This window comes from Pan troglodytes, chromosome 14 (genome assembly GCF_028858775.2).
Source record: "Pan troglodytes isolate AG18354 chromosome 14, NHGRI_mPanTro3-v2.0_pri, whole genome shotgun sequence".
NCBI lineage: Eukaryota > Metazoa > Chordata > Mammalia > Primates > Hominidae > Pan > Pan troglodytes.
Genome location: NC_072412.2, coordinates 110,755,173 through 110,899,351, shown reverse-complemented (window position 1 = coordinate 110,899,351; position 144,179 = coordinate 110,755,173).

Sequence of the window (144,179 nt, the reverse complement as noted above, 5' to 3'; positions counted from 1 at the left end):
GACCAGCCTGGTCAATATGGTGAAACCCTGCCTCTACTAAAAACACAAAAATTAGCTGGGTGTGGTGGCACATGACTGTAGTCCCAGCTACTCAGGAGGCTGAGGCAGAAGAATCGCTTGAACCCGGGAGGTGGAGCTTTCAGTGAGCTGAGATTGTCCCACTGCACTCCAACCTGGGTGACAGAGTAAGACTCCATCTCAAAAAAAATTAAAAATAAAAATAAAATTATATATATATATGTATGTGTGTGTGTGTATATATATATATATATATATATATATATTTCTCTACCTCATGTTTACTCCTCTGCAAACTCATATTAGTGGTACCACCTTGAATAAGCCTTTAAATACTATATTTGAAACACTATATATTAAAAGCCTGCAGCAAAACCTCTGTCCCTGTCTCACTCCCCTTCAGTTAGAGAAAGAACTGCATTTGAACATCTGATGTGATAGAATAGAATTCCATCTAATTCTATTCTATCTAAATAGAATAGAATTCTATTTAGAATTCTAATATTAGCCCAGTAATTGAGTTGTTAAGATTGGTTTCTAGAAGTACTGCTAATTGCTAGACTGAGGCAAGTTATTCTACTTTATGCTGGGACCAATTTGTCCTGTTTTTAAGATTGGGATATTAGTATCAAATTTAAACATTATATCTCTCCTACCTAATACTGATCTTATGAAAATAGAGAATGCAAAGCTAAATTTAAGGGTCTTAGAAAACAAAGTTGTTGATGATAAAATAACATATTTAATATGGTTTGGCTGTGTCCCCACCCAAATCTCAACTTGAATTGTATCTCCCAGAATTCCCACGTGTTATGGGAGGGACCCAGGGGGAGGTAATTAAATCATGGGGGCCGGTCTTTTCCATGCTATTCTTGAGATAGTGGATAAGTCTCATGAGATCTGCTGGGTTTATCAGGGGTTCCAGGTTTTGCTTCCTCCTCATTTTCTTTTGACACTGCCATGTAAGAAGTGCCTTTTGCCTCCCACCATGACTCTGAGGCCTCCCAACCATGTGGAACTGTAAGTCCAATTAAACCTCTTTTTCATCCCAGTCTCAGGTATGTCTTTATCAGCAGCATGAAAACAGACTAATACAATATTTTGTATTAATATCTTGGTTAACTTAATAGAAAAGTCTATGCTTAATACAATGCTTTGAGCTTGAAGGATTTCAAGAGGGATGCATGACTATTGACCTAAAATGAAGTTATAGGAGTTCTTGGAATTGTCTAAATTTTTTTTCTTGATCTAGTAAACACTTCACTTTTATGAAGAAGATGTTTTAAAAAAGAAAGCAAACTTAAAGGCTAACCAAAAACACACTAGTCCTTCAAGGACAGACCAAGGAGCTTAGAATTATTTTATGACTGATGCTAACTCTGTTATTATTTAACAACAAAATCCTGCTTAAAATTGCAAAACCAGAGTTGTTGCATTCATGAAATGACAACATTAATGCTTTCTAGATATAGCATATGGTGATTCTTTATTTTACCCAACTAAAAATTTGAAGCCAATAAAATGTTTCTCTCAGACTAGTTGCTTAACTAAATTACTCAACTTTGGGTCAATCTAAATTTCAAAGATACGTTAAAGTTCGGAGAATGCTACTATTGCTACTAATAAAATTAGTTATTTCAATTTTTGTTTTAAAAATTATATCTGCAACAATCAATTTGGAGGTCTTGGGAAATTCAAAAAAAGAATGAACTCCTTGATTTATTGGTTGATTTCTCAATCACATGTTATAATGCCTACTCTGAGAACAGTATTGCTCTAGGCATTGTGGGAAATTTTGAGATTACTATACAATAAGTAATAATAAATACATGGAAGATAGAGAGATATAGAGACATGTAGTAAATAGGCAACTTTATATCCAATGTAAATAAAATATATAAAAAATTAAACACATTAGTTTTTGTTTACCTGTACTCAAGGTAGCTCCAAATATCCAATGACCTTCATCTTGCAATTGAAGGTAAAATCCAGACTTAGATGCTTTGTTAGATTTGATCCTATTCCCTCATATTTTCTTCTCCAGGGTAGATGTTAGGGGTAGTTTGCCTCACGCCAGGTCTTCCTCCCATCTGGACCTCCTTGGACAAGTTACATACCTTTATTATGACTTAATTTCTGTATCTATAAAAGGAATATGGAAATAAACATATTTTTCCCACTATACTGATAATTGAATTAAATATTTTACAATATTTAAGTCCTAAAAACAGTGGTTGGCACTTAGTAAGTACCTTGCAGGGCCTAGGCATGTTCCCGCTGGCTTCCTCTGCAGTGGAGCTCCCCTAAGGTCTTAGCCAGCATTTCTTGCAGACAATGCCTGATGTCTGAGGTCCCCCCTCAATATCCAAACCCTGGGTTTGCACTCTGAGTTTTTCAAACCCTGACTGAGCCAGGTCATGTCGTCCTCTCCCTTGGCTGGTGTGCCTTTGAGGATGCCTTCAGGCCCTTCTCCTGAACAAGGCACTGTGCCATTGCTACTGACGATTCTAGCTCCATGCCCAATCAGGGCATCTCTCTCTGACTGAAATTTCCAGGAAATCAGGGCTCAGGTCCTTTATCTCCTGGGATTTCCCCAAAACAACTGTGAAAATTCCATCTTTTTATTCTATCTCTCCCAAGGTTTTTGATCCTACTAGAGGCCAAGGTACAACTACCTTTGATATGGTTTGGCTGTGTCCCCACCCAAATCTCATCTTGAATTGTAGTTCCCGTAATCCCCAGGTGTAATGGCAGGGCCCCAGTGGGAAGTAATTGAATCATGGGGATGGGGACTATTACCCCCATGCTGTTCTTCTCATGATAGTGAGTTCTCACGAGATCTGATGCTTTTATAAGGGACTTTTCCTTCTTTGCTTGGCAATTCTCCTTGCTGCCACCATGTGAAGAGGGACGTTTTTGCTTTCCCTTCTGCCATGATTGTAAGTTTCCTGAGGCTTCCCCAGCCATGCTGAACTATGAGTCAATTAAACCTCTTACCTTTATAAATTACCCAGTCCCAGGTATGTCTTTATTAGTAGCATGAGAATGGACTAATACACCCTTTTGAAAAAATTTTGCATCAGTCATCAACCTTCTTGGTATTTTCCATAATTCTGGCTCTTTCCCTCATTAAACAATGACTGTATCATTCTTAGTGGGACTGAGATGGGAGGGGTGAGGAGGGAATGCTGGATGGTGGTGAGACAAGAACTAGCTTCTCATATGAAATCTTCCCAGTCTCCTGTTTATGAATAAGTTCTATGCCCTGTTTCATCATGTTTTCATTGTTGATATTTGCTATTTATATCTTCTGAATGTCAAATACTTTTTTTTATCTCCAGTGCCTGTGTCTACCATTTGAAACATTTGGCTTAAATAGAAAAAAAAAAAAAAAGGAACTCAGCTGTCTTCTTTATTCTAGGATATACATATATATATATATATATATATATATATATATATATATATATATATTCCTGAAGTGAAGAATAGACCCATACAATGGGCTATCATTCAGCTACAAAAAGAAATACTGGAAAATAAAAAGAGACAAAAGGCTACATATTGTTTGATTCCATTTATACAAAACATCCACGATAAGTAAACCTATATACACATAAAGCTGATTGGTGTTGTTCAGGAGCTGGGGGGTAGGTGGAATAAGGATTGACTATTTAGTGGGTATGAGATTTCCATTTGGAGTGATGACAAAGTTCTGGAGCTACCAGAGGTGATGGTTGCACGGCACTGTGAAGGTATTTAATGCCAATGAATTAATTGCACACAGCAAAATAGTTAAAATAGAAAACTTCGTGTTATCTCTCTTTTACCACAATAAAAAAAACAAGAATTACAAAAGTAAAATATATTTTTTGAAAACAGTTTTAAGCAATTCTTAAGTAGTTTATATGAAAAGTGAGAATGCTATTTTCTCTTTCATGATTTTTACTTTACAGAGAATGCTGCTATTTGCATTCCCTGTGTGTCCTGCTAGAAATTATTCTATACATGCAACAGGATGAGGCTCTCCAGTACAGTGTCATAACTTAGCAGGGGTTCTGGGACCTTTTTTCCTTCCAGAGTATTATAATTCTCTGAAATCCAAGAAGTACAAACTTTACTTTGAAGACATTGCATGTAGTAGATTGTACTACTTGTTTCCAATTACATCCATCCCCTTTCTACCCCGTCCTGTGAAGGAATATATTCACTTCTCCATAGATTTTGGGGTTAGGCATACTTCTAGCTTCGGCCAGTGGGTTGTGAATAGATAATGTGTTTGCCTTATATTAGCAGAAACCTTTAGAAATATTGCAAGAACCCTCTTTCCCCCTCACTCTGCTACTGGAGCTCCTTCCCTCAACCTGGGAACCATATAAAAAGACACGGAGTGCCACACTGAGCGGGGCTGGGCTGATTCCTGTAGTGCCCGGCAGAACCTGGCAGAACTGCAACTTCCCAGAGACCCCAGGTGACCTTCAGCAAGAACCATGAGTCAGTTGTAAGAACTTAAGATCTGGGGCTTATTTGTTGCCTCAGTAAAAGCTGAAAAATACGTGCGCTCTGGTATGAAGAAATACTGCGATGTGCATGAGATAAAGTTCAGATGGGACCCACAAAACCAAAAATTTTCCAAATCAAAGTGTTAACCAGCTCTTCTGATCTTCCAGGGTCTGGGGAGGCACCAGTGAAGTAAACTGACAATGATACCAGCTGTAGAGAAGCTCCTATTGCAGTGCAAGGAGACAAAAATGGGTAAGTAAAACATTCTGTGTATTATTAAGATACATGTTACAGAGAAAAATATATCAGGAAAGGGAGAAAGGAATATATCTAAATGGAGAAAGGTGAAATTAAACATAGGATGTTTGAGAACATCTTTACTGGGAAAGTCACATTGGAATAAATATATGCAGGAGGCAAGGAGGCCTGAGTTGATGTGGGTGAAGGATGTTTGTAACAGAGGAAACCAAAAGTGCAAATGTCTTGCGTTGAGAGCATGATGGTTTTGATGAAAATATTTAATGGGTGTTTGATGAAAATGAAGGAGAACGATCAGTTTAGAAGAGAATAAAAGGTGAGATACATATCCAATCGCCCAGCGGCTTGCGGAATGCAGATTTCTAAGCTCTCAGAGATTCTGATTCCATAAACCTCAGGTGGGGCCCATGAATTTGCATTTCTAATAAGTTCTCAGGGAAATACTGATGCAGCGCAACACCAGGAGCACCTTGGGAACTACAGCTCCAGGGCTTTGCAGGTTGTGAGGAGGACTTCGGTGTCTCCTCTGAGTGAGATGGAAAATCACAAGGATGTTTTTAGCAGAGGAGAGACATTAGCTGACCACCAGGATGATTGTGACTGTGTTGAGACTAAGCAAGAAAGCGCTAAAAGTGGAAGCAGAGAAGCCAAATATGAACAGTACTGAAACATGGGACAATTATACTGGCCTTATGCAAAAAGAAAAATGATTCCTTTTGTTTAGTAAGAGGTAAGACAGTTCCTGATGCGGGTCGGGACATGTTGAGAGATATTCCAACCAATGCCCTCTGTTTTCTCTGGCAAGGTCATCTAACTTGGTGAGTGGGAAAGTGAGGAGGGGTGTTGGTTACTTTTGCAGGGAGAATAAAATGATCATTGCAGAGCGTGGGAGAGCTAATTGAGTGAAAAAATATTTTATTATTCCAGAACACCCTTCCATAAACAAATGAGGTTATGACTATGGATTTGTAGTTCAGAGATGTTAAAAGCTACATCATTTGTTAAGCTTGTTAAACTAACACTAGGACCACTCTTGGCACTTACATATCCCAAATACAAAACCCAATACATCTTCCTTGTTTCAAAAACGGTCTCTTGGAGGATGATGCCCAAGGGTTCCTTGAGTTTTAATGAATAAGCATTTGCTGAGTGAATGCACCAACACTTTGTGTAATACTACCAGTATCACTTTCCTTCTGCCAAATACTTTAAATAAAAACTCCACCAAAGATGACGTAAAATAGAATCAAAACCTGCTGGTAGGGTGTATAAGCAAGATAGAATCAGAGTTTACTAAAATCAATATTTAATGGAGAAGATGACGGCAGTGATGATATTAGCTAACCGTGCTGAATATTATTATCTGACAGGCACTCTTCTAAGCCTTGTCCTGTTTTAACTCATTTCATCCTTTTCAAAATTGGATGAGATTGGTACTAATATTATTCCCATTTCGCAAAGATGAAAACTGCAGACCAGCAGTATACCCAGTGTTGCACAGACAGCATAAGGAGCAGTGAGGTCTGAACTAAGGCATTCTGCCCAGGGCTCTGTGCTTTTTAACAACTACACCAGAAGCAAGTGAGAATTACAGAATGTTAAATTTGGGCTCTTTTGTTTTTCCTTTTCTAAGGTAGACTGCGAGGAATGACCCTTGTAACTGAATACTGCACAATAATTATAATGGGAAGCTGTTTCTGTCTCAGAATCTGGCCCTGAACAATCCTAGGATATTTAGGCCAAAAATGCAGGGGAGAGAGTCCTGATGGGGGGCGTGGGTGTGAGTGGAGGGGGAAGGAAAGTGAGGCCAACCACACACTTTCTGCTGCAGCTTCTGCACCCTCTTGGAAAGACACTGTGAACCACGTTGAGATAACTCTTGATACATCCGCAAATACCCACACTCACTGTTCTTCCTAAAGACAGGCACTTGGCTCTTTAACCTTGAAATGGGAAATCCAGAAAAAAAAACACAACAGTGAAAGATATTTTATTCGATTAATACCTTGCACCAAGCCATATTAAAATGTTTTCTGCTGTCTCCACTCTTGCCCTCTCAATATCTTTCAATATTTTAGATATATATATATATATCTAAAAATGTTAAATTTAACTTTGGGAGGATTTAAGGATACTTATAAAAATAACCATTCAGTTACTTTCTAATAATCATTTATCCAAGTTTAGGATTCTTGCAAGGAAGAAGACATTAAAATGGCCGCTCTACTACTTTTATCTGCTAGTAAATAAATTCATGATGAACATTTAGAAGGTCGCTGAAGTTAAGAGAGCTAGTATTCCCCACAGGATTTAAGTCATTGAGGCTTTTGGCCGCATTTATCACTTGTGAAAAGAATTTTACTGACCAGGAATAAATACATTTACAATGTGTCTAAGTAACGCCTGTGTGATTTTCATTTACATGACAATGACCCTTTCCACTGTTTTCTTACAACTTTCCCTTCGACTGCCTGATGTTTATTGGTTCATTATTTGTAAAAGAGTAAAACCTCATCTGAAAAAAAAAAAAAAAAAGAAAGTGTGTTGTGTCTTTAATTTTAAAAACCGCCCAAGGGCCCTATGGGGGATATTAAACCTGTCTCTTTGCTGTATATCTTGATGTACATTTTAGTTGAAACCAGGTGTTTTGTATATTGAACTTTTTAACACTGCAGGGAGGTAAGTATTCACAGCTGGAGTTTTATGCTTCACACATTTTCATGTTTGAGAACAAGAAGCAACCCCTAGGAAAACCTCCTCCGGCATGAAGAGAGGCTGAACAATGCGCTTCTGTAGCTAGTGGCAGGCCATGGATATCATGAAGTCACAGATATCGGAACTGAATGCGAGATAGATGCCAGTGAAACCAAGACAAAAACTTTCAAGGAATCCAAGTGCACAGGTTCTCAGATCAATCACAAGCGATGAGGTTGTCACTGCACAGAGGGGCTGAAAAGCAGCATCAAAGCCACTAAAGAGAGGGGAGAAGCTTTTGTTGGGCCGGCTTTTGTCTTCATAACCAGCATTGGAAGCCAGCTCACATCAACTGAAAGGCCGAGTTAATCTATTTCTAGTGAACATTGTTCGACTGTGTGTAGTTAGCCCGTAATCATTAAAGAAAAATAACTAGGTTGGCATGACCAAAAAAGCATTGATTTTCCTGTGGAGCACATTTGTATGAGTTGAATTTTTTGCATATGTTATTGTGCGCATGAGAGAGAAGAGGTGACTGACCTCACAAAACAAATGCACACAGCGGCGCTGCTTCTTAGCCTCCACAATGAACTTGGTGTTTGTAGAGCAAGACGTAAGATGGCTTATTAAAATTAAAAACATAACATTTCTAATTCAGCCTTTTATGGATTCACTTTAACCTTTAAAGACTCCTTAAAAATACAGCAACAAAAAAAGCACTTTCTCACGATTTGGTTAGCCTTCCTGGAGAAATTTGTCACGGCATTGCACTGAGAGTTTTGTTCTTTGTGGCCAGTAAGAAAAGATTCAGAGAGGGGGTACCGCTAGAGAAGGACAGGGTGAGGGAGAGCGAGACACTGCGATGTCTTCATCCCTTCTTAGTATGTGACTTTGATGTCCCACATCTCCAGAAAAGAGCTTCGTGTTAGCTCTGATCGTTCCAGATCAATCCAGCCCCCATGCAAATACAGTGATCAGGCTATATTTAGTAAAATGTTGTTCATTTTAAGTTTTTTTATTATTTGAGAGCAGAGACTTCCAGTAGGCACAGTTTAGACCCTGTTATCTTTGTCTCGCCTCCCTCTGCTCCAAGACCTCAGAGACCCAGACTGTTGTTAGGATGTCAGCGCTTGGAGGCACGCAGTGGCTGAGCACTGGGTTCTGTGCAGCTCTGACAGTAGGCACCATGAGTTTTCAGGCCGAGAAAAATAATTTAAAACCCTAAGAAAATAAACATCCCCAAGGGTACCAAGGAAGGAGAGATTATAGCTGAAAAATGTCAGTACTTGACAGCAACAAAAGAGTTGCCCACATACGACGGGGGAAGGAAAACCTAAAAAACAAAAAGTTGATGGGTGTTTTAACATGTTTTTTGGCAGAATATTTTTGAAGTGGATTGAAATATTTTCCTTCCCGATTAGACCTAGGCTCATGGTGTTTTGCTAATGATTCTCTGAATAAGTGTTTTCTTCAATTGCTTTGAGTGACATAAGTTGTTCAGATGGGTCACACCCTCACATTGGAACACCGAGTATGAAGTTTCATGTGGACACACAGAGCAGAAAATCTGCCTTTTTTGGAATTTGGGGGTGCAGTTTCGCTCTGTGTTTGTGACAGAATGTCATCTTCTGTTTGTGAGGAAGCAGGTTGAGGAGTCAATAACGGATGAAAGTACAGGAGTCAGAGATTGTGGAAGATTCTGAATGAGAATGAGTCCAAGAAGGAGGGCTTGGCTGGCCTGTAAGTATCATGTTCTCTGAGCTGGAGGGTAACAAGACACAGTGATGCAAATCACTGTCTCTCACTACAGGTGGCTTGGGAGTCCTTATCTGATGCACATGTGCTTTTCAGCCTTTGCACAATAACATGTATCTTTTCATTTAAGCTTGTGGCAATTATTTGAGACTGATTCTATTACCATCTGCACAGAGGCCAACTTACTTAAATGAGAAATAAAACCCACTAAGTTTTTCTGGCTAGGGTAGGCTTATCTAGTTTAAAGCCATAACTTCTATTAGTTCTACGTAAACCAAAATTGGTAATTCGGAGATTTACAAGATCTTGGAAAATTCAACTTTCTGTTCCGATTCTTCACCTTATATTCAAGTTAACATACATTAATCTAGACCTGGAAACTGAAATCTGATGTGCGTAGGCCTAAATGAGAGGACAGAATCACTCCTTCAACAATGTATTAATAAATATTTCAACTGTATTAATAAACACAATAAACAAACTGATAAAATGATGACTATGTGATAGGCCCTGGGCTAGGTGTCAAATACACAGTAATAAATAAGATGAGCTCTATATCTTTAAGGACCATGTATTCTAAATTCCATCTGGAGTATAATTTTTATTTCTCAATTCTATTTTGTCTGTCATTTTTCCTTTATTTTTATGGATTTCTGCATTAAATAACTTAAAAATTTTAATTATAGGCCACTGTATATTTTTAGTCCAGTTGAAAAAGCACCTTTTACTAACTACAGACTGTGGACAGTGATTATGTAGGAATTGAAGAAATAAAAATAGATTCTTACAGGGAGGGATCTTCCAGACCAGGGGACAATATTATTAAACCATATCTTTCTCTAGACATGCAAATATCATTGTCATGAAAGAGATCTAGCCAGGTAGCCTGTTATTCGGAGGATTTGTAGAAGGTATTTCTGCAAAACACCATTCTACTCCATTGTATTAAAAGTTTATTAGTATTAATCAGTGTCTGAAGAAAGCAATTTGAAACTAGAATTTTTTTTTATTCTGTGCCCTAGGATGTCAGCCTAGATTATCTGACAGCTGTCACGGTGGCTTCAATTGGATTAGAATTTCTAATGCCACCATCCTTTGATCAATTCATTTATGTAATCATTCATATGTTTCTCAAAACATTTATTAAGCATCTACTATATGCTTTACTTTACCAGGTGTTACATTTTAAGCCAAATTTTAGATTCTTTTCTAAAAGACAGAACTGCTATCTATTTGCCTTTACAGCATGATGCCTCTTTAAGGCAGGAGAGACAGCACAGATAGTTGTTGTCATGGGCAGTTTGGAATAAGTATCTACTTCCAGTGATTTTTTTTTTAGATACATAAATGAGAGTTATAAGAATATTTCATAAAAGTTCTAAGAACTTGTATCCAATTAAGATGACTCTTTAAATGAGAGCTTTTCCTATTCCCTGGTTTTATCTTATTTTATTTATTTATTTATTTATTTATTTATTTATTTATTGTGCTTCCTCCCTGCCCCATAATGTTTTTGTATTTCCAGATAAAATCAAATAAAATTCAGCCTTTATCAGGGACATATTCAAGCCACAATTTTTAGCTGGAGACATTTCAAGGAAATCTTACTTTTTAAGAGATTGTCTGAATGACAGAGAAGGCAAAGAGGCAGCTCAAATTACCTAAGGCCATGAGGCATTCAAATTCTATACTTGGGCAAACATCAGCTCCCTCCCTGATGTGTCTGGGAGCAAGGCACAATAGCAGGATGACGGAGCAGTCCCTTGTCTCCTTCTCTGTGTTCATTAGAGGGGACTCCAGCCCCTCCACTGGCATGATTCAGTACAGGCGTCCATGAATTGTTGCAATTGCACAATGGGACAAGCTACTGGCAGTATTTGCCACATCAGCATTCCTCGTTCAGAAAACACAGGCTCTTCCACAGACTAATGAATTGAGGTGAGACTGGGGTCTAAGTTCTGCAATTGACCAAGATGGATAATTGTCATTAGCACTTGACCAAAGCCAGTTTGCTCAGAGGATTAGAGGAGGCCAATCCCAGGAGGCCAGCCTGTGGGGAATCAGCTTAGGTAGTTAACCTTTACCTCTCATTCTGCAAACTTGGGCTCACATCGTGAGAGATGTATGTATCTCCCATTTCCCTGTGTCCTGCTTTGTTTCTCTCTGCTTCCTCACTTCCTGATCATCAGAAACTACTTAGAACCTCCAAAGTCACCAGGCTGACCACCCAGGCTTCAGAATTGAGGACCCTTATTTGCGCAGTTATTGCAATGGGGTGTTTGGGAGTGAAAGTGGGGATTGTAACTTGCCTCAAAACTGATGTATACATCATGACATCATGGTGGTGATTGGTTATTTCTTTTTTTTTTTTTTTCCTGGAGAAAAGCATAAGTTCCTTTGGTGCCTAAATCTATTATAAAATTTGGCATTTGCAAATATTGGATGAGCTTCCGTAACCAAAGAAAGTTTCACTTATCTCTCTTTTATTGAACATCTGGAGCTCATACTGAGACAGAATTTCAATTAATAGTTTAGTAATTAAAGAATTGTAAATTAACTTTAACTTGATAAAAAATAACTAGGGCACAAGTCAATATAGATTATTAACAATCAACACAATTTTGTTTTGTTCCAAACCTTTAAGTCACAAGACTTGATATTTTTAGAATAATTTATGCAGTTAAATATTCTAATGCAATCAAATTTAAGTATTTCTCTTTCATTCATAGCCCTGCTTTGCTTACAATCAAATGAGATACAAGGTATTTAAACAACTAACTATAATGTTTGGACATCTGTGCTTTTAAAAATAGACTAGTTCAAAAAAACACAAATAACAAAATTCATAATAAGCAAACACTTTGTCACTTTGTTAAGTGTTCAGTATCTATAACCTACTTAGGTATTATTTCAGCATAATATATATTATTACATTAACAACAACAAAAAATACCTTGGATCTGTACAAAAGTATGGACTGAACAAGATAAGACAAGAGAACATTTTTATAGATTTGAACTCAGAGAGCTCTGCACGTGACTTTAAGACATGGCTGAACTGTCCAAGAAGCATCTATGATTATTGGGGTGCCCTCCCTGTGAAAGTTAAAACATATTAATCTCTGACAATCACTTGCAACCAGGTAAGATTTTCGTCCTGAGCTAATGTATGCTGTGCTGAAAACTTTACTCCCCATTTCTCACATACGGAGATGATTCTAATATGTTCCCAAATGCTAAACTTATTAAGATAGTCTGAAAATAAAATTTAGATTTGACATTTTATTTATAGTTATAATATCATGTAACTTCTAGATATATACTCTGTAGTATAATATGTTAGCAATAATATATGCAACATTAGATACATATGTGTATGTGTATACAGACACTTGAGGGCCACATATTGTTAACCACCCTACAATTGGATAATACAGTTCCATAAGCAAGTGAGTTCTACCTACATTTCCAATCTTTTTTTTTTCTTTTTTTTAAGGCAGAGTCTCCCTCTGTCTCCCAGACTGGAGTGCAGCGGCATGATCATAGCTCCCTGTAACCTTGAACTCCAGGGCTCACTGCAATCTAGTAACTAGGACTACAGCACACCCAGGCCACCACATCTGGCTACTTTGGTTTATTTCTTATAGAGACATGGTCTCACTGTGTTGCCCGGCTGGTCTCAAACTTCTGGTCTCAAGCAGTCCTCCTGCCTCAGCCTCCTGAAGCTCTGGGATTACAGACATGAGCCACTGCCCCTAGCCCTCCAATTTTTTTCTTTATTTTCAATCTGTGCCATAACTTCTAAGCATAGGTGAGTTTTCCATACTTACTTAATATCTGAAAACCAAATTTTTGATTCACTGGGAATGCCGGACCCCTTAGTATCATTGAAGTTCTTGGAATTTAAGATTTTTATTTTTGAATAAGGCACATATCACCTCTGGTGAAATCATTATAACTGACTGTCAATAATGTTCAAGAAGACAGAATTTTAATACATACCAAATGGGGAGGGGGTGGGTGTGGAAAAAAAGCTAACCAAGAACTTAGATGTACGTATGTTCACAATGATGATTACCCAGAATGAATATCTTAGAACAAGGCTGCTTGTTTATAGTGAATGTAATGAGCTTTCCGTACTGAGCTCAACTCTTTTTAGAACCACAAACAAAGAAAGTGTGTATTAGAAGAGCTCTTCAACTTACACCATCAATTGGACTCTCTGCCAAACTACAGGAGCAATCTAAGGCCTTGACTAGGGTAAGTGGTTCTTAGCAGAGTTCATGACAAAATAGTGAAAGCCAGGGGTGTTCTACCAACAGCACGTGCTGTATACTGAGTTCCTTTCATACTTGCAAGAGGCCAGCATTTATTTATTTTGCATTGTACGCAAACATCTTCAGTGATAGAAGAAATGAAACATTTTATATATTATTTGATAAAGATATTTGTCTCTTAAAAAGAATAATGTTAGCATCAGATAAATGCACTTAAAGCAGTAAGATGACCAATTTTGCCTGAAATGGTATTTAAGAGTGGGAATTGGTATTTCATTATAGTTTTGATTTGCATTTCCCTAATGACTAGAGATGAACATCCTTTCATGGGCTTATTGGCCATTTGTATATCTTCTTTGGGGAAATCTCTATTTAAGTCTTTTTTTTTTAATTGTGCTGTCTGCCTGTTTTTAAATTGGGTTGCGTGTTTTGTTGTTGTTGCTTTAGGAGTTCTCTTTATATTCTGAATATTAATCCCTCATTAGATATATGATGTGCAAATATTTTCTCCTATTCTGTGAGCTGCATTTTGATTCTGTTGACTGTGTCCTTTGAAGATCTATTTTTATTTTCTTTTACTTTCTATAAAATGCATTTTGCCTATTTTTTACTTTGTTGCCTGTGTCTTTGGTGTCCTAGCCAAGAAATTATTGCTAGCCCAATATTGTGAAGTTTTGTCCTGTGTTTTGTTTAAAGAGTTTTATAATTTCTGGTATCTGTTTAGATACTGAATTCACTTTTATTTAAATACTACATCATGTTTTACATAGTATTAGGTAAGGGTCCAACTTGATTCTTTTGCATGTGGATATTTAGTTTTCCTAGCACCATTTGTTAAAAAAGACTTTTTCCCCCATTGAATAGTTTTAACACCCTTATTAAAAATCACCTGCACATGTTTTTGAGGATTTACTTCTGGACTCTCTATTTCTTTCCACTGGTCTCTGTCTTTAGGTCAGTACCACACTGTTTTGATTGTTGTAAGACTAGTAAATTTTTAAATCAGAAAGTGTGAGTTTTTCAGCTATGTTTTCCTTTTCAGAATTGTTTTTGCTATTTGGGATTTCTTGAGATTCTATACATATTTGGGAATGGGTTTATCTATTTCTGTAAAAAATGCCATTGGAAATTTGAAAGGGATTGGATTAAATCTACAGATACCGTTAGGTAGTATTGACATCTTAACAATGTTAAGTCTTTCAATCCATGAACATAGAATGTCTGGGAGACATTTGTTTTTGAAAAACAATGACAAAGAAATTTTAACAAAATCCATTTAACAATATCCCAAAACTCAGTACAAAATATTAGTTAAAAAGGAACACTTCTGTGTGAAAAAATTATATTTAAAAATTTAACTTGTGCTAACGAACACTTAAACATCTAAAAAGTACGAAGTACTGAGTCATTAATTGGACCAATTTGATTAGATTCCACCAAAGGAGTTATATTTTCGGTCAAAATACTTGATATCTGGACGTAATTATAAGTTCATACCTAAAGAGCTTATAACCATCATTTCATAAAACAGTCTTCTATATATTATGATCCAAATAGATGTGTGATACATAAAATTGTAAGCCAGGCTTTAAATCAGGAAGCAGAGATAATAATGTATGAGTCTGGTTTGAAAAATGCTGCAATATGCTTTAAGATGATTAGCACCTCTTCTTGCAGGCTGTGTGCATGTGTATGTGTGTAAATACTATGAACGGGTATAGTAAGACTCTTGAAAATTTACATACTGATATTTACTATATCATAGATCTTGAACCTGGTAATCCCCGTAACCATTACACACATACACAAACGCATATGCACATATTCAATAAATCTACATATATACTAGATCTATATATTTACATGTACATACATGCAATATACTTATATATAATATGTTTATGTTATTTATATAGTGTATATTCATACAATAATGATATAAAACTTTGTTAGACTTAAATGGTAAAAATTCAAGGACATTATTCCCAATTTGAAAAATTGGAATATAAATTTTGGTAATACATAAAACATTTTATGATTTTATTAATGAAAAATAGCATTTTAAGTACATTTTATATACAAATAAAGTAGAACAAATTAGAAAAAGTATTATGATAAAATTACATTAAAAAATAATTACTGGGATCTGGCAGGGCCTTTGTCTCTTGCTTCAGACAGAGCTCCACATCCTGTCTTCACCGCTCCGTGCCCTCTGCTCCTGGAGACCCTAGGTGACTCTACTGCAGACTCTGTGATTCTGGGACTGGAAGGTATTGGGAGATCCATCCATAACTAAGGCAGCAGGATCCCTGGAAGCCAGGAAATATTTTCTAGTGCCATGATGGCTGACTAGAAGCTGATGTCTGCCATTCTCATGGGGAGGAGAAACAGTGGTGAGTATACATTAGCTCCTGACCTGGATGGTCCAGGAGGACACTTTGGGATGCATCCAGGAAACAATGTGACCCACAGAGAACAAAGAAGAGCAAGACCAGACAGGATTGGGACTAAAGAGGAGGCTCCCCACTGTGTGGAACGGTTAGTGAATGAAAGCCCCCGAGGACCACACTTCTGCCACAGAACTTTGCAACTCTGGGCTCAGGCAATTCCCTGTGATCATCCCTTCCCATCCCCACTGGGGCTTCCAGACTGACACAGAGAGTGACATGGAGTCTGGGCAGAGCTACTGTGCAGGCACATGCCTAGCCTTAGGGAACTTGGACATCTGGACACCCCAGCACCAGTAACTGAAGCGCTGGCAACAGGGGAGGCCAGACTCCCTTACACGCTGTCAGAATAGGGGCTGAATCTATGGAGCTGAGGAGCAGATGGACTGCAGGCTTTGCCTATACTGCACAGTACAGGACAAGGCCAAGTGGCCTGGGACCCTAGCATGGCCAACCCAGCCCTGCCTGAGCTCTTGGGCCAGTAGCAGCCCTGTACTTCCCTGGGATGGAGCTCCCAGCACTTGCACACGGGCCCACCAGTTTTGCTGCTCTACAGCACCCCCCAACTACCCTCCCACCACACCTGCTGCCCTCAGGCTTGGGAGACAGTGAAGTGATTAAGGACTAATTCAGACCCCAGCACAGCACAGCTGTTTTATGCAAAAGCTGCCAGGCTGTTTTCCACATGGGTCCTTTCCCCTGCTACTTCTCACTGGGTAGGGCCTCCCAACCAGGGACCTAAGCCACCCCAGACCCACCCGAGCTCTTGGGCTGTCAGCAGCTCTGCATTTCCCTGAGATGGAGCTCCCAGAGGCGGCAGGGAGGCCCACCATTGTTATTGTTCTGCAGCTCCTGCCTCTGCTGCCCTCAGGCTAAGGAGGGAGGAAGAGCTTAAGGACTAACACAGGCCTCCAGCACTGTGCAGCTGCCTTACACAATAGTGGCCACAGTGTTTTCCACATAGGTCCCTGCCCCTGTTACTCCTCACTAGGCAGGGCCTCTCAACCTGGTCCCCAGCCCAACCATCCTGTCCCTGACTGAACCCTTCAGTTGGTGGTGGCTCCATGTTACTCTGGGGAGGAAATCCCATAGACAACCAACAGCCCTCTCCCATTGCAGCTGCAGTGGTATTACCCTTCCTACCTTCGGGCTGGGGAAAGAACAAAGGGCTTGGTTGCATCGCTGGCACCTCCAGCACTCCACAGCTGCCATGCAGAGCAGGGAATAGTCTTTCTTCCCCCACCCACTACTCTTCACAAGGCTGAGCCCCCGGCTTAAGGCAGCAGAGCAGCTGCCCCAAACCCAACTGAGCACCAAACCCAACTCACATGTTAAGTGAGGAGCCTGGTGGGAGGTGATTGAATCGTGGGAGAAGACTTCCCCTTTGCTATTCTTGTAATAGTGAACGAGTGCTCACAAGATCTGGTTGTTTTAAAGTGTGCAGCACTTCCCCTTTCACTCTCTCTTCTTCCTGCTCGGCCATGGTAAGGCATGTTTGCTTCCCCTTCTCCTTCTGCCATGATAGTAAGTTTCTGAGGCTTCTCAGCCATGCGTCCCGTACAGCCTGCAGAACTGTGAGTCAATTAAACCTCTTTTCTTCATAAATTACCCAGTCTTAGGTAGCAACGTGAGAATGGGCTAATACAATATATATGCAGCCAACAAGCATATTAAAAAATGCTTAATGTCACTAATCATTATAGAAATGCAAATAAAAATCATAGATATGCACACCGGTCACAATGGCTATATCAAAAAGTCAAAAAAAAAAAAAAAAAAAAACAGATACTGGTGAAGCTACAGATTAAAGAAAATGCTTATATACCGCTGGTGGGAATATAAATTAGTTCAGCCACTATGGAAAGCAGTTTGTAGATTTCTCAAAGAACTTAAAAGAGAACTACCACTCAACCCAGCAATCCCATTATTGGGCATATACCCACAGAAATGTAGTATATAACATAAAGGCACATGCATATGTTCTTCACCACACTGTTCATAATAGCAAAGACACGGAATCAACCTAAATGCCCATAAATAGTAGACTGGATAAAGAAAATTTCATACATATACACCATGGGATACTCTGTGGCCATAAAAATTAACGATATTATGTTCTTTGCAGCAACATAGCAAAGATATGGACAACATTATTCTAAGAATACTAATGCAGTAACAGAAAACCGAACACTGCATGTTCTCATTTACAAGTGGGAGCTGAACATTGAGTACACATGTACACAAAGAAGGGACCAATAGACACCATGGCATACTTGAGGGTGGAGGGTGGGAAGAGGGTGAAGACCGAAAAATAACCTATTAGATACTATGCTTATTACCTGGGTGATGAAATAATATGTACGGCAAATCCCCCACAACATGTAATTTTTCTATTAAACAAATCTGCACATGTACCTCTGAAACTAAAAGTTAAAAATGTAATTACTACTATTTTAAAGTATCTAGGTGCTCTGAAATATACAAAACACAGATAGCACCTGCACTTAAGGAAATCATAATTGAATTCACGAGGCAAGGGATACATAAGCCAAATTTAAAGAAAGTAAAGCAAAGAAAATATAGTGAATTAAAAGGCAATTGACTTATTGTGGTGCAATACAATGACAACCACAGAAGCTTATAGTAGGTCATGATGCAGGAACATGACAGAGGAGGGGGCTGTATTGCAGCTATGGCTGTGCATCGTCTTTGGGGTGAGGAACCAACACTTTGGCATGTGAGTCAAGATCTCACCATCTAGTCCTAGTGAATACTCTAATATATTATATATTTCATACATTATGTAGGCTATTTAGTATATAGCATATAACACAACTTTTATGATATATGTTATATAGGCTCTATAGAATACAGCATATAATACAACTTTCATTATATGCAATATATGTGTTATATTACATTTGAACTAGGTGTGTAATACAATATATGATAAATTATATGCTTTTCATGAATCATTATATAATTATGTATTAGCCCGTTTTCACGTAGCTGAAAAATACATACCCCAAACTGGGTAATTTATAAAGAAAGAGAGCTTTAAGGGACTCACAGTTCTACATGGCTGGGGAGGCCTCACAATCATGGTGGAAAGTTAAAGGTACATCTCACATGGCAGCAGGCAAGAGAGAGAATGAGAGCCAAGCAAAAGGGTTTTCCTCTTATAAAACCATCAGATCTCGTGAGATTTATTCACTACCACGAGAAAAGTATGGGAGAAAGCATCCCTATGATTCATTTACCTTCCATCGGGTCCCTCCCACAACATGTGGGGATTATGGAAGCTACAATTCAAGATAAGATTGGGTGGGGAAACAGTTAAACCATATAATTCCACTCCTGCCCCCTCCCAAATCTCAAGTCCTCACATTTCAAACCCAGTCATGCCTTCCCAACAGTACCCTGAAGTCTTAATGCATTTCAGCATTAACTCAAAGTTCAAAGTCTCATCCAAGACAAGGCAAATCCCTTTTATCTTTGAGCCTATAAAATCAAAAGCCACTTAGTTACTTCCTAGATACAATGGGGGTATGGGCATTGGATAAATACAGCCGTTCCAAATGGGAGAAATTGCCCAAAACAAAAGAGCTACAAGGCCCATGCAAGTCTGAACTCCAGCAGGACAGCCAAATCTTAAAGCTCTGAAATGATCTCTTTTGACTCCATGTATCACATCCAGGTCACGCTGTTGTGAGAGGTGGGCTCACATTGTCTTGGGCAGCTCCAACCCTGTGGCTTTACAGGGTATAGCCCCTGTGCCCAGCTGCCTTCATGGGCTAGCTAGCACTGGGTGTCTGTGGCTTTTCCAGGTGCACTGTGCAAGCTGTTGATGGATCTACTATTCTGGGGTCTGGAGTACGGTGACCCTCTTTTCACAGCTCCACTAGGCAATGCCCCAGTGGGGACTCTGTGTGGGGCTCCAACCCCATATTTCCCTTCCACACTGCCCTAGCAAAGGTTTTCCATGAGGGCCCTGTCCCTGCAGGAAACTTCTGACTGGACATCCAGGCATTTTCATACTTTCTCTGTAATCTAGGCAGAGGTTCCCAAACCTTAACTCTTCACTTCTGTGCACTTGCAGGCTCAACACCATGTGGAAGCTGCCAAGGCTTGGGGCTTCCACCCTCTGAAGCCACAACCTGAGCTGTACCTTGGCCCCTTTTAGCCATGGCTAGAGTGGCTGGGATGCAGGGCACCAAGTCCCTAGGCTGCACATAGCAGGGGTCCCTAGGCCCAGCCCATGAGACCATTTCTTCCTCCTAGGCCTCTGGGTCTGTGATGGGAGGCACTGCTGCAAACATCTCTGACATGTCCTGGAGACACTTTTCCCATTGTCTTGGGGATTGACATTCAGCTCCTCATTACTTATGCACATTACTTCAGCGGGCTTGAATTTCTCCTCAGAAAATAGATTTTCCTTTTCTATCACATCATCAGGCTGAAAATTTTCTGAATTTTTATGCTGTTTTCCTTTTAAAACCGAATGCTTTTAGCATCACCTAAATCATATCTTGAATGCTGTGCTGCTTAGAAATTTCTTCCGCCAGATATCCTAAATAATCTCTCTCAAGTTCAAAGTTCCACAAATCCCTAGGGCAGGGGTGAAATGCCGCCAGTTTCTTTGCTAAAACATAGCAAGAGTCACCTTTACTCCAGTTCCCAATAAGTTTCTCATCTCCATCTGAGACCACCTCAGCCTGGATTTCATTGTCCATATCACTATCAGCATTTTGGTCAAAGCCATTCAACAAGTCTCTAGGAAGTTCCAAACTTTCTCACATCTTTCTATCCTCTTCTTAGCTCTCCAAACTGTACCAACCTCTGCCTGTTACCCATTCCAAAGTTACTTCCACATTTTGGGGTATCTTTACAGCAGCACCCAGCTCTCCAGGTACCAATTTACTGTATTAGACCATTTTCACATTGCTGATAAAGACATACCTGAAACTGGGTAATTTATGAAGAAAAAGAAGTTTAATGAACTTACATTTCTATGTGGCTGGGGAGGCCTCACAATCATGGTAGAAGGTGGAAGGCATGTCTTATTTTGGCAGCTGGCAAGAGAGAGAATGAGAGCCAAGAGTGAGGGTTTTCTCCTTATGAAGCCACCCAATCTCTTGAGACTTATTCACTACCATGAGAACAGTATGGGGGAAACCACCCCCATGATTCAATTACCTTCCGCTGGGTCCCTCCCATAACACATGGGAATTATGGAAGCTACAATTCAAGATGAGATTTGGGTGGGGACACAACCAAACCATATCAACATAAAATATAATTATAATACAATGTAGATTATATATAATATAATAGAAATGTATACATAACTATGTATAACATATATCTGATATATACCTAAGTATATGGGTATAACTAATGCTTAATGCACATCTACATAATCTATATAAATCAATCAATCAATCTATGTCTACCTGTTCAGGGTAGAAAATCTTTGCATACTATGTTAACATAGTATGCAAGTTCCTTGTGAAACAGATAGTGTACAGCAATTAACTGCTGTCAAGTTTTATCTTTCCTGTAAAACTCCCAGCACCTGCACTGAACTTCGCTGGTCAATAAGTGCATTATATACACACCCATATGCACATACATATATAATATTTTTATATGTCAATTGCTCCTCTAGATTGAGTCCAATGCTCAGAATTATAACGGTAATTTCTCAAAAACAAAGAAACGGAAGGAAAGAAGGAAGGGGGATGGAGAGAAGTCAGAAACAGAGAATGAGGGAAGAAGAAAGGAAGTGCTGAAAATGTATTTGGGATGAATAAACACATGAGATGGTATAAAGAGGCAGGTAATGTTTCACTTCTTTAATAGAAATGGCAACACCTTTCAGTTGAAATCAACTTAGACTTTACAATCAGTGATTTTGTGTCATCAGGTAAAATTATTTGTTTTCTAAACCTCAGTTTTATATACACACACATACACAAATATATACAATATCTATATTGTATATACAGCATATGTATCTATACATAAATACATCTAAACAATGAACATATTTATTTACCTAAGTGATTGGCACATATAAATGGTCTAATAAGTGATATTAGCAGTTGGTCCATTAGAATTGTTGGCGAAGATTCAAAGGCAGCTAGAGATTGAATTGCAGTGAACCTTGAAAGTTTGATAAGGAATCTGGATGACATTTGGTGGTTAATACTTATTGAAAGTTTTAAAGTCAGGGAACTATCTGATAAAAGCCACAGCTAACATAAAATATGTTTGAGAATGTTCTGACCACAGAATACAAAATGTTGTAAATAGAATAATTTCATTTACACATTAATCACTTAAATTTTGTTAAGCATTGACATTTCCTAATAAAATTAAAATCTAGGAAAAGTCAGTCATGGTACAAATCAAAGGGGTAGGGATTATGAAATACCCAGTAAGAGAGGAAACTGCTATAGCACTGAATCAGTGTATCAGGACTAATTAATTTATTTTTGCTTTATTTTCCCTGATCATAACTTTTGTGTTTGTTTGTTTGCATTGTTTAATTTACTGAATATGTATGTTAGATTATAAAACTAAAGATGTAAGATACTGTGAGGTCCATTCCCTAGGGATAGCTGAGTGAGGATCAATAGAATGAAACAGGAAACCAGGGTAGCTTGCAAACTGGGGAGAAAAGACTGATGGTGATCAAATTATATCAATCTCATTGATTCTTCCAAAAAGCTCTGAGCAGGGATGGAATACAACCGCCCCGTTCAGTCAGAAGGTGTTTTGCAGGGTGTTTTGCCAATGTCCTGGGAGCTGCCACCGAATGATGGAGGTGCCAAGAGGTTGGACATGTGAGTGATATCTTAGGCCTCACTCATGCTTCAAGCAGACATTTTTTTCTATTAGCTGCTTTCTCTATTTAGGCTTATGTAAGATTTTATTTTAAAGCCTCTGCTATTTAAAAAATTAGAAACCCACTGACAGTGAAACTAAATTTGGAGGTAGGCATATATCAATTCTAGTAGCAACTTTAGATCCACTTTAGAATACCCTGTTCAGAAGATTCTAAGTACCCCTTCCAGTGGCTGGGACCATCCAGGGCTAGCAGTGCTGGCAGGAATCTAGCCTGGGTCTGAAAGGGACTCGCGTGGGCACGGGTTCCTGTACTCTTCCCTTTGGGGCATGTGTGGTCCCTCATCTTATGAGTGGGTTCAAATGGGTGCCCAGAGGAGCCCTGGGACTCAGTCTTTGGGTTCCATTCAGACCCGTGGCCTCATCGGTCCAGGATATACCACTGGCAGTCACAGTATTTCTTTCCGAGGATCTGGTCACTGTCACACTTGTTGACACAAGATAAATTTAGAGCATAGGGCTACCTGCAATCCACTGTGACTTTCTGGTGTGGCTGCATGCTGATTCTCACCTCTGGGTTCCAACCATGGAACCATGTCTGGTTTACATCAGTCAAGGCTGGCATGGGTGACAGCAAACTTCCTTACCCTGTGTGTCCTTGCCCCTGGGGTGGTCACCCAGTCTTTCTGCTGGCTCTGTACTCTATGTGAGGCAGATCTGGGTGGCTGCACCTCTCTGTTTCAAGAGCTTTTGAGATGATTAGTCCACAATGCTAATGGGCCTTTCCAATTCTCCTCTCTATCCTCAACCAATGGGGTGATATCATGTTTGCTGAGTGGTCATCTGCCAGGCTCAATGAAGGATTGCCATACTCTGCATAAATGGGATTGTTCCAGCTCCACACGCAAACTCCATGTTTATCCTTCCTGCTGGGGATCAGGTGTGTGGCCAGCAGAGGCATCGTCAACATGGGAAGAGCAACATCCTCTACATACAGCAATTATGGGTTACAGATTTCCACAGAGCACCTGATTGGAAAATTGTTCTGTGTTCACACTCTAAAAGTTGAAAAAGTTAAATGTAAACTTAACATAACCAGACAAAGAATTAGTGTTCACATTTTGCTATATACTTTGGATTGGATTGTGATCATGATCGAAGAGAAGAGTCCTTGAAACTCAGAGGTCACAGGCAGCAGGATGGACAATGCCAAGTGATGACGGATGATATACCCAGCATTGAAACAATGATGTCAAGAAACCGCAGGGAAAAGGCCATCTATATTGTTCAAGTACAAACACAGGCCTAACAAGGAGGGTAATAGGAGGGTTGCTAACTTTTTTTACTGGTAGGAGATACAAAATTAGCCCAGCACTCAATATTTGACAGTTAAGAACACAAAGAGATAGTTCCCGCATCAGACAAGAAAGACAAGGTAGCTGGACAATGGACAGATATGTAATCCACTCTGCTCTACTCATTGATATAAATGTCCAGATTGAATCATTATATTTCACAGGAGCTCCCACATTTTGTATTTTTTATTGCAGTAAATTATACATAACTTAAAATGCACCATCATAACCATTTTTAAATGTACAGTCCGTTGGCACTAGGGCATTCACACTGTTGTGCAGCTTCCACCACCTTCTATCACCAGAAATGTCTTGTCTTCCCAGCCTGAAACTCTGGACCCAGTAAACACTATTTCCTCACTTTCTTCTCCACTGAGCCCATGACCATCTCCCTTCTACTTTCTGTCTCTATGAATTAGCTACTCCAGGAAATTCTTATAAATGGAACCATACAATTTTTGTCTTTTTGTGACTGTATGAGTGTATTATACTAATACTTTCAAGGTTCATCCATGTTGTAGTATGTTAGAATTTCCTTCTTTATAAGGCTGAATAACATTCCATTGTGTGTATATATTACATTTTGTTTATCTATTCATCCCTCAATGGCCACCTGGGTGGTGTCCAAATTTTGGCTATTGTGAATGCTGCTGCTATTAACATAGGTGTTCAAAAACCTATTGTTTTTAGTTCTTTTGGGTATGTGCTCGGAAATGGAATGGCTGATGAATGAAGTATTTTTCTTTTTAATTTCTGAGGAACTACCACACTGTTTCCTATAGCAGCTGCGCTATTTTGCATTCCTTGTAGCAATGTACGAGGGTTCCAATTTCTTCACATTCTTGCCATACATGTTATTTTCTGTTGTATTATTTTTTAATAGCTATCGTGATGAGTGTGAGGTAGTGTCTCATTTTGGTTTTGATTTGAGTTTTCCTAATGATTACTGACATTGAAAATTTTTTTATAATGTCTATATTTATAAAATTATATTTATATAGACAAAGACCCCCAAAAACATATTTGTCTAGGGCCTTGTAGACCCAAGGGGAAGCCCTGATGGATTCGAATCCTAATTCCACCACCTATTAGCTGTCTAGTGTTGAATATATCTCTAAACCTACTTGAGTATCAGAATTTTTATATTGGCTGAATTTTAACTGTAGACAGTTGTTCTGGAGCAACAATACTGTAAAATTATTCTTTTCTTGAAAAACAGGCAGAACCTAGTATTGACAGATATAACTATTTTTTGCACCCCTCTTCTACATCTTATGCTATTGTCCACGAGCTTATTATATTGTAACTTGATATTAATTTTAAGAAAGATTTGAAATTAGCCATATTTTAGTATGCCAGTTTTCCATAACAAGGAAAAAAAAACACAGAATAAAGATTTAAGCCACAGGAAGGGAAGATATTTCTTTTATAAACACGTGATTAAAAGGAAAATCAATTAGAACTTAAAAGGGTTAGCACTGGATTACTATCATTTAGCAAATGTATTACAATTGTTTTCTCCAGTAAAAATAAAGATTAAAAGGAAAGTATAACTATATTAGAGAGTAAAAAATAGTATTTTATTCTTTCAATAAGTGAGATTCTAAGAAATAGAAGATGAGAAGCTAAATGTACTGAATCTGGTGGTTCCCTGCCTCTGTGTTGACCCCTTAATACTTTGTTTAGGTTGTAAAAGGTTGTTGCTTTTATGATATAGATTTTTTTGGCCCATTATGTAAGTAACCTAGGATGAGTAATGAAATACAGAATACAGAGTAATGTTAGAGGAAAAAAATAAAAAAAATTATTTTCAGTATGTTATATATTCTAATCTGTATCTTCTGCTTTTGCTTTTATTTTTAAATGCATAAGGGACATAAGAAAATGCTATGCAGATTAATGGAGATTTTTCTCTGCAAAGCCCCTTCTTTTCAGTACATTATTTGCGAATTTGAAATGCTTTGGCCTCCGTGCACGCCTCTCTGTATCATGAACCCAGACAGCCTGCTTAGCTCAAAGTGGGCTTACCCTCCTTTCAGTGCAGTCTGGATTTTGCCTCCTGGCAAAAAATAGAGACATCCATTCATCCATTTATGTTTTTTCCCTTAAAGTTTACAACCCTGTGCTTCTGTTTGTCTGATATGTAAAAAATGTTGTTTTTTACATGTATCTAGTTTTCTAGATTTCTATCAGTAAGAAAGCCATTCTCATGTAAATTACTGATTTTGGGGCAGAAGTGAACATCCAGGAATTCGTCTTTGATTTAATACTATGTATTTTTGTCTTTTAAATGCAATTTTAAGTTGCTTCCTTAACACATTTTATTTCCTTCGAAAACATCTATAGTTCTTAGTTTCTGGCCCTCCAGATATTTTTTTTTTTGCTGGTGTGTTTCTACTTTGTGCTCTTTAGATGCCTACTTCTTAATAGTTCATAGGGCATGCCAATTTTTAAAACATGTCTTTCAAACCTCTGGATCTTACAATACGTACCTTTTTTTTTAAAAAAAAAAAAAAAGCATCTTTTCTTCCTTGAGTTTTCAGCATTATCTATTGGTCCTCTCATTTTTTTTATTATAGACTATATAAGTTTTCATTGCCACTCTCGAAAATGAATATCTGTTCAGATCTTTTGTTTGCCAACCTAGTATATGGGTTTGCTTACAATTCTGAGCCTTTCTCTCCTTTTGGGGTCTAGAGCTGGACCACAGGGCAATATCAGTATCCCTTCAGTCAATTACCAGTGTTTAGCAAGGCATTTCCCATGGCTGCATGAGATGGAAGCTGCTTCTAATTCCTAAGCAATCATACCAGAAACAAACAAATTAAAGTCCTAATATTTACTATTTCAGGTTTTTTTTTTCTCTATATCTGCTAACAGACTTACTAGAAAACATTTACTTTCCTGGATAAAATATAGCCCCTTAGTTCTCCTTCCTTATTCAATGTTCTGAGAGTTGCAATGTACAGCTAGGAGATACATATGGAAATTGGGGGACTGGTTAATGGCGTGAGATGTAGGAAGGTATCTGTCATCTGTGGGAATGCGTTAGAATACAGCCGCTCCAATTCTAGTTTTACAATGTGTATTTTTGATCCTGGAGAAGGAAATGGAGTTTTGTCAGTGGTAGGCTCACTGGCAATATAATGTTATTGGTGATCCTCAAATTGTGTTTTTCAAATCTCATTCTATCAGCTTTACAGTTGATGAAAAGTTATCGTCAACATATTACACAGAAGCTCTTCTGAACTGGTCAGCATTTTCATCATGATATGGATCAGCTTTGACATATTAATTGCATATTTGAAGAAATTGCCAACTATCGGCAGAATCAGTGTCTGTAATTCAAAGTGCAGAATCTTCATTAGCTGGTTATTTTTATTCTCACTAGCTATCACCACGCAGATCAAAAGTTGAAACTTAGAGTGCTTATTGTAAAAATCCATCCTGCAGTTTCTTGTGAATACCTAGAAATGAATTTCCCCCCTTAGCTGCTGTGGCATTTTTGGCTATTATATAATTTCTTGTTAAATTTCACCTCAAAAACCTTCTGCCACTTTTTAGATAATCATCTTATTATTTAATTTCTGTATTGCACCATCACATTTTCCCCTTGGATGTAGTGAATGCTGTTTTTTTATTTAACTATTTCATGCCCACTTACATGTGAGCTACTTTTCATTAGTAAGAAAGACTAATTTTGAAAATTACTAGTACACAAATGTCAAAGGATCATATTGTTTATGCAGGATAAATAATAATAATAGGGCACTATTTTCAAATCTGAAAACCTCTAAGTTCCAAATTAGATTTGATTCATAAAAAGTAATATTTATGCATATTAAGTATAAAGCAAATAAACATACTTAAACAAATAACCTTCAGTTTTCTACATTAAATTGCATTCTTAGGTATGCCTTTAAGGAATTCAAAGAAATCATTTTTGTATCATTCTGTCTTACATTTGAAAACCAAGCCTAAAACACTAGCTTTCATTAATCTATATTTCCAAAATTAATCTAGGGCTAGATTTTTGGGGGACTCAAATCAAGTAATGCTAGATTAAATCAGACATCACTTCTCTATGATAATAATATCTAGCATTTTGTATGATGACACGTCACACTACCAGGCTATATTTAACTTCTTAAATATTTTACTGTGGAAGTTTTATTTTATTTTTATGTTAAAATCTAAACTAATAAAATGATGTAGCAAAATGTATAAATACTATGTATTCAAATGGCTTATGATGAGCAAGAAACTATAGATGTAGATGCTAATAAAATTCTATAATAAATTTTCTCCATTAACAGGGGGCAGTAAAAGTACTAGAAATGCCAGACTGTATGAAGATGTGGTGAAATGAGATTCTGCAAAGCTTTTGGTATGGTGACAGACCTAACCACCCCATGGGTAAATCCACAGGGCTGAGGAGAAGACTTATTATCCTTGTGGGTTAGCATGATAGATCAAACAACTTGTCAGTGTTGTACTGTAATTTGAGGGGGAAACACTTCAAGAAAAGAAAATCATAATTCCAACTCCCAAGGCCTTTACCCTTTTACTTACCAGTGTCATTGCAACTAGGCGAGTGAATAGCAGTGATTTGATGGCAAGGACATACTTAGGCCAATGGGCTAACAAGGCCAAGATCACAAGTCAACTCCTGCATGGACCGGTTAGCTTTCTGTTGTTTCATGGATTCAGACTGCTCTCTAACGCCAACTAGCTATGACGCCAAATGCCATGGACCATCAAAATGACAGAGTGAGTATGAGGGGAAAACCATTCCCACTCCTGAGAGGATCAAAAAAAGTAAACGTAAGTCTTTCTAATGTAGGCTCAGTAATTTTATCTATACTTTGAGAACATCATTGCATTGAAATCAAACCTAATAAGGCCTATTGTGTTCACGCATAGAATGCTGTGCGGTTAAGTCAGTTAAAACTCACTCCAGCATCGAGCCCTCCCCAGTCACCAGAAGAGCATGTGGCTTTAATTAGGAGCATAAAACCTCCAAATACCAGGTAGCTGAAGTGGCTTCCAGAAGTAACTCTTTATAAATCTTGAATGAGTAATCACTTAACTTTTGTGATCCACTATCATAGTGGCTGCAGTCACCTGACCATAAGCTGTGTTTTCCATCTAAGAGAGCTTCTGGAAATGAAATATAATTATTGAAATAATAAGGTACTACATCTTGTGCTGTTTTGTTCATGATTTCAAAATCATTAAATTATCCCAAGAGAAAATCAATATGATGAGAATGCAAGTATGATATATAGCATTTGAGGTTTTCTTCAGCGAGGCCCCTTTTGTAACTTGTTAATTTTAATTCATTAAAGTTCTATATAATATATATTTTTACTCTTATTCATCAGTATATAATGAGGCTGCACATTGGAAAAAGTAAGTCTTTTAACCTTTGATTAAGATAATTTAGCCTTAGGCCTGGTGTAGTGGCTCACACCTGTAAGCCTAGCACTTTCGGAGGCCAAGGTGGGTGATCACTTGAGGTTAGGAGTTCGAGACCAGCCTGGCCGACATGGTGAAACCTTATCTCTACTAAAAATACAAAACAAAACAACAAAAAAAGAAAAAAATGGAGTTTAGTCTTAAATTTTTTTATGTTAAATATTTTTCAGAAAGACTATTGGAAAGGAGGTTTGATGTCTGCAAAGTTAGTGACAAGTGAAAAGGTGGCAATTAGCAAGGCTGGGAGTAAAAATGGGCAAGACCTAAATGATGTTCAGTGATGCCTCCCTGTCTCGTTTCACCTTGTAGGCTTTGTTCTTATTTGTGGGCTGCTGCTTAAAATGTACCTGGAGAAGGGTGTTAATGCATGGGGAACATTATCCACCCCACCTAGGACACGATTTAATGCAAAGAACACAGAAAGCATTTATTCACACTATGGACCAAAAAGACTCAAGTTGAAAAGTAAACAATGCTAAGGCCTTATGCCAGCTCTGTATGATCATTTCTGATCAATTGCAGTCAAATCCTTGAAATGTTTCTTTAGGTCAATTTAAAAATCAGGCATACCAATCACAAAACATGTTTGAATTGCCTCTGTATATAATATTCAAAACACATTATAATTGGAGAAAATACATTCATCCGACTTGGCTGTCATTCAGTTCAATAGGTATTATCTACTATGTGCTATATGCACTCCGTGCCACCAAAAGTACCATATTTCTTTGCATCTCAGATGCCATGTATCACAGCATATGTTTTTAACAGAGAAGAACAATGTATCAAACTGACATGTCATCAATTGGAAGACGCGTTCAACTTTAGAAACCTCAAAATATGAGAAGTTGGTATGCTGTTAAATAAACTGTCCAAAATATGCTCATTTATCTCCAGCTCCGTGGAAATGACCACAGTACAAAACGCCAGACTGTCACGTGAACCAAATGTCTCAATAGGCCTTCCTCAAACTGAGTCTTATCTCCTCTCTGACTCTCTCCGCTCGCAATTCATTCTCCTCCAACAAGCTGGTGTCTTTTCAAATTGCAAAGTTGATTGTGGTACGAATATTGCAGTAACTGTTCTTGGATCTCTTGATAAAATATTAAAAAGGCAGAATTTTAGAGATCAGATTATCTCATGCAACTAATCTTTCTAGAACTTCTTGAAGTACAAGCTTTTATATCATGAAATAAACTCTGCAAAATATATATTTTTGTCATGTTTAAAAAACATTTAAGCCATGAGTTATTTGGGGGAAAAAAAGGGGGGGCTGGGCGCGGTGGCTCACGCCTGTAATCCCAGCACTTTGGGAGGCCGAGGCGGGCCTATCACGAGGTCAGGAGATCGAGACCATCCTGGCTAACACGGTGAAACCCCGTCTCTACTAAAAATACAAAAAATTAGCCGGGCGCGGTGGCGGGCGCCTGTAGTCCCAGCTACTCAGGAGGCTGAGGCGGGAGAACGGCGTGAACCCTGGAGGCAGAGCTTGCAGTGAGCCACTGCACTCCAACCTGGGCGACAGAGTGAGACTCCGTCTCAAAAAAAAAAAAAAAAAAAAAAAAAGATTTGTTGGCAGATTGTATTTCTAAACATGGCCAGAGCAATATTTTCTATCTTAAAGGCCTTTTTGCTTGGTCATCTTGAAGCTCTCTATCAAGATGTGGAGTCTACAATAATTTGTGACAAAAGAAAAGTTATGTCACTTCTCAGGTTGGCTTTAGGAGACGAGAAGCTTCTGCTTCCCATGTATGTGGGCTGCCATTTCTTTGGAAGGCACTTTCAATGCTGTGAGAAGTCCACACGGCCATGTGGAGTAGAAGCACAGCCACGGTTGAAAGTCCCAGGTGAACTCCCAGCCGGCAGCCAGCAGCCCCTTCCAGACATGGACCCAGATCATTTAAAAAATTTCCCAATCTGACCAACCACCAGCTAAATGTAGCTAAGTAAACGATCCCAGTGAACCCCACTTGGAGAAGCAGAACTGCGCCGCCGAGCCTGAGTTCCTAGTCTCAGAGTCATGAACAAATTGCTTTTATTCAAGCCAGTAAATTTGGGGGTACTTTGTTACGCAGGAACAGATAGTCAAAAACTATTTTCTATTTGGAAATGTTTCATATTTTGTGAAGACAAATTAAAAGAAGAGGTCACATTTATCACCACAAATATCTAGAGAAAGAATCACTTTAAAAATATGATAAAGAGCTGCTAGAGAAAAATGGTACGTTTTTAAAAAGCTAAGCAAGCATTATCCCAGCACATTTTACAATAATCTTTCAAAAAATAATTCTTTGTATATTTGTTTTTATGACTGAAAGTGTATGTTTAAAAAAGATTTTCCCAGTGATTCTTATTAACTATCAATGATTTTTGGTGGTATAATTAATGGATTTTGAGATTTGCCTAAGTTATGATATTTTGGTACAAAGTTGACTGTAGAAAACACGTTATTGAAAACTTTTTCCAAGAATTATAGTTTGCTATCACCAAAAATTTACTATTATTAGTATATGTGCTTCTGAACTATACATTGGGGTTGTGGGAAAAAATAATTTTTGTTTGGCAGTTATTATCTTTTTTATTTAATTTTAAAGCAAGCTGGATTAACAATGAATTAATCATGTTTCTGCTTTTTGTTGCTTAAATAAAAATTATGGAATTTGATTAAAGAAATATTTTCAGAATAAAAAACAAGCAACAAAAAGTGTTCTGATTTTGTCATTAACAATGGAATAAACAGTGTAAATGTCAAGCACAATTTATGAATCAAGAGCCTAAAACAGCTGTACATATCTGCCACGTGTATGTTCACAAAGTAATTATACCAACAATGAGGTGCCAGGCTTTTTCCTTCTACCTCTTAGCCGTGGCTCAATGCATGGATATCAAGTGGATATAAATGAACCCTGTGACTGAGGGGAAGAGAATTGGCTAAAGTGTAGAAGGATAAAAGAGAATGTGCTGGAGAAGAGAAGGCATGAATTTGCCTTTTGTCCTTTTCCAGTTCATCTGTTTTTAGCCCCATAGTCTATGGAAAAGAAAAACTGACAAAAAATAGTTATTCTTGCCAATTTAGGAGTCAAGTTCCCAGGTCCCAAAAATTACAAAATGGTTTGAGGAGCATTCATTGATAATTTTTAGTTCTAGCAATTTTCATTTTAACATTTGACTTCAGTCTAGCCTCAGCATTAAATGCAATGAAAGAAATGTATGCAGGGTATGAGGAGTAGGGAGACATTACGGTCAGATAGTCGGGGATGTGACCCAGAGGTCTTCAAGTGCTGGTCCTGTGCTATTTTACCCTCCTCATTTTATCAACGCAGGTTATGCTATTGTGAAGATTAAATAGATTTTATGTATATGCGTGTGCAACTTCTGACATGTTATCTGATACGCACTAAAATGTAGAACGACAAAACTATGGGTGCATCAGCAAGTCTCCCAAGGTGACTGGGTCAATGCCTGAGCAGAACACTGGGAATCTGTGTCTTCTTGGTGCTGTGTCTCCAAAGCATCTCTAGTCTCTCTTTCCTTACTCACAACTTTTCTTGGTGTGTCCTGTGGTTCTGAGCTCATAAGCTATGATTTAGCAGGAAATTAACATCAAGACAACAATATACACTCTGTCTCATGCAAACCACTTTGAAGGCATTTTCCAACATACTGCAGAGAGACAGAAGAGGAGAATCATGCTGAATATCTTCTAAAGTTGTTTCAATAGTGATCAGGAAATTTGATTTTTCAGGAATTATGAACTAACATAAATCATGAAAAGGATAATTTAAAAGTTAAATTAAACTGTGTTTATTTTTAGAAATTGTACCACCAGGTCTTAATCTTGATAGAAAGAACCAGGTCAGCAATATAATAACACAATTTTTGAAATATTGATGTTAGCTAACATCATTCTAGGTGCTGTTGGGAACATATTAAAGATGGAGTTACACATTATATAACACATCAGTGGCCCTGGAAGGTTAGAATGTCCTTGGCACTTGCTGACATTAATCCTGATTGGTAATTGGAGAGAAATTCCATATAGTCAGATTAATAGTTCACATTACACCTGTCATGAGTATAGCATATGTATTATGGTTCAGAAACTCATCCGATGTGCTTCTAATGCCATTAATCTCAGAAAAAAACACAGTTATGGAGAAAGACAGCTTTCCTTACTTAAGAGTGCTCAAGTTACTATGGCATTTGTTAATGTTTTAGGTTTTTAAGATATTATTAGTGGAAATAAAGAATAAAAATATTGAAAGAACAAAACCTACTTATATTTCATATATTGTGAATTGTTCAATTACTAGCTATAATTATGAAGAAAAATATTGTAACACATACAAACATTGTTAATGATATACATTGTTTTGTATTTATGAATAAAATTTAAGAAATTATAGGATGACAACAAGAATATTATATCACATCTAAAGAAAAGAGAAATAAAACATCTACCAGATAATTTTTGCCACTGCAAAATTTTTTTAAAAAGGCTGTAGTATTCTCATGTATCAACTGAATCACAAATATTACATGTATAGCATAAATATCTATATCATCTTCTCTAGAATTGTTTCAGCTCCCATAGCTATATAAGTTTCTCTGGAGTGTCTACATTTTTGACTCCTATAAATCTTCAGTGTTTCATATGTTTACAACTTTTGTTGTAAAATATACTTTACTTAGATATTGTCAAAAGTAACATGTTTCACATTTTAAACTAACTCCACTCCCTTTGAAATTGGTTAATTTTTACTTTATGAGTTTTTTCACTGATAAATATTTGTAATTGTCAATGTGCTCAGTATATGATCCTCCTAGAAAAGAGGAGCTTGTTTTTCTAGAGGCTGTAGCCCTTGGCATTCTTCTCATAAGGTAAGTAGTTTTTTATCAGGCAGATATGAAAGGCTCTACTCTAAGCAGAAGGTACAATTTGTACAAAGGCCTGTGATGTGAAACATTGTGGCAATTTCACAAGGCAATAAATATTTTCACATGACCAGAATATGGTCCCTTCACTAAAATTACATAGGCCTAGATATTTTTCCCTGTTTTATACTGCTTAGGGAGTTTGATCATAGTTTCCATAATTTTATTTTCACCTTATACTGAATAAGGGGAGGTAGGCTTTCCTATCTATACCACTTCTAAAGCTTTCTGATCTTTTCTGTTGGCTTATCAGTATGAAAAGTTTCCTCATAATTAAAATAATGAGCCCATCTTAGAATGAGAATTCATTTACAATTCATCTTCCACATTTTTTGTCATATATTAGGTTTCTGTGTGGTTGTGTTGTTGTGTTAGTCTGTTCTTGCTGGGGAGACCTCAGCTATGCTTCCTGTACAACATGTGGAACTGTCACGGTGGAAGGGAAAGGGAAGCAGGCACATCTTCACACGTGCAGAGCAAGAGGAAGAGAGAAAGGGGGGAGATACCACACACTTTTAAACAAGCAAATCTCATGAGAACTCTATCAGAGGAATAGCACCAAAGCGGAAAATCTGCTCCCATTATCCAATCATCTCCCACCAGGCCCCACCTCCAACACTGGGAATGATTACAATTCAACATGAGATTTAGGATGGGACGCAGATTCAAACCATATCATTCTGTTCTTGGCCCCTCCTAAATCTCATGTTCTTTTCACATTGCAAAGTACAATCATCCCTTCTCAACAGTCCCTCAAAGTCTTAACTTACTTTAGCATTAACTCAAAAGTCCACAGTCCAAAGTCTTATCTGAGACAAGGCAAATCCCTTGCACCTATGAGCATGTAAAATCAAAAGCAAGTAAGTTACTTCCAAGATACAATAGAGGTACAGGCATTGGGTAAATACTTCCAACACAAAAGAAAGAAATCTGCCAAAGGAAAGGGGCTATAAGCCCCATGAAAGTCCAAAACCCAACAGGGCACTTATTAAATCTTAAAGCTCCAAAATAATCTCTTTTGACTCCATGTCTGACATCCAGGGAACACTGGGGCAAGGGGTTCCTCAGGCCTTGGGCAGCTATGGTGGAATATCATGTCTGAACAGAGTGACTACCATCATCTTCCTAGATGGCTGTATTCTGAATTCCATCTAATTTTTTTATACTCTTGAGGCTTTACAAAAGAGTAACTGCTGAGCATTTAAATGCAGATGGGATAGTTTTGTTTTTGTACCTTAAGCACTGTATCTGAGAACATTCTCTTAATGTAATGTAGAAACAGAAATAGTCTATCTTGGGTATTCAGTATTCCCTGAACCTTGGAACTATCCAGCAAGTGAAATCAATTAGGCGGGATATTCTGAGTAGAAAATGATGATCTGTTGCAACTTTGACAATAGTAAAGTCAAATTTCTTATTGGGCCTTACATTTTTTTTTCTGTATAAACCAGAAGTAGATTTGAAACTTTCGCTTTCACAGTTAATACTTTTATAATGAATATAACAAAACATTTTTAAATCTAAAAACATAATATATGATTTACCAGTCAGATAGCTTTCACCACAAAGTGAGTGGAAGTTTCCTGAGAAGATGAATGAGTTCAGGACCCAAGGTAAGAGAAGCTGTGGCCCAAAGGTGAAGGTGAAGGGCTGGTTTTTCTCAACCGAAATGTTGTATCCTTGGTATTGTTATGAAAACCAAAACAACACAAAGCAAATATAAAATAATCAAATAAATAAATAAACAAGTAATAAAGCCATTTCCTAAAAGAAAACGGTATTAGAAAATAAAATGAGACAGTCACAAGAAGAATCAGTGTGAGAAGATAATGCCTCCCAACAGTAACTGGAAGCACCAGGCCCCAGTGGTCAATTCTGCTCATTCTTCCTCCTGTTTTTATTTTTTATTTTTTGAGACAGAGTCTCATTCTGTCACCCAGGCTACAGTACAGTGGCATGATCTAGGGATCTTGGCTCGCTGCAACCTCTGCCTCCCGGGTTCAAGTGATTCTCATGTCTCAGCCTCCTGAGTAGCTGGGATTACAGGCATGTCACCACGCTCTAATTTATTTTTTTGATTTTCAGTAGAGGTGAGGTTTCACTATGTTGTCCAGACTGGACTTGAACTCTTGGCCTCAAGGGATCCATTCACCTCGGACCCACAAAGTGCTAGGATTACAGTCGTGAACCATCTTTCTCTTTTAAGTTTTGAATTACAGAGGATAAATTTTGCTGTCGTGTTCTAATTGCATTTGATTTTTTTTCCTATAGCAAACTTGGAACATCTCAATGAAGGAAGAACAGGGCATATCCAGATCATATTCGAATTGTTCAGTCAACGAAGTGGGTGAAAGTAAATGTTATACAGTCATTGCAAACACTCATATCATAGTAAACATGGCTTGTCCAGGTAATGTAACCACTGGTCCCCCCTCACTCCTCTGCTCTCCCAGCCTTCCACTGTTGATGGTCAGAGGGAGAATTTGTACTCTAATCAAATTGTGCTTTAAAATTATTATATCTCATTATAAAATGTAAATATCAATGACATATATAAAGAAATAGACAAACTTACTTAGCCGGGAGTCAAGGTTGGGCTTCTTAATCTACTTCTCATTACTTAGCAGATTTGGTGAAATATAAATTGTTAATACTTATTTATTTATTTTTCTGAGGCAGGGTCTCACTCTGTTACCCAGGCTGGAGTAGAGTGGTACAATCTAGGCCCATTGCAGCCTCTACCTCCTGGGCTCAAGTGATCCTCCTGCCTCAGCCTCCCAAAGTGCTGGGATTACAGGCGTGAGCCACTGCACCCAGCCATTAATACTTACTGAGTAGTTAAGATGTGTCAGTAACTGTCATAATCATTTGTATTAATGAAATTATTCATTAATAATAAACTAATTGTTATGACAACCTTTTGTGATAGGTAGTATTATCGTCTCTGTTTGACACATGGTAAAATCGAGATGCAGAGCTGTGAATGAATTTCTCAGAGATCTGATAGTCAGCAAAGATGCGTATAAATTTCAAACCAGGGGCCAGTTTTCTTAGCCATTCAAGAGGGCTGGCCCCACTGAGCTTCAGTTGTTTCCATTTCAAAATAGAGAAAATTCTTTCTTCATGGAGCTGTTAAGGTCAAATTTCCTAATTTCTAAGCTTATTTCAAGGCATTCCCTTTGCAGACAGATAACAAAATAGATGTTCTTTCCTGCAGGCAGAATCTGGCCCAGGTGACCATATAGATTGATGAGCAGAATGACATTCCACTGCCGGGCAAGCTCATCTGTGACCAAAGTGCATGACTCATTTGGTGGCCTTGAGCACCCCATCCCCTGTTGTAAAATTCATCAGCAGTTTTCAGTACCTTAGAGGCTAAATCAAGACTTTTTTTTAATGGCATGGAAATGTCTTCATGATGTGGCCCCTGCCTTCCCATGCCAATTTCTATTCATCAGTCTTCACTCCATTTATACTGAGTTGCTTGTGATTTTTGAATTTGCCCTACTCTATTTATGTGATCTTTGAGAAGGGCTGCCCTTCTGTCTAGGAAGAGCTCCCCTAACCAGATGCCTAAGTATCTCCTACTGGTTCATTGCATATCAGATCATCCTCTCAGATGCCTTCTTTTATATCCTAATGCCATCAAGTCAGAGTCTTCTTTCATAATTTCCTAACACCTTATTGTTGCCTTTATTCATCTCACATTGTTGTGTAATTATTTTTATATATGTTTCTTCTTTTAGTCTCTGAGGTTTTGATGGCAGGAGAAACTTTTCTTGTTTGTTCCCATATCCTCAGCGGAACTTGACACACTTAGTAGGGGCTTAGAAAATGATTGACTTAATAAGAATTTTGCAAGTGATAATAGCATAATTCCTTCTCAAAAATAAAATGGAAATGGAAAAAAAGGAACTAATAAGTAAATGTAAAAGGGTGAAAACTATTAGGTTTTACTTCGTCTTTTTTATTCAGCATGGTGACATACTTGGTTCTATGGTACTTTGATGGGAATATTTCAATTTGTACTAACCATCCTACTTCACTCTACTTATCTGTATAGAGTTATTTCCTCAGTAATTGGGACTTTCAGCTACTGAAATAATTTAAATTTCTGTCATTTACAGGCTGCTCAGACTTTTGATTCACAATAGGAACAGCCCAACACAATGGAATGGGATGACAGAAGTGAATTGGTGCTTTCAATTCTGATTTAATTTGATTGCCCAGGGTAAAGAAAGGAAGGTAATTGTAGGACCCAGAAAAGTATATCATGACAATGACACTTAATAACTTTCCCAGAGATTTAGTTTTCTTTGGATGATATCTATATTTCATGGAACAGGGTGGATAAAAATTCTCCAGAGTCAAATTATCTCAGGCAAGTGTAATATTTCCTCCCATTGTTCATTAAAGTACATTTGGTACTTATTATATGCTTCCTTGTAGTTACATCCCCGTTTTATTCATATATTTTTTGTCTATTTCAATGCACAATTCTTACATAAAAAGGACCTGTGCACTATTCATTGTCATTTATCATTTGTACCTAACATAGCATTTGCCTCTAAAAGAAATGTGCTCAATATAATAATAAAAAACAGAATGTATTGGTCAATTCATGTGTGTTTCACATTATCCATGAAAATGCAATAATCACTTGGCAAAGCTTTACAGGGACAATGTCCTAATGACCTAAAAATGATTTTATCATTTTAAAGTAGTCGTCAAAATTATTAAATTCATTCTTAGCCTTTAGTTCTGCAGATTGTGCTCATTTCTAATAGTTCAATCAAAGTCTTCCAAGTTTGAAGTTTGAAAATTCTGCCTCTCATTACGTTATGCTCATAGTAATAGAATTTCTTTAGTCTGGAAGGTGTTTCCAACCTCCTTGGTACTTTTGGCAAGGTGTCTGTTCAAGGTAAACATACTAATAATACCAAGAGATAACAAAAGGAAAAATCAATGCAAGAAATGTCTAACTACATAATTCTCTTTCTAAAAAACTGAATATAAAATTTCTAGAGCACAATTAATGTGCAGTAAGATATTGTGCTTGAATCTGGCAATTACATACTCTGTTTATCCCTCAGACTTGAATATTAGGTTTTAAAAAAATAGTTCTAGGCTCAACAGAACTATTTCATAATTTTAGCTGTAATTTCAAATAAAAAGGATCATTATTGATCAGTCTAGATAGAGAGAAATTGCAATTATATTTATGTTCTTCCATGAATGCAAATAGTCACAAATAATATGTTCAATCTGAGGCCAGGCGCGGTGGCTCACGTCTGTAATCCCAGCACTTTGGGAGGCCGAGGCGGGTGGATCACGAGGTCAGGAGATCGAGACCATCCTGGTTAACACGGTGAAACCCCGTCTCTACTAAAAATACAAAAAATTAGTCGGGTTTGGTGGCGGGCGCCTGTAGTCCCAGCTATCCGGGAGGCTGAGGCAGGAGAATGGTGTGAACTTGGAAGGTGGAGCTTGCAGTGAGCCAAGATGGCGCCACTGCACTCCAGCCTGGGCGACAGAGAGAGACTCTGTCTCAAAAAAAAAAAAAAAAAAAAAAAAAGAGCGATCTGAGAATGTGACTGCATGGTTTTGAAATTTTTTGCATACATCTTCTTAGTAGTACCATATCTGAAAATAATCAGTTAAAAGAAGAACCATGATTGAAATTTTTATCTCAGGTAATTTTTGTATAGTTTATCAATGACCAAAGGCACAATGTAATATGGCCAAAGCTATGTTTTAGAAATACATTAATAAACAGCACTGTTTAAAATTTAGAATGTAGGGGAAAAAATCAGTGATAATCACTTAACAGTATCAATTTATTCCACTACATGTGAATATTGTCAAAATTGCTCAATTCATATTAAATCTTACTCTAATAATAAAATCTCTGTGCTTTAGCTGTTGTGGTTAGATCATTTATATTTAATGTATTGATGTTACTGGATTAAATTCTACCTCTGCCTTCTTACTAGCTGTTTTCTATTTTTTCCATTGTTCTCTTTTTTTTTCCTCTTTATTTGCAGTTTCTGGCCTTGAGGTTTTTTTTTTTGTTTTTTTTTTTCTTTTTTCTTTTTTTCTTTTTTTTTGGTTCCAGTTTAATCTTCTCTATTGGCTTATTTATTTACTTTTCTTCTTTTGAAATTTTGGGACAGCATATTAGCTTATTTCTAATACTACTTTTATAAAATCCGTATTTGGTTGTCTTAGGATTTATTGTATACAGTGATAAACAATCTGTCTAAACTCAAATGTTACACAGCTTCATATGTAGTATAAGAACCTGATAGATTATATTTTCAATTCTGTTTTCCCATTCCTTCTGCCATTTTTGTAATATATTTTAGTTTTAAATATTCTACAAAAAACAAAATTCTTTGATACTAATTTTATTTTAATGAGCAGTTACTTTTAGAGCAATAAAAAATAAGAAAAATTTACTTTATTCCATTCTGGTATTCTAATTCTTTGAATCGGTCAAATTTTCTGGTGATGCCAGCTGATAGAAAAATTTTATTCATTTCTTATGGATGAGATCTCCTGGTAATTGATTTTTTTCATTTTCTGTTTGTCTGTGAAAGTCTTCGTTTTTTCTTCATTTTCGAAATTTTGAAATTGTACTTGTTTATTTTCAATTTGTACATCAAATTCTAGGTTAGGAGTTTTGCTTTTCTTTTATATATTTAAAGAGTTCACAACTTTGACTTCTTGCTTCTGTGCCTGCTGACAAGAAATATGCTCTAATTCTTATTTTTAGTCCTGTGTAGATAATGTGGCTTTTTTAAATCCAGTTACGTTTAAGATTTTCTCTTGTCTTTGGCATTCAGCAGTTTGAATGCCTAGGTTTTGTCATTTTCATTTTGTTTTGTTCTGTTTGAATATTTGTTAATTTTGGTTTTCTCTGTGACCCTTGGGCCTCTGGTATACTGTCTGCCAATAATTTCTAAAATTATCAGTTATTATTTCACCCAATATTTATTCTGTGCTGTGCTCACTTTTTTCTCAGAAGGATTCAATTACAAGTACATTGGGTTGTTTGATATTGTCTCACAGCTCTTGAATCCTCTGTTATTTTTATTTCAATGTTTTTCTGTTTAAATTTTCATTTAGGTAATTCCTGTTTTCTTATTTTCCAGCTCACTGATTTCCTATTATGAATTAAGTCTAATCATGAACAAGTAAAATACATTCTTCCTCTGTGTGTTTTTTAAAAATATATTTTCATTTAATTCTCTCTTATACTTTCCATTTTTTTTCATTGAAATTACCTCTGTGAACTTGTATATTGTCTACCTTTTCCATGAGAACCTTTAATCTCCTATGGTAGTAATTTTAAGTTCTTTTTCTGATGGTTCTAATATTTGTCATATCTCAGTACAGTTTGGATAATTTCTTTGAACCTTCAGACTGTATTTGCTTTTACCTTTTAAGTTACATCTCAAATGGTTTTGTTGAAAGATGGACATGTGTAAAATTGCAGATGATGAGGGCTTTGTTTTGGTTTGGTTTGGTTTGGTTTTTAAATGAGAGGCATTGGATATGTGTATCCTTTTCTTAGGCCTTAGCTGTCTATTTTGTGTTCACCGTCTCAGCAGCAAGACAGGATTTACGGTGCTCTCCACTGAGCTCTCCGTGTCTGGCTGACAGAGAGAATTTGTCTCCTGCAGTTCTCACAACTGCATTCTGAGGTGATTTCCACTCAGTACTTGTTAGTGTGGTGATGGAGGGAGGAACACAGTGTGCGTTTTTTAAGATCCAGTTTTAGGCAGACCTGTTAAACCTGAGTCTGCAGATGTGGCCTTCGCAAGGATTCCTGCCCCTTTTTCTTAAGTGATGCTAAAACTACCAGGGATTCCTCCTCCAGGGAAAGAGCTTATTTTGTTGTTGTTGTTGTTGTTGTTGTTGTTGTTGTTGTTTGTTCATTTCCCCAGGATGCAATAGTTTCTGTCCTCAGGATAATGGTTTTGATTTTTGTTTTTGTTTTTGCTTTTATTTCCCTCTGAAGATAAAGGCATTTATTTCACAGGGCTGATAGGGTTGCCTGCTGTTATTTTTTCTTACCTCTTCTCTCTAAGGCAGAAGCTTTCTCAGGATTCTTTCCAGCTATGAACACCTGTTAGGGTTACTGTAAAAAAAGCTTACAGAAAAGGTGAATCCCCTGCACTATGGCACCTAGGGATTTTTCATCCTGAACCATACTTGCTTTCTTTAATTTATCAAACATTTCTAGCCGAATCTTCATATCTGCTTATATGACATGTGGGGGCATCTGTCCCAAATAACCAACTTCTCTGGTCCTGTTTCTTCCTACATTCACTGGTCTCTTCCAGATACTGAGTTTCTACTCTGCAAGCTCAGTTATCTGATGGTTTCTAAGAAATTCTTAAATTTGTATCTTGTCCAGATTTTTTTCATGTTTTAACGTTAGAAATGATGCTCATTTTTTGTCTATATCTCAGAACAAAAACCAGAAATCTCTGAATAATTCATTCATTCATTCGTGTTTTGCTGTGAAATCATCAGGTGAAATTGATAATCAATATTTAGTAAACAGCCGCTTGTATCCATCTTGTCACACGTAGAGTTTAGTATGTAATGTAATTACTGCTTTAGAAAGAACTCCAAAATATTATTAGAACATTTATAGTTTCCCAGAATAATCTAGATATATTGTTTATATATATATATAAAACTTATAAATTTGAAATTGATTAATTGGCATATCTTTCCTCTTCACTTTATTTGATACAAAGTTGTGTTCCACCCCTTTTCCCCATGGAGGTCACTAGAGTTTGCATTTTTAGTATTATTCTTGGCTATTCTTTGCACCCATACGTATTTTTGCTTCTTTTGCTGCCTTATTTTTTGGTCACATTCTATTGTTTTGCCTGCCTTCTCACAAACTAACTGAAAATGTTTCTAGAAAATCATTGAACATAAATATTTCTTTAAAAAATACACTTTATGAGGAAATAGTAAAGAAATGAAAGAAGGAAGGGAAGAAGGGAAAGGCAGGCATAAGATAGTATATTGTATGTTGCAGGAAATAAATATAATAAATATAAGATATCTGGCTTCAGAAAAAAAAAGTTGACATAAATTGTATTTTTTAGCCAAAACTCGAAAAATTCTAAAGCACCTAGAAGGGAAGAAAAAAAATAAAAATAACTTTATTGGTGACAAATTTTAAAAGTCAATATTATCTTCAATAATTTAGTTAAGCTAACAGTAGGTAAGTTTCTGTCTTCTGTCAATAATACAATAGTACAGCATGAGGATGATACACTGAGTAGACATGAAGACCAGCACTAATACAATATTGGGGTGAACAGAAAATACTGTTGGGAATTTGCAAGGGGCAGACTGTTAGTCACATAACCTTTGTTCCTCTTCTTTAACCTGTCACTACTGGTGTGACTAGGTCAAGTTACTTAATCTTTCTGAGCTTTGTTTTCTTCTTTTATGAAATGGTGGATTAGATCTGAGTGTCGTTACGCTTTCAAAATCTATACCTGTGACTTTAAATGTAGGTTAGCGCAGGAAGGGTCAGGCATTTCATGCCCAGCTGCGGATTTTGGTCTTGATCCTCTAGTAAGTGGAAAGTATTGATGGTGTCTGAACAGGAGGTTATCTGAAGTACTGAAGGAAAGTGTTAGCTTGGAAGGAGAATGGCTAGAGTGTGAGTGAATTGTTGCAGGTATGGAGTGAGGGCCTGGACGAGTCATGCAGTGATGGAAAGGGCAGATCAGGGAGCACCACTGACTAACACTAGTCTCTGTAATTATGCTAAAGTTCACACGAGAAGAGGGGTGAAGAGCCATGATGTGGGGGAAGGTCAATACTTCAAATGTCCTAGGTATTTGTTTCAGCACACCCATGGCACACTGTCCTTCTGTCCCTGTCTGTGTGTGTCCTATATGTTTCTGTAATTAAATACCAGAAGTGTCCCAACCATATCATTGAATTACTATAAAGGAACATTTAGTTTTTCATTTTTAGAGTGATCTGAGTTTTCACGGTCTGACTTTCAGTGTTGCTGAGATGTCACATAGAACAACTGGTATTTAGGAAGGAAATCAAGGCTGTTTTTCAAACTGCCCCTCCAAACTGCATGATGTCTCCCTGTAATAACATTTATATATGCCAAAACCTACCATCCATACCCATTTCTTACTGACTGATGCAATAGCCTGGCTTATGAGTTATAACCATAACCTCCAGCTCACTGGGAAAGATCCTGGTTTATATTTTCTGTTGTTAACACCTACTGTTCACTCTCAAAAGTGTTGAGACTTTTGTCCATAATTATATAAGCACCCTATTTTAAAACAATTCAATACTAGCTAGCTATCACTGTTCATTTTTCTGTTAACCAAATTTATGACATTCCATTATATGTACTCTATGATGGAGACCCACTAGTCTAAGGTGTGCACACACTACTCTCAGGATATTCTAAACTACTTTTAAGGCATGTTATAAATACCCTTGTCTCACTTCAAACCCACATTTCACTCTTCCTTCTCCAACGCAAAGAATCATGCAATTTGAGTTTTCCCAGGTGACTGATATTAGATATGGGGTGTGCCAGGCAGACTAATGGCTTCCCAAAGCTGTCCCCATTTGTTCCCAGAACCTGTAAATATGTATGTTACATGGCAAGAGAAACTGAGGTTGCAGATGGACTTCAGGTTGCTAGCATACTGATCTGAAGATGGGGAGATTAGCCTGGATGAACTTAGAGGGCCCACTGTAATCACAAGGGTCCTTATTTAGGAAAGAGGTTGGAGACACAAGTCAGCATGACGCAGTAAGATAAGAATTCCACCTGCTGTTGACAGCTTTGAAGTGGAGGAAGAGAGCAATGGGCCAAGGCATATGGCGCCCATGGAAAGGGCTCTAGGATTCCTCCCAAGAGTTTCCAGGAGGAAACATGGCCTTGAGGATACCTTGATTGAAGCCCAGTGAAACCCATTTTGGTCTTCTGACATCCAGAACTCTTAGACATTACAATTCTGTTGTTTTAGCCAATTTATTTGTAGCAACTTGTTACAGTAATGATAGGTAACTAACACATAGGGCTATGAAACACTCATCTGAATTTTTAAATAGTGACAATGATGTTATCATTTATGTCGTTCAGTGTCTATCTATGAAGAAGATTCATAATAAGCTTCTCTTTGACCTTAAGTTCAGGAAGAGGCTCGTTTTTTTTAATGAATTGATTTGCCCTCTATTGGTAGATAATAAGATCTACATAATTGTTTCTCCTATTTTCCCCAGAATCTAAAAAAGCAAAAATTAGATTTTATGGTTATTATGTCATTTATAATCTTTATTTATAACTATACATTTTCTCTTCTCTTTTTTTATTAAGGATTAATTTTTACTCAGGGTAATAATTATTATATTTATATTATTACTGTAAATATCTTTGAAACAATTTGTAAAGTAAAAAGATAAAATAAATTAAAATATAATTTTATTCTAAATGATTAGGTATAGATAATCAATTTCTAAATGATAGGGAACCCGAAATATCAGTCTTGTCCAACATACAGATTTGAGTTGGCCGTGTATTTACATTAAGATAATTAAAGAATGAGAAAATAAAGAAAAAATAAATGTGATAATAAATATTTTCAAATTATAATTTTCTTTGTTTATTCTTATAGAAGGGGTCAATATGTTAAATTAGGGGTCAGATAACATGAGTCCAACCATAACTGTAGACTAAATTAATCAGTCACAGTTTATTATTTTGCCTCTGGGGTTTAATTAAACTTGTATTCAGGGTAGAATGAAAATACAAACATTTCTTGTTCAACAACTTCTCTGAATCTCTTCTATCTATGAAACATCACATATAATATTTAGTTGGCTACTGAAGTTTATAAGTATCTAGAATCTTTTTCTTCAAATCTACATTAAATTACTTTCATGTATTGAGTTCAGTTACAAATTTTTACACCAACTCTAATATAGAGTCAACAGAATTTTTCTTTCCTTGTATTCACATGAGAAGGTAGGTGGCCGAGAGCATAAGAGCATTCTGTAGAATACTGTAGAACTGGGTGGCCCAGTGAGGTCCAGACAGCAAGCTCAGTGGAAACCAGAGAGTGGGAAGGCCAGGCCCACAGGGCATTTCAGGAAGTGGATCCTAGCTGAGTTGAAATGAGAATTAGGGTCTTTCCTTGGATACATGTAGTATTAAGAAACGTGGCTCCGCTGCATAAGCACATGTTTTGTAGGAGAGGCAATGCACATACCAGAACTTTGGTTTTGGAAATTTTACATTGGAGAATATTAACAAGATAAGAAGAAATAGACCAAGACCCAAAGTTCATAAAGAAATAATGCACAAAAGGTTCTCGCTCGTTGTGAATGAAATTTTTTGTAACTGCTATTTTCTCAGTGTCCTGATCTTTACTCATTTATTTATGTATAAAAATAAAAATACATAAATATAGGATAAACTAGTTACTCCATTGAATCATTGAACATTCAGGGCAATAAATGTAAATTTTTTTAACTTATAACTTCTGAAAGAAGAAATAAAGTGTAAGCATATTAATAACCTACTACTGAATCAAGCTTCAGTTTTTTTAGTTTAGTTGAAATAAACCTTCTTACTTACAACTGATCCTAGAATGTATAAACTTACGCCAGGCAGATTTTTAAAAAAATCTCTGAGTAACCGATTCGTTAATTAATTATGTTAGATATTAGAAGAAAAATATGGCAATTTTATCTACAAAGAAACACTATTGGGCATTAAATATTTTCAAGTACTGTATGTGTCATCACGTGCATTCCTTCTTCTGTTTATATGTGTATATGCATATGCCTACATATATATAATTATCTTTTTTAATTAAAAAATCAAATGAAATTCATGTATACTTACTTGTCTTAATTGTGGATGTGTCACATCAGAGTACGTTATTTATTTACTTAGCTCTAGAGTGTGACAAAATTCCTTGGGACATTGTAGGTGCTTAATAAATATTTTGCAAACAGATCTGAATAATTGTATTCCAGTTTCTCCATAAGGCTATGGTTTTAAGTATATATAGCTGCTAATAAGTCCAACCTCCGCCTGAGTTCCTCCCCCTCCCCAGGATAATCATCACAGTTTCTTCAGCTATTTATTAAATGACAAGGTGTTTGTCAATCTCTTACCTGCTTTATTCTTATTTTCAAATGCTTACAGATATTTAAGAAATTCCGTAGCTATCTTTTAGTCTCATAGTAGCTATAAAACTATGCATTCCACAAAACTATGCATTGCTTTAAGAGAATATTGAAAAAAAAAAGTTGCAATCATACCCTATATTTCTAATAGGGTGCATACTAGTGAAAATAAAAAAGACTTGGGATTTTAGCAGGGTCTGAAAATCATAAGGCCATATGAAGTAGCATGACAAATTATCAAAGTTTCAAATATGTTTTCGGTACTCATATGTAACATAACCTCAATTAAGTGATTATACTAATATTTCAGCCAGATTCATTTATTTTACAGGTTTTCATCCTGCACCTATTTTGTATCACTGGAGACATTTTTGAATGTTCCAACTGGTTTTGGGGGATGCTACTGTCACTTAGTGGGACAAAGCCAGATGCTGCTAAGTCTCTCTGTTGGTGTGGCTAACAGCACTCCACAACAAAGAACTTTTCAGCCTGCAATACAATAGTACCAAGTTGGACAAACTGATCTATTTCTATCGTAGTTTTGCTCTCAAGCATGTATTTTTAAGCATATTAGTAAATGAAAGATTTGAGGGGCCAGGCGCGGTGGCTCACGCCCGTAATCCCACCACTTTGGGAGGCCAAGGCGGGTGGATCACGAGGTCAGAAGATCGAGACCATCCTGGCTAACACGGTGAAACCCCGTCTCTACTAAAAATGCAAGAAATTAACTGGGCGTGGTGGCGGGAGCCTGTAGTCCCAGCTACTCGGGAGGCTGAGGTGGGAGAATGGCGTGAACCCGGGAGGTGGAGCTTGCGGTGAGCCGAGATCGCGCCACTGCACTCCAGCCTGGGGTATAGATCAAGACTCCGTCTCAAAAAAAAAAAAAAAAAAAAAAAAAAAAAAATTGAAACAAAGTCTTCATATACATTTATTATATCACTCAATTTCTTCATACAAAACTAGATGCTGGTACTTATTCAATAAACTTATTCTTGTTGCCTTTGAAGTTTCATTAATGAGTTCCAAACTTACAAATCAATGAATCACTTGATATCAGAATGGCTACTTCTTGGTATTTTCTAAGCAACTTTTTGCATTATTAGCAAGTGTGGGATATGTTCTCACCCTCGTTTACATTTGCGGGGGAGCCATTTATGATTCTACTACATTATCTTGTACTCCATAGGCCGGAGAGAGCTCCTGTTCTTCCCAAAGCATAAAAAACAGAATTAGACACCAGGAACAATGGATTCATTTCATGTCTTCTCATTGTATGATATTTCTTATGAATAAATGAAGTTCAGTTATATAATCTCATAATTCAATTTATATTAGTTCTCTGTTAGAATGTCTCTTGATGTCTGAAGGAATTATTACTCACAGTAAATCTATTCATGAAAAGAAAACCAGAAAATTATCCATTCATCTGTCTATAAGGCCATCTTTGGCTTGCTTTGATTTTTCTTTGCAATGTGTCATTTTTTTTTTTCTGATCAGCTTGGCCATCTGAAAGTATTTCATGGCGTTTTTCATGTATGTAATCTAATACACTTTGAAGGGGACTGAAATATTATATGCTTCCACACGTAAGAAGATGAGAGGTAGAACGGAGAGCTCTATGTCTTTGTCTAGATCATTCAGTTGTAGGTGTTAATTTGCCAAGGTATTTCTCAATTACTGCTCGGCCCTAAGCATTGTACTCTCTTATTGGATAAGTATTTATGAAGAGGTTTAAAGAAAACATATCACTGGTAAATGTTTACTCAGTGTCTCATTTTTGATCTTTTTGGTACAATCTTTCTAGTGAAGCTGGAATCTATTTTCAATGAGTGCATATGAATGCTGCACACGTTCTGCGGCCTAACAGATGCCATCTGTAAAAGCATTTACTTTAAATTAGTGGAATAAGTAATCAAAAGGGCTTTGTACTTAATGCAAAACTTTTGGTGACTATTAAATGCTCATTAGGGGGTGTTTTTGCTGTATGACTGTCAAAATCAGCAGGACGTTTATGTTAGATTTCCTGAGTGGGTCAAGATTGAATATGATTTTACAACCTAAATAACATAAATGAATGCAGGTTATTTCAGCATCTCCAGATGTTTTTTAAACTCTTTGCCCCTAAACCCAAAACTTGGTGCCATTTCAAATTCTGCAATGGTATTTTAGTGAATATTTTTAAAATTAAATATTTTTCATCTTTAGATAAATAGGCTACTTTTTCATTCTCCTAACATTTATAAATTAAAAGAAAAGTTGCTATTCGTATTGCTAAATATACTCTAAACCATCTTTTATGGAAATATATCCCCCAAAGAATTAGATAATATTAAATCAACTTAACTACACATTTATTATAATAGCTAATTATTTAAAAATTTTTAATTATCTTATGATGGCTTATTTGGTAGATTGTGTATGTGTTGCCATTTGATTGAATCTCTGGAAATATGTTCTTATTATCACTTTGTTTTTAATTAAGCATTCAATAGCTGTCTTGTTTAATCTAGTGAGATGAATCTATTATTCTCAGAATTGTTATTTGCCTAGTACCATGCACATGAATTGTACTGTATAATGAGAATAAATGTTTAACACAAATCAAGGTTCTTACACAGAAAAAAATAAATCTTAGATTTATTAACTAAAACCTATAAATGATCTAATTATAAAAGATAATTTTTAGGACCTTTCCTGCATTATAGAAGTGGCAAGAAGATATCCAAGAATCCATAAGGTCACACTCAACTTGCTTGCAGGCAGGCTCGCACTTGAAGTAGTTAGACCAGCGCTGATGGGTAAGTACAGAAAAGCAAAGTTCAACTGGGTCTAAAAGCTGGACAACGTAGAAAAAATAATAATAACATCTTCTTCCATTGTTTTTTTAAACTGGGAAATCCTCTATTCTAGTTTTGAAAATCTTTCCCATGAGGCACAGTTGTTTTACTTCCTATGTTTTCCAAAATGAGAACTATTTTTCTGATTCATAAAACTCTAATCAGTCATCAGTTTTGTCTTTGCTGGCTCACATAGTCTCAAAAAGAAGAGGGGGCAGTCATGCTAACTATGTTCCTCTTGCAAAAGTCTGTTTTCTCTAGGTCAATATGAATAGCTTCTTGCTGCCATATGCCATTGCCTTTTCTAACATAGATTCGCAACATAAAAATGTTTCAATCCTCCTCTGAACTGGATTCATTTACAATAAGCTTCTAGGAGGGCAAAATTTTTTTCAGGAGGGGTTATAGAAACTGCAATTAGTTTCTGTGCCTTTGTGAGCTACAGGGCTTGGTTATATCCATATAAAGGACACAGAAAATGGAGATAAATTCTATGTACACACAGGCTGAAATGTGTCCTGCTTCTCTTAATGGCTGTCACCTGCTGGAAATGGAATTAGGTGCATCATCATACAATTATTTCTTAATTATTAATTTATTTCAAGTGTCCATTCAATAGCAGCTTCATTGTCTGGATGCAACACTTCAAAAAATGTATTCTTCATCTTAAGTCCCTCACTCTATTGGGAAAGATACTTGAGTAAGCACAGTTCCAGGGCAGTGATAGAATTGAGTGCACTGATACATGTGAGAGTAGAATGTTACCACAAAAACTAGGTGCTTATAAAACACAATTGGATAAGTAGACTAAAAAGGGACAGCAGAGGAGCTATTTCCTAAAGGAAGACAAGTAATAAAGCAAATTGTAAGTCAAGATGTAGAAGGTGAAATATTTTCTTCGTAGCAAAAGGAGAATTATGCTGCAAGACATGGAGATGAGATTTTCTACTTATAATATGTCTCTAATACTCAAATGAAATAGATCACTTTATATGCCTGCCTTTCTATTTGGTAAACAAATTAGACAATCTGATACATTTCAGCCATCTTAATCCCTGGGGTAATTAGTGCAGCAGAAATCCAATCACATGATCTCAAACTCACATGATGTACCTTGTTGTAGAATATCTCCATAAAACTTTATCAACCAGTTCATATTTAAGTGAAGAAAACAATCATATTAAAAAGAAAGGCCGGGCGCAGTGGCTCACACCTGTAATCCCAGCACTTTGGGAGGCCAAGGCGGGCGAATCACGAGGTCAGGAGATGGAGACCATCCTGGCTAACACGGCGAAACCCCGTCTCTACTAAAAATACAAAAAATTAGCCTGGAGTGGTGGCAGGTCCCTGTAGTCCCAGCTACTTGGGAAGCTGAGGCAGGAGAATGGCATGAACCTGGGAGGCAGAGCTTGCAGTGGGCTGAGATTTTGCCACTGCACTCCAGCCTGGGCGACAGAGCACGAGACTCTGTCAAAAAAAGAAAAAAAAAAAAAGCAGTGAAAAATACATATAAAATAAGGTAAATTCTTTCAATGGACAAAGAACAAAACAGAGGAACTCCCATATCTGTATTTTTGACAATTTAGAAATAAGTTAGTACTTTATACTTTCTTCATCCTTTCTCCACATAGAGAAAGAAGCATTTTGAAAAATTTAGTCACTGTATACCACCAAATCCTAGTAGAAAGACAAGTTTGGATTGCTTTGTCTTCACAGGTAATTCTGCACTTTGAAAAAGCTTGGAGTACCAGACTACGAATATGACATCAGGTACATCTCATTTTGAGTTAGAGGCCAGTAAACAATCCCATTTCCTTTACTGAACCATTTAGAACGAATGTAAATATTTTAACATAAAAAGAGTTGTGTTTAGCAAATATTCCCCAGATTTTTCTCATTGGAAGGAAATAAGCTGAATGGTATTTTTCAAGCGTATAGCAAAGAAATTTAGCTGTAGAATTCCTCACATAATGGCACAATCCTGATTGTAAGGTTGTAGGGCAGTATCCCATAGAGTGTGAGACGACTCCTTTGACTGTCACCTCCTCTTTCCAACAAACACTGGGATGAGCATTGTGACCCTCAGCCCCTTGGCTCTAAACTGGAAGACAGCTTCCTGGAGCAGTACCCGGTCTTATGACCCTCAAGTTAGCCCCAGGTCCTCCTGCTCTGTCACATCCACATGGGTGTGCAGGAAACTCAGAAACCGCAGTCCCTTCCTGGTAACAAAAAGACACCGGAACAAAAGTATTTCTATCCAATTTCAATCCCATGAAAACTTATCTGCATAGGTCTCAGTGTTAACTTCTTTATTTCTTCTTGTTCTCGAAGAGGTACGCTTCCTATTTAGGCCTTCTATTTTTCATCTGTAATCTACATCCTATCTTCTCCTGAGAACTTTGACATTTTGCTCCCACATCCTGTCACATCTGAATATTAAATCTCTCTTTCTCTATGCCATTGGTTTCTCACCCTCAGTAAGTAAAGGTACTCCCATCTCTACCATTTCTGCACCCACAATGCTCTATGGAGGAAAGATAAATTTGCCTGCATGTCAGGTACATGTCAGGTGAAAATAAATGTCAATGCTCTAATACCTCGGACAAGAGCCCTTGTCAGAAGACTAGTGTTGTGAAGGACTAAATTTTTTGTCATCACCAACAAGTACCAGGCCCCATGCTGGATGCCTTATAAATAATTGGATCTGAGACTTATAATAATGTTGTGGAAGCTTTCTTCATGCCATTAAGAAAGCAGAGGCCTACGGAGATTTTGTAAAATATTTAAGGTCGCATAAGTATCAAATAATTGGGAAAGATTTTTGTCCAGTTGTTGGACATTTCCCAAAGCAGAAAACAGTGCCTAATATTATTTACATGTCTTCATGCACTCTTTTCTTCTCTTTCTTCTCTTGTTAACTCAGAAGCAGTAAAATCTTATTGTATTTTTATACTTAAATAGACTTTAAAAAATATTCCCTGTAATAAAAGGGGAAATACACGAAAGGCACTTCTGCTTCATCTCAAATTCTGATGGTTGTCCTGGGATAATAGCATGTTCTTGAGTTACAAGCTGAACTAGCAGTTTTAATCACAGAGCACCATGTTTACTTGAAAGAATGCTTGACAGATAAATGATCTTTATAAGGGATTCAGTGTATGTCAGACGTATTTTCAAATTGAATAAAATGAGCATGTCACTTCAAGGATAACTAGAGTATCAACTATAAATTATAAAATTTCTGTTACCAGTCAAAATTAGAATAAAAAATTGTATTGGCCACCATGAACTTACTGGTTACCCAAAACTTTAAGAATTTTCAGTTAAGATTGTTGACATTAACCCGTGCTATTTTTTTTCTATTGTATAAGGACATGTGTCAATATTGGAAGATTAGCCCTAAGTGAGTAAACCAATATTTTCAAAATGAATAGTGCACATTGATACAAAATTATGCACGCGTAAAGATCCATTCAAAATGAAAGCTGGATATTAAAAAACCAATTGATTTAATAGAAAAGGGTATAAAAAGTTTATAAAGTTTCAGATTCTACATAGCAACAAGCTTAAGATACTACCACTTAATGAGTTTAGTTATAGCATCCAAGAAGAATATCTTTAATTATCTGAAAAGACAAGTAAATATTCCTCTCTGCCAACTATATATCTGTGTGAGGCCATATTTCCCTAATATTCTTCACTCAGAACAACATATTGAAGCAGATTGAAAGCAGAAGTCAATATAAGAACCCAGCTGCCTTTTATGAAGCAAGACATTAAAGAGATGCAAAAATGTGAAACAATGTCACTCTTCTAAGTGAATTTTGTTTTTGAAAAAAGTTACTTTAAAATATATTATTTATATTAATACATAATGAGGATGCTCCTCTTTTAAAAGTTACTATTTTAAAAATTTACCACTTTTAATTATTAAACAATAAATATTGATTATATATCGCATAAAAACAAAAGCTCTTTGGAGTCTTCAATAAATTTTAATAATCTAAAGAGGTTCTGACTTCAAAATTTTGAGAATCACTGAGTATTACTTTTCGAGGACTGCCATAAAAAATCACTACAAACTGGATGGCCTAAAACAACAGAAATTTAGGAGGCGAGAAATCTGAGTTCCAAATGCACTCTTTGAAGTTCAAGGGAGAATCTGCCCCATGTCTTTGTCTTGGCTTCTGCTGTTGCCAGCAATCCTTACCATTCTCTGGCTTGCACTTTCTTAAATTCAGTCTCTGACGTCTTCCCTCTGTGTGTCTGTGCATCCACATGGCATTCTTCTCTCTCTCTCTGTCTCTCCCTCTCTCTCTCTCTCTGTGTGTATGTGTGTGTGTCCCTGTCTCTTCTCTCAGGGACACCAGTCATATTGGGTTAATGACCCAGCCTACTCCAGTATGACTTCATCTTAATTACATCTGCAAAGACTCTATTATCAGATAAGGTCACATTTATAGATACTAGGAATTAAGACTTCAACGCATCTTTTGCAGAGAAAAAAAAATCAACCCATAAATGCTATGTTTTATACAAAGCCCACTTACACTAGGACAAATTGACTTCAACCCCTTTTTTTACTTTACTTTTGCCGAGATTTGTTTGTAAACAAATACTTTCAAGATTATTTTGACTTGTTTATTTTCTACATATTTTCAGTGCTTGGTACATAGGTGGAACACAATAAATGATTGCTCACTGAATGGACTAATGAATTAATTGATTAATGTTACAGTGTAAGATATCCTGGAGATGCTTTGGTTATTGCATTTTTCAGGATCACCTGAGACCTCATTTAAGAATTTTTTTTTTCATTCATTCTCTGAAAGAGTTCCCTATTTGATTTCCTTTGGGTGAGGCAATGCGATAAATAGGATGAGCATAGAATTTAGAGATGGATTTACCTGCCTTATCATATGAAGCCTACCATTCACTTAGATATACAATTTTGAGCCTATTATTATTCATTCCTTAGCCTGCCTCCTACTTCGTAAAAAATACAGGTAAAATCCCTGCCTACAGAAGTTTTGTAAGTATTAAATTAAATTTTATATATAAATGTTGTATATATGTATATACACAGTATATACATATAAAGTCTAGCGCAGAGTTTCAAATTTGGTTGCTTTGAAGAATCTACTATGAATTCTGTAAGTCTGGGCAGGAGCCCAGGCATCTGTATTTTTAAAAAGTCTTCGGATGATGATGGTGTGTAGATTGTTTTGAGAACCACTGGTGCCATGCATTAGCAACACAAAGAATATAAGGCTGGTTACAAACACTTGTGGAATAGATGCCAATTCATTAACATTTTTTGTGTATCAGAAGCTTCAGGGTAAGTCTCAAGTAGGGTGAACCCGGTTCAGGGTCAAATTATGTATAGCAATATCTGAAGGATTTCTTGATAAGAGACAATTGTTTGTTGTTGTTGGTGGTGGTGGTTTTGTTTTTGAAAAAGAAATTTGCGGGCCCGGCGCAGTGGCTCATGCCTGTAATCCCAGCACTTTGGGAGGCCCAGGTGGGTGGATCACGAGGTCAAGGGATCGAGACCATCCTGGCCAACATGGTGAAACCCCGTCTCTACTAAAAATACAAAGATTAGCCAGGCGTGGTGGCGGGCGCCTGTAGTCCCAGCTACTCAGGAGGCTGAGGCAGAGGAATCACTTGAACCCAGGAGGCGGAGGTTGCAGTGAGCCTAGATCGCACCACTGCACTGGCCACAAAGCGAGACTCCGTCTCAAAAGAAAAAAAAAAGGAAAAAGAAATTTGCTTAGACAGATCAAAGAGCCTATGCCCTGTTCTTCCCAGTGTAGGGCTGTTTTTTGACCGGAACATGGACTGAAAGTGCATCTCATGTTCTAGAGGCCACGGCAACTTGCGGCACGTAAGATCACCAATACCTTCTTGGTAGGGATAGCACTCTTCCCATAATTTGAACTTCAGAATATCGTGTAGGCTGTAACACTACCTTGCTCAGTGCTTGGCATACACTAGGTGCTTAACAGTGATTAGAATCCCTTCACCGTAACTGTCTTGTTGGTATGAAAATACAATTTTAAAAACAGAAAAATAAAACAAACCTCTACTTTAGATCGTGGCGTGCTAAAACATCCAGTAAGGAGTGTTCTCTTATTTATTTATTTATTTTTCCTGGAGCTCCTGGGCTTGCAGTGGAGAACAATGTGTCCGCAGTTATTTCCTACTTTTCTAGGGTAGTGAGAAGAATGCTGAAGCTATGCACTTAAAGCCAACTATTAGTAACTTAAATGGCATTCCAAGAGAACAGAGAATCCAAACTCAGTGCTTATGTTTTAAAAGCAATGAAGCAAAGCTATAATGTTGGCACACTTTGCAGCACTTTGTTATCTATTTGTCTACACATTTCAGGAAAATGTTTCTGGTTTGAAAGTTCAAAACAAGCTAAAGCTTCAAACGGAGGCTGTGAGGTTCTTTATTCTTTTGTTTTAATGGTAGCATAACGACATAGGACATCTGAGCTCATGCTGTACAGCGACATCCTTTAGCCGTTTCCGTTAGACATTTATGCCTGGTATTCTTAAATGAAACATAAAATATTGGTATGTATTTTTCCCTGACAGGATATGTTTGAGATATTGCTGTAAGATGTAATCAAATTTTAAAGGCGATAGGAGCCCTAAAAAAGGAAGAATCATTCACGTTTTCTAATCACAGCCATGTGAGTAATGGCATCTGGCGACTCGGGAACGCCTGCTAAGTTTTAGTACTTGTCTGAAACTAGCTACCACGTGATTGCTTAGCTGCCTGGTCTTTTTAAGGTTGCCTGAAAGGGCTCTGCTATAAACTTACTTATTTATCCTATTTATTGGATGCACCCACATCACATAATAGTCTCTGGGTACATTTACAAGGGTAATAAAAGAGGCTATACAGTTCTTTCTTGGCAATTGGATAGAGTACCTAGAGTTCAAAGGAGATACAAGTGTATGTAATTCAGCTGTTGCACTTTTCTTTACAATTTTTAACATCTTATATTTAAGTTTTTTTTTAGGGCTATGAATCAATAAAATAACAAAAAAAGAGTATATGCTTTCAACTGAGACGTTAAAGAAAATAAAATTACAGAGAGCCTTTTACAGTTTTCTTCCAGGCAGTCCACACTAAGGGGCAATTCCTTTAGGACGAGCACTGTGTTGGAGGCTCTGTTTTCATAATCAGAATAGCACATCCCGTGTGAAGAAGAGGCTTTGAGTCCACATTCTTCCTGGATTTCACATCCGATTAATGAGGATGCCAGGCAATGTGCAAATCTGCAGTTGCTGCATCGTGCGGTGGCTGAGACTTTTCCACATGATTTTAAGTGGGAAGTAGGTTAGGTGGCAACTTTGAACAAGAAAAATATGAAGTGATAAATGTGCGTGTGCATGTTTGGGGGTGGGTGGGTACGCTCACATGCACTCACATGTGTAACGTGCATATCAGGACCTGGACAGCTAAAGGACAGGATGTCCAACTTAAAAAAAAATAGATTTCACCCAACAAATAGTTATGATTTCTCACATATATACATATATACATGATGTTATCAAATGTAACTAAGCTGAAAACATGGAAATCCCTTTACTAGAGCTCAGAATTTCCAATTCTTCATTGTTTTACTTTCACTGAAGTGGTCAGCCATAGCATATGCAAATCTATGTCAAATGTAGGTGAAACAAATACCAATAACTGGCTGATGATCAAGACAAATTACACTTATATACACACATATGCCCGTACATATATAGACATATATGCAATCATTTCCAACATAATAAAGTACCTATACTTTAAATACTACAGCACCTCATAAAAGGGCATAGAATTTCATATCAGAATCTGTGTAGCATTCTCCTTTATATGCTTCTCACTCCACTGCTCCTATTGCAAACCAATAGTAAATATATATTTTTTCTATTTTATTTTCTACTTATTCATATTCCTCAATAAATGTTTAGCACATTTTTAAAAAATTACATACCTAACATGCCAGCAACAATGATGAGCTAAATAGATTTTGTGCTTAGCTTCATAAACCAATAACTATTTAAATAGATTTATATCGAAAAATCCCAAAGACATATTCTTTAAAATTTTGCTTGAGTTTATTACTATATGAGAGAATCTATTCTAGGTCTTTTGGGGATAAAAAGGTTAATCTTACCAAGTAAGACTTTATAGTCTCATTGGAGAGATAAGACCAATATAAAAGTAAATCTAATATAAGGAAAACTAAGGAAAAATATTAAAATGACAATAAAAGTATACTTATATTTTAAAGTTATTTCAAAAGAAGAAATTATTTCCGATGATTCAATTACTTTTAATAAATCTTTTTTGAATGTTAAGATAGATGATAAATTTTGCTAGGTACTAGGACTAAAAAGATGAATATGGAAAGTGTTTGCCCTCAAGGTGAATAATGCATTGTGGAGAAGGTAATTGTTAATCAGAGTATTGAAGAAAGAGGGGAATGCAGAAAAGTGAAGATTCAGAAGAAGTTATTTTTCTGTTCCTGCCTGAGAATATTCTGAAATTGAGCACCTTCATGCAGCGATGAACACGTCAACTAGGGCTGACTGAGTATGCGAAGTGTGCTTGAAATGGAGGGGTAGGATATGAGAGCGAAAAGATGAAGCAGCTGCCAGGGGCCTTCAATAGCTCCTGACTGCCTATCTGTATTATGGTGGATAATTTGAACTTGAATGTGATTAAGGGAGCAACATGATAAGAAACTATGACCTAGGATCAATAATCTCTGTTTAGAACAAAGGTGGTTTAGGCTAAAAAGAATCTAGAGTTAGAAGCCTGTTGGTAAGTTTTATTACTGGACAAAAGGGAGGGAAATGAGGGAAAGTTATGAAGGGCTCATGTTTTAGTAGGATTTAAAGAAAAGGACACAAAAGACATTGCAGAGACAGGCTTAACCTTAACTAATTCATGGATATGGGAACAAGAAAGGGAGTAGAGTAAGAACTAAAGCTGAATGCTTAAACTTGGTTGGCACTGAAGCTGGTACAATTAAGGTAGAAATAAAAGAATTAGAGGAAATAATTTCAAAGAGCAGATAATGAGTTTTGCGTTGAACCTATTGGGTTCGAAGACCAAGTGTGGGTTTGTGGTGGCATGTTCATTGGGCAATTAGAAGTCTGGAACTAAAACTCAGGAAATGGTTGAAGTGGAGATGAAGATTTGTTAATTTTCTGAAGAGAACTGTGACCTGAAGTCATGAGATTTAACAAGATTATCACGAGAGAAATAAGAAAGAACGGGATAGTCCAGGGAAGATCTTAGAACCCTCATATTTGGAGAAGGGAGGTGGTATACAAAAAAGGAGCAGGCAGGCCAGGCACGGTGGCTCACGCCTGTAATCCTAGTACTTTGGGAGGCCGAGGCGGGCAGATCACGAGGTCAAGAGATCAAGGCCATCCTGGCCAACATGGTGAAACCCCATCTCTTCTAAAAATACAAAAATTAGCTGGGCATGGTGGTGCGCACCTGTAGTCCCAGCTACTTGGGAGGCTGAGGCAGGAGAATCACCTGAACCCAGGAGGCAGAGGTTGCAGTGAGCCGAGATCATGCCGCTGCACTCCAGCCTGGGTGCCAGAGCAAGACTGTGTCAAAAAAAAAAAAAAAAAAAAAAAGAAAGAAAAAGAAAAAGAAAAAAAAAGCAGGCAAAGAAAACAGAAGAAAAGTCAAGGTTTTTTTTTAAGAAAAGTCAAAAGGAACCTACATAAGGACAACATGAGGTCAGATTACAGTGCATAAAACAATGTCTCCTTTGTAACACAACTCATTTATTAGGGAAAAGCCAATATTTATGTTTTGCTTTCATCTTTAATAGGCATACAAGGAATGTTCACTTACTCTCAGACATTTCTATTTTTAAAATATGTTTTGTTTTAAGCTAAAACGTTGATACCTAGAACTATTTTTGCAAATATTATTCACTGAAGAGTTTCATGTTACTGTATGTATAGTGATATAATTCTAGCAAATTGCTGTCATAAGTATACATTTTATGAAATTGATCTTAGACAGAGGTAATTAAGTTTGACATCAGTCTTTCACTTAAGGAGTTTCAACAACTATACTGCAATATATTCAGCAGCACAAGGCATCTGGCCACAAAAAGCTATAGAAATTTGGAGGAGGAGAATTTGGTTTCTGTTTGGATAACTGCTGAAGACCCACTGAAAGAAGAAACATCTCAGATATTAACTAAATTGTGTGGACCAATCCCCCTTGCGCTATTTGTCTTTTATGTTGTTCTAAGTCTTCAGTTAGCCTAAGTTAAGGAATCTTACATGTACATAATTAATTAAAATGACAATTCAAATAAGTATTGTTTTATTCTCAACACATTATATTTCTCACCATCGCACTCACATACACACAAATGGAAAAATACGTTTAGGAAAGGAATTTTGTTGATGGTAGTTTCTATTTTCATTTCAGTTATCTTTCATTCCTCTCTTCATATCCCTTTTTCAGATTTAGGTTTAAGACAATGGTAGTATTTCAATATTATGACTAAAAGTTCTGAATATATTTGTAGACTACACACATAATTGTGCACATTCCATTTCATGTGTCTAAATAATTATTTGTTTCATATAATAATATATTCATTTATTTTGTATGACACCAAATTATTTGTTTTCTGGATATTGTAAATCACTCTATTCATTTTCCTTTCATAAAAAATATGAAGACAAATTTCGTAGTGTTTTCTAAAATATAATGTTTATTTTTTCTTAGAGTTTAAATTGCAACATACCCTGTTTCTTAGAAGTATTTCCCCCCCCAAAAAAAAGGACAGCACAATACTTAATACCACCTAATTCTGTGGCCACTGTTTTCAGAATCTGTGGGTAATTTCTAAGTCTTTTTTGTTACTTTCAAGACGTTTCTGTGAAAATAGGTTACCTTGTTATTCTGAGTATCAATTACCATGTCCTTGGCTCCTTCTTGATGCTATGGAATTGAATTCCTCTTCCTTAGAATGTCAACAATAGAGGATTTATTCAGCAACCTGAAGATGGTGTCATTTGCACTGGAGAAAGGAAGCCTGCTCTTTTATTGCATTTAGCAATGAGGGGAGAGATCTGCTCTTGTTCCATTACTTTTCATTGCCTGAAAAGGAACAACACTGAAATTGAACCCCATCATCTGCCTAGATTGCTCTAACTCAACTGTATCTAGCTGGTAATATGCAGTTTCTGAATATGGAAATCCAAATTTCAAGATGTCCTAGGTCTGTTGGTAACCTGTTTCCCAGAGGGAGATGTAGGGCAATTATCTTTCACTCGGTGATGAAATTTTTCCATTAGGACAAGTTAATATTGGAAGACAAGGAGAGTAAGTATGTACTCTTTGTCCTGTGTAAATGAAAGACTCATGTTGCATGCTAGCTGTTGTTTATCTTTTAGGACAAGCAGACACCAAGAAAGTTCTAATACTAGGAAATGAAGCCACTGCTTAGTTTTCTCATGAGGTAAGTGTAATTTTCCAGTAATCATATGATCTTACATCATCTACTCTATTCCCTGTCAACAGTATATGTTGTTAAATTTCATATTTGTTTAGTTGTAAATGGATTAAAATAAAGTTTTATATTGTAAGCAGCTTCAATACTACTTATTTTTACCTGCATGGAAGATATGCTCCAAAAAAGTAGGTTTGGTGTCATATGAAACACATTCAAACGGGGAAAGGAATTTATAAAATATTTGACATGCCAATAAGTCTAATGTATACACTCTAAATTTTGCCTATTATTTTTATTGTAGTTTTTATTTTTGTATCTTCTATTTCATATTTCTATTTTTTGTGTTATATCCAAGAAAGTTATGAGAAGTATGTAATGTTAGCATTAATAATGTTATTTTTGTCACAAGTGTCTCAATTTGAATAATTAAACATATTTTTAGTGCCCACCATGAGCAAATCATACCTACAGTAGGGACATAAAGAGGTAATACATACCAATTCTCTGTTGCACACCGTCTCCACTTGTTAATGTACTAAAGACCAATGGAATCAATGCATACAAACTATTGTATATATCTATGGGTTATGCCAGCAGGAAACATTGGTAAAGTCCTGAAAACAGGATGTGACTTGAGTTGAAGCAAGTCAAAATCTGGCTAAGGGACTGGCACCAACTTCCTCTCCTTCTACTGACTGGGTATACTAATGTGATCTAAATGATGTGGTATGCAGGCATTGTAGTACTTCGTCTTCAGTAACTCCACTCTGGATGAGGCCAATACAACTACTCCTGTAGGGTGAAGGGGTTTCCCATTAAGCAAGTGCAGTGCTATGGTAGTGTTCTTCTCATTGCTGCACAGACAGTGCTGTTTCATTTTCTTTCTAGGGTTTTAATTGTAACTGAGATGTTAACATTATTACATAGAAATCTATTAGTTCATTTAGACTTTCATTTATTCATTTACTCAACCAGAATTTATCGGTGTCTGCTGCATCAGGCACTGTGCTAGATGCTGAGCTGACCCAAGAAATACAGTATGCATGTCACTCACGTTGTGAAGCTTGCAGTTTTCCAGAAAACAAGCAAATGCAACAGAAAAGTTACCGTACATATTTTATAAAAATTACAACTACAAGTTCTGATAAATACTGAGGAAGGGGGCAGGGCCAGCTTTATTTTTTCCCAGGCTGTGCCATCATTCTGGGTCCTGTAGAAGGACCTGCTTTTGGACTAACACTCTGCTGGCACCTCCTGAAAATTCTGAATCATTTTCTAGTGAAGGACATCATAGTTTCAGTTTTCACTGGGCCCTAAAAATTATATAGTTGATCCTGAGAAGATGCTACCGTAGTTATAAAGAAGGAAACACCTAATTTAGATATGGTAATATGGGAACACTTACTCAGAAGGTAATTCCAATCCGGTTTTAAGTCATAAGTACAGGGTAAAATTAACTCCAAACCCAGTTCTGTCCCTACTCATGAGCTAACTAGAACTCTAGCTAAATCCGTGTGGGTTACAAGAAATAACAAATTACCTGGTGGAAGAAGACATATAGGTATTCAATACATTTACAAATTCTTTTAAAAATTTTATGAAGAAATCGCTTCATAAAAGCAGGCAAAAGACATAAAATTTACAAGATAAATAAAATAGGCCAATAAAATATTTTAAAACGGTCTGTCTCAATAATCATTAATATAAAAATAATCAAATATTGGATAATCAACTTCACCCATAAAATTGGCAATAAACAGTATAATATCCCTAGTTGGTATATTGGTCAGTGTTCTTGTTGCAGGGAACACTTGCTTAATCTTGATTGCATGGGAATGCAGTTTATTATAAGAAAAAAAAACTTGATAACTCACAGAGTTGGGAAGGCTGTATAAGAGAACAAAGCTTAAAGCTAAGCTCATAGGAATAGTGCCTAAAACTGTGCTCAGTAATTGCTCTGAAAAGAAAATCACCACAAATGTTATTAGCCCACATAGCAAAAGGGAAAGCCATTGTTCCTTCCTCTGTACTGATGCCTCTTCTGAATTGGGAAATGTATAACCACTGCACCCAGTAGGCTGACCCTCATTCCATTACATCTATCAGCAAAATGAATTTTGTAAAGGGCTTTCTTCGTCAACTCTACTGTCACACAATAAGCATCATCTGTTTTTAAAAAGAAAGATAAATTAAATGTTTTCCAAGTTCAAAATGTGTACTTATAAAAAAGGAATAGTTAAACCACAAAATGGAAAATATATTTACATCTTATTTGACAGCAGATTTATATACCTATACAAGAACTCCTATAAGTCAACACTTAAAAGGAAAATAGCACACACAACAAACACAGAATTACAATATAACCCCAATATTCCACTGCTCATTATATACCAAAAAAAACCTGAAAAGAGTACATCTAAACAAATGTTTATTGCAGCTCTATTGACAATAGCCAAAAGTTGGAAACGACCCAAAAGCTCATCAGCAGATGAATGGACAGACAAACGGTGGTATGGGCATACGGTGGAATATTATTTAACCACAGAAAGGAATGAGGTACCATCATGTGTTACAATGTGAAGAAAGTTTCGTAACATTATGCCAAATTACAAATTCTTTTAAAAATTTTACACAATAAGTCACATTCTAACCAGTTATACGTATTACTCATAATACATAAATCCTTAGAGACAGAAGGCCGACTGGTGATCGCCAGACACTAGGGGAGTCGGGGAGGAGGAACAACGGCTTAATGGTAAGTGGCTTTCATTTGGACAAATGAAAATGTTTTAGAACTAGAGAGAGGAAGTGGTTACAAATATTGTGAATATACCGAATACTACTAAATTACTCACTTTAAAATGGTCGATATGGTTTGGCTGTGTCCCCATTCATATCCCGAATTGTATCTCCCAGAATTCCCACGTGTTGTGGGAGGGATCCAGGGGGAGGTAACTAAATCATGGGGGCCGGTCTTTCCCGTGCTATTCTCGTGATAGTGAATAAGTCTCACGAGATCTGATGGGTTTATCAGTGGTTTCCACTTCAGCTTCCTCCTCATTTTCTGTTGGTGCCACGATGTGGGAAGTGCTGTTCACCTCCCACCATCATTCTGAGGCCTCTCCAGCCATGTCGAAATTTTCTTCCCAATCTTGGGTATGTCTTTATCAGCAGCATGAAAACGGACGAATACGATGGTTCATCTTAGGTTATGTGAACGTCACCTCAAAATTATTTTTAAAAAATGATTTTAAAGAAGCCCAAAACTTGGACACTTCAACAAAAAAAGACATATATTATGATAGCCAACACTCACATGAAAAGATAATCAACATTTTTAGTTATCAGAGAAATATAAATTAAACCTCAGTAAGATATCATTTTACACTTGCTAGAATGTCTAAAATTTTAAAAATATGTACTGAAAACCTTGTGTTAGGTTATAGAGGAAGTGACACAGTCATATTTCCCTGGTGGAAGTGTCAAATGGCACAATCACCTTGAAGAACTAGTTGGCACTTACTTATCAGTTAAGCATACAGCCAATGTATGATCCATCAATTCCACTCCTAATCATACCCAAATAAATGAAAAACGTATGTTCATAAAAATGATTTTCTTAAAGAACCTTCCTAGCAGCCAAATTCGTAAGAGCCCCAAACCAGAAATAATCCAACTGTCCATCAGTAGAAGAATGGATGAAACAAACAAACAAGAACACTGTAGTTTACCCAAAGAATTATTTACTAGTCAGCAATAAGAATGAAGACTAGGCTGGGCGCAGTGGCTCACGCCTGTAATCCCAACACTTTGGGAGGACAAGGAGGGCGGATCATGAGGTCAGGAGATGGAGACCATCCTGGCTAACACAGTGAAACCCGGTCTCTACTAAAAATACAAAAAAATTAGCCGGGTGTGGTGGCGGGCGCCTGTAGTACCAGCTACTCGGGAGGCTGAGGCAGGAGAATGGTGTGAACCCAGGAGGTGGAGCTTGCAGTGAGCCGAGATCATGTCACTGCAGTCCAGCCTGGGCGACACAGCGAGACTCCGTCTCGAAAAAAAAAAAAAAAAAAAAGAATGAAGACTACTGAGCCATGAAACAGCATGTATGTACCTAGAGAATTTTAAGTGAGAGAAAATGCACACAAATAATAACATGCTGATGGATTTCATTTATAATATCCCATGAACTGGGACAACTATAGTTACATAAATGAAAAAGAGTTTCCTTGGAGTGAATTGGAAAGGTCATGAGAAACTCTTTGAGATGATGGGATGTTCCGTATCTTTAAGTCTTAGATGCACAGGTATAAATAATTTCCAAAAGTAAAAAGACGGAACACTTAAGATTTGTATGTTTCGCATTATGTTAATGATGCTGATTTTTTTTGTTGTTGTTGTTAGTGTGATTTTTCACATCTTTTGCAACATAACTTATTTTCTGACATGTAATTTTTAGGGACAATAGTGTCTTAGCTATTTCTCACTTTGTAACAGATTTTTACATATCCAGATTGGATATGTATTTTGCTGTTTTTCCCTTTCAGCGATCAGTATCCTACCTGTGTCCAACCTCATTTGGTACGCTAATAGTCATACACCTGCCGATTTCCCATCAAATGACATAATTTCCTAAAGTGCCACCTGTGATACAACATATTGTACAGCTTCAATTTTAAAACTTTATGAATATTAAAAGCAAATGCTAGTGCTTCTTTGAATGTATTTGGCTTCCTATTCTACTCACCATGCCTCACCCAGGTGTTGATTTAAAATTCAGTGGCACAAAATGATTATCTATCATTCTAAATTATCTCATATTCTTTTAATCTTGGTGTATGTAAGATAGAAGCCTGGGAAACACTTCTTTTCCCATTGACCATATAGCACATTTTGTCATTAACAGCTGAAGCTTCATCATTTTGAATTTCTTTCTAAACAAAGATTTATAAGTGAGCCTTCCAGCAGCTGCCTTGTCAGGTTTGTGAAAGGGAAAAATTAAAGCTACTATATTTATTCCAAGCCTCCTCTGTAATGGATCTCATATGAGAGCTTAATTGTATTTTCTGTGTATCAGAAATAAGGCCTATCAAAGATATGGTGTGTAAGAAATTATGTAAAGCCATCATACAGATGGTAGATAATAATATGAAATTGTTGATGGGAATCTGTCCCCTCAACAAGCAAAGAGAAATGACTCTCTCTCTCTCATAAATGATAATACCTAGTGCTTGTTAGATTTTGTAGTACTTTTACTTTATGATAAATAGACATCAAGCTTTTATAATGAACACTATTGAATAGAGATGAAACAACCCACAGTCTTTTATTTATTTCATCAGAGTAGACAGGAATGAATAGACAGAAAGATAAATAGGTAGATAGATCGATAGATAGATAGATAATTATTCAGTCTGTCAAAAAGAGCAAATAAAGTCACATAGTTGTGATAAGGTTTTATCTGAATGACTTTTTTTCTCATCAGTTTTTTAGTTAACCCCAAGGAAGCAGACTGTTGCAATGTCCAATGTTTACTTTGTAGTCTCATTTACAAATTTCTGATGAAATAATAGGGTGTAAAATAATTGGTTCAAATACTCATTCATGAATTCATTTCAAAGTTTCTGTTATGAAGCTGACATTTTCCAGGCACTATTTTGTAAGAGGAAGTTGCGAATAAGATTGCCTGGTCTGTATATTGAAGCTAACGGGTGATCCTGAAAATAAATAGATGACTGGTGTATTTTGAGTCTGTGAAATGAGATTAAATTCTTCAAACATTAATTCATTCAGTTTGTACATAGTGAATGCTTATTGTCTTTCAGACTAGTGAGGAAATTTATTAAAATGGGAAAGATCACAAGTAACTTCAATCCAGGGAGACTTACATTGACATTGCTCAACCTTCTAAAATTTAAATGTATTAATAATGTAAGTACTAGTATGGTACTAGTAGCTGGTATAAGTAAAGTTCTCACCACCATGCTTGACACTTGTTAGGTACAAAATTAATGTTAGTTACACTGATAATAGATAAGCTGTCATCATCCTTGTCATTATCATTATAGTTGTTAATACTACATAATAACTTTCTTTTATTAGTATACATATATACTGTTACCATGCTGTATGTTAGAATAAAACCAAATGATTGAAACTACCATAGAATGAGCAACAATTTCTACTACTTCTGTGTTATATATTTTGAAATAATATTATTAATAATCAAGTGAAAGATGAAAATCATAAGCAGAAAAGTATATGGCATCAACAGAATGTAAAATGGGAACGAAACATGTTAATATATGTTTTGAATATTACAATACACTTCAAATATTGATGTAGAGGTGGTTGTAGACAATTATGTAGAGCATGCCTTTTTATTTTTATTTTTTTGAATTGCTGAGAATCTGCTCCCTATAAAATACCAATTTTGGTTCAGTCACTGTAAAGAAGAAAAGAGATTTCAAGGCAGGAGTGAGGAACAATTAAATCAATGCAATGTAATTTTAATTTAAGTGTCATTTTAGAATCACCTGTGATGGATTGTTTCCATCTTGACATTATTGCTATTTGGGGTCAGATTATTCTTTGTTGTGTGGGTTTTCCTGTGCATGTAGGATGTTAACAGCATACCTGGCGTCTACCTTCTGGATACCAGTAGCCAATGTCTCCAGGCTTTGCAATGGTCCCCAGTGGAGTGAGGGCAATATTGTCACCTGTTAAGAACCACTGGCTTAATGTTCGAAGAAGAAGAAATGTGTAGGCCTCTGTAACTTAAAACACAAAAAGTCTTTGAGGTATGCCTCATACGAAAGGAATTTTTGGCCAATTTGATAGAACCTCTGAGCAGATAAGACCAGGGACAAATGAAACTGTTAGTTATTTAGAATTAGTGTTCTGGAGCAATTCGAGTATACATGTGCAGACAAGAGAAATGAAAGCAAAAAGAAAATATCTCCTAGTGTGAAAGCAAAACAGCGAATATTGAAGAGAAGTGAGCAATTCTGTAAGTTTTGACAATAGAGAGTGTTATTCATAAGCTTTGTTTATTTCAACACCTGTTTAAATGTTGTACTTCTTAGATTACATATATAAAGTAAACTTAGTAGATACAAATTTTATCTAACTATGCCATCATATTTTGACTTTATTTTTAAATGATTAAAAAATATGTATACTAAATAGGTTATCATCACTTTTCTCAATTATCCAAACAGTAATTAGCTCCCAAAACTAACCTTAATGAAACACCTGGTATCTTTAAGAGATCTAAATAATTTACCTGGGATTTTATCAATAATTTCAACTCATTTTAAGTACAGAAATTTCCCAACCTGTTGGGATTTATATATTGTAAATATGACTTTCACTTAAAAATAGTTTTTGAGTTGGGCAGAGGAGCAACAAGGACCTACTAAATTTTTAGTTTAAAAAAATTAATTAACATGATATCCTCATGAGTGTAATATAAGGATATCAAAATAAATACTAGAAGTCAAAATTATTTTCTGTGGCTCTCTATGGCAAAATTTTTTTAAGTCTGTTTTTATTGTAAAAAGGAAAAGTCATTCCTAAAATTTGAATCAGTGGTGGAGAGTGCTGGCCAACACCAGCTCATTTTGATATTACGTTTATGTTGCACAGGGTGGGATAAAGGGCAACGTTGAACAGCTTCCGCACGGAAGTGGCATAACATCAAGCCCTGACCTGCTGCTGCCTTGTACCTATGTACAGACTTAGTTTCAGTTTTCTTTCTTTTTCCCTGGTCCTGATCCACTTTGAACTTTGATCTTGGATTTCCTCAGCACAACTTCAACCGGCAAGTTGTAAGTATGCTCTTAGGAGTATTAGTATCAAAAGATCCCTGTAGGCTTCACAGGGAAAAAAATAGATTTCCTTGGTTGCATTATTTTGGAAAATATCAGATTATATTAAGAAAAAGGAGTTACTTTCAGGGAGAAAAATATGTGAGATCTTTTTAGATGAGTAGGAAACTGACAATCCATAGTACAAAAGTATTGATGATTCAAAATATGCAAAGAATTTAGATGCGACATTTCCAAACATTGTGTAACAAGCATATGGAATGCATTGAGCAAAATGACCATTAAAGAAAATAAATAAATGAGCTTAAGAAGCAGATGTTTTTACATCGGGAAAAGGATTAAAGCACATACTGGCAAGTCTGTGAATGGAATTATGATAAAAGTGGACAGACTCTTTGAGCCACATTGTACTTACAGTTCATCCATCTAAAATATAAATCTATATTTTTAATTAAAATATGTCTCCCAAAGCCAGTGCATATGTCTTAACATGCTTGGAATTAAGCTGGGCTTGGCCTAGGGCATGATTTACCTAGGTAGTTCTAGTCCTTGGCTTATTAATGAAAAACATACCTAGAAGGAAAATTGGAAACAATTTATATCATGCCAGATAGACCTAGCATTAATATTCCCGAGAAACTTGGGGTCATGTTAGAAAAAAGAAGTTTGTAGTTTAGTAGATCATAGTCAAAACATGCAAATGTCTAATATTAGTGAATGTATTGAATATTTTATCAGTCCCACTTAAAGCTTTCAGATACACGATTTCTGTTGGAAATGTGACTTAGGCCACAGCCACATGGATTGTCTTTTGTTTCCTGAGTTGTTCTTTCCTTAGCTCTATCCCCACAGGGCAGCTACATGCAGAGATTCTTTTTTAAAAATTCTTGTCTCTTGGAGTCTGTTCCTTCTTCTTTTCCCCACTTGTCATTGGTTGATGTATTGATACTGAAAAAGAGATGCTTTTCTTTTTGCTTCTCATTAAGCCACCTGAAAGCTACCATTTCTAGGATACTAATATATAACAGACACTACTAAGCATTTTATAACACACTGGTGCATTAATCTTAATGAAACCACTAAGGAGTTGGTGTCTTTGATTCCATTTTACACATAAATGCTAAAAGAGTAGTTTCGTTGATTGACCTTTGACTGTGTTTCAGAGGCTGCACAAGCATGTTCTATACTTTGCCTCATTTAATTATTTAAAAAACTCTGACAGAATATTTTAAATATTACTGTCGTGGATTGAATTATGTCCCCCCAAGTTCATATTTGAAGTCCTGGCCCGCAGTGCCTCAGGATGTGACCTTATTTGGAATTAGGGCATTTGCAGATGCCATTGCTTAAAGAGGTCATACTGCAAGGGGGTGAACGCCTGATCCAGTGTGGTTGATGTCCTTACAGAAAGGAAAGATTTGGACATAGAAACACACACAGGGAAAACTTCATGTGAAGATGAAGGCAGAGAGAGAGGGAGAGATGGGTCTACATGCCAAGGGGACACCAAAGATTCCAGAAAATCACCACGACCTTGGGGAGAGGCATGGAACAGGCTCTTTCTCATGGCATTCACAAGCAGCTAACTCTGCCAACATCTTGATTTTGGACATCAAGCGTCCAACACTGTGTGACAATACATTTTTGGCTTTTGGTTTTTATAAGCCACTCAGCTTATGTATATTATTACGACACCGACAGGAAAACTAACACACATTCCATTTTGTAGTTGAGGAGATGGAGGCTCCGGAATTTCGTGACAACAGAGCCCAGGCAGAAAAGTGACACTGCTCAATCCATGAGTTTAGTCACATAGCTTCTTCTAGTCTTAGTCTTCTCAGCTGAAAACTAAAAGACCCCCAAGTAGACAGCTTCTAAACTATCTTTATATTTCTGGAAAAAGATTTTAAATTATCAAAATGTGTTTTTTACATTAAAAAAGCCACCACACACAATATAATAAATATGATTAAAAAAAGAAGAAGAAACTGAATTTCTCAAAAACTGAGAAATATTTAGGTTGGTGCAAAAGTAATTGTTGTTTATGCCATTGAAAGTAATGATAAAAACTGCAATTATTTTTGCACCAACCTAACAATACAGAATCCCTTGGACCTGTTAAATAGCTCCTTTTAAAACTTAGATTAAAAGTTACGTTTTAGGGAAGGAAAGAACTGGCAGGGACCTCTCAGCTCAACCGTGAATGCTGTCGGGGAAGCAGGCAGGAGGAGCATGTGAGCTCAAGGTGTGTCATAGACATGGACTGCATTTCTCTAAGAGAAAAAAGGTTAAAAGGGAAAGAGAGTTCATAAATGGAAACGAGAGTTCATAAATGTAGGAAAAGTATAAAATATATGAATTTTGAGTGTGAGATGGATCAGATGGTGAGGTGTTTGTCCGCAAGATCAATTTGATAGATACAGGCTACTAAAAGACTCTTTCTTCTCTCTCTCTCTCCCTGTCTCTCTCAGAAATCGGCTGTTGGCACAGTTCACAATATCACCGTTAAAGCTTAGAGCAGGTACTTTTCTGGTGAAGAATATGGGGACCACTAAGTTCTCTTTCATGAACCTCTAAAAAGTGAGATTTACCCTTTTGCATAGGTCTCTAACACTATTAAAAATTACTGAGGAGCAACACCAATTATATTTACCTTATTAGACATTAAAATTTAAAAAGTGCTTATAAATTAAAGTCACAATAATAAACCCATACAGTGTTATTATTGTTATATTTTTATGAAAAAGAACTATAATATGGGGAGAAGGCTGAAATTGTATTACATATTCTTCAGTCTCTTTAACGCCGGGCTTAATTGAAGCTAGCTGAGTTCTCCTGGCTGTTTTGTACTCAATCTGTAGCAATGTGTTGTTTTGATTGATGCATAAAATGAAAGACCAAATTCAAAAATATATTAAGTTAAAGGAGAGATGGTATTTTCATGGTTGATCCAGATACTTGCAAATATTCTTCTTTGATACTACATCAAAAGGTGACAAATGGTGGTTTCTTAAAGGTTAGTGACAACTAAAACCACATTGACAAGACTTTTATACAATGTTACATTAAAACCCATTGGTCTATCTGGAACTGTGAATGAATCTTTTATTCATGGAGAATGTATTTATTAAAATTAAATTATTATAATTTTTATTTCTCTAGTAATGTCATAAATTGATCCATAAAATAGAAAATAATTCCTGTCCCTTATAAGAACAATTTAAATTGACAGGTATTGAAGTGATGTCTGCACTCCCATATTTATTGCAGCACTATTCATAATAGCCAACATACAGAATCTACCCAAGTGTCCATCAATGGATGAATAAATAAAGAAAATGTGGTATATATACACAATGGAATATTCAGTCATAAAATGATATGAAATATCAGTCATAAAATGATATTTGCAACAAAATGGATGGAATTGGAGTACAGTGTGTAAAGTAAAATGATCTAGGCAGAGTAAGACAAATATCATGTTCTCACTCGTATGTGGGAGTTAAAAATACTGATTTCATAGATCTAGAGAGTAAACTGATGGTTACCAGAGGCTGGGAGGGGTAGAGGAGGAGAGAATAAAAAGGGGTTGGTTAATAGGCACAAACATACAGATAGATAAAAGGAATAATATCTAGCATATGGTAGCACAACCGAGTGACTATAGTTAGTAATTTATTGTATGTTTCAAAATATCTAGAAGATTAGAATCAGAATGTTCCTAACACCAAAAAATGATCAATGTTTAAGGTGATGGATACTTCAATTGCCCTGACTTGATCATTACACATTGTATCCTTGTATCAAAGTATCACATGTACCCCATAAATATGCACAACTCTTATATAACCATAAAAATGAAAACTAAAATTAAAAAAATCAACAGTATATAAGTTGGTCTTAGTTGGAAGGCTGAGTGATTTCTACTTGCCCTTTCCAAACTTTTGTCTCTGGTTTGTATATATCTGTATCTATCTATAAAATACAATATTTTCCTAGAATAGAACCCCACAATTGAAATAATGGATTAAATTTAAATTTGTGGGCATATTATTTAAGGCTATTTGTAAACCTTGTCAAAACTTTTTTCAAAAGATTGAACTAGTTTATCCTTTCCCAGGCTGTTTACATTAAAATTCATCTCATGATACCTTTTGCAGCATTTGACGATTTTTAAAGCTATGATCAAGAACTTTGAGTTCTTAAAAAGTTATTAGAAAATAAAGAGAGATGATAGACTTTCTCACTTGTTTTCCTCTCTTAGGAATGACCATCATTTTGGAAGCATATGTCTGTAGTATAGGCAGCTCTGTTTAGAGGTGATAAATTTAAATGACAAATATATGAAGTGACTTCAAAAGTATAAGAAATCACCATCTAATGCAGAGAATTCATAAGAGCTTGTTAGCATTATGTCCTAAGCGTGATTGGCTGATTTGCTTAGCACATGGTCTTAATGAAGGTAATATTTCTGTTTAATCTACTCACATCCCAGGTAGGATTGTTCTGATACTCTACTACAGATAATCTCTCTAATCATAGCCAGCAGCTAGCTCCTGGCTGCAGCAAACTCCTGGTGAGATCATATAAAATTGTAATGCAAATCTATAAACTATTGTAGAACAAATGTGTACATATATATATAAATAACAAATGTGTATATATATATATAAAACAAATGCGTATATATATAACAAATGTGTATATATATAACAAATGTATATATGTATGTTATAATAAATAAAAAATAATTTTTGAAATTATGCAGTGCCCCAATAGTTAATATATTTGAGGAATATGTACTATTTTAATCCCCATACTGATTAAAAGATGTAAAACATTTTTCTCAGTGCATTTGATTTTTAACACAATGAAATAATGAATGTAACTAAATGTTTTATCAGTATTATAGATGTACATTTCTTTGTATCACTGGTACAAAATCGTGCTCCAAATAATATCATATTGTATTCAGTCTTGTCTGAATATAAAGCACATGTCCATAGTACCTTAAACACATAGTCTGTACATTTAGAACTTACCAAACCTGAATACTGCTTTTAATCTATAAAAATTCTAGTATGACATGACATTACTTATAAGATAATTGCTCATTTTGTTTCCAACTGAAGATTATATTGCTTAAATTTCAAAAACTTTTGATATATACGTACATTTGTTTTGTTTTCCTTTGCTTTAATATTTTTCTTTGATTTCCAAATTAAGACCAGCATTATAGACAATAAACAAGGTGAACTGCTATGTAAATTAATCATTTTAATTTTTTATAAGGGCATAATATTATAACATATTTTTATTGATTCAAAGTCTGCTAATAAAAATATATTTGTGTGTTTCTCTTATCTGCTAATTAGTATAAATTTAAAAAATCTGAACCCTTTTTCTTTAGTTTTCATTTGAAATAATTAGCATTTATATGAATATGAATGTTACAAATATGGCTGAGTATGTGTTGAGGGAGGGAGAGAGACAGAGACAGAAACACTGAGGAGAGGGATGAGAGATTTATGGACATAATTACATTAAACTAGGATAAAAATATTGTGGGAATCAATATAATTATTTCATACTGTTGATATAGAAAATAATGCCCAAGGGAGTTCAGATCGTAAGTAATCCCAGGAAATTTTAGTCAAAGTGGCCAAATATTATTTCAAATAAAACTTTTTTTTCTACTAGCTTAAATATTATTTGACTTTACCACATTTTTATAAATTATGTCACCAACAATATATTGGTACTATAAAGAAAAAATAGAAAAATGTTGCATCATTAAAAATATATATAAATAAAATTAATATGTATTAAACACAATACATGTTAGACATGTATTATATCATAACTGAAATTATACAGACTTTAAAAATATGCTGCACCTTCATTTATTTTTAGGTGTTCATTGTCATTACTGTATTTTAGTGTTGACATAGAAATTTATTTATTTGCTTAGTTACCTAAAACCAGTGAAACGAGCCTATATTCCACAAATTCTCTTTTTTCTCTCTTTCATAAAACTTTTTTTAAAGTTAGACCAGCATGTAATCTATATTTCCTACTGGACTAAAAATAGAAACAATTGTTTTACCAACTTGCAGGAAGAAAATTAGCAATATGATATCATATGTTTGCAATTTATTTACAAAGACAAGGATCCTGAACACTTCGGTGATGAAAAACAATATAAACTAATGCAATCTGTTAGGAAAGCATGACCACATTAACACAAAATTAATTAAAATCATGATACTTATAAGTGCCCCTGTGGAGGAAAGCTGATGCTGATGATGGTGGTGGGTCAGTCATGTGCATGATCTCACTGTAGAGGGGGCCCTGGTGCTGCTCACTCTGGTAAGGGAAACCAAGTTGTGAGGGCTGGCGCAAGTCTCAACAGTTAGGTGCAGGCATGTAGGAACTAGATTCCTGGATGTCCAACTGCTGGTTTAGTTGTTTTCCAAAACACTGTGATGATTTTAGTCATGTATCTTTGTAGAGAGGTATTCTTACTATATGTTTTTGATACGATTAATGAGACTAAGATATAAAAGTATTGATGGATGAGAGGATACAATGAAAGCATACAAACAGAATCTATTTGATATGTACTCTGAGGGAGTAATTCATGTTTTTAGTTCATCTGTAGTGCTCAGTGCTCAGGGTGAACAGCAGGTACCATTGAGTGTGGGAACTCATGGACACAATGCTGGAGACCCAAGGGAGCCTCATCTCTTGGCCAATTGTGGCAGTTGTATTAGTCCATTTGCACATTGCTGTAAAGAACTACCTGAGAATGGGTACTTTATAAAGAGAAGAGGTTTAATTGACTTGCAGTTGTGCATGGCCGGGTATGCCTCAGGAAACTTACAATCATGACAAAAGGTGAAGGGAAAGCAAGGCACATCTTACATGGTGGCAGGGGAGAGAGACGGATGGGGGAAGTGTCACACTTTTAAACCATCAGATTTTATGAGGACTCACTATCATGAGAACAGCATGGGGGAAACAGCCCCCATGATCCAGTCACCTCCCACCAGTTCCCTCCCTTGACATGCAGGGATTATAATTTGACAGGAGATTTGGATTGGGACAAAAAGCCAAGCCAGATCAAAAGTCATATTCTGACTGAAGAATATTTGGACGCATCACACATCTGGGTCAGAGACACTGCCATAATCTGCTGCACAAAGAAGTCTACGTGATGATTTATCTTTCCTTTTCTTGTTCATCTCTTCTTCTCCTATTATCTTATCTCTAATATTCCCTTTGGGCAGAGACAGAGACACAGAGTCCTGGTTATAGAGAGTTCCATTTCCTGACATCATTTATATAACCTGTAATTTTTCTGTAACCATAATACTATGACATGCTGTTTCAGAGTGGCTTTGGTAAAAGGATTCTGATTTACATTTATGTCTCAGTGAGGCTGTCAGGAAGCCTCTCAGAAAGCTATGTGGGACACGCTCTAAAATCACCAAAAACCAGCTCAAGTATAAAGTAGATTGCTCCTGAGTCCTGAATTCAGAGAAGGATATCTGCATTAGGAGTCTTAACTTAACTCCCTGTCACCAAGCTCTTGATTTCACTCAACTACATGGATGTATCTACTGTATCCCAAGATTTCTTTTCCCCTTGGGTACTCCCAGGAGAGGTAGCTCAGTATTTCTTCTCTAGGATTTCAAGGGGCATGGAGTGATTTGGAGTGGACAGTTTTTAACCATTCTTTCTTATCGTTAGTGCTAGGAAGAACTTCCAACTTTGAAGGCGAACCAAGTTACAGAATTGGTGGCAGAATCACTCCAGGTGTCCCTTGTAATTTAGGGTTTCTGAATGATCTGGCCACTCAGAAGTGTGTGGCCCTTGGTGTGTAAAATAGCCATTCCATCAGCTGCCTTAATGTAACCTGCCTTATCTCAGGCATTGATGCCCTATGGACCCGGTGTACACCTAGGAAGTAAGTGACACCTGTATTCTCATGCCATCTGGTATTCACAGTGAATTACTGTCACCCTCAAGAGAGATGCCAGCTCCCAAAAACTCAAGAGCAGCAGTGACCTACAGAGAGACAACATGGCCACCTAGTTCTTGTCCATTCTTATAACTTACCCTGTACCCCAGGAGATGACATCAGCCCTTGAGATGACTCAGTTTAAGGCCCCTGCCACGTGCCAGGTCAATAGCATCCATACAAGTTTGCATGCATGAACTTCCAGCAAGCTGCATTTGGCACAGAAGCATATGGGCAGTTGCAGCAGGTGTACAGCTTCTGTGTTCTGGTATTCTATGAAGAGGTCTAGAGGAACCATGAGTATGGCCTTTGGGAGAGAAACTTTGTGACCTTATTGCCATCTTGTTTTATGAGACGAGCATGAGGGCACAGTAAGTGAGGAATAAATACATTGATCTCAAGCTTTCTGTTTAGGAAAGTGTTGGCAAACACCAGTTTCTCAGCATCTGGACACTGGGTTACCAAGGCACTGAGCTTGGGCAAGACACAGAGCCAGCTGGGGAGGGAGGCCCATGACTCAGCATCACAGGGACAACCTAGAGATGCCTGCCAGGCTTATGCACAGGACAACTGTGCTTTTCTCCACAGTCATAGATGTAAAAGGAAGTGCCCTAAAGCATCTGATGAAAATATGCTCATCATCTCACCGCCATAACTGCCAACCTCTCTGCTTCTGAAATCATAATTTTTAGTCTTGCACCTATCGTTAAAGATGAAAGTTCCCTTCTACCAGTGTCAAATTGTTCCTTTAATTTGATGGATCCCATCCCGTGTTGCCAAATTTCCATGAAACTTTCTTCTGCAATTGTGAAATTTCTCTTCTGCATCTCTAATTTCTCCCCCCATCAGATTATCCTCATCATTACATAAACATGACCTAATATCAACAATATTTTAAAAATTAAATAATATAACAATATCCCTTTACGTCACATTCATTTCCGATTCCCCATCCAATTTGGTACGCCTTTCCTCAATGAAACATCTTGACATTCCTGTCTCTAGTCATTTGCTGAGTCCCACTACCAGTAAAAACCGACTTGAACTTGACCACATCGCTTCCCTCAGACTGCTCTTACCAAGGTCTCCAAAGGGTCCATATTGGATTAAAAAATAGGTCAGCTATCTCATGAAAATATACCATTTCTACTCTTAGTATTACTGCCTCATCCAAGGCACTTCTATATGTATATTTTTGTTTATTTGTTTGTTTGTTTTTGTTTTGTTTTGTTTTTGAGAATGGCTCTCACTCTGTTGCCCAGGCTGGCGTGCATTGGTGCCATCAAAGCTCACTGCAACCTCCACCTGTTGGGCTCAAGAGATCCTCCTGTCTCAGCCTCTCAAGTAGTTGGGACCACAGGTGTGTGTCACCATGCCTGGCTGATTTTTCTTTTCTTTTCTTTCTTTTTCTTTTTCTTTCTTTTTTTTTTTTTTTTGAGGCAGAGTCTTGCTCTGTTGCCCAGGCTGGAGTGCAGTGGCGCGATCTTGGCTCACTGCAAGCTCTGCCTCCTGGGTGCACGCCATTCTTCTGCCTCAGCCTCCCAAGTAGCTGGGACTACAGGCACCCGCCACCACGCCCAGCTAATTTTTTGTGTTTTTTAATAGAGAGAGACGGGGTTTCACCGTGTTTGCTAGGATGGTCTTGATCTCCTGACCTTGTGATCCACCCGCCTTGGCCTCCCAAAGTGTTGAGATTACAGGTGTGAGCCACTGGGCCCGGCTGTCTGGCTGATTTTTTAAAGTTTTTGTAGAGATGGTGTCTCCGTATAGCACCCAGGCTGGTCTTAAACTCCTGGGCTCAAGTGATCCACCTGCCTCAGCCTTCCAAATTGCTGGGATTACAAGTGTAAGTCACCGCTCCACTTCCATATCTTGCCTGAACTATTAAAATACCTGTTATCTGGCCTTCCACTCAGCATTTAATCCTTCTCTGTGATCTCCATCTGGCAGCCAAATAAACTTTTAAAACCACATAAAATCTATCCTGACATTCTCATGCTTAAAATCTTCAGGTAGCTTGTCATCAGTCCCAGAAATAATTAAAAATCCTGTCCCTTGCTGACTAAACACAACTTGCTCTCAACCTGTCTCATAACAGTCTCTTTTTTGCCTTCTGAACATTACAATGAAATGAACCTATCATGCCAAATTATTGTATAATTGTATTTTCTACGTCTAACCAAGTACCAGTGAGCCTGAGTTAAGAACAGCCTGACTTGTTTGGGAAATACATTATCTTTGTATAGAAAGACCATAGTGTCCTCACTTGTATTTTGTCTGAGGAGACTAAAAATGGCTGTGTTCCATCCACCATGCACCCCTCACTGCATTTTAGGTGTTCAGATTATGTGAGATACTTTGCAAGTTACAATGACCTTTCAGAATTAATGATTTGTTCCCATTCACTGAAGCAAGCAAACACTCCAGAACCCCTTTTTCATAAACCGCCCTGGACAGAAGGCTTTCTGATCCAATAATAGACTCAGTCAGACTCTTCAGAAAGTAGAGAGGAAATCAAAATCTACCCAGTGGAACAATCCACTACTGAAAGGCAGTTATCCCTTCAACTCACATGCAGATTTATATTATGTTAAAGGAAATAAAACAAATATTAACAGCTGTTTTTAAAATGTCTACTAATATGTAAGGCATTAGTCAAACAACTTTATGTACAATTCTTCAGGATCCCCAGAAAGTCGGCAGCTTATTACCTGAATTATAATGTTCTATCAATATTAGCTACTGTCATAAAAAATTATTCACAACATCACTGTTACGATGTGATCTCCACACTTTACAGAGAGAAATGTGATCTCCACATTTTGCGGAGAGGAAATGGAAGCTTAAATGGTAAGATCATTTATTTTTGTTCAGAAGTTTGATAATCAGCAGATCTAGCATTTAAACTAAATTGTACTGGCTCCAGAGTACTAGCTGTGGTCACACCACACAGTGGCCTTAATTTAAAATTTCCCACTCCTCTTTACCTTGCAAAGATGCTTACCGAAGGTGCTTACGAGCCTTTGTCTTTCTGTATATGTGAGATTCTCCCCTTTGTGCTGCCAGCTCCTGAAGCTTAAATATCCTGACATTTTCAGAATTGGTCATTGCCACTTAAAATGGGGCCCAATGCACAGTGTGCTCAATAAGCATTTGATGCAGGAAATAACGAAAATGCTGGCATGTAGCAGGCATTTCACAGTGGGCCACAGGAGAATGAATGATATTGGCTACTGCACAGTGGTGCCTCTGAAAACAGAGGCAAACAGGTTCTTTTCACCTTACCTTTTCTATGATCGTGTTTAAGCAAACTCATATAGCTTTCATTACGTGTCAGCGATTGTTCTAAGCAATCACGTATTAACTTATTAAATTTTCTAAATAACTCTCTCGGGGTAAAAACTATAATATTCATCTTACAACTGCAGAAGCTGAGACAGAGACACATTAAACTTATCCAAGACCATATCTGAAAATAGGAGAGAACAGAGTCAAACCCAGGCAACCTGGCTCTGAATCCAGCTCTCGTCTTGTTGGCTGTGCTGTCTTTTCAGAGACTGGCATCTCCTGTAAGTGCAGGTAAATCAAATTCCCAGAAGTTAAGTGAGAACTGGAAAATGGTGAGTAGGAAAACATGTTAATATCACAAGGAATTTTAAATGGTTATTAAAACACAGAAAGGGGCTTGTATCTCCCTAAATTTTGTAGTGAGCACAGTGAATTTCTCACCTGGCAAGAATTAGAAGTCTCTGTGAATGTATAACAGATTATCTGCGTCCACTCTCTTTGACGCCCACACTCAGAAAACTGAGGCTGACATTTGGATCTAAAACATACAGCCACATATTACATGCTGCTCTCTTACAAAGGTTTCAAGAGAGACAGACACAATTTACAACACACTGAAGGGTAACATTTTTTGCTAGAGATGAATTTTGCATGGTGCCCAGCAGGGGAGGAATGTAGAACACACAGACATTCTCTCTTCAGTTCTACCCTTAAATGATCCTTAGAATCTGAAAACAGCTATCTCAGAATTAAGTAAGGATACTATTCTTGAATATGATATGAATGACTAAAAAACAATATTTTATTTAAAACAATTGCTTGGATATAAAATCTCTGAAATTGAGATTTTTATTTAAAATACATATGAATTTAATAAACACTTTAAAACATCTTTATTTTCAAAGGTAAACATGAAGATTAAGAAGAAAGGAAAAAGTGTTATACAGGAAACGTTCCCATAGGAATTTGACATATTTGTGGTTTTGGCAATTATACGTAGAACCTCTGGAATACATCTACAAAACAGATGTTTTAGAGGGTTTTGTTTGTTACAAGCATAACAGAGTACACCACAAGAAGTATGTCACTAGATACAGTTAAAAAATAGTAATATGTCCCCTAACTAAAATAATGGTAGGTTTAAAATCAGTTGTATATTCATGTTTGTAGATACAAATTCCTGGGACGGTCAGAGGCTGTGTTCTCTTTGATGTTTTGGATGTTTTTTTTTCCCATTTATGAATTTATCATCACGGGGCCTGAAAACTGAACTAACTGAGGGTTCATGGACAGGTATTAGTGATATGATTTCACAAAATTTGTGACAAGTTAATTTGACACTAATATAATTTACACAAATTGTTACTGCCCCTAAAATAATTGTTGTTTGTTTAGATATAAATAAATGTATTTGATAAATATAATCTGCATAACTTTACAATCCATGGTGGTATTTATTTCAAAGTTCAGGCGGAATGAAGAAAAGGGAAAAAAATTGACGGAGAGAAGAAAGTGGAAAGAGCACATTGGTCCTTTCTGCCTCACGGACGACTGTTCCAAGGCTTGTTGGTTTCTTACGTGTTACCGTCACACCCACAACCAGGGAGGACGACTCTGGACCTGTATACAGAATGTACTTGGGTGAAGGTGCCAACCTCCCTGGGTCACTAAGGTTAGTGTATATGACTCTGCTGAGAATGATGGATGTCAAGTGAGGGAGGAGGGATAGCAGGAATTACACGTATAAGGTGAACGTGAATACAAAAACATGTCTCTAATTTTCCAATGAAAAGATTTAAAAAATTAGGTCGATATGAATATATAAACATTGAACGGATTTAATTATATACTTACTTATGCATATGTGTTCAATCACACCTAGTATTTATGTCTATAATTTATACATTGTTATTCATATGTAAATTATAGAACAAATCATATTAGATTATATATTATAATTATATGTAGTAAACTTCTATCATTATAAATGCATCTAATATTTATATAATTAATAATATATCAAATTATTTGATTACATTTGTATATACAACCAAATTTTACATAGGTATCATAAACTATCAATACAGAGCTATTATATTTTCATAACATCTTAATTTAAAAATTTAATTCAAACTCTATGCTCACATTTTAAATATTAGCTACTTCCATCCAAGTTGTGTGTCATGTAGCACATTTGGGGATCTGTACAAGATGCCATTACTGGAAACTGAATCTCAAACCACAAGTATCCCTTCATGTTACCTTAAGAACATTATTAGTTTAATTTGCTTTATGAATATAAATTCATCTGCTTCATGATGTGGGTAAACTATTTACTGTATTACTTTTAACATATAATAAAATACTTGTTTGTAATGACATCCAACAATTGAACTTGTGAGGTCATTCCCTCTAAATAATTCATAAACGTGTATTCAATTTCTTTGTCTCTTTTTCTACTATTACTTCAGGTGGCTTTTATAAGCATTCGAGCTATCATTAATTGAAGTTGTTTCAGGTTACATATCTTCCCCCAAACAGTACTTTGTGGTTGGAAATTAAATCATTTCAAAAGTGCCCTGTAATGTGAGATACTTTGTGAGGTCTTAAATACAAGGTGATACCCTTTCTGAGGTATAACTTCAAGAAAATACCACTTTATACTGAGTCACATGTGACAGTTTTCTATTCTGCTTTCAACAAAGCAGAAAATCATTTGCTGTCAACACTTTCAGCAGTTGGCATTTTTCTTGCTGTGAGTTTCTCTAATTGGCTTGCTCTCCTAGGAGTCTGAGAACAAGCACTGATTGACACCCACTCTGCGCCAGGGGTAGGACACAGGGGAAAGTAAGCAGATGCTTTCCCTGCCCTCAGGGAGCCTCCAGCCCAGCAGAGAAAACAAGCGCTGAGCACGTTATTATTGGAAGAAATACACATTTAAAGAAAACTGCAAAGAGCATGTATATGCTCCTGTAAGATTATTCACTACAGGCATCCAACCCAGACTAACAGACTCAGGATGGCAGCCTGACTTCCTGACGCAGGTGCCAGGTTCGAAACCCAGCTCTCCCTTTAGTAGATTTGTGTCATGGGCAAGTTACTTAACTTTGTATTCTTGGTTTCTTCTATTTTAAAATGATGATTATAAAAAAGACTACTATATAGTTTGTGCTGAAGATTAGTTGAGTAAATAGTAAATCAATTTATATATCATTTTAATATTAAATGCTCATATATTGAATAATTGTGTGTGTGTGTGTGTGTGTGTGTGTGTGTGTGTGTGTGTGTGTGTGTAATAGAATAGAAAGCCTGGTGCATAGTAAGTGTTCTTTGGGTTAGTTGTAATTATATTTTTTTCTAGGATTTATTTTTTAAAACAGCTTTAGGTTCACAACGCAACTGAGCAGAAGATACAGAGATTTCCCATATGCCCTCTGCCTAAACACATGAGTAGTTTTCCCCGTTATTGAAATCCCTACTGGAGTGGTTCATTTGTTACAATTGATGAACCTAATTGACATATCATAATCACTCAAAATTAAGAATACATTAGGATTCACTCGACGTATATTCTGTAGGTTTTGACAAATGTATAATGGCACCTATCTATATCCACCATTCCTCTCATGCAGTTTTCACTGCCCTGAAAATCCCGTGTGTTCCACCTATTCATCCTTCCTTCACCCAGCTGCTGACAGCCACGGATCTTTTTGAGAACCTCTGTTGTTTTGCCTTTTCTAGAACATCTTATGGTTGGAATCATATATAGCCTTTTAAGAATTGTCTTTTTTCACTTAATAATATGTATTTAAGGCTCCTCCGTGTCTTTTCAACATTTGATAGTTCATTTCTTTTTAGTACTAAATACTATTCCATTGTCCTGACTTACCACCATTTACTCATCCATTCATCTGCTGAGGGACATCTTGATTTCTTTCAGCTTTTGACAATGATGCATAAAGCTGCTATAAACATCCCTGTGCAGGCTTTTACATGGGCATAAATTTTCAGCTGCTATAAGTAGATAGCAAAAAGCATCACCGCTGGATGGTATGGAAGGAGGATGTTTAGTTTTGTAAGAAAGTGCCACACTGCATCAGTTTGTATTCCCACCAGCAGTGAGTGCACTGCTCTCCATCGTCCTTGGCATTAGATGTTGATAGTATTCTGGATTTTGGCTAATTTAGTAGGTGTGCGGTTCTATCTCATTTTAGTTTGCATTTCCTTGATGACGTATGATGTGGAGCAACTTTTCATATGCTTATTTGCCATCTGTATATCTTCTTCGTAAGGTGTCTGTTAAGGACGTAGGCTCATTTTTTAATTGGGTTGTTTGTTCTCTTATTGTTGAGATTTAAGAGTTCTTTGTATATTTTGGATTATAGCCCTTTATCATATGTGTCCTTTGCAAATAATTTATCCTGGTCTGTGGCTTATTGTCTCATTCATCTGGCATTGCCTTTTGCAGAGCAGATTTTAATTTTAATGAAGTCCAACGTATCAATTATTTCTTTCACCAATTACTTTATGTTGTGTCTAAATAATCATCACCAAAGGTTATCTAGTGTTAATAGTATGGTGTCCTCTAGGAGTATTTTTTTATTCCCACTTATGTTTTATTTTTAATTTAATTTTTAAAATGTATTATTATGGGTACATATTAGTTGTGTGTATCTATGTCGTACATGTGATTTTTTTTCATTTATTTTTTTTTAATTATACTTTAAGTTCTGGGGTACCTGTGCAGAACAAACAGGTTTGTTACATAGATATACACGTGCCATGGTGGTTTGCTGCATCCATCAACCCGTTACCTATATTAGGTATTTCTCCTAATGCTATCCCTCTCCTACCCTCCCACCCCTGGACAGGCCCTGGTGTGTGATGTTCCCCTCCCTGTGTCCATGGGTTCTCATTGTTCAACTCCTACTTTTGAGTGAGAACATTCGGTGTTTGGTTTTCTGTCCTTGTGTTACTTCGCTGAGAACGATGGTTTCCAGAGTCATCCATGTCTCTGCAAAAGACATGAACTCATCCTTTTTTCTGACTGCATAGTATTCCATGGTGTATATGTGCCATATTTTCTAAATCCAGTCTATCACTGATGGGCATTTGGGTTGGTTTCAAGTCTTTGCTATTGTGAACAGTGCCACAATAAACATACATGTGCATGTGTCTTTATAGTAGAATGATTTATAATCCTTTGGGGTTTTATAATGGGATTGCTGGGCCAAATGGTATTTCTAGTTCTAGATCCTTGAGGAATGGGAGTTTCATCTTTTGCATTTTATGGCCGATTTTGAGTTAATTCTTGTGAAGCATGTAAAGTCTTGACTTAGATTCTTTTTATTTGTTTTTTCTTTGTTGTTGTTGTTGCTTTTTGCATGTGGATGTACAGCTGCTGCAGATCCATTTGTAGACATCTATCTTTACTGCATGGTATTGTCTTTATTTTGTCAGAGATGTATTGACTATATTTTTGTGTGTCTGTTTCTGGCCTCTCTATTCTGTTCCATTGATCTATTTGTACATTCTTTCACCAATACTACACTCTCTTGATTATTGTCCCTTTATTATAAGTATTGAGACTTGAAGTTAGTGTCAGAACTCCAAGTTTGTTTGTTGTATTGTTATGCTTTTTATATAGCATGGAGGAAAAAATACTTAATATAAAAATATAAATCGTGACTGAAATTCAATATGGTAGAAGGTGAGTGAAGAATAAAGGAAAAATGGAAGCCATGACAGGTAGAGAGGGAGGCAAATGGCCAACCCTCAATTAGGAGATATTTAGATGTGAAGATCTTACAGAGGGACAGAAAGCTGAAGCCTAGAGACCAAAGGAAAGAAGGCAATTTAATTATCCTGCTGAAGGCAGGTAGTTTTTTGTTGTTGCTATTGTTTGCAGACAAAGGAGTGCAAAGTTAATAAATACTAAGAGATAGAAAGTAGACCTTAAGGAAATGAGAGAAAAAATGGTAGAGGAAAGGCAGAGTATACAAAAGAAAGAAAGAACTTAGGAAGTCCACTGACTTTCTCCAAAAGATAAGACGCATCAGCTCCCTTCTTACCATTTTTTGCCACATGAACAGTTAGTTTTGTCCTTATTCAGTCATTTTGTCAAGTTCTGGATTTTCTTCTCTGCATTTACTGAATATGGCGGAAACTGATGGTGCTCCATGAAGCCACTAGAGGGAATTCCTTTTCTTCTGCAAGCCCTTCCTCCCCTTATCACAAGCTCCAGTTACAGAGGTCTCCTGCATTCTTCAGGATTTGTATTCTGGTCATGCTCCATGAGGAAGACAGACAAGTACAATATAGCTCTGTGATTCTTTCCAATATCTTCTCATTATTTCCAGCAACCATTGAGGTTTCCGGTAAAGAAGGACTTAGGAAATATTTTTTGAATCATGAGCTGCTAATAGATCAGTAAATAGGATTTATTAAACACAGCTGTATTCAGGACTCTGACCTGTGTGGGCCTTAGGGAAATACAAAATTTACAAACTGATGTGATTTTCTTACCAGTAAGAAATCTTATGAAAGATTAAATTAAAAAAATATAAATGGGGGCAACTCAATCACATAAAAGTAATATATTCCATGTGACTGAAATACTAGGGAAAATTTAGAAGTAGAATTTAAGTGAGAATTTCAAGCAGGGTTCTGAAAGATTCTACAGGATGAAGGAAGAATTGCCCATATGCCAATTGCCTATGTGAAATCACAAAAACAGAAATCAATAAGGCATGTATGGAAGTACAGAGTGATTGCCTAGTTAGAAAAAGAGCGTGAAGGGATCAGTTAACACAAACAAGAAGAGTTTAATGCTTATCTGCAATAAGTTGGTTGAGCAAAATTAAGCACTTCCCAGTATACTGACAGATGTTAATTTCCACTCTATCATGTGAAATTTTGCAACTATGAGCAAGCTATTTAATATTCTGTAACTTGGTTTTCTTATACATAAAATGCAGTTAGTAATAACTAACTCATGAATGATTAAATGGGCTAATGTATTTAAAGAAATTAGAATAATGCTTGCAATATTATAAATGTTCAGTAAATATTAGCATTGTTGTTAATCATCTCTAACCTTCAGCCTGGGATCTTCTACATACATTCTTACTCACATCTAATGAATATAAAATGTTGCATCAAAATGACTGTTCTAAAATTAAACGGTTTTCTCATGTCGCAATTGCACAGAATTCTTCAATGGCTCTCTAATACCATCAATCCTAGAATGTTATCCAGAAATCCTTTCCAATTTGGTTTTTGCCAAGCTTTCTATTTTCATCGTATAATAGTTGTCTTTTTATTACTTGCAGTTAAGTTGAACTGCAGGCATTACAAATTACTTGCATATAGTCAGCCAAAACAAGATCCTTCTTCTCTCCATTCCTTTGCCCATCAGAGACTGTATTTATAATTCTGACTTACACACGTCTCCTCATTGAGGTGAGCAGTTCCCCATCATTTTAAATTTAGTTAAATGACATTTATTTAGCATAGCTTCTTTCACCAGAATGTAGAGTTGAAGGCTCTCTTCTCTGTCCACTCAGTTCATTTTTTAGATAAGTATGCACCTGCACTGAAGTCATTGAAATTAGTGTGTGCTTGATTATTTGTCAGTCCATGATCCATTCTATGCATGACACTGTGGATATCAAAAATTTGCAAACAATATCTTCTTTTCCTTATCTTCAAAAGGAAGATGCAGGTTGAAACATAGTATGTATCTAAAGAAGATTTTTGAAAGACTAACTAAAAAAATATAATAACAAATGTTCAAAGGCTATCTAAATTGGTGTTTCTTCACATCTGACTGTATATGTGGAATACCTTCAATAATGTCATGTAGATATAAGGAGAAGAGTATGTGTGTAAATAATTTTACTGTAAATCATATTAGGTAGTAAGTGTTACAGTAGATGAATGGCAATGGAGTATTTTTCATCTGAAGAATCTGGGAAGAACTTGTTACTTTGTGGAATAAGACTTTTTTTTAAATTCTAATTTGATTAGATACATATAACCCAGAAGAGCTGTGGTTTTATGTTTAAGAAAGTAGAGAATCCAGAAGAGAAATCATACAGTTTTCAGACCACACGAAAGACTGATTGAGTAACATTATCAAATATACCAACATCAGTTTGGAAATATTCCAAATCATCAGATTGTGGGTAAGCTGTTCAGTAACATCATTCAGCTAGACTAAATGATTTAAAAAATAAAAACGTAAAATAACCGGGGTTGTCATAAGTTTTTTCCTGTGATGAAAGAAGATAGCCACAATAAAAAGGAGTCTGCAAAATATTAAAACAGGAGCTTGTCTGTAAAGGATTTTATTAAGAGCTTCATTTCCAAAGATGTTGCTGTAATTCAGGGTTTCTTGATGCAAGAGACAGCTGGAATTGATAATAACATTTCTCAAGGCTGTCATTAGTTCTGCAATATTAGCTTAAAATTAGTATGGAGGACAATGCAAAGTTCATACGGATTTTTGGTTCAGTTCCTTACAACACATAAAAGATAAAATGATATATTTTATAAGGTATCAGGACTTGTTTTCTTCAGAAATGACTCGATTTTTAAGAGTATATTTTCAGTATATAAATATAAATATAAAATATTCTTTATTAAACATATGGAAACTAAATTGTAGTCATGTTGTAATCTAATTACAGAAAAATTCACTTCAAAAACAAAAGGTTTTCCCTTAAAACAAATATATTTTCACTGAATTATTTCTTATGAATCTATTAGGGGGGGATTTATAATATATTAGTAAAACATGCATATTATCTGTTCAATAAACAACGTAAATTTGTTAACCGATATATCAATAGGAAACTCATTATCAAGACAATGTTATATGTTATCCATTGGGTTCTATATGATTATCGTTAACTCCAGGATATGCTTCCAATAGTACATAACCTCATTCTGTCAAGGGCCAAGTGTGCAGACTGGATACACCCAAGACATCTTATCAACCCAAATTCTCTATAAATACTCAAAAAGCTAAACAAAGGATATTTGTCTGCCTAAGTGATATAATTACATCTAAACTTTTGGGGGGCAGGAAGCATTGTGTCAGCAACAGAAAGAAAAACAATATGCAAACACTTATATTTATTTTCTATATTGACAGAAAATTGTGGAAAACAGTATTTTATTTGAACTTACGGAAAACACAGAAATGCAAACATGACATTGCATTGGCCATGGATGTAAATAACACCAGCAATATAGCTTTAAATATTTCCAATTATATGCTATAGTTGTCAACCATGAGCATATTTAATTGCTCACCCACTATTTTGACCTTCTATTTTTCTGTCCATGTATCTATAGGCCTCTGCTTGGAGTTTTAAAGGATATAGGAACACATATGACAAAAGTACTATATTTTCATTACCTTTGTAAATATCTTAGCAATAAAATCTCCTTCCCTATATGTAGATTGATAATCTGCTTTAATGTAGTTTTAAAATAGCATTTTATAATCAATTCTAACTAGTGAAGCAAGTTCTCTATGTAAAAGTGTGAACTACAGCAGCACAATTTACAATTTACAATTGCAGAAATATAGCACCAGTCCAAATGCCAATCAATCAATGGGTGGATAAATAAATTGTGGTATATATATCATATATATGTATATATATCATAGATTACTACTCAGCCATAAAGAGGAACAAAATAAAGACATTTGCAGCAACCTGGATGGAATTGGAGGCCATTATTCTTAGTGAAGTAACTCGGGAATGGGAAACCAAACATCCTATGTTCTCACCCATAAGTGGAAGTTAAGTGAACCTATGAAGATGCAAAGGCATAAGAATGATACAATGGACTTTGGGGAAAGTCTTTTGGAAAGGGTGAGGGGGGTGAGGGATAAAAGACTACACATTGGGTACAGTGTACACTGCTTGGGTGATGGGTGCATCAAAATCTCAAAAATCACCACTAAACAACTTATTCATGTAACCAAACACCACCTGTTCCCCAAAAACCTACTGAAATAAAATAATAAATAAATAAATAAAAATAAAAGTGTGAACTACAGACTCAGTATCTTAATATATTGATAAAGCACAATGAAGAATTAAAGGAAGATTGTGCACAAATAAATTGTGCAATCAAGTCACCATCCAGTAGCCCTGTGAAGGAAACAGGGAGACTTGGATCACTAGAGGCATAGGAATGTCACTCTAGGATGTGAACTCGGAACTGAAATACTTAAAAGACGTAGAGCTGGACAAGTCAGAGATAGTGGCATCCCATGGCTACTGATTGAAACAAATCTTTTCTGTAACAGAGTGTCACAACTTAGCATCACACAACTCCTATTTAAGAGCAAACAATGAGTTTTCAATCAATAAACACAAATATATGAGAGTTTGGACCACTGAGATTGAAAATCAGCAATGACAAATAAGTGAATATGCATACATACAAGTTTTAATGTGCCCAAAGACAAAAAATATTAGAATTTTTCGATACAAAATATGGAGTAATTATATATAAATATTTTATTTAAAAAAGACACAATTTCAAACACTGATCAGCAGTAACACATTATCAGGGATAAATGCAGAAATTTGAAAACAAAACTTCAAGGCTGTATGTCTAAATATATATTATATAACATTAATTATATAGGTATATTTAATTATTTAAATTTGAAAGTCGACATAAAGTTTACCAATATATTAAACCGAGTTGAAAAGAAACAGAGAAATGGAAAATACAATCTAGTAAATAATATAAGATAAAGTGAAATATTAAGAGGTACGACAAAAATATGAAATAATCATAAAAATGTATTAAAGATAGAATGAGAAGATCACATACACAACAATTAGAGACAGTAGAGAAAATAAGTGAGAGATAATATTTGAAGATATGATGGCTGAAAATATTCCAAATCTCATTAAAACATAAATCTATAGATATAAATGGTACAATGTACTTGGGACAAATAAAAATAAACATACATATCTTGTAATAAGGATTAATTGGAAGCTATTATCTTTAAAATCAGGAGCAACACAAAGATGCTTGCTTTCTTAGATTCTCTTCAACTATGTACTAGATCATGGAAACAATGCAGGGAAAGAAAAAAAGGAATAAAAACATAAGAATTCGGAAGAAGTAACTATAATTATATTATCTACCTTGAAATTAAAAAGAAATATTACAGGCAGACTACTCACAATAATATGAGAGTAGCATGTTATACAGGTATAAGCTCACTGGAAAAAAATTGGAATATTTTTAGTACGTATACCAAAGCCAAAATTTTAAATTTTCGTTTAAAAACACATTTCATCAATCACATCTCAATAAAGCAGTCAGAAACAAACAGCAAAAACCCATTATGTACACTATCAATATAAACAACAAACCAACTAAAAATACATCTTACAAAATGCGTACAAAACATATGTGGAAAAAATGCTGAAACTCTACATTAAAAAGACCGTAAACATACAGAGTAAATACCATGTTCTTGGTTGGAAAGAAATAGCGTTCCAAAGATGTCAATTCTCCCAAAGTTGAGATATATTCTATGAAAGTCCAAATACCAACAGTTTTTTTTTTCATGGATCTGGTCAAGCTAAATCTCAAATGTATATAAAAGAAAGACCAGCCAAGAAACTAAAGAAGTGGAGGATTAGATATAATCCATAAATAATCAAAATTTAAAATAAAACAATGAAAATTAAGGGAGAGAATAGAAGCCTCAGAACATATTTATGGAGTTTCAATATATGACAAAGCAGGCCTGGTGGGACCTGTTTAATAAACTTTTAATATATATTTTTGATGCATAAACAAAATGTTTTTGATGCATAATATATGTATTTTGATGCATAAACAAACAAAAACATAATATATATTTTTGATGCATAAAACCTGATATCAGACTTCTGCTTCACAACACACAGACACACACACACCTCTTTTAGAAAAAAAACAATATTTTTCTGACCTTATAATAGGAAAGTATTTTCTTAACAGACCCAATGTGCTAATTAAAATAACAGATTGATACACTCAACTACCTTTAAATTTAGAAGTTCTGTTGAATAAAGGAGAGTTTAAAAAGTGAAGATGAATCAAAATCTAGAAGATATTCACAACATACACAACGGACAAGTATTGAAACACGAAATATAAATTATCAAGTCAGAGACACTTATTCAAAAGAAATTTTGAACAGTAACTTAACAGAAGAGGACACATGTATGTTCAACGTCATCCCAAATTCCAAAAACGGAGGTTACAACCTCAATGAGAAATCATTTTACACTTGTGAAATAAGGGAATAAAAGAGCATAACAATATGAACTATTGGATAAGATATGGATCAACAGGAACTCGTATACATTTCTGCGGGAAGATAGTGGTAGAACCAACTTGGAAAACAATTTGGCATTTGTACAGCATACAACCCAGAAATTCCATGCATAGTTATGAAGTGAAGAAACTGGCAGGAACCAGCAGATGGTAACCAAAGCAATCCCTAGCGGCCCTCATTGCTCATTAGCATAAGACACTCCCACCAGCGTCATGACAATTTACAAGTGCTATGGCAATATCTAGGAGTTTGCTGCCCCTCTCCATGGCAACCAGCTGGAAATTGCCGCCCTTTCCCTACAAAGTTCTAAATAACTTGAGCCTCAATTTGTATTAGCCTGACCCTTAATTTGCAGGTAATTGAAGGAGAGTATAAGTGGAAATAAGTACAGTGGCCAAGAGCCCATCCTTTGGGGATTCTGGGAGCACTGCCTGTGAGTTAGACCTGCTCTGAAAGGAGCATCACGGCTCAATGAGAGATTGCTGTCTAACAACACGCACTTGACCTTGAATTCTTTCCCAGGTGAAGCCAGGAACCTCCCTGGACGAAACCCCAGTTTGGAGGCTCGGTTGTCCTGAATCAGTTATAACTGGGAGAAATGTCTGTAGATGTGCTTCAGGAGTCATGTTCAAGATATTTCAGAAAACATTATTTCCTCAGAGAAGGGATGAATTATTTGCTTTATACTACCAAAAAGAGAACCGTCTACAACAGTAAAAATGAATGGACTAAATCTACATGGATCATCCCAGATGAAGGTTAGAAACCTGAAGTTGAGAGAAAGCGATTCCCAGAGGACTGCATGCAGAATAAGGCTACTTTTGTAAAGCTTAAAACTAAATAAAACTTAAAAATATGTTTCCTAGCAATGCATATGTATGTGATAAAATAATTTACCAAGACAAGAGAAAGCTAAATACAAGACCCAAGATAGTAGTGACTTATGAGTGAGAGGCAGGAGATGGGGTGAGGACGAGGTAGAAAAGTTAGTGCCAATTATTACTACATTCAGTTTCTTTGGTGATGTGACAGATTTAGTTTTTATACGTTATTTTTCTTTATAAAAATACATAACATATTGGGTTTGGTGTGTATTAAATATTTTATATTAATAATAAAGAAAAAATTATAGGTGATGCATATAAACACTGGTAAAGGATTTACAAAAAACAAAAATCATACATTAGCAAATTTTTTGACAAGGGGAAGTAATATTTCTAATGTTTTCTTCCATAAAATTATATATAGTTTTGGAATTTCAACTTTTAAAAATTTTGCTACTTGCCACTTTTATGTTGAGATGCTCTCAGTTGTATTCATGAAATTTGGGATACATGCTCTGTGTCAATGGAAATGGTACCGGAACAGAAATTGGCAAAAATAGGTTCAAGTGAGAACTTTACAATTAACTCTCTCAGTAATTTTGGTCGTCACTGTAACTTCTCTGAATCTCTTTCTCAGTGAAATTAGGAATTTAATGAACTGCTCTCCGAGGTTCCTTCCAACTCTAAAATTTTATGCAAGTGTGACTCTAATTTGTTATAAACACAAATATTAGAATAATGCTGAGGAAATTGGATTGCATTGGTATTATGTTTAATGGCTTCTGAATTATTAGAAATTATGATGAAAATGCTTTTTAAACATTTATTTGGCTTCTTTCCACAAATAAACTTATAAATAAATCTGTTACATAATCTGAAAAATGAGGATAATTAATATACACATGCCAAATATCAAGGCAAGAGAAATTAAATTGTAGTTTCATTATTTTGTGGGCGCAGCAATACGTCGGAGTCAACAATGTACTCAATCAAAAATTTAAAAGTTAATGTACTTGCCTGATGTAGTAATTCACAATTTACATATGAATTGGATTCAGACCCATTTTGTTTGTTTGTTTGTTTTTCCGCATACAGGAAAGAAGTATTAACAACTACAAACTGGATGTTTTTCAACAGTTCAAAAACTATTTTTTCTGTGAAAGTTTTTACATATAGCTGAAAACAACAACAAAGAGTTTTGGAAGGGGTACCCTTAAGAGAAATGACAGGAGATCAAACATCAGATTTCTCAATATTTCTGTCTGCATGTCAAGTGAAATATGGGATTCTGCTTGATTTAATTTTTGAGATTCAATGAGATAATTTGTATTCATTAAAATACCAAGAAAGCCTTGAGTATGATTGCTTACAAGATATGTTAGAAATCACTAAGCAATGTGAAAATATAAGCAGATGAATTACCTATTAAATCTAATGATTTCCCCAGAAACAGATTTTGACAGAGTTCTGACTTTTAAGAGAACCATATTATTACTTTGCCTAGTGTAACTGTCAAATGCATGTACAATTATGAAATAATCACAATGTTCTTTCAAATGCAGCTTTCCCATTAGCTTATATGTTTAACTTATGTAAGTTGGGTTTTTTTCCATAAAAGAAGCCAAAATATTTCTCCTGGGAAATACTTCCATTATGTAATTTAATTGTTACATTTACATTGTATTACTGTCTGATAAATAGGCCTTTTCATTGATAAATCAAATTTACAGAGACAAATGTATAGCAACAGTAATAAGAACATTTTAGTATAACATATTCTCTGCTTAAAGCACTCACAAGATGATATTCTCAACATATATTCTACTGCTTATCTCTTACTTCCACGGCATCTTCATTTGGACCTACTGTGTTTGAAATGTTCCAGTCATTATCCAGAATAGCTTTCCTAAAAAGAAATAAAATTATTTAATTGGTTAGCTATGTAAACGGATCAGTCATTTCAACAATACATATATCCAAGTCGCATTTCTCTAGTCTTCATACCTATAAAGCTGCAGAATGATCTCCTGCATTGGCCCACTGAAGATGGTCTCTTTCTTCATGTCTTCAAGCAGCAGGTGCCAGTGAATGGATATCTGGTATGAGTAATTCAGTTTTAAAACACATTTTACTGAAAGGTTTCCTATTTGTTTTAATAAATAATGCCAAAGCTATGGTTATCTACTGTGGTATAACAGACCACCCCAACATTTAGTGACTTAAAATAATAATTATTTTTTGTGTCCCCAAATCTGTACTTTGTGTAGGGCTTGGCAGGAATGGCTCATCTCTGTTCCACAAGGCATCGACTGGGGTGGCTTGGCAGGGACCGGCATTTTCATTTCCAAGGCAGCTCCCCGACACGGCTGATTAGTGCTGGCTGGCAGTGTGTTGAGATCTCAACTGTGGCTGTCATTGGGGGCCACTTGATGGAGGCCCCTGGATTTTTTACAGTTAAATATGTTTTCTACTACATCACTTCATTTCTTTTTCCAGAAACACTGGCAGCTAAGCTGCATTTTATTTGTTGGTTTCTTCAATAATAAATATTTCACTGTTTCTTCTAATCCTTTGTTTCCACTTATTTTATTTCATTCCTCATTTTATCCCTTTTTTCGAAATTCCATTTTATTATACTTAAGGTGCTTTTAATATGGCTATCATACTCCTGATAGTGTTATTTCTTTCTTAGTCTTCTTATATAAGCCCTATACGTTCACATTTCATCTCCTTTGGTTATCTTTCCATTTCTTCACCGAACTTCTTTGCTCTCTTTTTTTATAGCTGGTTCACTCAAAATGTCTTACTTTGCCATTTTTGAAATTTATTTTCATTCTTTTATGTACTGAATAAAATTTAAAAATACTTTATCATGGTGGGAGGTACCTGTGATGTCCAAATAAGTGTTTATATTAATTGTTGGGGGGTTTTTTTGTTTGTTTTTTGAAAGGTTAAGAAAATCTCATTCAGAAAGTAAGTTGCTTAAAAATTCTGGGCCAAATTTACCACACATCAATCAGATACTTACCAAGTTGTTTGGTAGACATTAGCAGCATTTACTAATGTCTGCTTCTCCTTGTAAGCAAATGTATATCTATATTTACCCCTGTTACTAGGAAAGAAATCTTGTCTTTGGCAGTGGAAAACCCATGGAGGGTTTACCGGTTTCTCTCTGTACCCTTGTTGCAATGATATTGTAAGCAGAGTTGTGATAAATTCGTTTGGTCAAACAAAATTAGAGGTATCTGGCTTGTGGAGAACAGCTGCTTTGCAGTATGGTCTGAGACCCCAGCAGTTCTGTGTACATGGGAAATAAACTTTTATTGTATTATGTCAATGAGAATGTGGGTTTGTTGTTACTGTATCATGATTAATAGAGATGGGTTAATAATTTTTATACTATTTCTTTTTCCTTTGACCATTAAGAATTCCATGTGACTATGAGAATTTGCAATACAGTGCCACTCTCCTTTGTTTTCATTGATCTACGAAAACATGAACAGCTATAATCTTTAGAATTAGTACATCCAGAACTTTTCCTGTCTCTATTCCTATCTCTTTAATTGATATTCCAGGCTCTCATGAGTCCTTGCAGTTAATCCTTTTCATCTTTGTTATTTATATTTCTTCAAACTAAAGGCTGTATTCAATGGCAAATCTACGCTTGGATAAAGACGGAGAAGAGGAATAGAGGTGAGTCTGACTTGGGAGATCCTTTCCATGCTCCCCCTGATTATGGTACCAAAGTTGCAGCACGTCTTTCAACAGCTCCTTTGCATTGATATTTTGGGAAACAATTATTTGTTCTGCCTTCTTCCTGCCCAGTGATGTATTTACACAGGTTGGTGATGACTTGCCAATAAATTTCTGCTGTAGTTAAATTAATTTATCTCTAACTTTTTTTAATCTTAGTGATTTCCTAAATTTCCTGTTGTGTTACAATTTTGAATATGTGATTTTTGTGGGGATAGCAGCTTTATCAACTAAAATATAAGAAAGTTAAATGAAGAGCAGCTAACTACTACCATAAACTAAAGATATTAATATAAGCTATTAAACAAAGGGCAGAAACATCTACTAAAAAGTTTATCCTACATAAGAAGTGCTTAGAGCAAAGATACAATTATAAATAAGAAGGTACTTAAGACTGTGAGTACTTTTTAAATAACTCAAAAGCTGACACAGTTGAGCAACTCATTTGTATATTTGAGAGCATCTAATAAATTAAAAAGTATCATTGTATGTTAAATATGTAGACGGCTGGAAATATATATGTATATATGTATATAAAGTATACAAATATCAGCATGATATATTTCCTAAGCAAAAACTGAAACTTCATTAAGATTTTCAGGAAAATGTTACTGAGTATCTTCCATATTCCCTTTTCACTAAAACATAAGATATTTTCCATTATATAATACCAAGTGCATATCTTAAATATTATACATCTCAACTGCATTAGTCTAATTTCATATGGCTATACAGAAATACACGAGACTGGGTAATTTATGAAAGAGAGCTTTAATTGACTCACAGTTCTGCAGTGCTGGAGAGGCCTCGGGAAACTTAGAATCATAACAGAAGAAAAGCAGGAGAGATGGAGTGCAAGCAAGAGAAAGGCCAGATGCTTATAAAACTATCAGATCTCCCGAGACTCACTCCCTGTCATGACAACAGCATGGGGGAAAAGTCCTCCATAATCCAATCGCCTCCCATGAGGCTTCTCCCTTGACACATGGTGATTACAATTCAAAATGAGATTGTGTGGGGACACAGAGCCATACCATACCACCAACTCACATTCTACAGCTTTCAATTTTCTGACAATTAAATATATTATTTTAGTCTGGGAATATTTGACACGCTTTGTTACTACAGAGCGTTAAGAGACAGAGTCTTCATTATAAATGTTAGAATATAGTTGACTTGTTTCCATAACTACTGTTTGAATCTGACTTTAGAGACACGTTCTTTCAAATGCATGCATTTGCATATACTGGAGGATGGGAAGTATTTGGTACAAGAGTACAAGACTAGAAATGAATCAAAGGTAGGAGTAAATTTGGGATAATTCACCAGCACTTCTGGTCAATGGCTTCTGAAAACAAAAAGATAATTATTTTTATATGTGCCTCTCTATGATGCTTCCTATTAAGCAATTGGGGAAATGTAATAAACAACGATTGGTGAGCATCTTCCTTAGTGAGATGTTTTTGGAAGAACTGGATAATTGAGTGAATAATAGTGAGAAACTCCTGTTTCTGATGTTGCTCCATGTTGGAAAGCTTTTATGTTCTCAGAGAATGAGTCGTTGAGAGCCAATTGTGATGATACACAATGGTTTTACCCAGGTTGGATATGGTCCTCTGTACTGGTACCCTTTAAGTCAGTGGCACTAATCAGTCAGTCATTGTCATGCTTTCTTTGTGTTGGTCCATCATATGGTATGCCATCTTAGAGAACATCCTGATGAGTCCTTAGACATCTTTTCAATTTGAACACTGGGGCTCCTCATTCGGGTAAAAACTATGGACAGTCAGTGAAACTGTTGCAATGGCCCCTCATAGCAGATTGGATCACAGTGCACTTTGTTTATATTTATTTTCTAGCTACAAATGTACACATGATTCCAAGCAATTTCTATATCATTATAACTAAAATAAACAGTTGATAATTAAACCAAAAATGCCTTAATAGCTGCTTGTCTATATAATGTCAATAACTTGTTTCACCACATATGCTAATTTTTTCTGAATGTAGTAGCATATTGATATGGCAACAATGTGCTAAAAAGTAGAAGATTACAATAGATAATAATTCAATATTATTTAATAAAACTACATGTTAGCTTAAGTAACCAGTTATCACAAGACACTTAGACCATCTATATAGCTATCACTATAGAACAGTTTCCTAACAGCAAATAATAACCCATCAAGCAATTTTCTCATGTCCACAAGCAATTTTACTTGTTTACAGCAAATGGAAAAATGATGGTTGAAGCCCATACAAAGGTTCAAATACAATAGTACTTGCTAAACTTTGTGAGGACATGGAAGTATTATCTGTAAGATGCTATGTTATCCAAAAGTGTGTGTGTGTCTGTGTGTTGCATATACATGAGTATATGAGTGTGCATGTGTGTTTACACCTGTCTTTCAAAACCCTTAGAATTCTGATCTCCATTTTGAAATGTATAACTTTTCTAAACATGTGGGCTAATGGGTTCTTCCTATGAAAATGTCATTGTCATAATTAATTGATAGCTATCACCTGCCATGGAGAAGCATATAATTTTTAATGGGAAAATCTTAGATAGAGACCAATTAGTACTAAGGCAAATGAGAAGTACTTTCACAATCAAAATGCCATCAAGGGTTACCTTATGTCTCTGTCCTATTTTTATGGGTCTTTTAATGCCATATACACTCACACACATTATTATTAAGAGAGTTATATATCATTAAGAACGGTTTACATAATTCAGGCTTATTCATATTTAACTATCTGTAACCAGTAGTAATTTTTAAGAACAATGCACATGATTAAAATAGTGATATTATAATTACAAACTTTTATGAAACTACATTTTTCTTAAACTTTGTGCAAAATACATTTAAGAAAAATTTCCATAGAGCCAAACTTGATTATTAAGATGTCAGAAAATATAGAGAAAATAATGAGGGGAAAAATATAGTGACAGATACAAGAAATAGAAAAAAACATAATGTCTTTACTATTTCATCTCATAAAATAATCTATATTAACTAGTAACCTTATGTTTGTTTGTTTTTTTTTTCATTTCATTTCAGCGGTTGAAGTTAAGCACATTCGTTGTGAATTATGTAATGAGTTACAGTCAATGGTTTTTAATAGAAAAAAATCATGCAGAGAAATGTAACCAAAAAATGAATTGAGAGTGACATTTAGTCCAACATAAAGAAAATTTTTAAAGGAAAAAAATGGTTAGCTTTACCTTAATATTTTCATAAATTAGTACTGGTTAATTTTTCACAAATATGTACCTAATTGACATTTAATCAAGCATACACAAGTGTATGTTAAATATAAATTAATTACTGTATGTTAAAAATACCGTAATTTTATGGTGTGTAAACACGTAAGTACATTTTAGTTACCATTTAATTACTGATTTCACAGACTATAAATGTATAATTACCTAAATAACAATTCACCACCTTTCTAAGGAAAACATTTTTGGGGTTAAATATTGAGTTAATTAGATATTATTTCTACAAATAATACTTAAAAAGTCATAGGTGATTTAGCCTATCTATTTTACTTCTGAATTAACTCATCCTCACACTAATATATGAGGAAATTATAATGTGCATAAAGACTACTTATAAATGCATAGTTATATAATTGTGATTTGATTACTCATCCAATGCAACAACGTGTTCATGGAAAATGCCAAAAAATTCCTGGGGTTTTAAAATAAAAATATTGTCTACTAATGAAATGAAGTTAAATAAATACATGTGATTAGCCTATGGAAAACACTATACAATGTGAATTACTGAAACTATATGACATTTCAAATTAACATACTGCATTTTATGTTATTACTTTTCTTGACTTTTTTCTTTGGCCTTTGTTGCTCAGTGATTTTTTAGATACTGACTTTGCTTCATTATTTACCTTTTCCATTTTCTTTTATATGCTCAAATAAACTGCCTTATAGTCTATGTTGGAAGAAATGGAATATTATTACAAACTGACCTAAATTGACTTGTCCATTGGTAATTACTCTTTTTGGCAAATATCTATAGCCTCCTATCAGAGAGGTTATGGGTCTTTTACCATATAAAATCTATAGCTGATAATAAGTTATATCGGAGGCTAATTTCAGAAAAAATCTACTACCCATACAAATGTTAGCAGCTCATAGGCAAGAAAACTGTTATCCCACCTTCATTATAAGATAGTTGGAAGCCTATTAAATTTCAGCAAAGTACCTTGTATGAGACGTTCAAAAGAGACAATGGTATTCTAGCAACAGGATTTATCTAGCATTTTAACGTAAGTTTGATTCTCTGTTGAGTTGCTTAATATAATCCCATTACTGGGTATATACCCAAAGGATTATAGATCATGCTGCTATAAAGACACATGCACACGTATGTTTATTGCAGCACTGTTCACAATAGCAAAGACTTGGAACCAACCCAAATGTCCAACAATGATAGACTGGATTAAGAAAATGTGGCACATACACACCATGGAATACTATGCAGCCATAAAAAATGATGAGTTCATGTCCTCTGTAGGGACACAGATGAAGCTGGAAACCATCATTCTCAGCAAACTATCGCAAGGACTAAAAACCAAACACTGCATGTTCTCACTCATAGGTGGGAATTGAACAATGAGAACACATGGACACAGGAAGGGGAACATCACACACCAGGGATTGTTGTGGGGTGTGGGGAGGGGGGAGGGATAGCATTAGGAGATATACCTAATGCTAAATGACGAGTTAATGGGTGCAGCACACCAACATGGCACATGTATACATATGTAACAAACCTGCACGTCGTGCACATGTACCCTAAAACTTAAAGTATAATAATAATAATAATAATAAAGACTTTAATAATCCCAAAGCCAAGTTTCCACTCTAAGTGGTGTAAGAGTTTGTGCTCAGTAGAGTCATAGCTTTTATGTAGTTCATGAAAGATTTGGGTTCCCTAAAAGATATTTCTAGTCAACCCATGTATCTTAAACACCATGATTCATTTTAAAATCCATTTTACTAACTGTCAAGCCGTCTCATATTGATCAAAATTAAGATAGTCGAAGCACATACAATAACAAATTTCTGGGATATAACCTTCCAACTGTAGTATTCCAATGAGGCCACTTTAAATGCTAACATACATACTTAGGATATAGACTACCATGATTTACTGCATATAAATGTATAGAACTGGACATACTGAACTATTTAAAACTGAATTATATATAATATAGCAGACAGACAATGTATATTATTACTGTGATAACTATTATGACCAATTAGTACTAAGGCAAACTAGAAGAAATTTTAGAAACAAATTTCACAATCAAAATGCCATCCAGGGTTCCCTTATATCTCTGTCCTATTTTTACACATCGTTTAATGTCACACACACACACACACACACACATCATTATTAAGAGAGATATATATCAGAATAGGTATGTAATCCAGGTTTATTTACATTTAACTATCTGTAACCAAAAGTAATTTTTCAGAAAAATACACATTATTTAAAATACTGACATGAAAATTAGCATGTTTATTTCATGCTAACAGTAAAATTATTTTTAATCACAAGTTTTTATTTCTAAGATGTTTCATAGAAATACTTGAAGAATATAAGCAACAGTAAACTATGTGCTGGTTCTATAATAGACAATAAAAGGATGATTTCCTAAAATATTTATTTATAATCTGAATAAATTATTAAATTTATTTAGTTGAAAGTAATCCAGCATTTTAAGTAAAATATCCATTTTCAGATAAAATAGGTATTTAGCAATAATAACTTTAGGATATCTAGGCAGTTTATAAACACATGGAATGATAGCTATATTACATAAAAGGGAGATGTATTTTGGGGAACACCAGACATATTTATAGAACCGAAGGTCAATTATGCCTATGTTTACAATAACTTGAGACGTTGGTGTTTTTCTATTAACAATCATAGATCAAATGTTGCTCACTGTTTCATCGAAAAAAAATATTGTGAGGAGCACAAAGGGGTTCAAAAGAAGGCTAGATCACAAGCTTATTCCTAAATGAATTTATGATCATCTAGTTTTAGAATTAAGATCCAAAAATAAGAGGCAAAGAAAATTAAAGTTACATAGTGAGCAATGCAAATCGGCATTTGATTAAGTGGTAACTTGTTTGATATAAACATAAGCACAGAGAATATAAAACAGGAGAAATTATTATTTAGGAAGCCCACATGGAGAAATTATGATGGGAACTATACAAGCACTCATAGCCACTTGTAAATTGTAAGAGTTAAGAAGGCCTTTGCCTCTTTATTCAGGAGGTGCTCGAAGGAAATCTGGCTTCTTGTGAGTTTCCTGGAAGTCAGGCTTTGACTGTACAATGGGAGGAAGGGAGTACATTTATCTTAATTTTTATTTATTTCTCCTTAATGCCTTTTAAATGATGTTTTAAAACAAAACGTACTTATATTTCCATTATACAAATAAAGAAAGGCACATTCTTGTCTCATGCTTTATAGGGCGGCTTCAGAGCTGCAGTTTTCAGACTAGTTGATCTTTATGTTCTAAAAAAATTACTGGGTATTCCAAAGACCTTTTGATTTTGTAGTTATATTGATCAATATTTACCATATTAGAAATTAAATCATCCAAAAAATTTTAAGTTGTTTGTTTATTAAAATGACAACACAATGTGCATTACGTGATAACATGTTAGTTTCATTAAAATAACTATATTTTCCACAACCTAAAAGCAGGTGAGAAGAAATGGCGTTGCTTAATATTTTTGCCTATCTCTTTAATGACTCACCTAATAAAATAAAGCTTTATTTTCATGTCAGCTTTTTCATTCAATATATCACAATTCATTGTTTTGTTTAAGGTATATGAAAAAAATGGCAAGCCTCACAGAGATATGGATAATGGTTGAAAAAGCCTTTGCAGATAACTATGGATATCCTTTGTTCTTCATACGACCCGAAAGTTTTACAAATGGATTTTTAAAGTTTCTTGTGATGTGTAATCTGAAACGATATGAATACACTTTTGTACTCTTTTTTAATGAAAAGGCACTAATCTATCTTGCACTTTGAATAAATATTTTACTCACCAATGATTTTATAGCATCATGCATTGGTCATTTGGAGAATGTTGGTTTTCTGACATAGAAATCTTCAAAACATTGGCATAATTTATTATCTAATATAAGACATATCACATTCAAGTATTCGGAAAGTGTGAAACTTTGCTTGATAGATAAGTTTTCCAAATTTCTACTTAATCCTTGAAAGCTTGAGTTTGCTACTGGCAATAGCTACTGTCAGTTGTTTTCCCGAAGTGACTGGCTCACTTCATTCATTTTTGAGGAAGTCTGCCAAATGGCCAAATGTGGTGAAACTTCATTTCTGTCAGTTGTTCTTTCAAGTAGAAGTGGTGTTCCCTAAAAAGGAAGAAGCTAGTTCAGCTCACAGCTCCAACAATGCATGGGTGCTTTTCCTCAAGAAAACCATCACATGCTGTAGGGGCTGACATTCTTTCAGAAAAGGAGACATGCCAATACGGCTCAAGATTTAATTACATGACTAAGTTGTGTGACTTCCTCAGGACATTCATTCTCATGGGAATCTGAAGTTTTATTTTTTCCCAGGAGTGTGAGGTGGTGAAGACACGATAGATGTTAGCACACTCAGAGCCATGGCCTCGGCTTCTACTGTGGTACCATCCTGTAAATGTCCACAGTGAAGAAGGATGACAACCTCCTAACCATGCCCTGTGTTTTTTAGGAACACTGTTTACTATTATGGACCCTTTGAAAGCTTTGTGAGCACCCTCTAAGGGTCCGAAATCCCACTTCGAGAACCACAGCCAATGAGCAATGGAAACGTGAACACAGAAGAGCCATATATTTTTAAGACTCCTTCAGATAAATCTCGCTCCCCACCCAACCCACTAAGACTCTATCCCTGCCTTTTAACCATCCCTGCTATGATGGGAAGGATAAGGAACTATACTGATTTACTTTTCTATCCAAATTGTAATAGTGGGATTGGAAAGAGTAACTTTTCTTCTCCACTATACTCCCCTAGAACAAGCTCAGTCAGCCACATTGATGTACTTGTTATTTTTGTAAAGTAAGTTGTAGACTCTGACCCGACACCAACACCACACCCAATGTAGAGTTCTAAGACTTTACATTTACTAAAAAATATAATCCTATTATCGCTACATCTATTAAAATTTAGTAAAAATATGTAATCCTAGTATTGCTTCTTGGAAAAGTTGTGGCAATTTAATGAAATGACAGATGCAAACCTGTAATGCAGTGGCTGAAACGCATCTGGAAGATTCTCCTCTGCAGTGGCTGAAACACATCTGGAAGATTCTTCTTCTTCTCCTTTTTCTTTCTTCACTTTCCCTAGAGGTGAGCACAGTGACTGACATATAACAGCAGATTGGGATGCAATAAATGTGTATACAATAAGTTACTTACTATATTATATATTAATAACGGGGATGCAATAAATATGTATACAATAAGTTAATCATTTTTTCCAGCTTTATAGAAGTATACTTGACAAATAAGATTAGTATACATTCAAGGTGTGCAACATGATTTTTGATATACATATATCAAATGTGGAATGATTACCAGAATCAAATTAATTAACATATCCATCACTACAATTAGTTAACATTTGCATGTGTGTGTGTGTTTGTGTGTGTGAGGTAACGATACTTATGACCCATCTCTCAGCAAATTATAACTGAGCAATACAGAAACATTAACTGAAATCACAATGCTGTATATTAAATTCCCAACCAATAGGTGATTTCTGAGTGCATTTGGGTCACAAATTTTCCACATCTTATTTTCACATCCTTTTTGTTGTAAAAAGATGGGGACTTCTTGGAATTTGGCAATTTTGCTTTTTGTTTTTTATTTAAAAAAAAAAAGTTGTTACTGGAATAATGACCCATTATATTCTAAAGTTCATGACCTGGACTTTATTTTTGGTGTCAACTATACTTAGGCATTTTTAGACACAAATAGAACAAAGAATCATAAATATATTTACCAAAAAATAGCTAAAAAATCAAAATAATAGTTTCTGTACAGGATGACACATTTCCCTGTGCTAACAGATTTTATATGTTCTTATTATAAACTTATCTTTGAAATATTTTCTATGAAAGCCATTCTGACATTTTCAATACTTCAGAAGCCAGAATAATTCTGTGTATATTTTTCACTTAAATATTGAAGGATTTTAAATGTTTGCTTGTTCCTGTGAATATATGTGTTCCTACAGTATATGAACATTAATGATACCAGTAGAAAACAAAATTAGTTCACTGTCATTATTTAGTTCACTGTTAATTCTAAAACTCACTTATTCTCTTCAGGCCTCTTATAAATGTAATTATCAATGCAGCGTGTCCCAAAAAATGAAAGCATGGAGGATGAATAGTACCTGTGTGAGTTGCTCTTGATCAGCCGCTTTAGGAAAACTGACAGAGCTCTAGCTAAAGTATTCACACGAAAGAAGAGATATTTTATAGTATGCTAAATGTCTATTTTCAGAAAAGGTAGAAAATAGAGATTAAAATAATAGAAAAGTATTTGAATAGTGTATACTGGTAAATATATCTCCATTTGCAGTGTCCTGAATTTATATTTTAATGAATATATTGTGTGTTTCTTACAGTATTAATTCAGATGATTGTTAGTTATAATTTAGTAGAGATTTTTATCTTACATATGGATTGGACTCCAAAATCAAAAGGAAGTGGGACATTTAAAGGCAGTTTATCTTGTAGAAAATAGCATAAAATTGTCTTTCCCATAGTGCCATCAGCCTCATACATAAAACGCATAGGTTACGGAGAGAAAAAAAGTCTCCCAGAAAACAAAACAAAACAAAAAACAAAACAAAACAGAAACGCAGAAACAAACAAACAAAAAACCCTCCAGGGCCCAGTACTAAGAACATGTTCCTTGGAATCAGATAGAACTTATTTGAAATCTTGTTTTGATACTAGTAATTATGAGTCTCTGGCAATTTACCCACTTAGAATGACCATGGAAATTAAAAAAAAAAAGTTAGAAGAAAGCAGCGGACACAGTAAATATTCGTTAAGTTTACTTATTTTTATCCCCATCTAGTCTTGTACATATTTGTAGTATTAATTTTTGAGTCGTCTATTTTGAGCTCTACTTAGTTTGTCCTTATTCTTTCAGAAAATGTCCTTCACCTTTAAAAATCTAAAATCATTTCTGATTACCACTATTTAGATATCCCATACTTTAATGAATCCTGTGTCAATGAATACTTAGGCTCTATACAATTTCCCAATATTTTTAACATTGTGATAATGGTCATTTTTTGACTTTTTTTTCACATTTTTTGTGACTTTATCTTAGTGGGATAAATTCTTGAACGTAGAAGTTGCTGGCCATTAATTTACTCTGTTTATATTTTGATTAGTGTGGCAAAAGTGTTCTTTAAATCTTTGAACCAGTTGTTATTTTTGTCATTACTTCAGAAAGCTTCAGGCTCATTTTCTCAAATGCTTATCAACATGAAATTTTTTGGGATATTTAAATATTTAGTAATCTAAGACGCAAATATATATACATATATACATATATATAAATTTGCTTTCCTTTGTTCTTTGATTATTGGAAGGGTTGAATATTTTTATGTGACTTAAATTTTACTTTTTTTCTTGGGGAAATTCACCCACTTTTATATTGAATATTCACTTTTAAACAAAGTTGCTTTGTAGGAATTTTCATCAATTAAGAGGCACATATATGATGGTGGTCCCACAAGATTATAGTAGAGCTTCCATATACAGGTGTACCATTTAAAAACATTTTACACTGTACTTTAACTGTATCTTTTCTATGTTTAGTTATGTTTAGATAGACAAATACTTACCATTGTGTTACAATTGCCTATAGTATTCAGTGGAATAACCTGCTGTACAGACTTGTAGCCTCAGAGCAATGGGCTATATGATATATCCTGTATGTGTAGTAGGCTAAACGCTCTAGGTTTGTGTAAATACAATCTATGATATTTGCAAAATGACAACACCTAAAGAGGCATTTCTCAGAATGTATCCTTGCCATTAAGTAATGCCACTCAGACATATGATTGCAAATGCTACTGGGTCAATGAAGATAATATTTTTGATGACATCAGAAAATTATTCATATGAAGAGAACATTTAAGGTGGATCTTAAATTCAGCCAGAAAAAAAGGAAAACAGAAAGAAAGAAAATTCTAGATTAAAGAAATGATACAAAAGACTGAGAAGGAGGAAAAGTGTTAGTTATGTTCTTAAAAACTAAAGAAAGCCTAGTTTGGAGTTCGTGCTCAGCGAGATCAATGGCAGATAAATCTCAGAAGAAAGTGTGGGGATGAAGTCTTGAACAAAGCTATGAATGTTAGATTGAGTTCAAGTTCAACCAGTTAGTGAATGTGAAATTATAAAAGGTTTTTAACAGGAATATTGATATGATCAGATTAATAATTAAAACCGATGTCAATTATGCACTTCTTTTTAAGGCCTGTATAGACTCCTAGGAAGCCGTAAGGAAACATTAAGTCCTCGATAGATGACAGTTTGAATGTTGTTGACATTCACCATCTTTTTCTTTATAAACAGAAAAATATACCTGATTCTAAGTCAAATGGATGTGAAAAAGACTCATTAGTAAAAGTTAGAGAGGAAGAATTTGTCAGTATTTCCGAATATCTAGGCATCCACTTAGTGGATCATACATATTGGCTCTCAATATTGAAATAAATGATTCAAAAATAATAAAGCCACTAATGTATATTTTTAATGTAAAGAAAATATAGGTGCCAATCAGTGACAGAGACAGTATCATTTATATAGGATATTTTTATCAATGGCGCCAGAAAATTGGGTAAATCTTGAGTCACATTATGAGTGATAACAAAAATAAACAAAACTAGATTTTCAGACTAAAGAATTTTAGAGCAAAGAGTTGATGAGCTCTTTCTTCCTCAAAATATATGCATCTGGACTTGATTAACATTCTGAATATATATTGTTTTATTTGAATCTAAAATAAAATATAAGCCAACAAGAAATAATATGGTACTTTTTTTTGCATTGGTTGCCATTATTTTATTATTAATTTAAATTTGTGTTTATGTCTAACTGAGATTTGATTAAAGGATTTTACTAAGAGCTTTCCTTTTCTGATTTCAAATGGAATATATTCATCATTAACTTACCAGAAATATGGTAAATTGTGCCTTTTTAAACTATTAAGACTGTGACAGCAAATGGTGCTTTTGTAGCTTTGTTGTCTTATCTAACTTAATTAAGATTAATTTTGTATGAGAAACTGTTTTTAACTTGTTCTCAGAAATTTTAGCTTGTTTGCTTGTTTTGATGAAAATAAACATTTTAATGAATTCCTATTTCTATTTGACAAAGTTTTGTGGGAGACATTGCACTGAGGATCACTAAACCAATAGAGCCCAGTTTTCATGTATGTGCCATCCATGCTTTTGTCCATGCTTTACTCTTCCAGATATTTGCATAAAATTGTCACACTTAATGACTCAACTTAACCCACCATTGGGTTCACACTCTGCATTTGCACTGGAGTTGGCTCATTATTTACTTTTGCTTTATAGTGTGATATAGTATTGTTACTATTTTCTTAGTATTTTATGTTTTAATAACTAGTTTTGAAGGTTATAACTATTTTTGTAGACGTAACAAGTAATAACAAGGAAAATACAAATTTAAGAAGAGTGAACAATAACGTTCAAATTATGTATTTTAAAATATTGCAGGAAAACTGTGTTCTTACTTAAGTGGTAGTCAACAGGAACCAATCAACAAGGCTCTTGTCACTATGTGGAACCCTACAGAACATCCCAGTTATTAAAATGTAATTAATTTATCTGTAAAAACAAAACTAATTTTTAATTGAACAATATGACATGAACATAATAACATTGTTTCACTATTTTTTCAAAAACAATCAGTATCTTTCTGACAATAACTCTAGAACAGTGCTAGACTCTTACCCTTTCCAGAACATAGGTATGTACCTGCTGCTGCGACTTTCTTGATGACTACAGCAAAGGCAGCTGGCAATTTTGCTCTTTCTGTGCAACTAGTTTATGGTATAAGGCTTACCATTCCCAGCCTTTATGCCTAAAGGAAAAATTCATATCACTTCCTTGAAGTGGCTGATCCGCAGGTGGCCTAGTACCTTCAAATAATATAGAAATTTTACAAATAATTTATGTAATGAATATATTTGAGGGGATAAGATAATAACTCTAGATCTACATGATATTCCCAACAAACAAATATAAAAACAGTAGCCCTAAATTTTCCTTTATTGGCTGGATGTAAGATGGACTATAGGTGACGGTGAGTAATTCCCAGGAAATTGAAGAGCAGGGCAAGATACTGGCATCCTGCTAGATCCACTAAAACTGGAACTCTATCCTTTGCTGACAGTTATTGTACATTATAACAATCTTCTCTTAAGTCTACAATAGTACATTTCCTTTATTTATGAGATGTATGTGTTTAAAAACATCAACTGGTTTACTGTCTTCTTTTCTTATTAGACAACTCATGAATAAAAAATAAATGAAAATAGTGAAGGAATATAGCAGTTAATCAGGACTAAATATCATCAGATATGTCACAACTAGATATAACTTCTCCAATGACATAACGATTAAGATACAATCAGACTTGAGGCAGCAGGTGGTCAGGAAATATTCTTGCCTTTAGTTGAAAAAGAGACAATATATAGAAATAAGAATATCCTGGGAAAAGCTTAGCTATACCTAACAAAATTCAAAAGTGAAACCAGATGGTCAGAAAGGCACCTAAAAACTTGGAGACTCTCCAGAGACTGGAATGGAATTGAAAGAGCTGGTAATAAGCAGAGTTGAGCATTGTAGGTGGGTGCCAAGTCTGAGTGTGCATTCCAGAAGTAGAAATGGGTAGAGCGAATTTGACCTATCTCTAGATAAGGAGGAATGGGGAAGTGGGAGATGAGCTTCCTCAATAGCCAGACAATGTTGCGCAAGTGTCTCCAGACAGTACTGAACTAGATTTAGTCAAAGACAACTTTGCTCTTTGTCTGCTCCAGTTGCAAAAATTCCATTCCTTTCCCATATGGGGTGGTTGATTCCATTTGCGATAGTTGAACTTTATTAAATGAAGGACAGGTCAGGGAAGAAAATACCATGGGGAAGCTTGATAGAGATAAGATGAAGAAGACATGATGTGGCAGGGCGTGAACAGTCAGCAGTGGGGGATAACGAAAGAGAAACAGGAAACAAGTATGAGACAGAGTTAGGAGGCCTTGGTAATTTTCTGCAGATAAACAGTGAGGGGAAGACAGCAAACAAGATTGCATGGATCTGGACCTGAATGATGGGAACATAATGGTGAGAAGAAATTTAATACATTTAGATTTATAGTCATAAGACTATACCCAGATAGGAATATCTGCAAGGCATTTGGGTGTATAGGTGGAGGAAACAGAAAGGTGTCAGGGTTGAAGATACTCAGGTACAAAGAAATGACTATCAACTATTTTGAGGAGATGAGATTATGAAAGCAGAGTTATGTCATAGGAAAAACACACAGGGCAGAATTTCGAAAAACATTTAGTAGGTAGGTATATGAAAGGAAGCTTGTTAATGACATGGAAGACTCTGAGGTCAGAGAAGTGGGTGACTCCAGACTCTGCAGTGACATTGGATTCTGAGGCAGTGTTTCTACAGCTTTCCTTTCTCAAGAATCTAGATCAATCAGCGAATAAATTAGCAGATGAAGTGTTTGTGTTTCTGCATGGAGAAGTCTCTCATTGTATGTATTAGTGCCCAACAGATGGTCGGACACACATAATTATTATATGCTACTACTACTATTATCATTTATAAGGATAAAGTATTATCATTATAAGGATAAAGTATTTAAACACAAAATAATAAACACTGTTCTTTGAAACCTGCATTATTTGACACAGTTTGCAAACACCTGGTGAATTCCTCATCCCCCAGCCAATGCATTATATGTATCTTTAATGCATATAATGCTGAACAGTAATCAATGTGCTGCTTTTCTCTTCCTCTCAGCCAAGGATAGGCTCAAGCCCTCCTCACTTACTGACACTAGGAAATAACAGTGTGTCTAAGTTCTGATGTCACCTTTATCAACATTTCCAGTTCCAAAATGTGAATTCTGAATCTAAACTTAAATGTTTATTCAGTGAAAGGCAGGGGTGTCTGTGAAGATTCACTAGTCTAAATAGAAATCATGCTAGACAGAAGGGAGGGCAGAAAAGAGAGAGAGGGAGGGAGGGGGAGAGAGAGAGAGAAAGAGGGAGAGAGAGAGAGAGGAGAGAGAGAAGAGAGAGGAGAGATAGAGAGGAGAGGAGAGGGAGGAGAGAGAGAGAGAGAGAGAGAGAGAGAGAGAGAGAGAGAGAGAGAGGAGGAACATGCCAGGAATGATCTGTAAATATGAGTGAGGAGGTAGCGGTGATGGAGGAGAAATTTAGATGAGACACCAGACGCAGAGGATTGGGACTGAGCCTTAAGGGAAGTTTTTTTGGCAAAAGCCAGAATGGTACAACGGCCTTCATGCTGAAAATCTAGTATGGTCACATATGTAATGAAAATAAGTGAAGGCCCTCTTTAAATCAATTCTACATCACTTCACAGTCCCACACGAGGTATGTAAATACAATGCTTGTTTTGTTTTCTCATGTGTTAAATACTAGGAGAGCTTCAAAATCAAGGAGTCCTTGTCCGACTACAAGAAAACACTTTTTCATAGTGCTTTATGCCTAATTAATCAGGCAGTTGGTAATTTGGAAAGTTAAAATTCAGAAAAGATACTATTTCTAGAGAAACAAGTAAGCAAAAATATTTAAAATTTTTCTGCATCTCATTTAATCATCTCATAATTTCTATCATAAGAAATCTATTTCCAATAGTTTTGGTTAACATATTTCAAATCTATGAAGTTTACCAGGTTACCAATACTGAACTTAGAAACATTTGTAAAAATAACCTGCACTGTCGTTTTTATGAAAATGCTACATTAATGTAATCATGCAGTACAATCATGTTGAAAATAAGGGCTCAAATACATCTGATATAATAACATTAATCCCAATTTACAATTCTTTGCTCTGATCTTTTTGCTAACAATTTAAATTTCCTTGCATAGACATCATCCTGTCTCTCACAGAAAGCGGCTCTATATTTTTTGCTTATGTTCCCACCTAACAGCAGTCATTAATTTACTGATACTCTGTCTATCAGGCCCACATCATCTTGATTAGGGCTGTTATCCTAATCAAAAGGCTGATAATTAAGACTATCCATCTGTAGAGTTCTAAGTGCTAAGATGAGTTGAAGATCCTAATTAAGATTATTTAGGTGTTACTTAAATGCCATCATTTGATTCAGCTAATCATACCAGCAGGTACATTAGATTTGCATTAATGTTCTGCTGAAGCCAGCAGCTATTTAGGCAGATCAAAAATGTAGATTGCAGACACTATTTCAAACGTCTTTATTTGAAAGTGATATTGAGACAATACATTAAGAAAAGCAGGATGTAAGAACAGCTAGGTTATTTCAATGTTTCTTAATTTACTTTATGGTAATAAGTGGAGTATTCAAAATAAACAGCTTATTTATTGAATTTGCTGTGTATCTTTCAGCATCCTGCACCCTCTCTCTTACACACTCATTCACAAGCCAATAGTAATACATTTTTCTAGCATTTCCCGTTTTGTCACATACACATACTGTGACATGGTGAAAGTCTCTGCAAACTAAGTTTACTAAATAGAAATGCTTAAGAACAATATAGAATGTTTTTTTGCCAATAAATATCTGATGCTGTATTCAAAATAAGTCAAACAATATTTTGTTTTTAATAATCACTTTAATATCCAATCATCCTCTCGTAAAAATAATCAAGAAAACTACTGTAGTAAGGTATAACCCTTTGACATCTTGTTGTTCATTACTTTATACTTGGTTACTGGAAAATACAAAATGTATTACTCATTTAAATTTATATAGGTATAATGGAATAAAATATCTTCATAGAACCTATGCTTTCAAGTTACTTTTCCCCCAATCTTGATGACAAATAATGCCACCCACTCTTTGGAAAAAGAGATTGCAATAATTTTTTGCAGGAGTAATTACCATAACATATGTGACCATGTGACCAATACTTTGAGTTCTCTTGTTCCCGTGTGGAGGAGAAAAAACATCTAAGTTTTTTTGCCCTTATGTAGCTTCTGAAATTTTTGTATTAAGAAATGTTTCTGGGTAAGGCAAGGAGAGAAGATAAAATAGACATAATATAAAGTATGGGAAACTAAAGTTTATAAAGGTCATGCTCTATGTTTTGCAACCTAAATATTGGAGACCGTTGGTAACATATATAGTGGCTTTTACAATTTTTGCTCAAAGGACATAAGTTATGCCTGCTAAATATATACACTATTTAAGTATCTATTCATTTTTCAATTCCAATAGCCTAAAAATATTTTAATGTTTTTTTCTCACTGAATATTGAAGTTTTAAGAAAGTCTGTGATTTCTGAAAATAATCACTCTTCATGATTTACAGAATATACTTATATTTATATTGGAGATATGGCATGCTTTTTCCTTTCTTTTTGGTGCTTCCCTCTTTTCCAGCTTTGTTGAGATCTAATTGATGAATAAAATTAGGCAAGTTTAATGTGTATAATAATTTTGACATATACATAATACTGTGAAATGATTACCACATTCAAGTTAGTTCACATCTGTATTATCCCACTTAGTTATTTTTTTTGTTTTTTTTGTTTGTTTGTTTTGTGGTGAGAACATTTAAGATTGGCATTCTTAGCAAACTGCAAATATACAATACTGTATTGTTAACTGTAGTCACTATGCTGTACAAGAGATCCCCAGAACTTACTTATCTTATAACTGGAAGTTTGTAACCTTCGATTAACATCTCATCATTCCTCCCATCCTCCAATCCCTGGAAACCATCATTCTACTCTGTTTCTATGAGTTTGACTTTTTTAGATTCCACATGTAAGATTTATACAGAATTTGCTTTCTGTCTGACTTATTTCACTTAGCATAATGCCTTCAAAGTTCATCCTTGTTGTTCCAAAATCTCAAGATGTCCTTCTTTATTGTAGCTGAACTGAACTATATCTGAACTATATACATATATATATGCATATATATGTATATATATGTGTGTGTGTATGTATGTATATATATATATATCTCACCATGTATCTATCTGTTTACCTGTCAATGGACACTTAGGTTGTTTTATTATGTTCACTATTGTGAATAATGCTACAATGAATGTGAGAGTAGAAACATTTCTTTGAGCTACTGATTTTGTTTTTTTGTAGATACGTACCTAGAAGTGGAATTACTGGATGATATCGTAGCTCTATTTTTAATCTTTTGAGGAAACTCTACATTGCTTTCCATAATGGCTGTGCCAATTTACATTCCTGCCAACAGTGCACAATGATTTCTTTTCCCTAAAATTCTTGCCAATACTTGTTATCATTTCTCTTTTTGATAAGAGCCATCCTATCAGGTGTGAGGTGTTACCTCGATGTGGTTTTGATTTGCCTTTTCTTGATAATAGGTGAGGTTGTCGAGCACCTTTTCGTGTACTTGTCGGTCATTTATTGTTCTTAGGAAATATGTCAATTATATTTTTTGGCCCATTTTCTAATCAGATTATTTGGCTTTTTTTCCAGTTGAGCTGTATGAGTTTCTTATATATACATTTTGGATATTAGCCCCTTATCAGGTATCAGATATATGATTTGCAAATATTTTTTCCATTCAAAGATTGCCTTTTGATTTTGCTGATCATTTCCTTTGCTGTTCGGAAGCTTTTTAGTTTCACGTGATCCCATTTATTTACTTTTGCATTTCTTGTTTGTGCTTTTGGTGTCAGCCAAAATTCTTTACCAAGACCAATATCATAGAGCTTTTTTATTATGTTTTATTCTAAAAATTTTATAGTTTCAGGTCTTATATTTAAATCTTTAATACATTTGAATTAATTTTTGTGAGTGATTTAATATTAGGATTCAATTTCATTTTGCATGTAGCTATCCAGTTTTCTCAATTTGGTTCCATTGGTCTATGCAACTGTTTTTATTCCAGTACAATTTTGTTTTGATTACCATAGCTTTGTAATATAACTTAAAACTTAGAAGTGTGAACTCCAGCTTTGTTCTTCTTTTTCAAGATTTATTTGGTTATTTGAGGTTTTTTTGGTTCAAAGTAAATTTCAGGGTTATTTGATCTATTTCTGTGAAGAATGTCTTTGATATTTTGATTGGGATTGCATTAAATCTGTAAATTGCTTTGGCTAGAGCTGTAATTTTAACATATTAATTCTTTCAATCCATGAACACAAAATATATTTATATTTATTTGTATCTTCTTCAATTTCTTTCATCAATGTTTTATACATATGATGTTCACTTTATTGGTTAAATCTATTTTAAAATATTGTATTCTTTTTGATGCTATTGTAAATTGGACTATTTTCTTAATTTCATTTTTTGATAGTTTTTGGTTTATGTATAAAAACACAACTTAGTTTTATATATTGATTTTGTATTGTGCAACTCTACTGAATTCATTTATTACTTCTAACAATTTTTTTGTCTTTAGGATTTTCTATACATAAGATTATGTTATCTGCAAACAAAGACAGTTTTACATATTTTATAATTTGAAAGTCTTTTATTTCTTTTTCTTGCCTAATTGCTCTGGCTAGGGCTTTTATTACCTTGTTGAACAGAAGTGGTAAGAGTGGACCTTTTGAGTTTGTTGCTGATATTACAGAAAATGCTCTCACTATTGAGTATAATGATAGCTGTGGACTTGTCATATACAGCATTTATTATGTTGAAATACATTATTTGTATGTCTAATTTGTGAAGTGCTTTTATTAAAAAAATGTTGAATTTTGTCAAATGCTTTTTCTGCATGTATTAACAGGAATACATAGTTTTTGGTTCTTCATTTTGTTATGATATATCACATTTATTAGTTTGTACCTGTTGAATCATTCTTGCACCCCAGGAGTATATCCCACCTGATATTGATGTCTGATTCTTTTAACGTGCTGTTGCATTTGATTTTCTGGTATTCTGCTGACGATTTTTGCAACTATGTTCATCAGGGATATTAGCCTGTGTGACCTATTTATTTGTGTTCTCTTTTATCTCATTGAATACTGACACCACTGCCATGGAAACCTTGCCTACACACCAGATCGCAGAATTGCTGTAGCTGCATGCATGCCAGTGCTAGAACTTCCACCCAACAGGAGAAAGGGGAAACCAGATAAACCCACCAGCCTTCACCACCAAGGATTCCAACAGCACTAGTTGTCACAGCTACTCACAGCTTTGGCTGTTGTGGACCCCCAGAGTCTTTGCCAACATTTACTTTAACTGATGTGGCTGCAGAGAGACCAAGCCACTGTGCCCTTCTGGGAACCAGAGATGCTAAGCCACACCCAGCCAGTGCCTTAGCAGCCAGTCTCAGGCAGATATCTTTCCTCACCAAATCCAATTTGAAAAGGCAGAAAGTGGTGGCTGCTCTTTATAAACCTCAATGCAAGGCTATTAGAAAGTCAAAAGAGGCAAAAATTATTTTTTCACCCCCATAGGAACAAAATAACTATTCAGGAAATGACCTCAAAGAAATGGAGATCTCTGAGATGCCTGAAAAAGAATTCAGAATACTTATTTTAAGAAAGGTCAGGGAGAAATTGCATACTTTGTAATTAGTTTTCATCATAGATACCTGATCTTCAAAAACACTATCTTCTATTTCAAATAATAATTTTAAAATATAGCTTGCTATGTTTTCCATAATTTACAAAGTAACCTTTAAATATCTTATGAAAGTCTTAAGTGTCAACCTCTTCTCTACAGATATCTTCATAAAACAATTATAATCAGCCAGATTCTACAACATAATTTTCCTCTGCCTTCAGCCATTTACAGTCAAAAGTGGTAAACTTAGATATAGTGCTTAAAGACTTAGAAGAGTAATTAGCAGAATTCTGTGAATGAGTGACCTGAATGTTGACTAATCTGTCACTGAATAACTTAGAGTTGAATATATTTGTAACTATTAAGACATTGAGGCCATTAACGAAAGCACTGAGTAATCTCATTTTCTTGGAAAGCAGCAAGAATTTTTTAATTATAGTTCCTTTATTGTAATGTGACCAAATTATATATTTCCTGTGTGGTTTTACTAAAATTAATTTGCTTTTATTACAAAGACTATACTTTTATTTGAAGTTTTATTTGCTTTGCATGTAAAATTCTAATTAATTTATCCCTTATTCTTCTTGGTAGATGACAATTCCATTCATTTTGTCAAAGTCTACTTTTTTTGTTGGAAGCTATTTTGTTTAGAGAAATTTGCTGAATATTAAACACCATGATTAGGAATAAACATAAGTTCTAAATACAGATTTATATGTAAAATATTCAAGAGAGTTTTGCATAAGATTACCATTATTAATTGAGTACCTACTAGGTACTAGATGCATGACAGGTATTACCCTTTTTCTCCTTGTAAACAAACATGGTTGCCCTTGCTAGATAACACTAATATGTTTATGATCTTCCAGCTAATTCTTGGTGCTTCTGGGCACCTTGTCTTCATCTCCATAGTGGGAATAGTAATATTTGCATTGCAGGAGCATTTTAAGGCTCGAGATTATTGTTTTCACACTTATTTCCTCATAAAAGCTTATCCTGCACTCTTTCTCATTTCAGTAAATGACAACTGCATTCTTCCATTTCCTTGGATTAAAACCCTTAGAGACAACTTTAATAGATCTTTGTCCTACACTGAACGACTAATCTATTGACAAATCTTTTTAGCTCTACCTTCATAAAGTGTTTATAATATTTCTACTTCTCACCACTATTACAGCTATTGTGTTAGTTTAAGGCCATGCTTTGCTCACCCAGATGACAGAACTAATTCCTTGTTAGTTTTACCAACTTTAACTCCTTGTTTCTTCTCTTGTCACCACATCCTGCCCATGCATAATCAGTTACCATCCTCATAGACAAAGTGGTCTGTAAAAACGCACATCCATTCTTGCCACTTCTGTGCTCCAAACCCCCCAATGGCTAAGATAAAATGTTGCCAGTGCCCCCTTCTCTTTTCACTCCCTCTCTCAACCCTCCTTATTTCAGGCCCTACAGGTAACTGCTATTCTAAACACCTGTAGCTCCTTTCCTAGGGATTTCCTCTGGCTCTAGGAACAATACTGGATGAGTAGTTAAGGTAGAAGTACAGAAATATTCAATGCCCTTGGAGCATCCATCAACCATGGACAGAAGAAAGTGGTGGATAAGTATTCCAGTATTCGCAGCCCTCAGGTCAAGACACTCTGAGGTATGTGATGTATCATCCCCAAAGAGTCCTGACAGGGTATAATTCTAGTTGCTCTGGGCAACCTGCTTATGAATGAACTCTGTATTTGTTCTCTTCCTCTCCCTGTCCCACTTTACCACTTTAGTCCTGGTATTTGCTAGAATATTCTCCCAAATAAACTACTTAGCCTCAAATCCTTGTCTCAGACATTGCTTCAAGACGTCCATCCATCTTGCCCAGAGAGAGTTTCTACAACACTTCCTCTGCAAGCCCTTTCCCTACTTGCCTCACCTATTGCTTTCCTCTGTTACATTATATTCCCCTCACTGTTTCTTCCAACATCTTCCCACCTCAGAGCATGGACACTTAAGCTGCTCTTCCTGTGTCATGATGCTGCTCACTTGTCCCTTTCTTAATGTCTCCTCCCTGAGCCAATCTTCTCCACCCCCACCACTTACGCACACTTACATGTCATATTTTCCTTCATAGCCTTTAACACCATTTGAAATGATACATATTTGATTGTTTTTAAAATTTCTCTGTCCCCCCCACTAAATATAAACTTCAGGATGGCAAGAATGTAGTCCATTATCTTATTTCTCCAGCCTCCATACTTTTAAGAAAATAAATTTTGGTTGTATAAGCCATCCAGTCAGTGGTACTTGGTTATGGCACCCCTAGCAAAAGAATACAAAAAAAGGGAGAATGTTTGCAATCATCTGTTTGAAGCTAGGAATTCCCAGAGAGGGAAACAAGGAGTAATCGTGGAAATCAACTACTTAATTCAGATTCAGTGGCAGTGAAGATGAAAACCAGCTTTCACCTAAGTAAGGAGATTGACATCATAATGAGATTGACATCATAATGAGATTAAGTCCCTTCACTCCAGAAAGTGAGGCCCTAATACAGAATTCAAAGGTAAAATTGCTCAACACAAAACCTGGATGTGTTAAGAATAGGTATTTTATATTTCCCACATGGAAATCTAGAAGTAAGATCACAGAAACTATTCTTTTTAGTTTTATCAGTTTTCTTTTTTATTCAAGGAAAACATGGTAAAAAGTATACTCTCAACCAATTATCTTGGCAGTATTACACTGACTTATAATTTAAATAATATGTCAGTGTGTTTCTTTTGTAGTACATACTTTAACAAATATGTTTTCAAATTTTTCTAAGAGTCATTTTGAATGACCTGAAGTGTAGGATGTTGACATTGTTTTGAGTATGTTGATGGCATCCTATTGCAAAAAAAAAAAAATGTGGTCTTCGATGAATTCTAAAGTAACATACTGTAGTTAAATATAAAAGCAAAGATATAAAGAAATTATAAAAACTTAAGTTATTAGGTTGATATAAATTGATTAGTAAACTTAGAGACTCAAATTGTATGTGTGTTTACTTTTTGCATAGACTGAATTCTAATCCTAATTCACTTGTATAGATATACAAATGTATATGAGGTTTCATAAAATCCTCATTCTCATGACTACAAAGACTTTGTAGATAATTCTGGTTGTTTGCTCAGCAAAGAAATGTTTGATTCGGGAAAAAATTTTCAAAAAATGTTATTCACATTGGCTAAAATATCTAAGCCAAAGTGTTCTGCACTTGACCTTAGAAGCTCATCTTTCTGAAATATTTCTATTTTGTCTAATTACCTCCTGTTACATTAGATAAGTTTCTTCATGCTGATCTAAAGAGTTCTTCTAGCCTGCTGGTATTTGCACATGGCATTTAAGTATTTGCAAGAGTACTTGCCCCTGTTCTTTACTCATCAGTTTGCAATGTCAATCATCCCTTAGTCTCAGACTCTGCAACAATTACGAAGCAAATACTAGTTAGTTTTTTGGTGCTTTTTTTTTTTTTAATATAGTCTCCCTTTGTCACCCAGGCTGGAGTGCAGTGGCACGATCTTGGCTCACGGCAACCTTTGCCTCCTGGGTTCAAGTGTTCAAGCGATTCTCCTGATTCAACCTCCTGTAGCTGGGATTACAGGTGTGCGCCACCATGCTGGGCTAAGTTTTTTGTGGTTTTAATGGAGACCAGGTGTCACCATTTTGGCCAGGCTGGTCTCAAACTCCTGATCTCAAGCAATCTGCCTGCCTCGCCCTCCCAAAGTGCTAGGATTGAAGACGTGAGCCACTGCACCCAGCCGACTGGTTAGTCTTTCTTTTTGCTTTGTTTGTTTGTTTGTTTATTTATTCATTCTCCTAACAACATCCTTAAGCAAGGGCCACTGTTATCTCACTCATTCACTTTTCATTGACAGTCACTCACATATGACAGCTTTAAAATTTGGTCTGCGAATTTGCAGAGTTTTACCTTAATAATCAGAGAGAGATGCGGTCAAATGCTTACAGGCGATTCAACATATTCTGGTGTGCACAACATATAGTGAACACACAGAGGATGCGGAAGCAAGGTCCAAGTGGGGGCACTGGGAATGTCCTATGAGTAGAAGGCAGAATGAAGAGAAGTCACTGTGAGTATCGCAGAAAGAAATAGAATTCTCAGTTTTCCACTTGTTTTAACAGATTGAGACATAATTGGTAAACAATAAATGGTACAAATGTAAAATATACAATTTGAAGTTTGTGTATTTCTCGTTATAAATGTATAAAACTACCACCATACTTAGGATGATGAACACATCCATCACCTCCCAAAGAATCCTGCAGCCTTTTTGCAATTTCTCCTGTCTTGCCTGAGGCACTTCCTCCTCTACCTCTAGGGAGCATGGATCTGCTTCTGTGACAAGACTGGTTTAAAAATTCTAGAAATTGATATAAATGAAATCATACAAGGTGAACTCTTTTTTTTTGCTGTGGGAAAAGAGTTCTGGCTTCTTTTACTTGGAATAACTATTTTAAGATCCATCCATGCTGTAGCCAGTATAGTTTATTCTTTTCATTACTAAGAGGTATAACTATTTTTTAAATTCCTTCATCTGATAATGAACATTTGGGTTGTTTCCAGTTTTTGACTATTTCAAATGAAATTGCTATGAAGAATTTTATATATAGGAAGTATAAGTGTTTGTAAGGATATATACATTTATTTTGTTTATTTCTCTCAAGCAAATATGAAGGAATAAAATGATTAGTTTACATGAAAGTTTAAACTTTTCAGAAACTCTCAATCTGTTTGTATATTTTTTCTTCCCTCTAGCAGCATATGAGAGATCTTTATGTGCCACGTTATAACTGTTTTTTCCTAATTTGGTGCTGAGTTCTCTCACTGAGAGTGGCCTTTAACCAGAACAGCTATTATCTAAGAGAGCCTGGACTGGGGGTAACATTAAGTTCAGGTGTGTGTGTCAGGAGAGATACAATGAAGTGAAACCAAAATGCATGAAACAGAGGACACTTACCATTCACAGGTCCAGAGAGCTCAGGTGTGCTGATGGGAGGCTGTCAAGAAGTCTGCAGGAAGTAGACCCAGGAAGTTTACCCAGTTGGTGGGGGGGAGTGAGAGAGAGAGAGAACCTGGGGAACTATGCTATTAAGGTCCATGGTCTTTATTCTTTAGGTTTCCTGTGATGCTTGTGTATTACCTAGTTTAAAGAAAACATGCATGCAGCAGGGAACTTGTTTCTATGACTCTGATGATGACTATTAAGTTTTATTGTGGTCAGCACCTGCAGGGTGTGTTAGGTTTTGGGTCTGTGAGATGAAGAACAACTGGGCTATATTACAAACAGCCACAGGGAGGGGAGCTTTTAACCAGGCTGGAGGTGATGGGGTATGACTGTATTTCAAACACCTTATGTCAGGCCTAAAATTGGATTCTGAGGCAGCAACTATATTAAACAAATGTAAAATACTCCACATCTCTGCCAACACTTGGTATGGGCAGGTTTTTAAAATTTTAGTCATTCTAAAAGACAGGTATCACACGGTGGTAGTAATTTGCATTTATAGTGATTAATAATGGTTAGCATCCTTTCACTGGTTGTTTACCATCCATATATCTTTAGTAAAAAGTGTTTTCAAATCTTTTGCTCATTTATTATTGGGTTGTTTGTTTTCTTAATGTTTTTGAGAATTCCTTCCGTATTATACAGGCAAGCCCCTTATCAATTACATCAATTACAAATATATTACTTACAAACATGTCCCCTTGCATTTAATGAGCAATGACTGTGTACCCAGCCTAGTGGGTAGAGGCATGAGCTCACTGGAGTCACACAAGTGAAACCCTGCTCCCTTTGTGGCAGAGGTTTATTTCACACTTATGGATGAGGAATTGAGGTTCAGATAAATTACGTAACTTGCTCAGGGTCACACAGCAACACACAGAGCCCATGCTTTCAGCAACCCAGGGAGTATTAAGCTGTGGGGTTGGAGAGACAGGCCATCTTGGACCATGAAGAGTTCTGAAGGCCAAGTTAAGATGTCATGGCCCAATCCTGTGGCCACTGAAAGCCATGGTAGGGTTTTGAGTGAGGAAAGGAGAAGGTCGTGGCTGTATTTGAGAGAGAAGAAACTAAAGGAGAGGTATAACATGTTAAAAAGCAACAGGGACGATGCAAAAAAGATCTAAATTGAATTTCAACAGAGGAAAACTACAACATGGAAATAAAATATACATCAGATTAGATTGTGCCTATACTCTGCATCCACTATACTGTCCCATTAGAAATCAAAGTTTTCAATTTTGATAAAGTCCAAATTATCACTGTGTTCTTTTAGAGATCAAACTGGGCATTGCTTCTAAGAAATGGTTGCCTGACCACCACCACCCCCTGACCCAGGTCAGAAAGGCCCTTCTCATATGTTTTATTCTAGAAGGTTTATAGTTTCAGGTTTTACATTTAGGGCTACAACCCATTTTGAGTTAACTTGTACATAAGGTGTGAAGTATACGTGATAGTTCTGTTTTGTTTTTCATTTGCCTAACAGATATCCAATTATTTTTTCAAGCACCATTTATTTGAAAGACAATCTTTTGTCCATTTGATTGCTTTAGCACCTTTCTTAAAAATTGGTTGCCCATATATGTGTAGGTCTATATCTAAACGTTCTGTTCTGTTCCGTTGATCCATCTGTCTAGGTCATTACTCAGTGAGCACGATGTCTAGATTAACATCACTTTATACTAAGTATTAAATTCAGGTAGTTTTGTTTCTCCAACTTCTCAAAATTGCTTTGGCTACACTAGACTCTTTCTCTCCCTATATAAGTTTTATATTAAGCTTGCAAGTATCTGTGAAGACCTGCTGGATGTTTTATTTAGAATGAATTGAAGTTATAGCTCAATTTGATTCATGTATTTTGTCTGCTTTTCTTTCCATCTTGGCTAGAAGCAGAAAATGTATCTCTGCTAAGTATAGTTCATTTGATAGATCCTTTACAATTCAACTGGGTTATAGATGTACATTTTACTTTCTATCAACTGATGAGTTTGAATTTGACTACTTAGGAAAATATAATAATAAAGCTCAGTGGAAAACTGGGTATTTATACCCAGGATTAAAAGATATCTGTAGTGAAAGACTAATATTTTTTGATGATTTGTTGAATTCTTCTTTGAATGCTAAGAATTGACTAAGGGTAATATTTTGTACTGAAAATTACTGTATGATCTGATTTTAGACATCCTGGCTTATATCCTCGATCTGCTACTTAATACTCTGTAATTCTCACTTATTACTTAACCTCTCTCATCTTCCATTTCCTCATCTATAAAATTGAACTTTTAATATGCTGTAAAGCAAATAATTATTTTCATAGCTAAAGTTATAAAATATGTAGAAAATATTAAGCTCTTAGAAGTGCTACCAATAATTACAAGGCTATTACAAATTTTTGAATATTTTCAACAACTTATAAGGATAGATAGCTGATGGGTGCTAACAGCCTTTTTCCCCACTCCAGTCATGCTATGAGCATTGCGGAACAGAGACTGAGACTAGAAATATGGTGAACAGCACAGTATAAGCACATGGTGTTTCTGCAAACTTCCTGTATGTGATTTAACAGTGCTGTGATTCTGGCTAGCTTCAAGGTCGGTCTTTTTCTTTTGCATGTCTTTACCTTTTTCTTCCTTCCCTCTTTTTCTCCCCTGGTCTTAGCTGCTTTTAAAATGTTTCTCCTTATCATAGAATTTGAGAAGTTTTATATGTTGTGCTTTGGTGACGTTTTCCCCACCCTTGGTGTCCACTGAGCTTCTTGACCTGTAGGGTTTTGTTGTTAACAAATTTGAAAAATGACCATGATTTCTTCAATTTTCTTTTCTGTCTACACCCATCTTTGGGGACTCCAACTGCATGTATATTACAGAACTAGCTCCTTTATTTTCTCTTCATACGTTTTCAGTATCTTTCTATGTTTAATTTTCATTATTTTCTATTTTTTCAAGTTCACTATATTTTTCATTGACAATATTTAATCTGTTGTTAATTGAATCCAGTGTATTTTTTATTTCCAGAGTTCTCCTCTGTAGAAGTTTAATTTAGAATTTTTTTTTTATTTCCTTGTCTTTTTAACAAGTTGCATCTCTTTTTTACTTTCTTGAGCAAGTGAAATGTGATGGCAACTCTCTGGTATTCTTTACTACTTACTGTATCATCTGTGTCATTTCTGGGGTCTGTTTGTATGAATTGACTTTAATCCTTATTATGGGTAATATTTTCCGGCTTCTTTGTGTACCTGAATATTTTTTATTTAACAGAAGTTATTTTGGATTTGACTATATATGTATTCCTGTAAATATTAGTGATTTTTTTTTCGGGAACATGCTTATGTTCCTTAGAATCAGTTTGATCCTTTCAGGTTTTTGTTTTAACCGCTGTTAGGAAAAACCTAAGCAGTATTTAGACTAGAACTTATGTTTTGCCTCTACTGAAACAAACCTTTTTATGTTTTCTACTTAAATTGCTAAGTTTTTCCTCTCAGCCTGCTGAGAACAGGCACTGTTGTCACTCGTGTGTGTTCCAGAGACTGTTTCTTCTAATCCTTTCTGGGTTGCCATTTTGCCAGCCTTGGGTAATTTTCTCCCATTCATTCCATGACCAGTGCCCAACTGAATTCTCAAGGGGGTCTTTCTTGAGGTCGTATGAACTTCATCTCTTTGTAGCTTCCTGTTCATCAGTTCTCTTTCCTATGACCTCCAGGCACCCTGGTATCTCCACATTTTCGTCTCAGTCTCTCTCCTCAACCCAGGGAGACCACTGGCTCCCATGTGGATTCCCAATTTCTGCTCCATCACTAGCAAACTCTCTCTAGGATTAAGGTAGGCCTGTTCTAGGATTTAACTAATTTGTCTCTTTTCTATCAAAGACGTCTGGAATTCTTTGTCTGATGCCCAGTTTCTTGAAAACAATGGTTTCATATATTTTGTCCACTTCTGGTTTTCTCTGGGAGGATAAATCTGCTCCATGCCATTTTATCTTGGTTAGAAGCAGGCATCATCTACTCCTTTTAATATTACCACTTTCATCAATAAAATGCCACAAAATCTAGCATTAAAATCCATGATGCCTAATATAAACTTTCTGAAAATTGATTTCCTTCAATTCTTACTTTCCAAAAATATGCATATTCAGAAAACTGATTTTAGGTATTTAAAATTTTAGAGATATGTATCGATTAATTACGTTTGTCTAATCCGGTTCTCTGCTGAAATTCGATTAATTACGTTTGTCTAATCCGGTTCTCTGCTGAATTGTATCAGACCATTAGGATCTAACCGACACTGGAGTCCCAGGCCCTCCTCCTTCCACAGGCTTCTCTGGGTTTCCACAGTTCTTAGGCGTCCAAGCTCACCTCTTTATGTTGTCACCTCTGTTACATTCTCTGTCCTAGCTCTGTCTCCTAGGACATCTCAGTCCTTGCCCATCTCAGTTCTTGAATCCTGAGCTAGCTTGCGCTCTTTCTCTCTCTCTCTTTCCATTTTTAACGTCTTCACAGAGCCTCTGATTCATCCACTATTAAATTCCAAAGAACACAAAACCTGTATGAAAGCAGAAGTTTTAACCAAAGATTTGAGTATTAGGGGGAAAGGATCATATTTAGCACTACGCCAGTAAAAGAGTTAAGCCCTCAGACACACGACGGAGTCATCCCAGCAGCTTTCAGTTTTCTTGTACATTCACCTCCCCATTACCAGTTCTCATTCATGCTTTTTCTCAGATTACCTCAGAAGTCTGAATTCTTCACCAGGAAATCTTGTGAAAATGCAGGTTTTGAATCAACTTGTCTTGGGCAGAGCTCACAAATTGTATCCTTAATGAGTTTTCCATTAGTGCGGATGTTGATGCTCCACTGACCACACTCTGAACACAAGATACTAGAACATACAGATCCCCCTTCTTAGTAGGCAGTTACCCATGAAATAGCAAAATGTGTTGCCTGCACGTGCTCTCTCATTCTAATGTAATTAGATGACTACACCATTAAACTAATGGGGTAAAAAAAGCAGAGAAACAACATGTGTGAACATCCTTGTATAGAATTTATTTTGTCAAATCTAAATCTTAAGAGCTACTATTACACTGCTCTTTAAGTAAAACAAAATAAAAATAATAAAATGAAATAACTCTTAAGAGCAAAGTCTGTATTCCTAAGGATTTCTTCCAATCAAATCAGCCACTAGAATCCAGTAAAATGTGAGGACAACATTCCTAATATTTTAGGATGATTGAGACACTTGCCAATCATTTTTTCCCACAAATAATTCTGTCTTAGGAAATCAATTAACTGTTTTATACTATGTTTTCAATATACTAGACTATCCAATATGTATTAAATAAAATGTGAAATTGTATAAATGGAAAAATATTTTATAAAAATTTGAATAAGAATGGACAATTTTGCTACATTCTTGTTTAGATATGTATATCATATTCTTTAGCACGAGGAAGAATTCGAGTTAAAAATACATGCATAAGTATTACTTTACAAACATAACCATCTCTTTCATTGAAATGACTCTCGAAACAATTTTACCTGTTACAGGAACATGAATTCCCTGCTTAAGAGCTATGTCTAAGAGACTATATGAGAAAAAGCAAAGCTCTGTTTTTGATCACAGAAAAAAAAAAAGATTTCTAAAGGCACAATCAATCCTATTTAAACAATTAAAAACAATGAGAAATTATGGCTTATGATTAAGTCAAAGGAAATTGAAAAAAGTTCTTAATGATTCCTAAGGCATGTAGCTAGAAGTACTAAGATAGCAATATGCCTGTAAATCCTTGGAGAGGAGAGGTAATTTACTCAGGGTAATTAGCTCATCCTCACACTCTGTCTTGCAAGGTGCTCTGGGACCACTTGTGCCCCTCTTCCTGTATAAACCTGGTGTAGGTTTGCAGGCTTGCTGAGAATGCCACCTGCTCCCTGTGGCTGGGCATCTTCCTGCTTGTTCTCTGGGTGACTGTGAAGAGGTCTTGGCACTAAGCCAGGCATTTTGTTTCCCATGTGAAAACCAAATAATATGAAACAAAAAACAAAAAACAAAAAAAACAAAACAACCATCCTATGCTTGTGAAGGTTGTTTTGGGAACCTGTATGAGGCCTGAACACATTTTTTATGAATTCTCTATGAATTTACCTTTGTTTCTTGCTGACAGGTGTTCACTGATAATGTGGCCTTCTGGTTTTAAAATATTTGTATTTAGGCCGGGCGTGGTGGCTTAAGCCTGTAATCCCAGCATTTTGGGAGGCCGAGGCAGGCCGATCATGAGGTCAGGAGATCGAGACTATCCAGGCTAACATGGTGAAACCCCGTCTCTACTAAAAATACAAAAAATTAGCCGGGCATGGTGTCATGTGCCTTTAGTACTAGCTACTCAGGAGGCTGAGGCAAGAGAATTGCTTAAACCCAGGAGGTGGAGGTTGCAGTAAGCTGAAATAGTGCCACTGCACTCCAGACTGGGCGAAAGACTAAGACTCCATCTCAAGAAAAAAAAAAAATGTATTTAATTTACCTAAGCAGCTGATACAGAGACACACCAATCCTAATTCTAATGCTTAAAAATGCATTTTATTTACACTTTCTTCTTTACCCTTGGAGTTTTATGCTTGTTTAGGCACCATTATTCCAGGGTTCCAAGCCATCAAGTAAACCATTCTCATAGGGTACCTATTTATGGAATGCATAGCAAAAGCTGGAAAGACATTGACATTTGGGATAACTATATCTTGCTAGGCTCTTGGTATGTAAAATATATTGTATGCCTCATATTTATGTCATATTTAAATCCACTTGGAACATTTGTGTTTGATAATATAGCCATAAAGGACCTGGGTTAGATTTTGTATGTACATCGTAATTTAATTTAAGTTGCAAATGAGAATATTTGATACATAGAAATAAGGTACTCTCCTCATAATTCTCCAACTTTCCAACATTTCATATCTCATCTGGCATTCTTGGCAAAAATTTCTATTAGACATTGAATTAAAAATGTGTGTATGCTTATGATATGTCCATGCAAAAATTCGGCAACATTTTCAGTGGCCGTAATGGGAATTAGGAAAGTCTTTCCCATGCCACCCAACAACTAAAGAAAGAACGAGTTTTCCTATCGAGTGAAATTTGCTACTGACATTGAAGATCACCCTGTTCCACATTTATGAGACAGTTTCTTGATGCTCTTGTTCCTGCTTCTTTAGACAACTTGGCCATCTCTTCCATCTCCTTAGCTGTGTGCTGACCTCACTTTGAAGCTCAGAATGACACTACATGTTCCTCAGCTGGGGTGACTGTAGGAAAGAAAGGGAAAAAATAACAACAAAAACAAAAACATAGATTTTATTTCTTGTTCTTGTCATCATTTTTTTTCTCCTCCTGATAACACTTTCCTCCTGTGGATTCTTTCTGATACATTTTGTGTCAAGAGAAAGGAGAACTTTAGACTTTTCAAAAATTTGCACTTTTATTCCTCTGCAGACTAAACCCTCTGTGGTACTTCCTGCCATCAATTTTCAACCCCCTCCTACTCTGCCCACCATCCACCCTTAGGAAACTCTTGGGTCTTATGTCTTCCAACTTGCCTGTGGTTAAGATGTCAAATGGGTTTGCAGGACTACACAGACCAATAAATGGCATGGTAAAGGGAGCCCATATGCAGGCCAAGTGTATATCGTACATGCACTTGAAGGTAGTATGAGATAGATGACATTTTACATTGTGAGAGAACCGAATACATTATTTAACATGTAGTACTGGTCCAGTTGGCTAACCGTGTGGAAAAAGAAAACAAAGTTAAACCCCTACCTCACAACATATACCCTAATAAAATCCAGATGAATTAAACATTCTGATATAAAGAATGGAACCATAGGATTACTGAAATGAAACATAGGTGAATTTACGCTATTGGCATAAAACAGGCAAAGAAAGAGAATATAAGGAAAAGAGCTGTTAATTTAACACTCATGAATTTTCTGTATAGTAAAAAGTAAAACTACCAGCACATAATTTGTAGTATATAACTTTAATATAATATTGATTTTATAAACATGTCCTAATATTAACTAGTTGACTACACCAGTAGAAAAGTGGACAAAGGATGTAACTGATGCTGAGAATAGGAAGCAAATGGCCAAAGTCCATATGATAAATTGTAGAAAAATAAGCAAAAAATGTAAGTTCAAGCAATAATAAAAATGTCATTTTACCTATAAAATGGGGAACTAAGATGCATTATGCATTGTTTGCAAGGCTGTGGTAAAGATATATGGTCATACATTTCACTGAAGTTTAAATTGGTTCTTTATGGTGGGCAAGTTGGCAAAATGTATCTAGAGCTTTGAATATGCATACATTTGAGGCCAAATTTCATACTAAGAGTTTACTGCAAGAGAAATTGACATGTAACATATTGTTTAAAATATTTAAGTATCAAAAAACTAACATATTGTTATAAAACTTTGATTAAATTGTAACACACAAAAAAGGATACTGCAAATCCCATTAAAATTATGAGGGATACTATTTAAAATCATGGGTAATAAATTACTACTTACATATTAAGGACATAAGTACAATTCAAAACAAAACACTATATAAAGTCAAACCCCGTTAAATTATTGTGTGGATATTTATAATTTTTAACTGGTTGATTGGAGTTCATTCCCTATTTTCTTTTTTAAAAAGAGAAATAATGCTTTTCTCATTAAATAAGAATGTTAAAATAAGTCTCATAACCATTTATATATGTCACATAAAGTTCTGTTACAGTATGTGATATGTTTTGGCTGTGTCCCTACCCAAATCTCACCTTGAATTGTAATAATCACCATGTATCAAGGGAAGGATCAGGAGAAGATAATTGAATCATGGGGGCAGTTTCCCCATACTGTTCTCATGGTAGTGAATAAGTCTCATGAGAGCTGATGGTTTTACTAATGGGAGTTCCCCTGCACAAGCCCTCTTGCCTGCCGCTATGTAAGACATGGCTTTGCTTCTCTTTTGTCTTCCACCATGATTATGAGGCCTCTCCAGCCATGTGGAACTGTAAGTCCATTAAACCTCTTTCCTTTATAAATTACCCAGTCTCAGGTATGTCTTTATTAGTAGCATGAAAACAGACTAATACAGTAGACATCTTTAAAATCAAACAAAATGATGTGTTAGAGTCCCTTTCACAAAATTCTTTTGTTTATTTCTGAGAGGCCACTAAGTGATTAGAAAAGAATAAGTAGATACACCAGAAAAATGTTTGACTTTCAAATTTATATTCCTTGGATGGCACCATGTCATTCATTAGCCGCTGATACTTGATAAAATATTTTGCAATAATAATCTACTATCCCTTCTTTTCATTCTCTCTGGACTTAATTTAATTCATGAGGGCATTTACTATGTGAATTTCTAAACCTTCTACTAAATAACATGAGAATTATATTCCCAAGTTTTACGATTATGTGATAGAGACATTATAGAGACAATGAATGTCTAACCCATGTATCTGCTGTATATTGAGGTAATGTATACTTTGAAATTAAAAACAAATTCATTCTCAAACAAATGAGAGTTTTCTCTGCTCCACAAAGCAATCTGCTGAAATTTGAAAGAAACATGTGTCTGGAATTTTTCCCAGTTTTATTTCTCAGAATTCTGAGATTGTTTCCTGGGACTCCAGATCTATTGGAGTCAATATGCTTCCCTGTTCTATAGCTCATTAATCAGTACATAACCATTTATTTTCCTCTAAAAGACAATTCTTACCAGCCATCTTTGATGTAACAAATGAATTCTTAAAAGTTGGTGTAACAGAGAAGTTACAGCAACTCTTCTTTCTTTAAGACTGTGTCCTCTTCTGAGATGCCTCCCTTCAGCTCAATGCATAGCAAATAGCGCTGTATCGAAGCCTCATAAACTTGCTGCCCTAAATGATTATCTGTCCCAACTGTTAGCAAGTGGAAGAACTGCTAGACACTTTGGAATTTTGGTATTTCTCTTAAGCCATACCACTAGAGTCTGAGAAGGGTAAAATGAATTGTAAAAAATGTTTCTACCAAGATTAATCAATTAACTGGATTGTCAAAATACCACTTGCTTTCTCTATTTTATTTGAAAAAAAATAGTGTTTGATATATAATAACTGTTGACTATTATGCATAGTAATTGTTAAATAAAAGTTTGCCATGTTATCACGTTCTCTTAAATGACTGACTTTTAAGCTATTATTCTGGAAAATCAAGTTTGAGATTCTAAGGAAACATTCTGTCATAGGAGCCGTACTCATTGCCTTCAAGACAGACCTATTTCAATACTGTCAGGATGTGCACACACATGCTTGTATTCTGTGTGTGATGGACACATATTATTATAGGTGTTCTACAAGAAAAATCCTTAAAGAGCTTTATGGGTTCTCTAATTAACAAAAAGAAAAAAAAAGCCAAAAGGATGAGATGGCAGTAAGGAATGTAGGGTTAAGGAAAACTTGAAATTCCACATGAAGTGAATGCCTATGGAAAAGGGACATTTGTTCACTCGGAATGAGACTGCCTACTTACTCAGTATCATAGAATTAAAGAAAAAAATGAGAATAGGTGTGAAGACTGTAATTACATTTTCATAATTATGTTACATACTTAGGATATAGGATGGAATTGCCAAGGTCATTAGACCACCTTCACAGCCTTCAAAAGGACCATACATCATCTTGTTAGGGCAGAGGGCTGTCTGCCTTAATCACAGTTTGAAAGGTAAGACGATTTCACCTCTGCCTTAGTAAGGATACTTATATCTTTGTCGAAATAGACATCTTGCCTTAAACTTATCTAAATCTCCCTTGCTCCATTTCAATAGGTTGCTAACTAGTTCTATTTAGTTTGGAATGTATGTGTATTCCATTTGATTGAAGAAAGTTGAAAATGCATACGACTATTTATCACACCCTAAGAACTTCCTGGTATCTTGGATGTGGAATGAGAAATCAAAAATTTATGACCCCAACTTTGTCGTGTACTCACTGCCTAACATTGACCAAATTACCTATCCTCTCTAAGCCATAACTTCTACATCACTAGTACATTTCATGAAGTTGTGAGAGTCAAATACAATGATTTATATGAAGGACTTAGTAATTAAACAAGAGACATCATATTTAGAAGTCAGTCATTTTTAATATAGTAAACACCTTCAGTCAATAGATGCTTTCTACCATTCTTTTTAAATAATTTAAAATAACATTGTACAGGATTGACTTTTTATGCCAGGCTTTGTTTCTGCAATGTGGTAATTCATATTAATGATTCATTTTCCTGATTTCAAAATATGAAGTTTAACTTTTAACTTCTCTGTCTCTCCTTCTTAGTCCATATGTCAATAATGACTGAAAGTATTCATTTCCATCTTTAAACTGCCTATTCCAGCCACCTCCCACCTCCACCTCTTTCCTTCTAAGTTTTCTTCATCTTCTACTTTGGGCAAAAGGAAATCGATGTGTCAGACAGGCCTAGTTTTGAATTCTGGATCTGCTAGCAATTCTCTGTGTGTCCTTGGTTATATGATATAGTCCTAAACCTTAATGTTCTTGCCTGTAAAATGGGGATAATAAAAACCTCTTACAGTGGTTGTTTCATGCAGCTTTCATTACAAACTCCCTCATTCAAAATCTTCAATGATTTCCATTTTTCACAAAATGAAATTCAAAATTTCCGCAGATTATTGAGACAAGTCCCCTACTGTTCACCTAAATTTATCTTTTATTTATTCTCTCATCATTATCAACAACTACTAGGCTTTGCTGCCTTGACTCCAGAGGCAAAAATCTTATCTCCCAACAATGTCTCTTAAGTTAAGTGTAATTCATTATTTGATATTCTTGTTTCAAAATGGGTAGAGGAAAACTTCCTGCATATACTGTAAAATAATTTTAGGGAAAATATACTAATGTATGTTCCAGAGCACTGGAAGGTCCAAAGCTACCTATTTGCATTGTACCATTACTATTTGATGTAGCCTTTTGCTCACTATGCAATGAGCTGAAATACATTTTTCATCATGCCTCCTGAGTCTCTAAGTAAGAGTGATTGACTCATTCCCTTTCTACCAGTGAGACTGCAAAGCAAAAAGAAATATGTAGTATTTATTTACTCATGGAACTCATTCTTACGAAGGTCAGTTGCCAAATGATGCCAAAACCTTACTCTCTAGATTGCTATTCAAGTTATCAGGCTTCAACGTTTTCAAGATATTTATGTTTGACAACCATATATAACATAAAATTATGTGAAGTAAAGTATAACATAACTGTTTCTTTTCTATAAAACATGCCTATTTCAAGTACATAGTACACTGCACTGCAGATAACCGGCTGATAACCAGCTCTCAACACATACAACCTAATGATTGAATTAAAGTATAGTGTATATTTTTTCTAAATGTATTCTTAATTAATCACATTAAAACCATCAGTATTTGGGTGAACAGCTTCAGCATCCATTATTTTATGAGCAAAGAACTAGAATTTGGAGCATTCAAATGATACTAGAGAAAAGACCTGAGGACTGTTTATGAGATTGGTCCATCTCTGAGAAATGTCAAGATTTAAGAAGAGCTGCAATTTCAAAATCAGGGCTACTTCATTGTGGACCTGAATCTATTTACCCAGGGTCAAATCAAGGATATGGAACAGACCATGGGAACACACCACTTTCAAATTTTGAAATATTTGCAAATACATGATGAGATATCTTGGGGATGGAACCCAAGTCTAAACACAAAATCAATGTATGTTTTGTATCTACCTTACAGACATAGTCTGAAGGTAATTTTAGACAATATTTTTAATATTTTGTTTGAAACTAACATTATTCCTGTCTCTGAATTTATATGCTACACATAAGCCATCATTTTCTTATACCTATTCACATGTAAGTACTTAACAGTTAAAAATTGACATACCATTCATGCAATAAAAAATATGTTGAGGGTAACTAAGCAGTATAGCAGCAGCATCACAATAAACAAGCTGTTACAAAATAGCAATAACAAACAAAGGAAGGCTTCCAGTCTCCACCTACAAGTCTGTATTTTAATTTAAAAGTTACTGTACGCTGTATTATTATTATTTTAGTTGAGAAGAAACATCAGAAGCAGTCAAGGGATTAGGAAGTGGGTCCTCTGGGGAAGAGGTCATATTCAGCTGGATGGCTTCTAAAGTGTTTCCTCCAGTCATCTGCCTCATTAACAGTATTTTTTCTTACAAGCCTCTCTTTGATTTTATAAACTGACATGATTTCTTGCTCTATGAATCCATGCTGCTCCCGTCCTTCAATAAGCTGATTAAACATTTTCATTATGTCTTCTGTAGGCACTTTTTCTGCAGGGTTAACAATGTCATCTTCATTGCCACTATTATCATGATCACCTTGATTCTGAACCATTTTGGCTATTTCTCCATCAGTCAATGAGTGAACAACTGAGCCTTAATATCAATAACGCCTATAACATTCTTCAATGTTCACTTCATCCAGTTTACTGAGGGACTCTGAAGGTATATTTTTTGCATATGTAAAGAGGTCAGACAACATTTTTTTCTCACTTGATACACAGAATCCCTCAAAGTCACCACCTTATTAATCCTCATCACTGAGCATAGTTGCAGACCCAGAGGGTATGCTAGAAATGCATAGCTATGTATTTAGTTCCTGTGTTCCAAGCTTTGGCAAAAGCCAAAACAGCATCCTTCATGCTAAGTTCCTTTTTAGAAACTTTCATATTTATACCACTATTCACTGATGCTAGCTAGCATGGTATTCAAGAAAGTATTTTTTATATTAATTTTCATTGATCTAAGGATACCTTTGTCACACAGCTGAATTAATAAAGTCACATTTGGGGAAAACACATGAAATAAACATGAATGTTTAAAGAGAATTTCAGCTGCAGGATCTGCCAAACAGTTGTCAAGGAATAACAAAATCTTGCAGTCCTCATCCAGTCCAGCTTCCCTGCAGTGAACATGAGCTGCTGGTACAAAATGGTGATGAAACCAGTCAGAAAAGCTGCCCCTGATGACATATCCTTTTCCATTAGCATAGTAACGAACTAGTAAGAAATGTACTCATGGAAAACAGTGAGGATGCAAGCTTTGCCTATCATGGCGAGTTTACACTTATGTATGCCTGCTGCATTAGCACAGTGCAGGTGTTCTGTTCTTGGCATTCTTGATTCCTGTAGGAGCTATCTCATTGGCTGCAGTCAATTTTGGCAGGGAACACCAAAACGGTGATGTTTCATTCGCATTATAGACTTGTTTTGGCATCAGATTTTCTTCTTTTTTTTTTTTATTATACTTTAAGTTTTAGGGTATATGTGCACAATGTGCAGGTGAGTTACATATATATATATGTGCCATGGTGGTGTGCTGCACCCATTAACTCGTCATTTAACATTAGGTGTATCTCCTAATGCTATCCCTCCCCCATCCCCCCACCCCACAACAGGCCCTGGTGTGTGATGTTCCCCTTCCTGTGTCCATGTGTTCTCATTGTTCAATTTCCACCTATGAGTGAGAACATGTGGTGTTTGGTTTTTTGTCCTTGCAATAGTTTGCTGAGAATGATGGTGTCCAGCTTCATTCATGTCCCTACAAAGGACGTGAACTCACCCTTTTTTATGGCTGCATAGTATTCCATGGTGTATATGTGCCACATTTTCTCAATCCTGTGTATCATTGTTGGACATTTGGGTTGGTTCCAAGTCTTTGCTATTGTGAATAATGCCACAATAAACATACGTGTGCACGTGTCTTTATAGCAGCATGATTTATAATCCTTTGGGTATATACCCAGTAATGGGATTGCTGCATCAAATGGTATTTCTAGTTCTAGATCCCTGAGGAATTGCCACACTGACTTCCACAATGGTTGAACTAGTTTACAGTCCCACCAACAGTGTAAAAGTGTTCCTATTTCTCTACATCCTCTCCAGCACCTGTTATTTCCTGACTTTTTAATGATTGCCATTCTAACTGGTGTGAGATGGTATCTCATTGTGGTTTTGATTTGCATTTCTCTGATGGCCAGTGATGATGAGCATTTTTTCATGTGTCTTTTGGCTGCATAAATGTCTTCTTTTGAGTTTTTGATGGGGTTGTTTCATCAGTGATGACCATGGCAAACTTGAAAATGATGGGTAGATGCTCCTCTGCTTCATGATGGGTAGATGATTTATCACTACAAACCTTTAAAAATTTAATGCTGTGTTTTTTATTAGATTTCTGCAACCAAGCGGTTAAGTATTCATAGTTCTCTTCAGTTTTCATTGTGATAAATCTTTGCTTGTTTCATAATCAGATACCATTAGGTGGTCTGTGTTCACTGTGATGCTGGTGAATCCACACTCTCAATGTCGCACACCTGTGTTTTGACTTGCACTTGTCACATGAGGTCAGGTGTGGAATTTTCCACTTGTGGTGTCATGTGGGCACTCAAACAATTTCCGATTTTGGAGCATTTCAGATTTTCAGATTAGGAATGCTCAATTTGTGTCTAACTTTCTAAACTTGTGAATATGAGACCGTATTTATCTATCCCAAGAACAAACATCAAAATATGTCCATCAATGATAGATTGGATTAAGAAAATGTGGCACATATACACCATGGAATACTATGCATCCATAAAAAGGATGAGCTCATGTCCTTTGTAGGGACATGGATGAAGCTGGAAACCATCATTCTCAGCAAACTATCACAAGGACAAAAAACCAAACACTGCATGTTCTCACTCATAGGTGGGAATTGAACAATGAGAACACTTGGACATCGGAAGGGGAACATCACACACCAGGGCCTGTTGTGGGGTGGGGGGAGGGGGGAGGGATAGCATTAGGAGATACACCTAATGTAAATGACGAGTTAATGGGTGCAGCACACCAACATGGCACATGTATACATATGTAACAAACCTGCATATTGTGCACATGTACCCTAGAACTTAAAGTATAATAAAAAAAACGGTAGCTGTCTGAATATTATCTAAATACATAGGATATAGAACTCCCATTATGAGTTGTAAAATTGTAACACTTTGAGAAGTAAAGAAGGATGGAGTAAAGATTGAAGGTTGGAAATGGAGGCAACATTCTCTGATATGCTTTTCCCTGATATAATATTTGACATACAATCAATACAAACATTTCCCTGATACAATAATAGCTAGAGATATTATTATGTCTTTGTAACAGAGAGATGTTTAATATGAAATAAATGATGCATAGTGGATAGCTTAATTTGCTTGGTGGCGAAAAACACTGCCTAAATCTTTGGGGCTGAAATCGGCTGATTTCAAAATTTATGCCAATCACTTAAACCATTTTAAAATTTCCCTTTTCTTATAATAAATTACAATTATTAAAATATCACCCATAAGAATTGAAAATCAAATAAATTTTTGAATTATACTTCATGTATTCTTATAAAGAAATGGAATCAGGAATATGTTTCAAAAAGATCTTTGTCAATTATAACTATCATTGTATCACTAGGGTTTCATTAAAACTAGATTTTCTCTACTTTTTTTGTATTTTGGTTAATGAGTTATTTGTGATTTATTCTATCTTAATTAATTTTGCCTTCTTTTTAAATATATCTGGAAATTTAAGAATATAAAAAGTGACAATTAAAAATCTTAACATAACCAAAAGTAGATCAAGGTTACATTTGGCTAGGTTGGCAATAAAATTATCCATATAATTATATAATTCATTCCCCTAAAATATTATTTTGGTAAACTACTTAAAAATTTTGGCACATCTTGTGTTCCTTTTGAAGAGAAATCATCCTATATATTTCAATATATTTTAGATTTTTTTCTAACTCCATCTTTGTTTTAAGAAAAATCAAAGTTTATAAACTATGTCTATATTTACAAAATCACTGGGTCAGAGCATGACTTTTAATCATCTCTGCACTTTAACACAGGCCTTAGGATATTTACAAAAATTGGAGAATCAAAATTAGAGAGTTGCAAACACCCTTGAAATCCATCTAGTCCAGTCATCTAGCTCTCCACTTCTTAGTACCACAGGCTAAGGAGACAGACTAAGCAGTCAAGGTAACACGCCCCTCTACCCTTTCTTTGTACAAAACAATTTCAGTGTTTTTGGATTATTTGCAACAACGTTCTTAGCAACTTCATTATACCATTTAACAAGAATACATTGAAAATCAATTCCCCAACCCTCATTTTGTACGCTAATTTTGTAAGATCCTGAAAAGTTTCACTATTTTATGGTTTCATGTGTTATAGATGAAAAAAAACTAGAATTCAAATTTTCTGAGTTTTTTTTTACAATATTTTATGATTACAAAGTTAGAAGACTAAGAATAAAATGGCCTAATTTCCATAATGTGAGTGGTAAATGCAGAGAACTGGCCTAAAGAAAATATTTCAAAAAATTAGTCATCTTTTCCTTAATTTTTTTCCAACCTATGATCTGTTGAATGAGCATTTTGCATATATAAATAAATAAATTACTTTGTAAATATTCTTGACTGGTTTCTGTTGACCACAGTAACCCACTGCACAGCACAGCCTGTAATTTCTATGAACCTAGGGAAACGTATTTAAATTTATTTTTTGATTACACAGGTCCTCATTGTGTAACTAAACATTGCATAGAATATGCCAGTGATGATGCAGAAAAGCTGTCAAAATCAATATTTAGAGGAGAGGTAGCTGCTGGCAGCTCTGACACGTTGAAAAAGTTCAGTGACTCAAGTACAAAGACAGGAGAAAATCATTCAACAAAACCCCTGAAATGTGTACTTGTTTTTCCTGACCTACACATTTTAGTTCCAAAAAGAGTGGGAGGCACATAATTATTTTTGTCAACATACATTCATCAAACACAGGGCAAATATATTCAGAACAATGGAGATATTTCCTTCCTACCAATTCAAGAATTATTAATTTGCCTGAGGAAAATGTTTACATTTATGATGGTATATACACACGTCTACACACACATATGCATATGTAAAAGAAAAGCATATCAAAATCTAACTGTGCCGGAAAGTAGGACACAAGTGTTAGCTGCATTCACAATGACATTGCAGTGACCTCATAGCTTGCTTTGCCACAGTTTGCTGCCTTTTTCATTGTTGTTCAAAGGAAGATAAATTTCAATATTTCCCTTGCTTGCATAACATGGTGTCGCATTCCAGACTGTTGGTAGTGTTTCCACATATAAATTATTGGTCTAGCACTTCACAGAATCTGGTACGCTGCTATTTTCAGCAGTCTATGCTTCCTCCCAGCCTCCTCCTTGGTGGTATGACTGTTACAGAAACATTAGAGGGAACAGAAATGCTGCCAGTGCACAATGTGAGTGGTATTATGAGGAATCAGATTGCTAAAAGCATGCATATTTGATGAAGCAAGCTAAACAAGGTTATACTGTTTAATAGCCTAAAAAGGCAAATAATAATATATGAGAAATCATTTCCATATCTGTAGGTGTAAGAACCCAAAGTTAGAAAAAAACATCTTTTGTCGGGATTAAGGAAATTTATTCAATGACATCATAGCAAATAAAATCAGATTGTTTTATGTGAGTAAACTATTAATGCATAGCAGAATTAATAATCTTGTAGTAATGATACCAAATTAATTTTATGTTTTAAGCCTATGATATAAGTTAGTTTCCAAGGACAAAGCAGTGTGACTAAAGCCCTCTGTAAAATATCATTTCCTAAATAATAACAATACACCTGTTTGTTTTTACATTTTTAAAATTTTTACCTCTCTGAGTAATTGAGGATTTGAAATCATCACACAAGGAAAGCAGTATGCTTTTTATTTGCATATAGCATGTTCTTTTCATTAAAAATGGAATATGGTGAGAGGTAAACAAATCTGCCCAAAAAAAGTGTGCAAACCTGCCAGCCTAAGCGGTACTTCTTCTTAAAAAATGTACTGATTTTATTTAACAAGAAGTTCAAGTGATAATTCTAAATAAATAGAATTGCATTGTGGAACATATGTTATCACATTTATCATTTGCTCCTACTGCTATTTCATACTTGGTGGTCATTCTTATGCCATATCTGTAATTATGACATTTTTCTTTACTCTAATGTCAACTGATTACTGATGGGCCCAGAATTGGCTTTCTGTTAACAAGCCTTGAGCAGCTTTGTGCAAAAAGGCTTTTGGGAATAAAGAATTGATTTGTGCATCTTGCAAATAGAAGAAATTTGGGATAACTCAGCTAGTGACTAGAAGAATCCCTTCTCTCGGAGTAAATTCCAGTGACCATAGAGTACGGATTGTTGACCATTCTTGACATGCCACTGGTCATGGTGATGGACATTGCATGCCTGTCCCAAGACGGACATTACTGATCATGACAATATTTGAAATAGGAAAACAGGCTAATAAAGTGAGTTGCTTGTAGTCTCACAGCTAATAAGTGACAAAGCAATCATTGGAAACTAATTCTGTTTGTTTGGCTTTTGAATGGAAGAATGTTAGATCCTTATGTATAATGTTTAGTTCAATGCATGTCATGATAAATAGACATTTACCAAAAGCATACATTTGTCAAAGCTCTGAAGTGTTTGGCTGTGAATGGAGACTCAAGACTTATTACTCAAACCAATATTCATACAGTCTTCTCCTGTTGACATTCATGCTAATATTTTTATCTATTTTATAACCGAAGTGCTTTTGTATATTTTTGATTATAATTTTCTGAGTAGAAGCTGTCCTTGAATAACATTTTCAAGACAAACTACACAATTATTGTAGTAGAAATATGGATTCCTTTCCAGGTGGTATTTGAGATCACTAGAGGACAGTAAGGATTTGTAGAGGTCATTTGTTTTTTTTAAAAAAAATTTAATAAAAAGCATTTATAGTTATAATTTATTTTAATTTCCAGTATGTACGTATTTAAAGCAAGTATAGATAAAATTTACTTTGTGATAGCATCAATGTTTAATTAATCATTTGCTTTTTCAATCTTGAAAGCTAGTGATG